Source organism: Pantherophis guttatus, chromosome 5 (assembly GCF_059756535.1).
Source record: "Pantherophis guttatus breed Tessera chromosome 5, ASM5975653v1, whole genome shotgun sequence".
Taxonomy (NCBI): domain Eukaryota; kingdom Metazoa; phylum Chordata; class Lepidosauria; order Squamata; family Colubridae; genus Pantherophis; species Pantherophis guttatus.
The window spans coordinates 16893763-17037941 of record NC_142067.1 but is presented as its reverse complement, the minus strand read 5'-3'; the positions used below and the strand labels follow the sequence as shown (position 1 = coordinate 17037941).

At 39.2% G+C, this 144179-nt stretch overlaps 2 protein-coding genes and 1 long non-coding RNA gene across 10 annotated transcripts; 1 reads left to right on the top strand and 2 right to left on the bottom strand.

The window, feature by feature from the left end:
• Positions 1 to 27635: 27635 nt before the first annotated feature.
• Positions 27636 to 111398, bottom strand: YAP1 (Yes1 associated transcriptional regulator). Of its 8 annotated transcripts, none has more exons than XM_034409031.3 (9): positions 110005 to 111398; positions 99386 to 99621; positions 64544 to 64659; positions 59331 to 59444; positions 46150 to 46343; positions 44208 to 44255; positions 34861 to 34988; positions 32643 to 32755; positions 27636 to 31640 (listed from the first exon to the last, which is right to left on the bottom strand). In XM_034409031.3, the coding sequence occupies exons 1-9, from the start codon at positions 110317 to 110319 to the stop codon at positions 31402 to 31404; spliced, it is 1503 nt and encodes a 500-aa protein (XP_034264922.1). In that variant the 5' UTR covers positions 110320 to 111398; the 3' UTR covers positions 27636 to 31401. The 8 variants fall into 8 exon arrangements, with proteins under 8 accessions (XP_034264922.1, XP_034264932.1, XP_034264939.1 ...); XM_034409041.3 differs by having other exon boundaries at positions 46162 to 46343; XM_034409048.3 differs by lacking the exon at positions 44208 to 44255.
• A 1985-nt stretch (positions 111399 to 113383) lies between these two features.
• On the bottom strand, positions 113384 to 136878 carry CFAP300 (cilia and flagella associated protein 300). The gene is made up of 7 exons (XM_034409016.2): positions 136722 to 136878; positions 134830 to 134911; positions 131913 to 131985; positions 128398 to 128564; positions 122978 to 123150; positions 120887 to 120953; positions 113384 to 113786 (listed from the first exon to the last, which is right to left on the bottom strand). The coding sequence occupies exons 1-7, from the start codon at positions 136832 to 136834 to the stop codon at positions 113655 to 113657; spliced, it is 807 nt and encodes a 268-aa protein (XP_034264907.2). The 5' UTR covers positions 136835 to 136878; the 3' UTR covers positions 113384 to 113654.
• A 2642-nt stretch (positions 136879 to 139520) lies between these two features.
• Positions 139521 to 142285, top strand: LOC117664139 (uncharacterized). Its single transcript, XR_004590928.3, has 3 exons — positions 139521 to 139984; positions 140125 to 140358; positions 141715 to 142285. It is a non-coding gene; the product is annotated as an uncharacterized LOC117664139 (long non-coding RNA).
• The last annotated feature ends 1894 nt before the right edge of the window (positions 142286 to 144179 follow it).

Sequence of the window (144179 nt, the reverse complement as noted above, 5' to 3'; positions counted from 1 at the left end):
CACAGACACACACATAAATATGGCATTAAAATGCAAAGAATTTGGAAAAGTCCAAATATTGGAATAGAAAGAAAGGAAAAAAGAGAAAAATAAAACAAGATAATACAAAAAAAGACTACTACAGCTATGCTCAAAAGAAAACCATAGTAAGGAACAAAGAAAATTATAATGTATATTTTGTATAGATTCAGTGGGACATAAATAAAGGCCTCGCTTTTGCTGAGTATGTGATTGAATATTATGAACTGCATAGGAAAAGACCCTTAAAAGTTTATTCTTGCTTTCAAAATAAAAAACCAGATAGAGAACAATGCAAATCTATTGTGCTGCTTTAGCACCATCGTGTGGTGTGCGCAAGAAACACAAAAGCAAAAAGGTTTTAACAAACAGCAATGGAATAAAATGTGATCAAAATTTGGGTGCTTGGCAACTGACATGTATTTATGACACTTGCATTTTACCAGGGTCATGTGATCTCCATTTCCCAGCCATCTTCCGACAAAGTCAGTGGGGGAGTCCAAATTTACTTAATGACTCCATGATTCACTTAGGATCATGAGTGATTCGCTTTACAACTGTGGCAAAACAGGTAAAATGGCCCCAAACTCACTTAACAACTGCCTTGCTTACCACAGAAATTCTGGGCTCAATGGTGGTCATAAATCAAGGATAAAGGAGTTAAAGGAATAAGCTGTATTCCTGTCACAATTTTCTATTCTTACATTAGGTACAAATTTCCCATTCTTACAATAAGCACAAATAACACCGAATCAAACGGTATGTAACTATTGCAGAAATACTTTTAAACGTTGGCTTCTCTTGAATTCAGTGCAGGAGTGTTAAATATGTCTTGTGCCAAGGGGTAACACCTGTAGTTAATGAGCCAAATATGAAATTATTTTCCTTTTGCTAAATCTCCCTCATCCTGGTGTCTTCCAACAGAATGATGACTGAACCACTTGCTGGAGATTCAGTGAGTTTCCATCCTGACATATTTGGAGGTTACGAGAATGATGAACGGTGGTCTAAGCCAGTCTTTCTCAAACTTGGCACTTTAAGAGGAGTGGACTTTGATTCCCATAATACCCCAGACAGCTGGAAGTTTAAGTTCATGCCTCTTCAAGTTGCCAAGGTTCAGAAACACTGATCCAAGATGGTTTTACCAGTTATGGGAGAAAAAATGAAAGAGCCAGAGCAGGAAAAACAAAGACACAAAGGTTATCCAATAGGATTGTGGCTATGAAAGCTGGGACACTACGGAGTGTTTTCCCTGCCAACACAGATGACATCAGTATAAAAGCAACAACAGCTGGATTTATTGGCCACTTGAAAATCCATTAACCAGAGGTTCATTTAATCTTTTAAAAATGCTCTCGATTTTATTCTTTATGCTACTTTATGCTGTGATTATTATATATTGTTTAAGTTTGGTTGTTGATGGGTTGTATGTTTACCATTTTGTTTTCCCCTTAACTTTTTGCAATACTCTATGTTTGTGATCATGATTGTGTTTGCTGTATTAAAGGCAGTGGTGGGATTCAGCCAGTTCACACCTATTTGGGAGAACCGGTTGTTAACTTTCTAATCAGTTCGGAGAACCGGTTGTTGGAATAAACCTTATTTTGTTTTTTTCCACTTTACAGGGCTAATCCTGTAAGGAAGGCAGGAGGGAAATATTCTGCTGTTGTTTCTAGCCTAATCTTTATTGCCCTGCTTACAGAAACTGCCTCTCTGGTTAACTCTTATTACATTGTAACAGTGAGTGACATTGAGTTGGCCACGCCAACACGGTCACATGACCACCGAGCCAAGTCTACCCAGAGGGTCATTAGGGCAGAGAACCGGTTGTTAAATTATTTGAATCCCACCACTGATTAAAGGTATTATTTTTAAACAATTCAGAATGTGTAATGATTAGTTTTTTACTCGAGTTGGGTATGTCATGACCTCCAACCTTGTTTTTAGCATATCAGAGCTTTCCAGAGTGGTACAATTGAAACCATACAATTATACTGTAGTTATAAACCACCATAAAGCACCACCTCAATCTGAAGGAAAACTGGTTAAAACATTGCTGAGTGGTAGCTGTCCATCATCTTCTCAAAAACCTCCAGATATAGAGAACCCACAACTTTCAAAGCAGGGGTGAAATCCAGCAGGTTCTGACAGGTTCTGGAGAACCAGTAGCGGAAATTTTGAGTAGTTCAGAGAACTGGCAAATACCACCTCTGGCTGGCCCCAGAGTGGGGTGGGAATGGAGATTTTGCAATATCCTTTTTTTTTTTTTAATTTGATTTATATGCCGCCCTTCTCCGGAGACTCAGGGCGGCTTACAATGCGTTAAGCAATAGCCTTCATTCTTTTGTATATTTTATACAAAGTCAGCTTATTGCCCCCACAAACTGGGTCCTCAGGAGTGGGGAGGGAATGGGGATTTTGTAGTATCCTTCCCCTGGAGTGGGGTGGAAATGGAGATTTTGCAGTATCCTTCCCCTGCCACGCTCACGAAGCCACACCCACAAATCACACCACGCCTGCCAAGCCATGCCCACAGAACCGCTAGTAAAAAAATTTGGATTTTACCACTGTTCGAAAGTGTTCTGGGATTGATTGTTGAACAGATCTCATCATCAGGAAATTGTTACTTATATTTAAATGAAATTGAATAGTTGCAACCTATGCCCATTATTTCTGATTCTAGTTTTTGGGGCCATGCAGAAAAGTTCTTGACTGTTTTCCCCATCGCTTTGTTTTAGACACCTGAACGGGGCTATCATGTCTCTCTTCATTCTTCTTCAGATTGAACATCCCAAATTCCTCCAGTTTAAGAGCATATCCTTAAGTACTGTACCTTGATTATCTTTGTTGTCCTACCCGAATCCTCTCTAACCTTTCTCTAACCCTAACAATCAGCCAATGGAACCACTGGCCTTTGGAAGTTGTGGGAGCTTCATCACTGGAGGCTTTCAAGAAGAGATTGGACTACCATTTGTCAGAAATGATGTAAGGTCTCTTGCTTTGGCAGGGGATTGGACTAGATGACCTACAAGGTCCCTTCCAACTCTGTTAATCTGTCAATATGCTTCTGGAAACGGGGTGCCCAGAATCATATCTTGGAGTCCAAATGTGATCAAGAAGAATAATGACGTCACACATCTTTGATACAATGCCTGTTCTAATGCTATTCATTAGCAATTGTCTGCTGACTCATGTTCAGTTTATTATTAATGGCCACACCCAAATCCTTCTCAGATGTAGTGTTTCCAAGCTTTGAATTGTCCATTTTGTATATATATATATATGTCCTACATTTATTCTCCCTAAATGTAATACCTTATATCGTTAAAGGGCCCAAAGGTCAGTGGTGGTATTCAGCCGGTTCTATCTGGTTCGGGCAAAACGGTAGCAGCGGCTGCGGGAGGCTCTGCCCACTCACCCAGACGTCATCACATCCCATTTTTGATACTCTGCGCATGCGCGCGCCCACACATTTGTGAACCAGTAGCGAAGGTAAGTGAATACCACCCCTGCCAAAGGTGCTTTTTTTTTTTCACATGGCCACTGGACTTTCTTTGTTTTTTCCTTGAAGATGTTTTACTTCTCATTTGCGTCTTCAAAGAAAAAACAAAGAAAGTCCAGTTGCCTTGTGAAAAAAAGCACCTTTGGGACAATCATGACCTGGATGACTGAGAATCTCCACAGACATTGTTAAAACAGCATTTGTTTGTTTTAGCTCAATCCTCTATCCTGCTGTTGTGGCCCATCAGCGGCCTGTGCGGATTGTAGCTGATTCTGACAGCAAGGAGGCTGGGGTGGTGTTGCGCCAGCAGCCCGTGCGGCTGGCACTTGAGTCAGACAATGAGGAGGCTGGAGAAGATCTGGTGCCAGAGGCAGGGATTCAGCCAGGGCCTTCAGAACCTCCAGAAGCTCCTTTAAGTGAAGAGGATGAAGAGGAGGACCCTCTTCTCGATGCACAGGTGCGCAGAGCAGTCAAAAGGCAGGAGTGGCTCCTCAGGAGGAGGTCTCCTCGAGAGTAAGGCTTGGGCTAATTGGCCACTCCCTTAGCCTATTTAAGGAGGAACACGGACTGAAGCAATTTGTAGGGAACAACTTTAGTTCACTCTACTTCGCGTCTGGATTCTTTGCAAATTGCTTCTGGGCTTTCTGCCAATCTTAATAAGATTGTGATTACTTTATCTTTGGTTTCTTGTAGCTGTTAAGAAAGTTTATTAACAGCCTTTGTTTTGAAAAAGACTGAGTTATTTTAGTAAATTAAGTTTTGTACAAACTTTGTATGTGCTGTGTTCTTTGGGGTCCATAGCTGGGTCAGAACACCTGCCCAGATTAGACTGCAATCTCTTTTTTTATTATTGTTTTTATTTATAACACAACACAATATAACAAACACAAAACAGAAAACACACACATATATATTCTCTTTTTACAACTGTTTCGTAATGGTCATCTTCTAATATTTACGCTTTCCCCCAATTTCCTTTATATTATTCATTTTCTTTCCTGTCCCTTTCTCTCTTATTTACGCTATAATTAACAATCATAATATTAATTTTGTACACTTTATACATTGTCCCTATACACATTTTACATTTATAACTTCTCCCCTTTCCTTATTGTTCACTATTTCTATTTCTCCAGCCAGTTGTACCATTTGTTCCATATTACATAATATTCTGTATCTTCCTTTTCTTTAAGTTCTTTTGTTAATTTGTCCATTTCAGCACAGTCTAAGATTTTTTTTATCAATTCTTCCTCTGTTGGTATGTTTTTCCCTTTTCAATTTTGTGCATATTATATTCGTGCGGCTGTTACAATATGTAAAATCAAATATTTTATTTCTTTGGTATATTTTCTAGTGAATATTCCTAATAAAAATGGATAGAATTAAGAGACAAAAGAATTCTAGCAATAGAGGGGCACGATTTACAAGTAGGATGGCATGCATTCCTTTGGGATGAAAAATACAAAACACATAGCTATTTTAGAAGACACAGACTAAGGAATGCATAGACTGCAATCTCAATCTGTTGTCTTGGGTGTTAGCTAGATTTTCTAATATGGTGTCATTGCATTCTGGTCATTTATGACAGTGTGACCATTCAAAGACTGAATCCTGTAGAAGTAGAGCCATTAAGAGTACAATTTGCTAGAGCCGGGTTTGAAAGACCAGTTTCGATTTATTGATTTATTGCTAAACAGCTCATATACAAGAATCTTCTCAACTAACTGTCAGCACCTGCTTGGAGTTAGATATGGGTCAATGGGATTCAAGGGAAGGGGGTTGGACTTAAGTCCTCTTGTGGCTACTTAGGGATTCTATGCTGATTGGTCTTTTAACTCTGAACCTAGGTTCTGCTACTCCTTCTCCTCTAGCTAGCCAGTTGTGAACATGACTGATTTCTCACTTTTTCCCAACAAATAGCAAGGATACATTGATGCACTTGTGTTCAACTATAAAGGTAAAGATAAAGGTAAAGGTTCCCCTTGCACATGCGTGCTAGTCATTCCCAACTCTAGGGGGTGGTGCTCATCTCCGTTTCAAAGCCGAAGAGCCAGCGCTGTCCAAAGACGTCTCCATGGTCATGTGGCCGGCATGACTAAATGCCAAAGGCGCATGGAACGCTGTTACCTTCCCACCAAAGGTGGTCCCTATTTTTCTACTTGCATTTTTTACGTGCTTTCGAACTGCTAGGTTGGCAGAAGCTGGACAAGTAATGGGAGCTCACCCCGTTACGCGGCACTAGGGATTCAAACTGCTGAACTGCCGACCTTTTGCTCGACGCTAAGCTCAGCGTCTTAGCCACTGCGTCTCTGTATTCAACTATAGCAATTGCTAAAAGGGATCACTTTGAATTTGTCTTATTCAGACTGGCTTTTTCTCCTTTGTAAGCTAGTTCTCCCATCAGGCACTAACCACGTCCAACTTTGCTGAGATTCTTTCAAGATCAACCAAGCAACTTTTTAAATAGAAGTTTGGACTTTTAACTTAACTTTAATGGTGGATTTGTATTAAGCAATTGTGAATTTCAGGGCAAATGAACCCCGCATGTCATTTAAATACTTGAATAAATGAGATTCACATTCTTCAAGAATAGATTAATGTTCTTGGAATACTTTTTTCTCCCAAATCCAAATCTTATTCAAGCATAAGAAGAAGATCCAACACACCATCTAAAGCGTGCTATTTAGAGAAGAGAATCTGTATTATTAACCACATTCCGTATCACATCATGGCAGCTTTAAAAAAAGAAAAGAAAAATTCGGAATTTTATGCGGTTTGGGAAAAATGGTACACTTGGATAGATAATAGAAATAAAAATTGGAAATATACATAAGGCTATTGAGGATTAGATATTGAATGTATATAATGTATATATTGTATGGAATGTTGATCCGAAGAATACAAAAATGACACAGTCTGTTGATTATGTACTAGAGTTGTGTTAAAGGAAAATTGTAATAAAAATTATTTCAAAAAAGAAAAAGAAAAAGAAAAAAAAGAAAAAACGTCTTATTTTCAGACATCTCTAATAATTAGGCAGACAACCTGGTCCTTTCCAGTTATTTGGCACTGCAACTGTTAGGGGTCCCTCAACAGAATATAAAATAGTCAGGAATGATTATAATTACAGTCCAAAATTGACTGTCTATATGTGTGTGTGTGTATTATTGATACATTTTTCTTTAATGAACATAAAAAACTCAATATCTATATGAACAGCATGTTGTCTGAGTACAATTAGTTTTGAACAGCAAAAAGGCAATAAGCATAATAGTAATCATAATATGCATATCATTGATAATAATCACATAGTGATAGTGGCATTCGCTTATCCATACTAGAAAACTTTCATTACATAATTAATCATTCTCTTAATCTTTTTAGTTTCTAACCTCTGTTTCTGTTAGTTAGCCATTGGTAAAACAAGTCCCATGTTAAAAAGCATTCTGTTTCTTCCTTCTCCATTATTTTTAGTGTTAATCTGTCCATCTCTGCACATTCTAATATTTTTTTTTAATAACTCTTTCATCTGAAGGGATCTCTTCATTGTTCCACTGTTGTGCAAAAACAATTCTTGCTGCTGTTAACACATGTAAAATTAGGTATGTGTTCCCTTTATTGTACCGTTCTGGTAAAATACCCAACAAAAATATTTCTGGTTTAAAATCAATATGTTGATTGAGAAAAGAAAAAGGGAAAAAGAAAGAAAGAATTATCTGTTTTTGAATTGGGATATCTTGGCCTATGCCTGTATAGATTTTTAGATTTCTACCTAGGTAGACATACTTGAGAGGCAGTTTAGTGCAGGGGTGGGTTCTACTTACCTTTACTGCCGGTTCACAGCGGGGCCGCATGGACATAATCGCTTCGCTTGTGCGCGCACTCTTCTGCACAAGCGCAGAAGCGTTTTGATGACGTCGGGGTCGGTGGGCGGAGCCTCCCGCCGGTTTTACTACCGGCTCTATAGAACCAGTGCGAACCGGGGGCAACCCACCACTGGTTTAGTGTAATGGTTGAGACATCAGACTAGAAATGGAGAGTTCTAGTTCAGTGGTGGGTTCTTCCCGGTTCGGCTGAGCCGGTAGCGGTGACGATATGACGTCACCGAACTGGTTCTCTTTGTTTGGGAGCTGCCCCCCTGCCCCTCCCACGTTATTCTTACTTTTTATTTGGCCCCACCCCCAATCTATTGCTGCCTCCCGAGTCCCAGCTGATCGGCTAGAAGGAAAAAACCTGTTTAAACTCTTGAGCGGGGCTTCAAAGGGCTGCCCTACAGCTGATCAGTGTTAAAAGGCAGTGTGGTGGTAGACCGGTGCCTCCAAAAACGAATGAGTAGACCGGGGCCTCCAAAAACAAATGAGTAGACTGGTACAGCTCTGCAAGCTGTTAAAAGCCTGGTAGACCAGTACCTCTGCTAAATCCTAAAGAATTGTCACATGACCATCAAGCCACACCCACAAAATAAGCCATGCCACAGAACCGGTAGTAACAAAATTTAGAACCCACCCTTGTTCTAGTCCCATCTTAGGCACCAAGCCAGCTTGGTGATTGTGGGTCAATCACTTTCTCTCAGCCTTAGGAAGGAGACAATGACAAACCACTTCTGAAAGACATTGCCTAAGAAAACTGCAGGAACTTGTTGAGGCAGCCTTTGAAAATTGAACAGAAAAAAAAAAAAGGCATACAGTAGACCTCAACTTACAACAGTTCATTTAGTGACTGTTCAAAGTTACAACGGCATTGAAAAAAAGTGACTTTGGATCGTTTTTCACAGTTATGAACTCTGCAGCATCCCATTGATCATGTGACCAAAATTCAGATGCGTGGCAACCGGTTCGTATTGATGACTGTTGCTGTGTCGTGTGATCATCTTTTGAGACCTTCTGACAAGCAAAGTCAATGGAGAATCCAGATTCACTTAACAACCGGGTTACTAACTTATCAACCGCAGTGATTCGCTTAACAAGTGTGACAAGAAAGGTCGTAAAATGGGGCAAAACTCACTTAACAAATGTTTCAGTTAACAACAGAAGTTTTGGGCTCCATTGTAGTCGTAAGTCAAGGACTACCTGTACTTAAGTACTTGGGTATATTTTATTTGTTTTGAAGAGATAGACAATTTTCCTTCTTTCAATATCTGGTCTCTACGCCTTACTACATATAGAGTGTGTACTTAAGTCTGTGTTTAGTATGGCAGCAGCAATTCTGCATGCATTTATCTGGGTTTAAGTTTCATGGAGCTTCATGAGTAAAAACATAGGAGATTATATAGCTATTTTTTTTGTAAAAAAAATAATTTCCCTAATTGTGAGGGGAAAGGGTGCATTTAGGCTGGATTCTTCAGATAATATATTATGACCTGCTTTCCCAACTCCATCTGTAACAGCAGAAGAAGCTACTGCACCAAAAATCTTACCTTCTGTATTTTTAATTCGTAGTACAAATTGCTTTCCACCAGGCATTGCAGCCTGACTCATTCAGTCATTTGGTAAACCTGGGTATATAAGGAGTGGCATTTCAGTTTTCTAGATCCTCTTGGGAACCTGTCGACTCAAGAGAAGAGTGGCTGATTGTGTTCCTACTCAGCTGTCTCTCAGGAATTAAGAGTGACCACGTAGGAGAGGCCAAAGACAATGCTGCCATTGTTAAAACTTGCCCAGCTGTAACAACAGCTTCTTAGAAGGAAACGGTGGCAGTTTCTGTATAACATGGGAAAGGATTAAAGGCCTGAAGGCAGAAGATGCTGCATCAGTAGGTAACAATCCAGAAGACACCTGCAAGGTGGCAGAATGCCAACGGACGCTCCCTTGAGCATCTTTAAAATAGCTACCCAGAAGGTAGTAGTTGGTCTACTTCACACTGGCAGTAATGTCCATCCCTGAAAGTGAAGACATGGACAAATAAATCCATCACTAGATTCAAATTGGCAGAACAGGAACTCAAGCAAGCTTCCTTTTAACAAATAAATGATAACAAAGAGAAGGGATGATGTGATAACTGTCTTCCAGTACTTGAGGGGCTGTCACAGCGAAGAGGAGGGTGGGTGGGGTGGATTTTAGCTTCAAGTACCTGAGAACAAGACAAGAAGCTGTTGGAAGAAATGTCCATCTGGGTTCAGTTCCAAGTGGGAAGAAAGACACTGGAAACATGGAGACTGCTTGGAAAGATGGTTTAATGGTGGACAGGACCACATGGTTTGAGGCCCTGGGCAAAAAAAAAAGCACATGGATGAGAGAGGGAGAGAGATTTATATCCTCTCTTGGGCCCCGCCTTGGAGCTTCCTGTTCCTGTGTAAGAAATGCGCTTCAAGGTGTTGGTTATCACCTTTAAAGCGCTCCATGGCATAGGACCTAGATATCTTCGAGACCGCCTGCTGCTACCGACGGCCTCCCATCGACCTGTGCACTCCCACAGAGAGGGCCTCCTCAGGGTGCCATCAGCCAAGCAATGTAGGCTGGTGACCCCCAGGGGGAGGGCCTTCTCTGTGGGGGCATCTACCCTCTGGAACCAACTGCCCCCAGAGATAAGGAGAATCCAAGACCTCGGTGCCTTCCGTCGTGCCCTTAAAACTTTCTTTTTTCAGCAAGCCGGGCTGGCTTAACACTTTTAAATGTTTTTAATTGGTTTGTCATTGTTTTTTAATTACGGGGCCAAATTTATATATATCTTTTTAATAGTATTTTAATGTTTGTAGTCTATGTTTTTATTTGGCTGTACACCGCCCTGAGTCCTCAGGGAGAAGGGTGGTATATAAATTTGATATAAAATAAATAAATAAACAAAAATGTACTCTGATTGGTTGTCGGACTCCCATGGGGCCATGCAGGGATGGCTTTGTAGGTTGTCTTGAGTCTCAGGCCTGGTTGAATCTTGCTGGGTGATGATGTAATGAAGGGGCTTTGGGCAATTCCTATTATGGCTTAATGGCTTTGTCGTAGTTTGAATCTTGAGCGAGGGCTAATCCTGAGGGCCATGTCTTTTGTTTTGTAGATAAGATGGCTCAGCCTTTGTCTTGTAGATAGGTTGGCACCAAAATATCCTGGGGTGGGGGTGGGGGCAGGGAGCTGAGGCTCTGAGTTTATGTCTTTAGAAACATGTTTCTCCTTTAGGGAAAATATAATATTCTGCCTTTTTAATATTTCCTAGAATATTTCATTTTCCTAGGAGAGGGGTGGGTGCTAACTTCCTACAAAGTAATGGGTGGATGTTTGTCAGAGGGAGATTCTTCCTGGAACTAAGAAGAAATTTTAAATAACACTTACCGTATTTTTCAGAATATAAGACACACTTTTTTTCCCTCTTAAAAGAGGCTGAAAATGTTGGTGCGTCTTACACTCCGAATGTAGCTTTTTCGAAGCTTTTTTTCCAGCCCTAAGGAGGTGCAAGATCTACCTCTGACTCTCAGCTGTGCTTTAGAAGCTTTTTTTCAGTGAAGCAATCTTCCCCTGCTCCCTCCGTCTCTCAGCTGTGAAGTTTTTTTTCAGTCCTAACCAGGCGCTAGCAAGTGAAGTGCTTTGCCTGCTCCCTCCGACTCTCAGCTGTGAAGTTTTTTTTCAGCCCTAACTTTACACTTGCGCGTAAAGCGATCTCCATGGTTTGCCTGCTTTTCTCATTGCTTCTCTCTCCAAAGATCAGTTGGGCTTTGGAAGCTATTTTTTATCCCCAAGCAGGGGATAAAAAACCAGCAAACTAATGTGCTGAAGCTGACCAGACTAAGGACGCTAGCCAGATGAATACCTGGTAGGCAGGTTTTCCCCCCCCCCTCTATTTTCCTCCCCAAAAACTAAGCTGCGTCTTATACTCTGAAAAATACTGTAATCAATGGAACAGCTTGCTTTCTGGAGTTGTGAGTGTTTCATCGCTGGAGGTTTTCAAGAAGAGACTGGACAGCCATTTGTCCAGAATGGTGTAAGGTCTCCTGTTTTCTGCAGGAGGGTGAACTAGAAGACCTCTAAGGTCCTTTCCAACCTATGATTTTATGATTCTATATTTCCCTTCTTGCTGTAAAAAAAACCCCCTGACCTTTCCCATCTGCTTTTTTCCACATGTTTGGAACGCACACAAAATGCACAATATACATTGACCAATTTTATGGAAGAGGAATTGGGAATTTATTTATTTTTTATATTTATTGGCCGTGTATCTTACTACAGGATACCTCTGGGCGGCTTACAATCATTAAAAAAAAAGTACCTATACATATACATTAAAATGTAAATAAATTAAATTAAAACCGAACATTAAAATCTAATGATGCACGGGGAGGGCAGGGACAGAGGTGGGGGAGAGGGAGGTTGGATCTGCTCCACTGTGCTGTTCTCTCCTGTTGAGGCCCAAGCTAACTGGCAGAGCAACGTCTTGAGGCCCTTACAAAAGGACAGGAGGGTTTGGGCCAACCTCACATGGAGAGGGGGCAAGATGTTCCAGAGGCCTCAGGTTTCCATTCTAAATTTTTTTATTCAGAATGATGTAAATTGCTTCCAAGATTCTATTAGGCAGGCTTTCAAGCTTTATTCTTTTATAAGGCTGACGTGTTGACGGCTTATTTCTATGAAGTTGAATTCTGCAGCCACCTTGAATGTTCCCTGATCTGAAAAAGTTGCATAGGAGGTGTTCCTCTTGATAAAATCTAAAATCTGGGAAAGCAGGGGGGACTGCAGACTGGGTAAGGAAGGACAGGGTAGTCTCATCTCCTTAGCTAAAGCAAATCGTCATCTTCATTTAACGACACCATAATCCCTTGCGGGATGGAGTCTGGACGACTGAATGGAGCTAGCAGAGTGTTTTAATGGCCGAATGCCCTTCCTGTCGCCAATGCGGAGTTTTGTTCAGCAGATATATTCTCAGTGTGCCCAGAGAGAGAAATATCTGCCTCTACCTAGGATCGAACTCACAGCCTCCTGATTGTGAGACGAGAGCTCCACCTCTAAGGCCACTGCACCACTCCTCCTTAGTTAAAGCAAACGTAAGGTATTTTCTTCTGATGGGGTGGGGGGGATCAATTTATTTTCTACCGCACTGGATCGGATGGAAAAAAATGCAGAATAAACTGAAAGCGCTGTGAACTTTCAGCACAGGACTTCCCTCTGTTTTTAGAAGGGCTCTCAGCAAAGGCAATTTGGCCACCCTGAACTACCTTCCCCAAATCTTTTGCTTTTTTTCATAACTGACATATTTCACACCCACAGAATAAACTCAGTCTTCAATGAGCTGTTTCTTCCTCTTAGGCTGTTTCTTCCCTCCATCCCAGGGAGACTGTTTGTACTTCAACCAGATCTGGAGAGAAGTGGGGAGGGGGTTTGTGCAGTCTGCCTCTACTATTGGAAAGGATTATGTAATTTTGGCAATAAAACAAACAAGGCTTGAAGAAGCGAATGCGAGTTGAAAGCAGACAAATTAATTGCCATATTTATACCAATGGTGCTCAATAATATTCAATGTGCAAAGCACAAAAGGATAGTATGCACTAGAAAATTATGATGTCTTTACTTTACTTTACTTTTATTAGACTTCTATACCGCCCTTCTCCCGAAGGACTCAGGGCAGTGTACAGCCATATTAAAACACATAAAATTTACAAAATTTAAAAACCATTAAAATCAAATATACAAAAATTTGGCCCACAAATTAAAAACTGACATACACCCATTAAAATTCATATTCATCTTAGGCCAGCCCGGCTTGTTGGAACAAGAGGGTCTTCAGGGCGCAGTGAAAGGTGCGCAGGTCGGGGATCATACACACATCTAGGGGCAGCTCATTCCAGAGGGCTGGTGCCCCCACAGAGAAGGCTCTCCCCCTGGGCGACATAGTCAACACAGTCAACATAGTCAACATAGTTTGACCGACGGCACCCTGAGGAGCCCCTCTCTGTGGGAGCGTATTGGCCGGTGGGAGGCTGTCGATGGCAGAAGGTGGTCTCGTATATACCCCGGTCATGAATAAAGAAATTTCAAGCTGGTAAAATAAAATGAGGCAGAGATCTGCAAATCAGTTGAAGAAGCAAAATTCTTAATCATCCAGGTCATGGTAGTCCCAAAGGTGCTTTTTCCAAAAGGCAACTGAACTTTCTTAGGGTTTTTTTTTTTTTTTGTTTGAAAAGATTTTTGCTTCTTGGACGAGAAGTGAAATGTTTTCAAAGAAAGAAAAAAACCCAAGAAAGTTCAGTTGCCTTTTGGAAAAAGCATATCTGGACATTTGAAGGGGTCGTTTGCAAGGAGCTAGCCAAATGTCACAACTTATCCCAGGCTTGATAAAACTCCTTGAAATGTTCCCTCACATCATCTGAGCCTGCAGACCAGTGATGGGTTGCCCCCGGTTCGGACCGGTTCACAAGAACTGGCAGTAAAACCGGCGGGAGGCTCTGCCTACTGACCCGGATGTCATCAGAAGTTATCTGCGCATGCACAGAAGCACACGGGCACGATGCAAACTGGTAGTAAAGGTAAGTAGAATCCACCCCTGCTGCAGATCTAATTTTATCACAATTATCTTATTAGTGAAGGAGTCAACACCATCTGAACAAGCTTCAGTACGTATGACTGCTCCAGAGGTGGAATTCTGCCGGTTTAACAACCGGTTTGGTGAACGCACGCGCCTAAGGCGCTTGCGCACAGTGCTGAAAATGGAGCATTTAGAAGCTCAGCTGCTTACCTTCCAAGTCAGCAACGGTAAATAGAACAGTGATGGGGGGGGGAATCAGCTGTGCCGTACGATTGAGATGAGCTACAAAGCAGAAAATAAAGGACAAGATAGGCTGGGTAGGCGGGGCCAACTTCTCGTCGGAGCTACCGGTTCGCCCGAACCAGTCTAAACCAGCTGAATTCCATCTCTGGATTGCTCCACCCAGTACATTTATTGGCAGTTTCTTTGATGTCCGTTCTGGTGCACACACGAGAACTTAGATAACATGGGAGGTCTCCAAAGAGAGAGTCCTGAGGCCTGATACCTTTGACCCAAATATTTACCTGCAAGAAAATCCCAGCATTGAGATGAGCCCCTAACTACTGTTGACGAAGGCTGTCCAAATTTTGGGAAAGTTAAAAATGAAAAATAATTCCATTTCCGAGTCATTCTACATTTTTGTTGTGGAAGGATGAACTGTCCTGAAACAGGGAAAAAAAACTTCTATTTCAAGGTCTATTTTTTTTCCTTGTTTCAATAGTCTTAGTGTCAGGTGCACAGGTTATACATGTAGGTAGTTACAGAAAAAGGGGGAAAACGTTCTCCTTAATTCCAGGTTGCTTCTCTCCTTGATTAGTTTCCATCGTTTCTTTGTCTCACCTTCTGGTGCTTTGGAAAATAAGTTGATCCCATCTTCTTTGTGAATCCTCTAATATTATATGTATATAATAATAATACAAATAATAATAATATAAATAAAAAATAATAGAATCCTCAAATAACATATGCCACAATTTGAACCTCAAATTAGTTGAATTATATTCCTTTCACAATTGCTATTCACATAGTATTCGGTAGATGCAGGATGAGTACCAAGGAAGAAGTAGAGAAGGAAGAACAACAGGTTTATCTTTCATCATCACCCACGTTTAAACCGCTTTCCCTTTTTAAAGTGACTCACACTGTTCCTGTCCCGACTGCCAAGATCTAATTTTCTACTAGTTAAACTTTTCTGTTACAATGCACAATGCCTCTGAAGGAGGAAGTAGGTCAAAGTTAATCCATTTTTATTTGCTTCACTAAGATTTAAAAGGGACATAGTCAGCTGAGTCTGGCACCCCTTTGAGAGCCCTAAACTCTTCATGAAGATGAGTCGAGACAGTGTCTTCTCTCAGAGTTGATTTTGCACTTTACTGCTAATCAGAAGGAAAAGAGATTTTTCAATGATAAGGTATTGTTTGTATGTATCCCCAGAGACTGTGAGCTCTAATCCCACTTTAGGCATGAAAGCCAGATGGGTGATCTTGAGCCAGTTACTCTCTCTTACCCCACCCACCAACCTCACAGGGTTGTTGTTATGGGAGAAAAGAGGAGGAAAAAATGAATATTAGGTATGTTTGCTGTCTTGAGTAATTATCTTCTATATATATAAAAGCCAAATACCACTCACTCATCATGAAATCTCCAGAACAGTAAAGCCTACAAACTTGAAATTTTGCATTTATGTTCCTCTTGGCTTCTAGGTGCTCGCTAAGAAAGGATTTTTCGAAATGACCATCAGATCATTAGTATTTCATATACAGTATTATATTCACACACTCTGATGCTAAGGAGTTAGACGTTGTACTCCCCCTCCCTACCTGAAAGGAACTCTGTCCCAACTGCCAGTTCCCTTATATTAACATACTCTGATGCTATCCGTTTGCTAAACCGGGCATGGGCATGGCCAGTACGTGACTCATCCGGCCTGCGGTTTGGGACATTCTACTTGCCCTCCCCCTCTGTTCCAACTGCCAGTTGCCTTATGTTAACACGCTCTGATGCTAGAGAGTTACACATTCTATATTAAGTTTCAAGCTTTAGGTGTCAATTTATCACGTCCGATCACATAGTTTCGTAGCGAAGCACGGGCGTCCAGCTAGTAAAGTAATAAAGGCGGGATAAAAATCATAGATAGATAGATAGATAGATAGATAGATAGATAGATAGATAGATAGATAGATAGATACAGACAGAAGGACAGATGGAATAAGTTGATAATAAAATAATGCATCAAATCTTAGCAACCAACTGCACCATCAAATTTCAGTGGGAAGTGAGAAGGGACTCCTCTTTGGACTCCAAAATTTCCACGCTGCTCTGCTTTCCCTTGTTCCCTCAATTCCTTCAAGATAGTTTAGTTATTTCTCTGCTGAAGAAGTGTGGTCTATTTCACTGGCTGGTCCCCAAATAGCTTTTAAAGCCGCCACAAATGTTCCAATTGTCCTGAGTTGCATCGTATTTGATTGTTTCTCTATTTATTCATGTCTTCAACGCACAGTGCATGAAGGGGCTAGCAACAGCCCCCAAGAGAACACCCTCTCCTTGCCTGGAGATGTGCTTTAGTGATATACAAACGCACCAGGAAGAAGCAACCAAAGGTGAAACCTCAGGTCTGAGCATGCTTTTCTGGGCCAGCTGCTTATTATCCTCAGGCAGGCTGTCACTTTCACTATCCATTTTTTTTCCTGCCAAACAAGCTAAGCCTGTTTGTTTTCCTGGGACTTCAAATTTAACTTCCAAGAACAGAGGGAAACTGATGAGAGAACAGTTCAGGGGTGTTTCACACACACACACATACACACACATTTTACAGAGGTGTTCCTGCTGCCGCTTTGTTGACTCTTTGATGGTGGACCATGATAGGCCTCTTTTACTATGCATTGTTATAGCTAAAGGGCTATAAAGCGTGGCCCCATTGCAAATTGGTAGTAAAGGTAAGTAGAACCCACCCCTGATCCTCCTCCTCCTTCTCCTCCTCTTTTTTCCACAAAAAACAACCTTGTGAGGTGGGTTGAGCTAAGAGAGAGAGATTGGCCCAACGTCACCCAGTCAGTTTTTATGCCTAAAGTGGAACTAGAACTCACCATCTCCTGGCTTCCAGCCTGGTGCCTTAACCACCAGACCAAAATGGCTCTCCAGTTTTATTCTCATCATGCACCATGCAAAAAAAAAAAAAAAAGATTTTGCCTTATTACTATTTGTCCCTCTTTCTCTTGATGCCAAACTTTTTATTATTTCACTAGTTCCTCTCTTATTCTACTTGTTGCAAGGCCTTTTTAGGACTCTGAGAGATTCTGGAATAAAAATCATCCCCTTTCTCCCTTTTTTTTTTGAATTCTAAGTCAATGCAAAACAAATGCAATTTGTTTTTCTTCCGCCCATTTTGTCCCCTGAAATGAACTCCCCCGTAAGTAGGAGCATAAGGAAAACACCAAATATTGAGATATCTGACACGCCTTGACATTTCAGAAACAGTGGTACCTCAGTACTCATCATTAATTACTTCAGGGAAGCACAACGAGTAGTAAAAATGACAAGTATCGAACAAATCATGCGATTTATCACATGCTCCCTCATTCCAACCGGGAAAGACTTCCTGTCTGTCTGTTTTCCTATGTCAGTGGCCTTCCCAACATGGCTGACTTCCTGGCTACCCTCTGCAGCCGGCCCTCTTCTTCCTTTTATAGTGACCTTTCCAAGATGGCCGACTTCCTGGCTACCCTCTGCAGCCGGCCCCCTTCTTCCTTTTATAGAGACCTTTCCAACATGGCCAACTTCCTGGCTACCCTCTGCAGCCAAACCCCCTCTTCCTTTTATAGAGATCTTTCCAAGATGGCCGACTTCCTGGCTACCCTCTGCAGCCGGCCCCCTTCTTCCTTTTATAGAGATCTTTCCAAGATGGCCAACTTCCTGGCTACCCTCTGCAGCCAAACCCCCTCTTCCTTTTATAGAGATCTTTCCAAGATGGCCGACTTCCTGGCTACCCTCTGCAGCCGGCCCCCTTCTTCCTTTTATAGAGATCTTTCCAAGATGGCCGACTTCCTGGCTACCCTCTGCAGCCAAACCCCCTCTTCCTTTTATAGAGATCTTTCCAAGATGGCCGACTTCCTGGCTACCCTCTGCAGCCGGCCCCCTTCTTCCTTTTATAGAGATCTTTCCAAGATGGCCGACTTCCTGGCTACCCTCTGCAGCCGGCCCCCTTCTTCCTTTTATAGTGACCTTTCCAACATGGCCGACTTCCTGGCTACCCTCTGCAGCCAAACCCCCTCTTCCTTTTATAGAGATCTTTCCAATATGGCCAACTTCCTGGCTACCCTCTGCGGCCAGCCCCCTTCTTCCTTTTATAGAGACCTTTCCAAGATGGCCGACTTCCTGGCTACCCTCTGGGGCTGGCCCCCTTCTTCCTTTTATAGTGACCTTTCCAAGATGGCTGATTTCCTGGCTACCTTCTGTGGCCGCCCCCCTCTTAGTTTTACAGCAGAGGTGGGAAACTATGACCCCTTTATGATTTGTGGACTTCAACTCCCAAAATTCCTGAACCAGCATGGCTAGCTCAGGGATTCTGGGAGTTGAAGTCCACAAGTCATAAAAGGGCCATAGTTCCCTACCTCTGTTTTACAGCAACCATGGCTGACTTCCTGTTTGGTCTTCATGGCCATCCCCCTTTTCCTATCGCTGTGCATCGAGCACCAAACAAACAACGAGTACCGGGACGACATTTTCGCATCAAATGCAACGAGTACCAAATTCAACAGATTTTGAAGCAGTCGAGTACCAAGGTATCACTGTACTGAGTTAAAGTCTTGAGGAGAAACGAATGACGACCCTAAAGATTCCTGTTTCCTAAGAAGGTCTGTATATCCTGTTTGCTTATTGTTGGCTTGGTACCCTTTTCTGAAATAATACAGGTGGTCCTCGACTTATGACCACAACTGAGCCCAAAATTTATGTTGTTAAGCGAGACATTTGTGAAGTGAGTTTTGCCCCAGTTTACGACCTTTCTTGTCACAGTTGTTAAGTGAATCACTGCACTTGATAAGTTAGTAACCCAGTTGTGAAGCGAATCTGGCTTCCCCACTGTCTTTGCTGGTCAGAAGGTCGCAAAAAATGATCACATGACCCCAGAACACTGCGACCGTCATAAATATGAACCAGTTGCCAAGCGTCTGAATTTTGATTACATGATAATGGGGTCATAAAAAGGTCTGCTAAAAAGGTCATAAGTGTGAAAATTGGTGTTCACACTTTTTTTCAGTGCCGTTGTAACTTCGGTCACTAAAAGAACTGTTGTAAATCAAGGACCATCTGTAATCTCCTCTTATGCCATGTAGCTGGAAGTGTAGTCTGTCTGTCTATCTGTCTGTCTGTCTGTCTGTCTGTCTATCTATCTATCTATCTATCTATCTATCTATCTATCTATCTATCTATCTATCATCTCTCTCTCTCTCTCCCGCCTTTATTATTTTCACAAATTTCAAGGCAGCAAACATATCCAACACACCTTCCTCCTCCTATTTTCCCCACAAAAACAACCCTGTGAGGTGGGTTGGGCTGAGAGAGAAGGACTGGCCCAAGATCACCCAATTGGCTTTCATGGCTAAAGAGGGACCTGAAGTTGCGGTTTCTTATTTTCTAGCCTGCTGCCTTAATCACTGGGCCAAATTGGCTCACCTTCCTTTGTGGCAATCTTAGCAGGATCCAGCCTTTTCCTGGCCTTGAGTCTTTGAAATAAATTGCCCAATTAGAGTTTGGGAAACTGATTTGTTTAAAAAAAGGTTTCCAAACAGTCAAGTTTTCAAGATCCAATCTCGGTTGGTATGATATAAATGTATGGTCACATTTCCCCCTGCAATGCAGTTCTCTGAATCTCTAAGCTAGATTTCCTGCCCTCTTCCTTCATACATGTCAAATTCTCACTGCAGCCCCTGAAAGAAAACTTTGAATCATCAAAGATAAATTGAAGTAAACTCCAAAATGCCATTTCCCCAGCCCACCTGCCCATCCCAGCAGCACAACTGTTCATTGGAGTAGGTTTCAACAGCCTATTTCCTTCTGCCAGAGTTTTATAACTTGGTGGTCCTTCAACCAGATGCATCAGCCTGCCCATGTGTTTGGTCTGATCCAGGGGTGAAATCCAGCAGGTTCTGACAGGTTCTGGAGAACCGGTAGCGGAAATTTTGAATAGTTCAAATACCACCTCTGGCTGGCCCCAGAGTGGGATGGGAATGGAGATTTTGCAATATCCTTCCCCTGGAGTGGGGAGGGAATGGAGATTTTGCAGTATCCTTCCCCTGCCATGCCCACCAAACCATGCCCACCAAGCCACACCATGCCCACCAAGCCACGCCCACAGAACCGGTAGTAAAAAAAATTGGATTTCACCACTGGTCTGATCCAGGATCTTTGGCAGAAGCTTTTTGGCTGCTCCATCTCAAGTGCAACATGAAGACTTTGGGGATGAGGCACTTTTGGATGTCACCAAGAAGAAGGAGTGGTGAAAAAGGGAGGATCTAAGGGAAGACACACCCCTTAGCATAGAGAGTTGGAGTTTTTAGCATCACATTGTGCACAATATTGGGTCTTCATCTCCATGCTGCTCCTGCTAGTTTCCCTTGGACAATGAGCAAAACCTTGCAAGAATTTATTGGCATAGCTGACATCTGGACTGCAGATGCCAGGCTCCCACAAAAGTATTCAAATTACTGGAGAATGCCAACATCTGGAAATCTTCCTATAAACACATCCATATCCCCAAACCCACCCAGATTTCCCTCTGTGCCTGTAAAGTGATATTTTAGTTATTAAGACCGGTGGTGGGATTCACCGGTTGTAACAATAAGGTCGCTGTGCATACGCGCCAAACAGGCGCTCCGCACAGGCGCAGTACAACTAAAATCAGCTCCAAAGCTTACCTTCTACAGCCACAGTGAGTAAAAAGCTGAGGCGTGGCAATCCGCTCTACCGCGCCTGTCAGCTGGGCTACAAAGGAAGGAAATGAAGGTAGGTATAGCGCAGGGGCAGGTGGCCGGGCCCAGCTGATCTTTGGAGCGAACCGGTTCGCTCACAGCTAATCACTGGAGCTACCGGTAGGCCTGAACCGGTCTGAACCGGCAGAATCCCACCACTGATTAAGACCCAATTCAAATGGAAAACAAAGAGGTGAGAAAAACAGAAGGGGAACATGTGCTATTCACTCTTAAATCAATCAAGCTGACTAGGACATTTGCCTATTTGAACTAATTTAAGTTATTTCTCTTATACTTGGGTTTGTGGAAAGGTCATGAGCTAAGTAGAGAATCAGAAATCCCAGCAGTGACCAATTTTGGATTACATCTGCCTCCTCCATAACTTGCGAGCTTATTTTAGCATATATGTATGGTAGATATTTTTATTATTAAGGAAAGCGAAGGTTTGAAAGTGATGAATGAGTATTTCCCGATTTGGTGCAGTCCCAGAAATTACTCAGCCGCCACTCAAGCATTCAGTGGTACCTCGGTATTCATTGTTCATTGGTTCTGGGAGGCATGATGAGTACCAAAAATGATGAATACCAAACACATTTTTTCCCATAAGGAATAATGTGAGTCACAAGGCAGCATCAAGTTCTAGTTTGTGCATTGAGTGTCAAACAAAGATATTGGGACAAAATTTTTGCATCTAAAGGCATTGAGTACAAAATTTGATGGGTTTCAAAGCAGTTGAGTATGAAGGTACCACTGCATTTGGAATCTGCTCCGCAGATCAGCAGATTTTCCCTTAGAAAAACAAGAAAAGAAGAAAGAAAAGACGACAATAGGAATCATGTTATTGATTTAACTTATTTTAAATAGTCCAGAGACATTACTTCTTCCAATGTGGGGACTGCATTGATCTTACAACAGACACTGCTGCCTCTCCCCACAATTCCTGGAGTTTTGGGGAAACTAAGCTAATTTTCTATTGGTTGAACTGCATTAGCTAATCAATATATTTGCACGAGCTGAACTGCTATTCCAAAAATGGCAGCGTTTCCTCAACACCAGTGAAAAGTTCTGTATTGTCTATCTTCTGCAATTTCCCCCACTTGCTTGCAGCTAAGGCATCTTGCTACCATCCATTTTCTGTTTCTGCACAGTCAGCTGGTTGTTGTTGCTACACAAAACTATTATGGTATGAGAACAACTGGAGAGTAGGCCAAGTGGCTCTTGGATTTTTTTTTTTTTTAGCATGTTTTCCATTCGCTAGTTGGAGAGAACATTGGCTGTCCTCAGTGGAAGGTTGGGGTGGGAGCTTCCGTTACTTGTCCCAGCTTCTGACAACCTAGCAGTTCGAAAGCACGTAAAAAATGCAAGTGGAAAAATAGGGACCACCTTTGGTGGGAAGGTAACAGCGTTCTGTGCACCTTTGGCATTTAGTCATGCCGGCTACATGACCATGGAGACATCTTCAGACAGCGCTGGCTTTGAAATGGAGATGAGCACTGCCCCCTAGAGTCGGAAACAACTAGCACATATGTGCCAGGGAAACCTCTATATCACACACAGAATGATACTCTTCATATATCTGTCTATGTAAACTCCTATGTAAACTCTCTATATACTACTATGTAAAATAGGGTCATCCAAAGTCACTACATTCTCAATGCCGTTTCCCACTGAAACCAAATTCAACTGTTTCCAAAGGTCAGCGCTAACAAATTGGCTGGAAAACTTTCTTTTTCACTGATAGCAAAACATATGAGGTTGCCAAGAACAGATGAATCATACCCAGTTCAGCACTGGGACTCTAAGTTAAGAAGGATCGGTCATGGACAGTGCTCATGAAATTATATTATTTTTCTTCTTTTGGATACACAGGGATCGCCTAGTCTAGAGCTTGAGAAATGGCCATATCCAATACAAATTACTCCAAAAACAGCCCAGTCTGATTTTAATGCTAAATATAGATTCAGGAAAAAGTGAGTCTTATTTTCCTCTGACTTGCATGGAGAAAGCAAATTGTATCACAGTAAGAGGACAACGTTAGCAAGCAAACTAGAACTTTCTGGGAAAAACGAAGCATGCCAAATTTCATACATACTGATGGAAGAGATTTGAGCTACATCTTTTGTCATCTCATTCCTGCAGTGCTTAGAGAGATAATGTGATTAGTATTAGTAGTTACTAATACTAAATAGTTTCTACTCCAATAGAATTGCACTATCTGGGAAAAAGAATTCCTGCACTCCAAATGAATGTAACAAGAGTAATAGAAATAACAGAGTTGGAAGGGACTTTGGAGGTCTTCTAGTCCAACTTTATAACATTTCAGGCAAATGGTGGTCCAGTCCCTTCTTAAAAACCTCCAATGTTGGAGCACCCACAGTTTCTGGTGGCAAGTTGTTCCACTGATTAATTGTTCTGTCGGGAAATTTCTCTTTAGTTCTAGGTTGCTTCTCTCCTTGGTTAGTTTCCATCCATTCCTTCTTGTGCTGCCTTCAGTTGCTTTGGAGAATAGATTGACCCCCTCTTCTTTGTGGTAGCCCCTTAGACAGTGGTGGGATTCAGCCAGTTCGCACCACTTCGGGAGAACCGGTTGTTAACTTTCTGAGCAGTTTGGCACACTGGCTCTTGGAAGAAATCATTAGGGCAGAGAACCGGTTGTTAAATTGCCTGAATCTCACCACTGCCCTTAGATATTGGAACACTGCCATCATGTCACCCCTAATCCTTTTTATTAAAGTTTTATTAAACTAGACATACCCAATTCCTGCAATGAGAAGAACAATGCTTCTAAAACAAACTTACGGAAGTGCTTCTAAAAACACGGAATTGATTGCGTTCATGGAAACACATCTGAAGAGCGCATTTGTGCATATAATGTGATTGCAAGATCTTGCCTGGGCATTTTTAAGTTGCTCACAGCAAAGTAGCTGAGGACATTCTTCATTTCCTTTTCTGACATAGCTATAAGCAGAGGCTGCGTGTTTATCTGAGCATTGCAAAGGGGTGTGTAGTCTACAGACGAAGAGTTTTAGAAGGACAGATTTTCAAGTTAGTTCCTATTCCAAATTAACAAAAGCAAATGTCAACCTGAACTAGGGTATTTTCGATATTAAGTCACGCAATTGGTTGATAGGTTTTGTTTCGTTGATAGTTCTTGTTAAATTTTCAAATGATTTAATACGTTCTTCCAGTAAAGTTAATGCCCCTCTTTATGAATCAAGAGGAGACCACAGGGTTCAGAATAATCTTGAATGCAAGATTATTTAATATGACCACTGTAAAAAAAAAAAAAGACCTTGAAACAGAAAAATATTTAATGTTAACATCTCCCTTTAGCTCGGCTGAATCATTTTATTCTTTGGGCATAACAATTTCTTTTATACTTTTTTTTTTTAGGTGTTGTACAAGTAGTCCCCGACTTACAAATAATTCATTTAGTGACCGTTCAAAGTTACAATGGCACTGAAAAAAGTGACTTATGACCATTTTTCACAGTTACAACTGTTGTAGTATTCCCACGGTCACGTGAATGAAATGTAGACCCTTGGCAACTGACGTGTGTTTTAGACTAGAGATCCCCTGCTGAGAGAGGGCTGTTCCTTCTCAACAGAGGGGGATATGACATTGTCCATCTCTAGCCTTCAACCGTCCTTTCAGCAGTTCCAAGAAGTTTCACTACACTGGTGATCCAGGGGTGGTTTTCAAAAAATTTAGCAAGAGGTTCTCTACCTGGTTGCTGTGTGGGCGTGGCCATGGTGGGCGTGGCCTAGTTGGCCTCCTGCACCATGGCGGGTGTGTGTGTGTGCATTTTTGCCCTCCCCGGGCTCCGGAGGTTTTCCTCGGGCCTCCAGGAAGGCGAAAATGGCCTCCCCAGGTTCCGGAGGCCCTCTGGAGGCCAGAAATGGGCCCGTTTCCGGGCTTCCCGAACTTCCGGTAGGCCCGTTTTTCACCGTCCCTGAGCCTCCATGCGCACCCTGCACTTACCTGCATCCAATAAGGGCAGCGTGGACATTCCTGGGAGGGGAGGGGTGGGCGGGACCAGCCAGGAGTGGGATTTGGGGGCTCTCCAAACTGCACAGAATCTTAGCTAGAGGTTCTCCCAAACCCCTGCGAACTCTCAACAGCCCAGCCATGCGGTGATCCCGAGGACAGATAAACCTCCAGGTGGCCTCAACGACTCTCTTAAAAGAATGCAAACCAGACCAGCTGTCTGCAAGGAGTATAAATCCTTCCATTCCCCATTATTGAGTCAGAGCTGAAGAAGCTTCTTGGGTGAGAAGCGAATGTCTTCAAAGAAAAACAAGAAAGTCCAGTGGCCTCTTGAAAAACGCACCTTTGGGATAACCACGAGCTGTATGACTGAGAATCTCCATAAACATTTAGTTGCAAGTCAATTTTTTTTTCAGTGCTGTTCTGACTTTGAACAGTTGCTTAACAAGTAAGTGAAAGACTACCTGTACTAACCAGGTCCAAACCTGTTTTCTAAATCAACTACGGTCAATTATGTGCTGTCACACTTAACAGAACAGTCACTTCAAGGCAAAACAGAGATACGTCAGCCAGTTAATTCTAGCGATCTCCTGGTTATATCACATGACACTATCCTAAATTATGAATACAAAAGGCCCTTTTCAGGACTCTATCATAAAGGTCGGCCCAATTACCAAGATTTGTCAAATATAGAAGTATATCTGTAATCTAGTCATACATTTATAATATTTTAGCATTTATATTTCATATTTTGCGTTCTTATCTTTTTATTGAAACGTGATGTGAAGGTGCCATAGGATAAATATAATATAGTGCTGTCACAAACACTGTTGGGATGATTCTCACAATGCTATTGCAATATAGGCAAAGTTCTTCGACCCTACAACAATATTATGTGTAATATACAATATATTACACATAAACTATGAATTACAGAACCTTGTCTTCGCTGAAAATATGCGGATAAGCTTTGAAAAAGAAAAGTTGATTTTTCGTTTTATAGAGCATATGCACAAAATTAGGCTGTTGTGATTTTTTTAAAAAACTGTTTTTAGTTTTTGAAAATTACGAATTGTTGGTAGCCTGTCCTCCTTATGTTGGTCAATGACTATAATAAAAGATTTGATTTGGGAAGGCTGGGAACCCAATATGCTTATCTTTAGAAAATGAGGAATATTAAGATAGTAAATAATTGGAAACAAATATTTTGAGACAGAAATGCATTTGTAGGTCTCCAGACTAGATGAACAATAAACACACTGCATGAATGATGTGTTTTATAATCCAGAACTTTAAAAACGGTGGATTTTCCGCTCTGTTTCTCAATTAATGCAGCAACCTTTCCCGATACATCCTGTGCAAAATAGTTTTTCTTAATAGCAATTAAGCCCTCTCCCCGATCCAAGTTTTTTTAATTGCGTGTAACTCTTCCACAGCTATTAATGTACAAGCCATAAAGATTTAAATATAATGTACAACTCACAGCTAAAGTATGTGTGTGCGCTTCATGACGCAATGAAGACCACCCAGAAGCTTCAACTGATCCAGAATACAAAATTTTGGATGCCTTGCAGTTTGCTTGTCCTATCATTACTGCAGGAGCTACACATAAGCTCCTGGTTCTATATGGATGCAATTCAAGGTTCCTCTTATCAGCCTTAAAAGCCCTACATAGCACAGGGTCAGGTTATTTGAGGGAGAAATCAAATAATCTGGGCATCTTCCAGGTTCTATTAAACAATGTCATCTGTCAGGACCTAGGAGTGGCACCTGCCTTGAGACAACCTCCCCTAAATATGGAGGGTCTCCCCAACCTGGCCTTCTGGAAGTCCATTGAAACCTGGCTCTTCCCCTACAATTGAGTCAGGATGGGAGTTGAGCCCAGCAGTTTTTATTTAATAGCAATATTAAATAAATAAATAAATAAATTGGAAATGTCGTCTGTGAATGTACACATATCTAGGTGTAGGAAACAGGATGCCCTTTGAAGCAGCTACACAATCATTCTAAAAGATGCGGCAGATTTCATGCCTCCATTGAGAATATTTTGCTCATGCTAACGTACTTTGCAAGGGACGCAGTGGCTCAGTGGCTAAGACGCTGAGCTTGTCGATCGAAAGGTCGGCAGTTCAGCAGTTCGAATCCCTAGTGCCGCGTTAACGGGGTGTGCTCCCGTTACTTGTCCCAGCTTCTGCCAACCTAGCAGTTCGAAAGCACGTAAAAAATGCAAGTATAAAAATAGGGACCACCTTTGGTGGGAAGGTAACAGCGTTCGTGCGCCTTTGGTGTTTAGTCATGCCGGCCACATGACCACGGAGACGTCTTAGGACAGCGCTGGTTCTTCGGCTTTGAAATGGAGATGGACACTGCCCCCTAGAGTCGGGAACGAGTAGCACATATGTGCGAGGGAAACCTTTACGTACTTTGCAAAACCATTTTACTTTGAATGCGCAAAGTACCACCTTGATAGCTTTGTTTAACCTTGCCAGCCAAACTTACATTTCTTAAATTACTTGGATTTCTTGAGAATATACAACGATTGTTGTCTTCGAATATGATTATAAATTAAAACCAAAAACACTCCCCCCTCCGCGGTCATTATTTTAAATTACCTGTCAGTTTATGGGTGCAAATTTGCTCATATTAGGGTTTTATTAGCATTAGGATGTGTTTAATGTTAAAAATATAAATATTTAAAAAATAAAACAAACACATTGTTAAGCGCAAAGTATATATTTATATCATGTAAAACAAAACAAAAAAAGCAGTGAAAAATTCATTACATAAAAGAAAATAATGTAACAGGATTTACTACGGTATCTAACATAGGCATGCTCTTACACCTAAAGAAAATATAACATTTATAACTATATATATTTGAGAGTTGTGTTTCAGAGTTCTCTAACAGAAAACGTTTTAAAATATAGAAGTTCTTCACCCAAAGGAAAAAGTATCACCTTAGACAAACGGACGAATCCACGTCTTGTATAAAAAGTCGTGCTTCCCCCCCACCCATGATTGCAAGTGAAGTCATTTTAATATGGATTTTCCATATGTGCAAAAGATAGGGTACCATTAATTGCTCTTAACTTTGCATTGCTTGAGCTCCAACACTGATTGGTACAACTGTGAATCCACATGATTTATCGAAACAGTATATTTTTTTCAAAGCATGTTGCCAAACATACACAAGAATTCATAAGCTTTCATTGCATTTTGAACACACGATACTTAAAAAAATATCTAGAAGCCATAAAGTTAGGACAGTAAATCTGTTTAAATATATACACCAGTCAATACAAAATACTACCTATAACACTTTTTTTTTCTTTCGCATTTCAATACCCTAAAAAGAGTAAGCCACTTTGTCAAACAATAGATTTGAATAAAAAAAAAAATGTGTAATAGCATCTAGTTTGTTTTTCTTCTGCCAACAGTACAGAGTGATTGCTAAGGCACGTTTCTCACCTAATAAACAGGCTTAAAGAGTAACTAGAGTACTGTACAGAAGGCTTAGTGTTAAGAGAAATTCAAGAAGAGTTTTAGGTAAGTACTTCTCTAGCAGTGCTACTCAAATATAGTTTGAGCTGTGTAGTGTAGTGTACAAGGAGGAAAAATTAGGGGGAAAAATATTCCAACTTTAAAGCTGTAACCAAGTAAAGCAACCAAGAACGATTACTGGGTACAGGAATTCAGAAGTTCCTATTTGATATTCAAACAGGGACAGATGGTCCTCCCATGTATGGAAAAAAAAAACCAAATGCAAGACCTCAGCATTTCTCACCCTTTCTCCCGTTTGGAACACTATTTGAATCAATTTGTAGTTAGGTTCAGTTGGCTTTCAAGTATTTCTTGGAAAGGGTGGGGAAGTAAAAAAACAGAGGAATCCTCTTAGTGGGACTGAGAATCTGCTCATATGACCCCATTCCCATGTTCACTGACTTGGAGGTTGATATGGCATCGCAGAAGAAAAATAATTCGTTAAGCTGTGGCTTATCGGCATACACAAAACTCAGGGCTGCAACTGTTTAACTTCATCCTCATGTCAACTAAAAAGAGACACATGGCTGAAACCCAGCATTACACTTCTTGACTTCTCTTCCATGTACCCACAAAATCTTTCCCAAAAGAGCCAATCTCTTTAGAGCAGATTTGGAGGGTGAACAGGTGGTGCCCGAGGGACAGGGCATTTCCTGATTCACAAGACATCAAATGGAAATAACTTTTACCAACTTCAGCAAAGAACTGGACTCCGTCCAATTTTTTTTTAAAAAAGCATGTCCTAGTCCAGGGATGTCAAACTTGATTTCATTGAGGGCCGCACCAGGATTGTGTTTGACCTCAGAGGGCCGGAGTGGACGTGGCCAGGGTGGGCGTGGCCAACTCAATGTCACTCATGTTGGGGGCGCCTGTGGTGGCTCAAGCACTGTGCCAGAGAAAAAGGGCCCCCGAGCTCTGTTTTTGCTGGCAGAGGCACTGTGGACCAGCCCTCTGCTGTTTCCAGAGCGGCCCCGTGGGCTAGATCTAAGCACCCCGCAGGGCGGATTCGGCCCCCAGGCCTTGAGTTTGACACCCCTGTCCTAGTCTGAAAATTATATACTGAATTTCAGGTTTAAACTTTTCTTGATGGTTAATATTATAAACTCTTGCAATAAAGGCAACAAATTAATGGGAATGTTGACAGACCTCCAAGGCACTTATCGGTGCCAATGCATTTAAAGGAAAAAGAAAAAGGCATCATAGCTTATATTTCAACATGGGCATTTTGTTCATTAAAAATACTCTTCGGAATATCACCTACAGACTACTACAGAATACGGAATATCTTGCTACAGACAACTTTGAGAATAATCCATTCCTGCTAAAAGTAAAGTTATAGATATATACTCACTCTTTGACTTCAGTGCTAATCGCTACAACTAAAATGCATGGCCAACTACATGCTCATGTGGCTATCTATCACATATCTTTACAGTCTTCTAAGTGTACAATAGACCTATTTTTCAGTATGCTTTTGATACAGTTTAACTTTAGTGTTTCCATTGCTAATATTGTAAACTCACCTGACAGTGCAGACAGTATCATGTACAGGAAAGCATCATTTTCTTTTCATTGGGGACACTTGATTCTCAAGTCAACAATTTCATCAAAATTAAAAAGCTCTCCCAACAATGACGAAAACTGTTCTTTAATTAAAAACTCAGTGTAAGGTTTACTGTGTTCAAAGCTCAGAGTAAAAGCCAGACAGTTGGCCATTTTTAAATTTATTTTAAATGTTAAATGTTAGAAACTTTAAAAACTCCTTCCAGAATATGTGAGACTAATGTCGAAATAAGTACATTTAGGTAAAGAATTCTGCAAGAAAAGGAAGTTTCTTTGAATTCTGGATATAGGGGTGAAACTTAAGCCAATGGTTCTTTAATCTAATGAATACATTCAAGGTTATCTTTTTAAAAGCTGTAAGTAAAACATAGAACTACTGATATTAACTGGCTATACTAGCTTAGTATAAAAAAACCCATTCAGACTTAAATAAGACTAGGTAAAGTCAGGAAGTTTAGATTTCACTACCGGTATTTAAAAATATTAAAACAGAAACAACAAATACATACAACAGAACCAGAAAAAGTTCCTTTTCTAATCTACTGCTATAATTAAAAATAGATCTAAAATTTGGAAAACAAGCTAAAGAGGCAACAATCACGACCCATGTTTTTGTATAAAAGGGTTTCTTTATGATGCTGTAAAATGTGAGCAAACTAACTGAGGGAATTAAGAAGCTGCCAGTGGGCACAATCCAACAGCCGTCCTTGGCATGTGTCAATATGCCAATATATTGTTCAATATAGATCAAGCAGCATGAAGAACTGTATCCAACACTAAAATGTCTGATAATTTGTGCCCAACAATAAAACATTTTATACTTTATTTCTAAATTGGTATGGACTCCCGCCGCCCCCCCCCCCCCCACATCCTACCCCCTATCAGATATGTCATTTTTGGCTTGCTGGGCCAGTTAAGGGTTATTTTGTTTTTCTGCCAACACACAAAAACTGAAGCTCCCCAACATCCTTAGTCAAAGAAAAGGACAAGCAAACAGAAAGCAGGGCAAAAGGAATGGTAGACATAATCCAGAAATATAGCTGGTCTCTTTCTTTCTCTCTCTCTCTTTCTCTCCCAACTTTTCCATTCTCTCCCTGTCCATTACCACCACGCTGAACAGTAGTTGCAACAGAAAAAAAACAACAACAGAATTCTTCAGAGTCAATGTGAAAGAGGTCAGCGATATAACAGCAGCGATTGGCCAAAAGAAAAAAAAAGAACAAAACATTGGATCGACAAAATCTGAAGTATTTTGTTCAGTAAAATGTTTTTCTCTCTGATCATAAGCCAAGATGCCTTTATGATACCGTTTTCAACAAAGGTACATGTCTTATCTCCTTAGATCCTTCAAAGATTTCAAATTCCATCTCCCTGAGGCCCCTATAACCAGGTAAGAAAGCTTTCTTTATCTAGCTTGGTGGCTGCCAGCACAGATTCCATGTCATTAAGGATATCGGAGCTCAAAGCTTCTTGTAGGCTTGGCATAAGTTCCTCTCCTTCTATATTCATTGCATCGCCTTCCAGTGTTCCAAGGTCCACGTTAGTCCCCGGAATGGCTTCAAGGTAGTCTGGAAAACGGTTCTGATGGGAGGGGATGGAGCTTTGGTTGATAGTGTCACCTAGATACACAATGAATGCAAAGCAGGGCATTAAGCATATATATTTAAGTGGCTCTTAATACTGATAATTTGAAGCCACCCTCACCCTATGGAGCATCAGCACAACATCTTAAATCATGGAGACCCCCTACTGGAACAACTCCTTTGACGAAAGGAAGGCATCTACTGATACCAAGAACAACTGCCAATCCATTCTGAGATAACGTTCAACAACTGTTGCTCAAGGAAGAGAAAAATCAAAGCGAGGTTTCTCTTCTGAAGCTTCCAGCAGCCCACAATAAAAGGTCTGTCTGCCTTAAAAGGAGAGTTATCAATTTAAAACCTCTACTTGTTTTTTTCCCCATGCCTTTCTTTTTAGCATGATGTTGTTTTGTATTGCAAAACAGCAATTGTCTTATGACTGACCTTGTAGGACATTCTGGAAATATTTTCAAGATTAAGGTTAAAAAAAAATGTTTTATAAATAATATAAAAGGATTAAATAAACAACACTATAAGCTGCATGATTGCAGTCGGAATAATTTTTAATGGTGTTTGTTATCAATCTGAAGGGAAACATGGAACTTTAAAAACTGAAACCACGGAGCCAGGCTGCAGAACTTCTGCAGCAGTAAATTAGGAAATGGTTCAGATTTGCAGCTCAAAAATATCCAGACCATTTTAAACTAAAGACATCATCATGAACTTTCAGAGTCATATTTGAGCACATAACTAAAGAAGACATAATACAAGATTGCTGTCAAAATCACTACAAATCCAAAGGGATTTTTCCCCCCGTTTACAAACAATAAGATTCGGACAAAATGCTGTGAGACATATAGTTGAATTCCTTGTTCTCTGAGGAAACTAATGTTAATGTACCTTTTTGTCTCCTAACAATTCCACTGTCTCACTAGTATCTATTCTACTGCAACCAACACCCCCCACCCTCCATCTTACTGCTGGTTAAACAAGGTACAAGAAGCATCAGCCAGACAGCAACTGGAAGGAAATGACCCTCACCTGTATCCATTTCATCAACACTATTAAGGAAGTCATCTGGAGTTCTAGGAACACTGTAACTGCTCATGCTGAGGCCACTGTCTGTGCTCTCATCTCTGGAGTGGTATGTTCCACTGCAAGGGAAATGTTATGTTAATTTAAGTTACTGATGGAAAGAACAGCCAGCATTTATCATCAAAAGCGTTCATTTTCACAGTCAGGGTTGAATGATATTCCCCTCGTAAAATCACATATTAAAACAAATCTATGAAGGAGAATTCTTTAAACGTTCAATTCTGCAGGTCTCAATTCCCACAATGCAGCATACAGTATAGCATGTGGCATCCATTCCCAGCACAATAAATTTCGTCCACAACCTTGACTAATCTTTGCTGCCACCACATATAACTTCTGGAATGCTATTGATGCTGCAATCTTCTAAAATGGTAAATAGGTCTGTGTGACTTTTAATAAAAAAAAAATTAATAAATTCATAGGAGTTAGTAATGACAGAGCTCCGTCAGGGCAACATTTTTTTTAAAAAAGTTGGCAATGCCTTCTAATTTGCTCATGTGTTCTTGAGAATTCTAATCTAAATATGTTTCTAATTTGTATTTGTTGTCTGTAACCTGGTTCGAGTCAATTGACTGAAGCAGTATCAAATTTGCATAAACAAACAAAAATGCAATTTAGTTTACACATTATTATGCTGACTGCCCCACTGCAAAAGTGTGCAGTTAGTCCTCGATTTATAGCAGTTCGTTTAGTGACGGTTCAAAGTTACAACGGCACTGAAAAAGTGACTTGTGACTTTGTTTCACACTTGCAACTGTTGCAGGATCCCCGTGGTCACATGATAAAAATTCAGATGCTTAGCAACTGGTTCATATTTATGACGGTTGCAGTGTCCTGGGATCATGTGATCCCCTTTTGTGACCTTCTGACAAGCAAGGTATATGGGGAAGCCAGATTCATATGACAAACAAGTTGAGCTGCGGTGGTGCAGTGGTCAGAATGCAGTACTGCAACCTTCTGCTGCTGCCTGCCTGCAATTTGGCAGTTCAAATCTCATCAGGCTCAAGGTTGACTCAGCCTTCCATCTTTCCGAGGTCAGTAAAATGAGGACCCAACTTGTTGGGGGTAATAGGCTGACTCTGTAAACCACTTAGATTGGGCTGTAAAGCACTGTGAAGCGGTATATAAGTTTAAGTGCCATTCCTATTGCTATTAAATAACTGCAAGAAAGATTGTAAAATGGGGCAAAATATACTTAACAAATGCCTCGCTTAGCAAAAGAAATTTTGGGCTCATTTGTGGTTGTAAGTCGAGGACAGCCTGTATTTTAAAAATGCACTTGTTCCACAATGGCTGACATTTTAACTATAACATACAAAGACATATAGCATTCACAAGGGCTCCAGATATATTCAGAGTTTAGTTATGGTAGTCCTTATACTTGAATTTAGAATTTTGTAGGACTGCCATTGAGAAAATTCTGAAAATATTATTTATATGATAGTAGGGCAAGGAGAAATGGCAAATTTCATTAAAAAGCAGTAATTTTCTTCTGTTGGTCGACTTATATTTGAAAAATAAGACTCCAGTCCTGGAATGAAACAATATCTAAGTAACCAACAATAGCCAGCACTTCTTTTCAGTTGTTTGCGTGCATTGATGTCCCATTTGTAACCTTATCTATTCAATAATTAGAAGCATTAAAACACATGACCCTGTTAACTAGTAACCAGAGGCCTCACAAATTAACACCAGAAAAAAACAGCCTGCTTGCCTTGTAATATGATATGCTAAATCTTATCACCATTTCCTGTGTGTCAGTGCTGTAAAGAATAAAATTAAAATCAGGAAGAATGCAAACTCCTTTAAGAGAGCCCCACAGCAAATTCAGGGCTAGTTTTTGAAAAGGTTTTCTGAGTCGCTTTGCACCAATTGACTTGTGCCTGGGAGAACACGTTACAACTTTGAAGACAAATCTTTCCTACAAGTCTGAACAGTTGACTTCCACAGATTTCAATCTTCAGCCTTTTTTGGGGTGGGGGTGGGGGTGGGGGAGGGGGAAATACGAGAATGAACTGGATTTGCCCTGTAAGACAAGATCCTTTTACAGCTGCGGTTCTTGGAACAGACCAAAGTCCCAAACAGAGGATTACAGAAACCAAACAGAATTTGAAAAATCATTAGCTTTGGTGAAATGAAACCACTGGTAGCTACTGCCACTAACCTGTTAAGAAAGGGATCTGAGCTATTTGTGGTCATTGTTCTGAGTTCTTGAGACATTCCGGGAGAGGATACTCGATTCTGGGTGCCATCTTGTTCCATACTGGGAAGCTGACTACGGAGAGCCAATTCCTGCCAATTAAGAAATGACTGTATTCATAACTCACATTCAAGGTTTGGTGCTATTTGTTTGGTGCTAAGCTATGTTTCAAAAGTTAGGACAAGTCTCTTACCAGTCATCAGTTATTGCTACGGTACTCATGGCATTTTATAGGCTACGTCCAACATCAGTCACATAGGTCCGCCCCTGAATATCAGCTGTTAGGGAAATTACCGTATTTTTCACTCCATAAGACACACTCCCCCCTCCCAAAAGTGTGTGGAAATGGAGCTGGTCCTTTGGTGAATAGCAGCTGGGTCTCGGCGGCGGGGTCCTTTTACAGTGCTGAACCCCGCCTCTTCTGTCTTTGTCATTGCCTGCCTCTTCTGTATCTTTTTCGCAATGCAGGAGTCAATAGGCAAAGCTGGCACATGAGAGGACACCTATCTGTGGTCCTCTCAGGCTCTGTCTGATATTTTTTTTCTTGTTTTCCTCCTCTAAACCTAGGTGTGTCTTATGGTCAGGTGTGTCTTATAGTGCGAAAAATACAGTAAGTGGGAAAGTACTAATGTAAAGTACTGATCTCCTACTTCTAAATTTCCCAAGAGGCATCTGGTTGGCAGGTGCGAGAACAGAAGGATGAACTAAGTAAGCCTTTGATCAGAGTCATCAGAACTCATTGTGTTATTACTCGACTCTCATCCATTTACCTCACATTTTTACCATCGGGATTCCTTTTTTTGTACATACACACTCCTTATCGTGGCACAGTGACAAATAATTTGAGAGACAACTTAAACGGTGGAGCTGGAGAAAAAAAATAAATAAATCGAGGCAGGGAAAAGAACCTGAGACATAACAGGAGGGATGGGCACGTCAAAGACAATGTGAATGGTAACGACACAGGAGATATTTCAAGTTCTTATGAAGTTAAAAAGGGATTTGCTTTGCTAGTTTAAGAGATGGGAAGGGCCAGTTTGAACGATGGGAAGTTTGCCAAAGTTCTGCCATCAGAAACGTAGGAAGTTACCTGGTGGTGTCAGCAGCTTTAGAAATGGGGACATGCACCAACAGGTTTAATGAGGATGGTGAGACATCATCCTTCAATGGCTCCTCAAATATTACTCACCTTCATTCTTAATAAACATTAACATGGCTTTTAACTTGCACAATACCAAGAAGGAAAAAGTAATTCATAATTGCCCACTATGTTCAACAAGATCCTCATGAAATTAATGTTTGCAGAATAAAAGATAACACTGGATAGAAACAAAACACGCAGACCATTCTGGTTTAAAGGCAGCTGAATAAAAAGCATTGTAATATGATTTCTTAATCATGGAATTAACATATAATATATAATCCAATGCAAGGCTTTGAAACTTGATATTTTAATTCATAAATCAAAAAGATACTGAAAGGATTCAGGTTTTAGTTAATGTTTGAATACGAAGTCTGGAAAAAATCTGCCTGGTAATTATTATTTCCTCATTACTTAAAAAAAACAAAAACGAAGTCAAAAGTTTCTAATTGGCATTAAAAAAATTAAGATTTAACACTTTGTTTTGTACATAATTTTTAACACATGACTTTATAAACCAAGTTAAAATAATCTATCAAATCCATAGAGGAGCTACTGTAAAGATGAATTTAGACTTTTGAATACTGTCCAACTGCACTTTAAATGCTATTTTTTGAGAGTCAGAAATTCATCTTTTTTTTTTTTTGCTAATCTTGAAATATATAATAACCTTCTTTTAACATTTTGTCCTTGCAGTGTGAAAATTTTGTATTTTATAGTGATGTTTTATAGAATCAAATCCAAAGATTTCAAAAAAGATTAGTTATTAAATCAGCAAATATTTGGTAGTGACAAATACTGCAATAGGGTTATGCTGGAGAGCAGTCTAGATTAAAACACAGTATCAATTGTGGAGTACAAATACAATTCCAAAACCACCTATTAACAACATAATTATTAAATAATTTATATGTGTTTGTGACAATTGTTTATAGATCATACCCCTATATTCATTTATTTGCTTATAAATGCCATTAAGCCTTCTAATATAGAACAGATAATATGTGACAGATTTCTGATACTGCTTGATTTTTTACATATCCTATTTATTTACCAACTCTATGAAACTGAGATATTCAAGATTGGAAATAATAAATGACATCTATTAAGTATATGTATTAGTTTCCATAAATGTAATATGTGTCATGAGAGTTCAGATTCTGATACCATGGACAATAACAACATCATTGTACTGGCACATTATTTATTTGGGATGTATTTTCTGGAATATAAAAAAGTTGCAGATTAAAATAAAGTTCTATGTGGAAAAAAAGGAGTATTTGCAAAAGAGAAATCTCCATAAATTAAAAGTAGCTTAAAAAAAAAAAAAAAAAAGAGGTTAAGAACTAGTACAGGTAGTCCTCAATTTACAACCACAATTGAGCCCAAAATTTATGTTGTTAAAAATTTATGTTGTGAGAAATTTGTTAAGTGAGTTTGCTCCATTTTACGACTTTTCCCGCCACATTTGTTAAGTGCATCACTGCAGTTCTTAAATTAGGAATACAGTTGCTAAGCGAATCTGGTTTTCCTATTGACTTTGCTTCTCAGGTCACAAAAGAAATCACATGACCCTGGGACATTGCAACTGTCATAAATGTGAGTCAGTTGTCAAGCATCTGAATGTAAATCCCATGACCATGGGGATGCTATGACGGTCGTAAGTGTAAAAAACAGTCATAAGTCACTTTTTTCAGTGATGTTGTAACTTTGAATGGTCACTAAATGAACCGTTATAAGTCAAGGACTACCTGTAATAATTACAGATAAGGAATCCAAATTAAAACTGAAAACATTATTATTATGGTGCAACACTTTTTCTCGGTACCTGAAGTCCTGGTTCTTTCCTCAGCCCTGAGCTAGGATATTATGTGAGCTGCCAGAATGTTTCAATGTTTTTCTGTGAATTATTCTGCATTCTACTGATTTATTGGCTTATTACTGATTTTTTTTCTTTTTGACATTGTTAGTTGCCCATAGGTGCTTGGTAACTCGGTGGCTATGTCTACTGAATTAAAAAAAAAACCCACACTCAAGTTCTAAACTACCATGGCTATGTTTCCATTTTTATAATTTTCACTTTTTTTATATCAATGCAGACGTTAATATTACCAATCAGAAGCAAGTGAGTATAAAGAATAGAATCCCCAAATATGAATGGAATCTTTCAAATGACTTTAAGCTGAACTACGGAAGACTCATAGTTTCCACAGGCTAAAGAATATTTAGATTCAAGCCAAAATAAATCTATTAGGCTGTTGGCCCTTTTATTTTTAGAGGCTTTTCTAGACATTGACACCAATCTAGTCCTGGTGTTCCAGAGGCCCTGAAAGTGACCAAACAGATGTCACATAGACAGAGTGGGATCTGACTGAATATGAACATGGTAAAAATGAGTAAGGGTGGAATTGAGGAAAGCAACAATGACAAAAACAGGCTTATGTACTGGAATCAAAGGGATACCCAGGACTGCAATCTTCAGAGGGCTGTTCCATTTATGCAGCTTTGAGGTATTCTGGGGCAAGTTTTTTTCTGTTAGACGAGCTATTAGTTATCAACTACTGCTTTGACTCATTAATCTAAGTTATTTTTAATCAAAAGAACCTGTGATTTCACATGAAACTGCAGCCTTGATATTACTACCCATTTCCCCCAAAATAACACCCAATTGGAAAATAAGCCCTAGCATGATTTTTCCGGATGCTCATAAGTCCTACCCCAAAAATAAGCCCCAGTTAAGATCGTCAACCAGACAGATGCATGTAATACTCTATTTCCCCCAAAACAAGACCTAACCAGAAAATAAGCCCCAATGAGTCTTTTGGAGCAAAAATTAATATAAGACCCAATCTTATTTCCAGGGAAACACGGATATTTCTACAAGTAAGCAACTCCCAGTAATAATTAGAAGTTAATTGCTGCCATATCATCTGAACCAACTTTCTTTACAATGGTTTCATTGCTGAAGTGAGCTCTCAAAACTTTTCATTAGATTATATGCTGAAGTGGTCAGATTATTGCTTCTAATATACTAAAAAGTACGCACTCACAATGTTATGAATAACCATAAAGGAATCTTGCCCTAAAACAGGAGTTTATGTAATCCAGCTTCATATTTTGGATAGCAAAAAAGTAAGAACACAAAATGAAAAATTTAATTTCAGATTAAGATTGTAATCCTCTGGAATCCAAGAAGACTAAGACACTGCTGGCTTCTACCAATTATTACATATTTAAATAAATATGGACAGATAAATAGTCAAGAATCCTACTTTAAACTTTCAGAAGTTTATCCAGAATGAGATTATGAACAAAAGTAACCAATGGTTCAAGCAAGTAATTATAGTAACAATTAAGATTATGTAGATTATTTTTCATTCTTTTGCTTGAGAGTCAGCAACATTTACGAGCAAACATTTGAAGGCTGTTTTTTAATTAGGTAAAAAAAATATAAAATATCCAAGTCAAACTCCATCATTGGTGATTTGATGGTCTATGTAGTTTTCTTGGCAGTAATATGGAATGGGTTTACCAAAGCCATTTTCTGAGATAATCTCAATTCCAGAGTCTTACTTATAAGCCTGCAGTTTCTTGATCCTACATCCAATTACTAAGTAAATGTAATTCAGTTAGCTTTTTGAAATCAGACAAGATCAGGCAGATGGCTATCTCCTAATCACATTACAGCATTTCCTGAATACAACATTTGTCCTACTCACATTGATTTTGAAATAACATGAGACATCAATAAATATCTATCCCAGGACTTAGTTTCACCATTTGTAGATATTTAATTGGACCAATCATCTTGCATGAAGCTACAACAGGAGTTTTTTCATACCCTGTTTATTTTTTTAAATCTGTATAAATCAGGATTCTGTATGGCCTGCTGTAATACTTCTATAACCAACTCTTCCGTATTCAGATACAATACTTAGTATTCAAGAATCCCTCTCATTAGTCCTCCCACAGTCAACACATAGCACTGTGATGTGGAATTAGTAGTATGTGCTTTTGAGGTCTGGCAAAAGGTTGAGCCACATTGGAGAAGATGGAACATCACAAACAGACTTGTGATCATACGCACTTTTATTAAAAACATTAATACACATTTTGCCAGGAAATTCAACACAGATGAGATCAGTCTTACACCAAAATCTTGACAGAGCACACAGTCTCACTGTTCACAACAGCATAGAGTTGTGAACATAATGAGTTTAATAAAGAGAAGTTTAGATCTTTGGTGCATGAAATAATTCAAGTACAATGGTTTTAACTACATATAAATTGGGCTTGATTTGTTGGTCTCAGAAGGAGAACAGTGCAAATTAGCACTGTTTTCCCCAAATGGTATTTAAGAATAAATTTAAGAACATTGCAAAGATGTCTATCATACTGATCCCTAGATTATTTCCACTAACCAGTTACTTATCTGCAACTGTCTCAGTTATTTCAAACGATCAGTTTAAGATCAAGGCAAATCATTTATTTAATATAACTGCCATATCCAGAAAGGTCTTACCTGAGCTATATATTATTACACCAACTAATATGATAGCATCCTTTGTGGACTGTACTCTCTATGGTCATTTCAGACTGCATTTTTAAATAGTCTTCCAGGTTTATAAGCCTGTATCTATCAAGACGGTACATTATTTCCATTATTCTTCTTTCTGACTTCTTCAAAAAATATTTATTAAAAATTGTCAAGTTGTATTCTTAAGACTTTAAGTTAACCACATTTTCTTTCTCTATAGCTGAGTTGCTGAAGCCACTGCATGATGCTAACACCTTTCTGCTGAATCTGTTTAAACATTTGTATTCAATTATTTATTATTAGGAATTCTAGAATAGGAAGCAGTAATTTATGTACTGTTCAGTTCGGAAATCCAAATTAAAGTGTCCCTGATGGATTAGTCTCTTTTTCAACACATCTTTTAGTTAACTAGTTCCACTTCTGAAGTTTTTTTCAACTTATCGAGATAGAAAAGTCTAACTTATAGACTTAAAACTTGTATTTTAAAGCAGGGTTTTAAAACAACGGCTTTCAGCCATCTGGGAAGGTTGCAAGCAAGTTAAGGGCAAAGGGGTTACAGTTTCCAAAATCTGATTACTTTGGTCTAGGCCAGGGGTGTCAAACTCGATTTCATTGAGGGCTACATCAGGGTTGTGCTTGATTTTGGGTGGGCGTGGCCAGCTCGACGTCAATTGTGTCTAGGGCGCTGTGGTCAGTGAAAATGGAATCCAGAGTTCTGTTTTCGGCTGAGATGGCCTCCTAAACCCTCTGCCAGCAAAAACAGAGCTCGGGTCACCCGCGGCCCTCCTGAGCTCCGTTTTTGCTGGTAGAGGAACCGCGGGCCGGTCCATTGTTGTTTCCAAGGCAGCTCCATGAGCCAGATCTAAGCACCGCACAGGCCGGATCCGGCATCCGAGCCTTGAGTTTGACACCCCTGTTCTAGGCAATTGGCAGTAGGTTTTGATACAACCCTTGATTTGCTTATAGTGGGTGTCAGCAACCTGCGGCTCTTTGCGCCCTCTGCTGTGGCTCCCTGTCGGGTGATCCCACCACTGGCTGGCCCCACCCCTCACCCTCCCCTCCCAGTCACTCCTCGACTTGCTTGAGAAGGGCGACTGTGGGGGATGGAGAAGCGGCCAGGGCACAGACAGAGAGATACAGAGAGAGGGGGAGAGGGAAGGAGGGAGGGAGGGAGAGAGAGGGGGGGGAAAGATGTCAAAAGGGTTTTGTGGTTTCCAGTGTTTTTTAACAACCAGTTCTCTGCCTTAATGACCGGCTGGGTAGGCGTGGCTAGGGGGGGTCATATGACTGGTGGAAGTGAGTGATGTCGAGTTGGTCATGCCCACCAGGTTTTGTGATGCCCAGTGTTTTCTTTTGTGTGGGAAACGGGTCCAAATGGCTCTTTGCGTGTTTAAGGTTGCAGACCCCTGGCCTATACCTTTCAAAGCTTGCCCTGGATTCTGGGCTCTGCTTGTGCAAATCTTAGTGGGCACCTTGAAAATCACTCTGATATATAGTTTAAGATCTGAAATAGATTAGGTTGGCTCACATCTTACCTCTTTTTTGAGAAACTTCTTACAATTTGGTTTTTCCAAAGAACCCTGGTATAGATCAGTGATGAGGGAAAGCTTCCTATAGGTTGGATGTTGTTGCTGTTCCTCAGGCTGCTTCTTCTCCATCTTGTTGGTAATGATTGTTGCTATTTTAATATTGCATACTCTCACTGTGTGACTATTGATGTAAGCTACTTTGATCCTTGCTGGATTAAGTGGGCGTATAACATGTAGTAAATAAACATAATTTTTAAAGTAGGTAGTTAACATTTATTTTTGGCTACCTACTATCTCTATGGAAATCTTTGGTTTCACTCATGGGCAAAACACTACTACGAGAACCTCTGTTCTAAGCTATTAACTATCCCACCTAATTTTTGGCATCTGCAGATTTGATAGCTATTCTTCCCTGATTTTCATCGAAGGTATTAATATAGAAGCTGTATAGGATCCAGAATTTTTACATGATCCAGAATCTTTTTATATCCTACTAAATACTTCATTGAATTTAATGAAGAACCACTAATAAGACATTTTAAATATGATTTTTGAATAAGCTTTACATCGAAGTCATATATTAAAATGAGGGTGGATTTGATTTAAATCGACTTAAATCATGATTTAAATCACTAGTAAAAAGGCTTGATTTAAATCATAATTTTTAAAGATCAACTGTCATCTCTGTCCTGTAGCAGCTCCTCCTCTGACCTGCTGTTGACTCACCGACAGTCCCAATATTGCACAATATACAGCCTCATGCTACATAACTAAGCTCCATTTCATGCTGAATAAACTGAATTATTAATGTATCTTAAATAGAAAACTATTTTTAGATTTTTACTCCAAAAGCATTTTATTAAAATAAATTTGATAAAAATAAAAAAAATCCAATTTAAATTAAAAAAATCCATTTTTTAATTTTTTTAAAATTTTTATCCACCCTGATTAAAATTCAAATTATTTAGCTATTTTTAGCTATATGTGTATGGCATGCAGAAAAATAAAACATCTCTAATAAACAAAAACAGCACAGTCCAAACACTGATTAAAACAAAGTTGGTTACTGGGATGTCTGTAAAAATTAAAATAGCACCATTGCATTAATTCTGCCAGTTTCTATACACAGGGCAGAAGGAATAATATGATAAACACAAAACCTAATCCAATACCAGGAATAAGTACTTATTTTCAACCAAGATAACCAGGCTTTAATTTTGCCTTGGCTATAACTGAAATCAATTGAACTTTGATAAATCATAATGATATTACTGAAGGCTTCTGAAAAGATAAAAATGTGAGACTCTCCCAGAAATGTGACAGATGGAATGAAACTGTACGTTACTATTTTCTTTACCCCAAAACATTTTCCAGTAAAATGCTGTAGCAAAATTCTTCCATATAGAGGTTCATTCCTAAAATAGCCCAGTATAAGATTCAATGTTATTATCCAGCTACTCAGTTGGCAACATTTGAAACACTATTATCACAGGGTGGCCATTACAAGATTTCTCTGAGGTAATATTTAAATGTGACATATTTATTTGCACAGCAGATCTGAAAATGAGAATTGGCAGTTAACGTAATTTTAAAATCTTTTTAAAACATTCAGCGGACTTGATATATTCAATTTTAGGCCTATTTTCTACAGAAGGAACATTTGTAAGATTGGCTGCCAAGTTTAAAAAAAAAAACAGTTGAGGCAACTTAGCTTCTTAAAGCTGAAACAGAATCCTTAGCTTTATAGGCCAGTTTACATGCTTTAGAAATTCAAAGTTACACAAATCTAAGAGAGAACTAGAAAACTAAGCACCTTCTTTGGATCCCTGAAACCAGCAATGACAAATATGACCATACCGTCTTGAAGTTGTTTGTGGATATATGTGTTGGAGGAGTGGGGAGACAGAGCAAGTGAAGGTATCCATTATGAAACCACCAATTATTTCTTAAACATACCAAAAGCGAGCTTATGAGATACACATAGCTGCTTTTTAGGCATGCCGGGGTATATTAAAATACAAATGAAACCCAAGCACCTTGCACAGCTGATCTAAGTCAAAAGAAAATGTTTCTTATTTTGCTGAAACATTTGTTATGAGCCTACCTGACGTTTTGGAGCATTTGCTGTGCTGGGATTGATATTCCGCAACGCCTAAGAGTAAAAGAAATAAGATGGGTCAACATTACTTTTTTGTCTTATGACAGGGATGGCTAGGCTACCTTGACTTTACTCATCATCTTCTTAAGGTTCTCAAGAGGGAAGTTCCTAAAGCAGCCACAGATGACAAGGGATAAGGTGGTTAAGAGATGGCAAAGTTTGCTGCATAATGGAATAAGACGCTTAGGAGTGCTTATAGAGCACATGAACATGTTTTGCTTAAACATACAAAAAGAAGTAGTCTGGACACTGCCTGGCTTGAAGTTAGTTATCTTCTTGAGAAGAAGATATTGAAGAAAAGAAATCCCAAATTAGAAGCCTTTTCTAAAAGCATGCTGGCTTGGCGGCATTTGAATTTGTTCGATATTAATAGCAAAGCAGTTATAGGCAAAGTTCAGAAAATTCAGCTTAGGAAGCTGTTATTTTTAACTTGTCCAGAGGCAACTCATTTTTTTAAAGGAGATATCCCATAAAGATCCAGTTTAAATGGAGTATTTATTCCTTTAAATATTATTTTAGTATAAAGTCTAACTGCCTCTAGAACAAGGGCAGAAAAAGCAAGGAATGATGAAGGCAAAAAGCCTGAAGAAGTGATCTCCAAGAAAAGGAAAATACTGCCTGATGCAAGAACCACCACCCAAAAAGCAAGGAAAAAGAGGTTTTAAAAAGATTCTCCAAAAGCAGTTAGGGAATCTGCAATGCTCCACAACCCTCACAAAACATGATGCAAAGCACTGGAGACAAGGAGCTAATCAATCATTAGCAAAAGATCTAGGACAGTGGCTGAGCAATGGCTGAGAGCAAAGGTTTTAGAAAGTAAGCTTCATTGTTTCTTTGGGCTCATACCTCCAGGGTTACAAAAAAAAAAAAAAAAAAAGCAAAAGCAACAAATCAGCTTACATTTAAGCGTTTTAAGAAAAGTATTTTGGTTTAAAAGAACAAAATTTAAACTGAAGTAAAAGACCTGGGTTAATCCGTTTTAAAGTTCTCTTCTGAGAGTTACTAACGTTACTGCTACCACATAAACATTACCTAACATGGATGAATTCCCCCCCCCCTTCATTTTTTCTCTTATGAAGCACACAGTCATAATGTAATCAGCATATTGACATGTGCATTCTGCAAGAATCGACATCCATGGAAGACGGCTCAGTAAAATACTATGATGATAAGTTTCCTAAAATTCATTATTTTATGGAATTCACTTCCACAAGATCTGTTGAACAGAAACAGGCTTAGATGGCTTTTTTTAACAGTTTAGGTATATGCGGAGCATGGATTCTTCAAGGACTTTTAAATTATGATACCTAAAAAGATAAATATTTTTATATTTAAGTTCTAGATGCTTGAGATAGGTAACAGGGCCAATATCCTTAGGCCTTGCTTGACAACTTCCAAAATCCCCTGGTGACTATTGACAGAAAATGGAACAATGCGTCAAGTCCTTAAAAAAAAGGAACAGCTTTGGGTTTGCTTTTTTTTTTTTACACAAAGGCCAAAGTTTCAATACTCTTCACAAACACAGCAAGACCAGATCCAAATTCACACATGCCATCCATCATGAAAGCTGGAAAATTCAGTCAGATGAGCTCTGACCATGCAGAGCATTAATATAGTTGCAGAGCTACTCAGCAAGTTGTCCAGGAAGCAGAGTTATCAGCAATGAAAAGAGCACCATGCCAGAAACAGCCCAGCACCACAAACTGTCACAAAGAAATATTTCGAAAGGTATCGAAGAGTCTGATTTGTCGCCTCCTGGGGCAAGTTATACGATTTTGCGACTCCCTCTATCTACCGATGCTTGCTAGAATTGCACTGCTGAAAAGCACGCCACTCATGCATAAGCAACAAATTATCGTATTAGAGTTGGAAGTTGGTGTTTTCTAACCTGTGGCCTCACCTGCCGAAGCAGTTCTTGATGCTTCAGTCGCAACCTTTCTTTTTCCATCTGCAGCTGCTGCAGTCTTATCTGTTGCTGTTGATTGGAAGTGCCACCTCCCAGGACTCCGCCGGGAGGACTTTGGGGGGCCAATGGCGGTGGCTGTTTCACTGGAGCGCTTTGGCTGATTCTCTGGTTCATAGCTGTAGAAACAAACAAAAGAGCAGGCACTGTAAAGCAGTCTTATCCCCCAAAATCCTAACATTTTGGAATATACAAGCCTTAATGCAGGGGACCCCAACAACCCCAGGCTGTGAACCAGCACCGGTCCACACCATGCCAGAAACTGGGCTGGGCAAACAAGCGAAGTCCCAATCATGGGATGCACAGAAAAATCTCTCTCTATGCAACCAGTCCCCAGTACCCAAAAGGTAGGAGGCCGCTGCCTTAATGGGTTTAATAAAGGGAGAATTAGGGCCAAATATAATAGCTTCCTCACATTAAAGAACATTGAGAACAGGAAGTGAGAAGTCAGAAAGGAAATAGAGTAAGAATTCCCATTTGCAAGTATAAATATATCTTGTTTACTATTTTTAACACTAGAGTAGCCCCACAGTGAGATGAGCGGCAAACACAGGTAGTCCTCGACTTACAAAGGTTTGTTTAGTGACCATTCAAAGTACAACAGCACTGAAAAGAAGTGACTTGCGACCATTTTTCACACTTATGACCATTGCAGCATCCCCATGGTCATGTGATCAAAATTCAAGTGCTGGACAACTGACTCATATTTATGACCGTGTTGCAGTGTCCTGGAGTCAAATACTTTTTGAAATCTGACAATGGGAAAGCCAGATTTCCTTAATAACTGTGTTACTAACTTAACAACTGCAGTGATTCACTTAACAACTGTGACAAGAAAGGTTGTAAAATGGGGCAAAACTCACTTAACAAATATCTCACTTAGCAACGGAAATTTTGGGCTCAATATTTGGTCATAAGTCGAGGACTACCTGTACAAATCAATAATGTTAACATGAGATGGAAAAAAGGCAAATTTATGTTTTGAGTTCACCAACACACATCGTAAGTTTAAATCTGAAGGGATAATAATGTTAAAAAATCTCACAGGCTGCAGAGGAAAATCTAGATGAGTAGGGAAAGAAAGTTGTCTTGTTAATACTTCTAATAAAGGCCATCCAGATGGGTCTGTCTGTCTGTCTGTCTGTTTGTCTGTCTGTCACTCTCTGTCTCTCTCGGAATTTCAAAGAGATTGCCAATACTGCACAAAGATAAATCCTGGAGAGTTTAAAATTGAAATCATAGTATCAGTATACATGTACAAAATTTAGTTTGTGTATCCAAGGAAGTCCTCAGAACACGGCCGTAATATTTGCAGACATTATGTGATTAATATTTAGTGATACCCTTATTATTTCCAATATTATTTCAAGCAGAACAATATGGCTTAATTAAAGGAAGAATTAAACTGAATTCAAAATAGCAACTGAAGAGAGAGAGAAAAAAAACCAGGTCAGACTCCATAAACTTGGTTTATAGCCAACCTTCTCAAAATCTATTTAAATTATCCAAGCACTTGGGCAAAACAGCTGTATTCCAATTACATGTTTTAGTCAGCTGGGTTTCTCCTAGGTCACAGAAATAAAATATTCTTAATGTAGGCTCATGTAGAAAAATGTGCCCAGCTTCCATTTCTGTTGTAAACAGACAACTCAACCAGTTCTACTGGGCTGTAAATCAAAATGAGGCTTTTTTTGTGACAATAAGAACCAAACATTTTTTCACTCTCTCAACTGATTCTAAGCCAGGTCTAAGATATACAATGATTAACATTTATGAGCACAGTGTCTCTTAATAAAATCTCTGATAAAGAGAAATAAAGGCATAAAAGTGCTACTCAGCCTCTGCATTCTATCTCTATAATAGGAAACTTCAAGGACTGTCTTGCCTTTAATAGAAAAGGCAAGAAATAAATAAACAAATAAATAAAGTGAAAACAAACATTTTTTTTAAAAAACGTTAACAAATATCTTTGGGCAGTGACACTGAACGCTACAACTTTCAATCCATGAGTGAAATAGAAAAATAACGTATTTTAAAGAGATTATTAACATTATTTTAAAACATTATTAACAGGAGAGAATAATTCTGTTGAAAAGGAAAGGAGTGAATGTGAGAGTCTAGAAAAACCATACAAATTAAGTTTCAACTGTACAAGTCTCCCATCGGGGATTCTTTTTGTTCAATGCCTCTTTAGTGGCTCAAAACATACCGTAACCTCTTTTTAAATGGTGCCTAAATTAAGGAAAGGGAAAAAGTAAATAGGTAGTCCTTTATCTACTAGAATTTGGATTTATCTGTTTCCTGTTCTTTCTTTTCTTGGGTAGCAGAGAAGTATTTAAATATGGGGTTCTACACCCATACGTACCAAAGACCTCACAGGCAGACAAAAAGAAAACAAGTCATTGTTTCACAGAGGATTTAGGAGGAAAAGGGATTTGGAAGAAGTGAAGGGAACAAGTTAGTAATGCACTGTTTATCTATCTTAGTTTCATGAAACCACCATGCCTTTTAACAAGGATAATTTTAGGAAAGAATGTTGTCTAGACGCCTTCTTGCTGCTCTAATGCAGTACATTATCGAGTTATCCTTCTGAAATTATCAAAATCCAGTTTATTATACATACCCTGCTCATTCTGTCTAAAAGACAACAGTACAGTATTTATTTTTTAAAAAAAAATAAATCTGAAGACCCTGGAAACTCTTTAACTACCAGTACTTAGTAAATACAAAGAACCAAATCATAAACAAGTATATCCATGTTTCTTTAGAACTAAATCCAACTATGTTCAAAGGGCTTTACACTCCGGTTAAGTTGTAGGTAGGATTTAATGCTATGTCTATTTAAAAATAAAGAACTGAAAAGGCTCTTTATTTGAACATTCACATTTTATACATTATGGGCAAACTTAAAAGGCACAAGATTCAATAGAAAAATGGAAGACTATGCTGGCTTTAGATACTCAATTAGATGTTCTCCAGGATTCCCATGTCCATATAAACGAAGGGAGGGGTACTGGTTTCAATACATTTTCTTAAGTATTTATGACAATATACACCTACAGCAAGGAAAAACAAGGTATTTCTTCATGTTAGTCATTTGATATAACACAAAGCAAAAGTAGGCAGATCTTACTTCTATATAAGAGTATCTCTACTTGCATAAGTGAATTAAAAACTGGTTCCCTGTTAGCCTTCAGTGAGAGAGTTTAATATAATGTATCACCAAGCTGTTTGACTTTCCAGTAACAGTTTCACAGAGGAGTTGTGGGTTTTGAAAAGGGTTAAGAGACACCTAGAGCGCCGCTGGAGGAAGATGAGGAAGGACTCTGATTGGATATGACACAGAGCTGCCTTTAAGGCCCATCTTGTGGCAGTTATGAGTGGTGAAACATCAACATTTCTATGCCCCTTATTGCATCCAGAGTGTCGCCTGATGGCTGTGTTCAGGACTGTGTGGTGCCTTCTGGGAGTGTGTGTGTGTGTGTGTGTTTCCGAATGATTATCTTCATGGTTGCATGGAGGACTTTGCTCCATACCTGATGGAGAAAATCACTCAGATTTGTGCCCAGTTGGAACTTGTATGTGATGGTCTATGTGAAATGTCTGGGGAAAGGTCTTACCTAGTTACCTGGGAACAGTTTGATCCTGCTGGACTTGATGAAGTGGGTAGGGGCCCCGATGCTGTCAGTGCAACCACCTGTCAGTTAGATCTTTATCCTGGTTGATGACAACTTCCATATGGTGACCACCAGATGGCTTCAGGAAGTAATTAATTCCTCACTGCAGGAATGGACATTCCTGGCTCTGGTTTGCCCCCTTCTTTAAAAAAAACATCTTGTGACCCCCACCTGCCTGGACAATTTTTGTCCAGTTTCCAACTTTCCATTTTTAGGGAAGGTGGTAGAGAAGGTGGTTGCTTGAAGAGGGCCCTGGATGGAACAGATTATCTGGACCCCAGGACAGGAACATTTGGTTGCATTTGCTGATGATCTCAGGTGAGAGTGGGATGGGGGTGGTACCAACATCCTTAATCTCTCAGCAGTCTTCCATACCATTGACCATGGTATCCTTTTGGTCTCACTGTTTGAGGTTGAGCAGTGCAGTTTTGTGCTGGTCTGGCTCCTTTCTTCCAGGCTGGTCCCAAGTGGTGCTGATAGGAGTGAGAGATCCAATCCACTTTGACTCCTTGTGGTGTGCCGCAGGGCTTGGTATTGGTACTCTCCTCTCTACTCCTCTTTAGCTTCTGTATGAAGCCGCTGGATGAAGTTATACATCACCATAGGTTGAAGTATTTATCAATACGCGAATGGTACTGAACTCTCTATGGTGAGCCAAGTGATGTTGTCGTTGCCTTCTTGCAGTGGCTGGAGGCTATGAGGGTCGGGATGGGACACAACAGCCTTTGACTAAACTCTGGCAAGACCAAGTGGTTTTGGGTACACGGAGCTTTGAGATCCAGGAGTTTAGCATCTCTAATTCTGGATTAGGTTGTATTACCTCAGAGAGACCCGGTATCCAACTTGGGGTTCTCCTGGGACTTGCGACTTCTGCTCAAAGAGCGGGTGGCAGTCTGGGTTAGAAGAAACTATGTTGTACGCCAATTGCATCCTTTCTTGGATTGGGAGTCCCTGCGTTCAGTCATTCAAGCCCTGGTCATCTCACATCTGGACTATTGCAATGTACTCTACATGGGGCTACCCTTGAAAAAGTATTTGGAAACTATAATTAATGCAGAATACAGTGGTGTTGGCAGTTCTTGGGGCCTCTAGGGTGGCCCATGTTACACCAATGTTCTGCAAGTTGCATTGGCTACTGTTTTGCTTTTGGGTGCAATTTAATATGTTGATTACCACCAGTGAAACCCTTCATGGCATGGGTTGATTTTTCTTTAGATCCTGAGATTTTATTAGAGATGGTCATGATTTCAGAATCTCCACACCATTAAGGCCAAGAACTCACTGTTTACATTATTTGAAAACTTAACAAATCCTAATATGTCTTATTACTGTTATTAACCTGCACAGCGGCTTCGTGCTTCCAGGAGCAATGTGAGATCGCAGCTGTCTCTTCCTTTTAACTGCTAGTGGGGGTGTGAGCTGATTGGGTGGGGACTTGGCTGTGTTCTGATTGGGTGGAGGTGTGTTCTGATTGGTTAGGGGCTTGGCTGTGCTCTGATTGGATGGGGGGTTTGTTGTGCTCTGATTGGCTGGGGGTGTGTTCTGTTTGGGTGGGGGCTTGGTTGTGCTCAGCTTAGTCTAAGCTGAGCACAACCAAGCCCCCACCCAAACAGAACACACCCCCATCCAATCAGAGCACAACAAACCCCCCATCCAATCAGAGCACAGCCAAGCCCCTAACCAATCAGAACACACCTCCACCCAATCAGAACACAGCCAAGTCCCCACCCAATCAGCTCACACCCCCACTAGCAGTTAAAAGGAAGAGACAGCTGCGATCTCACATTGCTCCTGGAAGCACGAAGCCGAGAACACCAGCCTGAAGATGACGAATGAGACTTCGTCGAAACGTCGCCAAGACACTTCCAATTTTACGTGGGAGAAGACCCGAATAACCAAAGACCTACATACAAACACCCGCGAAAACCTGAGAAAACATATATATATATATATAAGTAACTTATTTTAAAAAATTCTCAGTATTCTTAAAATATGATCATAAAGCTTTTCAGGAATATATTTTTAAATAAAAGAAGAGAGGAAAATACACTTCTAATTATGCATTCAATTCTTGATACAGAAGAGAAGCGTACACTTGTTTTGCGATTCAGATGTCATAGCAAAGTATGCAACTGAGTAACTACTGACTGAAAAAAGGAGAGACGCGAACCCATCTAGTTCTAGTTATCTAGTTTTCTAAGCATAATTTAGAGAAAATATCAAGCAAGGGGCGCTCGTGCCGTTTTGCATTTGTCCAATACAAAAAGGATAGAACTCCATCTACTCCTCCTCCAGTCTGTAGAGCAGGGGTCTCCAAACTTGGCAACTTTTAAGACTTGCGGACTTCAACAAGTCTTAAAAGTTGCCAAGTTTGGAGACCCCTGCTATAGAGAGATGCTGAGAAGATTGTGAGTCAACGGTCATGATGGGAAAAAATCTTCTCTGTATCCCTAGAGAGAAATGAGTTCATCCTCTCTTCTCAAATCTATCAAAGTTTTAGAAAAGTTCTACAAATCCGAAACTTAGCTTTGAAAATATGATGGTTGTTTATTTATTTGTTTTATTTTTAAAATGTGCATAGCTGCCCATCAAAGCTTGAAATCTGTGTGGCTCCCAATTAAAACTGGACACTTATTTTACTTGAGAATATGGCCCTTTACACACATTACCAAAAGCATTATCCTTTCTGTTTCTCCTATTTTGAATTTGTTTGAGTAATGTTGTCAAAGAAGTTTGATTAAGTCTACCTAGACTAATACCCTGATCACTGTCTCTATGAATACAGTGTCCGTAGGATTACTTTGTCAAGCACTAAAACAGGAATAGCTGTTATTTATTTTGCTCCCAAAAGCTCACTGGACGCCAGTTTAGGTCTTCAGGAAAAGGGATGTACAAGTAAGAACTTGTGTGCATACTGCTGCATATTTTACTCACCAAAAACATATACTTACATTGCTTGCTAACACCTGCTTACCTCCTCCTCCTCCTCCATTTCCTTCTACTTCTGCTACTCCCACTTCCTCCGTTCTCCAGAGCTATGCCTTCGCCTCTCTATTAGTGCTATGCTATACAGAAAACTCTGGACAAAAAACTTGCTTGAAGTTCTCTATCTGCCTGTCAAGAGCCACAGTGGGTCAATTGGAAACTTTCCCATAAAAGCTGAACTGAATAGAAAATGCAAGCAAGATGCTGCATTTCATTACCAATATTTGAGTTCTGCAAAACTGATATAAGGAAAAGCAGATGTGTTTTTACTTCATTAACTGGCGAGGAAGAAATGATGGCCAAAACTCAATGCATTTGATTTCCAGAGTGCTTGAACAATAGGATATCTAATGTAGCTGCTTATTTTGATTACATTCTGAATCTTGTGTTGCAACAGACGGTTTCTGCAGTATAGGTCCTGGTCCTTTAATTCTGTTTACTTTGATGGTTAACTTCTTCCTTAGTTCTTAAGCCAAGGGTTCAGCAGGGATTACTTTTAGCACGTTAGTAGATGTAAATCAGTAAATGTAAATTATTATAATTATTATTATAAACAATATTAAACAAATAATTATTTATTCCTATCCAACAGATTTTAAAGTTTTCAAAAGGAAACTTCAGAATCTTCTACTTTCAACACAGAATTGTAAGCAACCATTTTTGAAAAAGGAGGGGAAGCAAGATATACAGGGCAGTCAAACAAATAATGCTTTTGGGAGATGAAGCAACCTTTCCTATCCAATATATCTAGAGATGTATAACTTCTATCTAAAGCACTATCTTCATGTTCAACAACATCAAGAGCCGAGGTGGAACAGTGGTGAGAAAGCAGTATTGCAGGCTAACTAACTCACTACTCACAGCCAAGAGTTCGATCCTGACCGGCTCAACGTTGACTCCGCCTTCCGTCCTTCCAAGATCAGTAAAATGAGGATCCAGATTGTTGGGGGAAATATGCTGACTCTGTAAACCGCTTAGAGAGTGCTGTAAAGCACTGTGAAGCAGTATATAAGTCTAAGTGCTATTGCTATCGACAAGTCCAGCATTTTCTAAATTGTTAAATCCCAAATTTCTCTTCCCTCAGGATGGGGGGGTGGGGGTGGGGTGAGGGAATGATTTCTAATATTTAATCCTTCCACTGCAATGATTCCTCTTTTATCACTCCAAGCAATTCTAACAGAGGGGACAGGCAATGTAGGCATACTTCACCCTTTTCTGTACAAGTTCACCAAATCACTATACAAGCAATTAATGTTGATTTTTTTTTTTGCACTCATATAACTGAAATTGTAAGAGGAACAATTTCCTTGGCACAGAAATCTGCAATACATTTATCATAAGCAAAATGTTCATTTTCAAGGAAGCCTTTCGCTGTTGAAAAGCAGCCTGCCTCACCCTTGCCATCAGAGTTCAGGGAAGCCCTTGTATTTGGTTTTGTTCTGTTCTTGCTCTCCTTAGCTAAATAACCCTTCCTTCCTTCCTTCCTTCCTTCCTTCCTTCCTTCCTTCCTTCCTTCCTTCCTTCCTTTCCTTCCACCTGGAACAGATTAAAAGCCCAACCACAAAATAATAATAAAAGAAACTTCTGGCATTTAGTCAAACTTGTCCTGACTAAGCATAGACAGTGGGCCCAAAAAGGGAAACTATGCACTTTCAAAAATAAAACAGTAATATGCATTTCTTTTTTAGATGCTGAAGATCTTATTTTAACTGATGTTGTCATTTAAGAATCTTAGGAAATAATGGAATGCTTAAGCCAAGTAGTTATGCCCCTCCACACAAGGTAATGCCATTGAGTACTACCCTACTTTTTCCTGAAGGATATATTTTGTATTTGTGTCTGACCTTTGTTTATTTGCAGATAAATTTTAGTTAAGTCTCACAAGTAAAGTGTGTGAAGAAGAAAAGATGAATGAAAAGAATAATTACCTGGGGGGGAAAAAGAGCAAACAACAACAACAACCTGGACATGTTTTGACAAATCATCAACAAACAACTCAAATATGATATTTAGCAGTTCATCCATTCTTTTCCAGGAGAAGTACCCTTCCCTGATTCCGTCCAAATATAGTCCATTTCCCATAGTAAAACAGGTTGAAGTCAAGACTAAAATCATCATGAAAAATCTCAGAAGGACCACCTCCTATATCAGTATTTCTCAACCTCAACAACTTTTAAGATATGTGGACTTCAACTCTTGAGAATTTGCCAGCCAACATAAGCTTGATTGAAAGACTATCCCACATGAGTCCACCTCCTCCTATCCCAGCCCCTTTGGGAGGCTTGATCCCAATCAATGATACATTCTCCTAAAGATGATTTATATGGCATCTACCCCAGTGTTTTGGGGTACCAGCTGTGTGGCTTTAAGCTCAAAAATGGCCTTTGTTCCATTTTCCAGGAATGGATTGATTGAAGAGCAACTGCCAAAGATGTCTCTATCAGATGACTGAGTCGAAAACTGGGGCCTGACGGAGAGACGTGGAGGCGTGGCCAAAAAATTATGACTCAGTCTCCAGGCAGATCAGATTGTATCAAGCCATTCCTGGACTATTCCGCAGCTGAAAAGAATCGGCGTTTAGGTAGGACCAACGGCCCTTCCATTTTATAGTATTGCTTAATTGATAAATCTTTTTTCAATTATTTACTGTTTTTTGCCTATATTTTCAGGAAATATTTCAAGGCCTCATTTTTAAAATAAAAAAATTATTATTAATAATATTTTTAACACCCTCGACCCACAAGCCATTTATGAAATTTTGCACAGAAAACTGCTGGGATTAGTCTTGGCCCGTGATTGCGAACCTGTGGCACACAGAGCCCTCTCTGTGAGCATGCGCGCCATTGCCAGTTGCTCTTTTGGTTTCCGGCATGCACATGCACGCCGGCCATTGGGTCTTTGCGGGCGCCGGAAAGCCAGAAAATGGCCAAGAACTGGGCCATTTTTCCGGGTTGTTTTCAGGCCATTTTCCAGGCTGTTTTGTGCTGTTTTTTGGCCCGAAAAACAGCCTAAAAACTGCCTGAAAACTGCCAAAAAAACAGGCATACATGCTCTGGCCAGCTGCTTTTCAGGTTTCCGGTGCCCACGGCCATACACACATGTTCCAATTTGGGCACTTGGTGCCAAAAAGGTTAGCCATCATTGGTCTCGGCAGTCACTAAGTCAAGACTAATCTGAAAGCACATACATATATACAAAATTGGAAATTAAGAGTATGTATTCAACACAAATACATTTGAAAAGCAATCTTATGGTTGCAATAAAAACCTGAAAGTATCCACTACCAACCTAGGTTGCCAGGAACAAATATCAGGCAGTCTTGCTTTAGGAAAAAACTTAACCACACTTCTAATTTGCCTTTGAAAATCATATAGTGTTAGGTATAATAACTGTATACATTTATGGGAAACAGATTAAGCCATGTTTTCAGGTACAATCATTATCTACAGGATTATCTATATCTTTCCTCTTTAGACACTAACGTATCTCTGTCTAAAGGCACCATCTGCAGAATGGGTGCACTCCAAGTCCCATCAAATAAATGCTGTCGTCTTATGGGAGCAAGGCTTGCACAGCTTGCAAAGCTCCACTAGCAATAGCACTTAAGACTTATATACCGCTTTACAGTGCTTTACAACCCTCTCTAAGCGGTTTACAGAGTCAGCATATTGCCCCCAACAATTTTGGGTCCTCGTTTTACCCACCAAGGAAGGACAGAAGGCTGAGTCAACCTTGAACCTGGTGAGATTTGAACTGCCAAATTGCCGTCAGCTGGCAGTCAGCAGAAGTAGCCTGCAGTACTGCACTCTAACCACTGCGCCATCGTGGCTTGAACACTTAAGAGTGGTTTCCTTTAGTGCTCTTCACCTATAGACAGAATCTTGCCAGACCAAAGCAACTACTGGCATAACTACTGATATATTCTGGGAATAGCCACAGAGAAGCCATTTTAACCCTCTTTCTGCTGAACAAATTTTAGAAGCTCTGCTGCTTCTTTGCTCTCTGGAAAACAGCCCCTAGATTACATTACACATCTCATTACGGCACCGTAGGTTGTTGGTCTTAGAACGTGTTGTGCATGAAGGCCAACACCAGTTTAAACATCTGTGACTTCATACTGTTGTGAACAGATAATAATATAATCCTTGAAATATTTAGCATTTTAAACATTGTTTTGTCCAATTTGAAGAAAGTTAAGATAATTATTCAAGCTATTATCAAGCAGTAGAAGTCTATATTAAGCTCCTCCAGTTTACCATAATTTCAATTATTCAGCCAGATGACATGAGCCCCCCAAATTTGCAGAACAATGCTTTCAAATGATGTAAGCCAGAGGTATAGAACTACTAAGTAATTTGTGGGCTGTGATTCCTATTCCATCCTGCTAAGTAGCCTTCAGTATTATCAAGCAGTTACAGACCCATTGTGACAACTAAACTGCAGCATCACCTGAACCCATGCACCTGCAAACCCTGCAATATGAACAATGCGAGGATTGGAAGGAAGAAATGTTCATAGTATTTCTGTGCACCTGGATGTTTGGAAATGTAACAAGATGTGAGTGATAATTTTAAAGAAAATGGAAAAGAAAACAATCTGTATATGGAGTAGATGATAACCCCAGACTTTTCATAGGATCTAGAACTGGTAACAGAAATGAATTATGTGCTGTAAGTTTTTCAGCTCTTTCCCCCCACCCCCTACCCATATCTTTTGAAATATTTCTGGAATAAGAAAGAAAAAAACACCTTTCTTTTGCAACTCTCTGGAAGCTGCCCCGCCTCTGCCATTTAGAGCCAGGTGCTTATCTGTTAATAAAGTATAGGACTAAAACTGGTGAGAGATTCATGGTTCTTCACTATCAGTCAATTCAGGCCAGCTGACAAAGCTGTTATATGAAAAAATTGGAAATGTAAGTCCTATTATAGCATCTTGACTGAAATAATAATAGTAGTAATTAAAAGTTATAATGATAGTCATATGTCTGTTAGGTTTGAGAATTAAGATTCTCAAATCTTTGGTCTTCTTTTCTTATTACATAATAAAGAATGGGAAGATTTTAATGGAAAGGGAATATTTCTTTTTCTTCTTTCACTCTTGAAACTTCAGCTATGCTGCAGATCTGCATGGAAGTGTTCTTATTAAAGAAAGAGGCATACGCTAATATTTTATTGCAATTTCTTTACTTTTTCCTGTATTAGTGGCATAGCACCTTTGACTGCTTAAATTCCAAACAAAGTTCGCAGCAATTTTAAGACACAGTTTAGGAAGCCTAATTAATCACTATAGGATTAACATGAATACACATACACAGGATTGCACTGGACACAAGAAATGTTGCAAATTTCTAATTCTTCACTGGGCAAAACTGAAACTTTTGCATAATTTTGCTACCTCTGCATTAGCGGTTGTTTTAAAGTGAAACAAAATCAAAACCTAACTTTTTCCAGTAATCTTTACATCAAGAAAATTCATCTGAAAGGATCAAATACAAAGTGATAAATAGTACATTAATTGCTAGTATTTTAGCTCTCCCCCAAAATTATTTGGTCCTCGATGGAGTAAAAAAAATAACGCTGTGACATTATTTGTTCTAATGGGGTTTGCTTGACTCGCTTATGAATGAACTTATCATGAAAAGAAAATTATACAGAATTGGAAATTGTAAATTTTGAAGAAAGGTGTTATGTGTACTTTTTTTTTAAATCTACTCTGCAGTTCTTAGATCAGAGTACAAGACTGATAATAATAGCTTAAACAACAAATAACTGCCATTGCTTTATTTTAATAAAACAATTATACTAACAAGAATTTATACTACAGACAATGCCTTATATACAATAGAACAGAAATCTAAAGCAATGCCCCACGATACATAAATCTAAAGGAAGATTTGAAAGTTAAGTTAATATTCAGAGTCAGATCAGCTTCTTGCTAAGTAAGCAAACAGGCTTAAAAACTATCATGAACTAGACTTTTTAAGTTGATTTTACCCTACGCACGCTGGGTAGCCTCTGTTTTTATCAACACCTAAGTCATCATGTTCAATAAAAAAACCCCTGAATTATCTTTGAAACAACTGGCAATATAAATAATCATCTCTATATTTATACAATAAAAATAACAAATAGAATAGCAGTGGGAAAAAAATTCAAATCTGAAAAAGGGATGGGAGAGGTAACAGAAAATCAAAATATGATGAGTCTGAATGAAAAGAGAGTTTATGGGAAGCTTTACCTTGCCCTCAAGGAAGAGAAAGGGTTACATGCTGTTAGTAGGAGTGGGCAAAGGCACAAGACATCAAGATGGGAGGGGGTGAATTTCTCAATTAATTTAAAATCATTAGCCAAGTCTCTGGCTACAACTACTAGTTTTTAATTTAAGTGGGAGGGAAGGGTGGGTGGGTGGGTGGAGGTAAGAATTTTAAGTGCCAGGAACTTTTACCAAAACGTGGGTCAAGTCTTGGATTTAGCCAAGATGTAGTCTTGTTCTTATGGTTTATGTAGTAACTTTCTCCATCCTGGGTCACGGCTTGTTCCCATCCTTCAGGGAGCGGGTCTGTAACACAGAAGGAAGCAATTCATAGTAGGCTGTGCTATGCCTGCTGGAAAAAAGTAGCTAAACTTAAAAAAAAAGAAAAGAAACAAACCCCAGTTACTTTACATAAAACACAGCACACATGAAACTAATTGTTTTAGCATATCATGGCTCTGAGGATTTTAAGGGAAAGGAAGAATACTATAGCTGTGTTGCAATAAAACATTCGTTTCAAATATCTAGAGTGAAAAAAATATATTAAAATGCCCTAAAATTTACCCCATCTTTTAATTATTCTAATTTTTTTCCTATTGCGAAAATGAAAAGGGATAGTTACAAGTCCAGGCTCTACTGTCTGGCTTTAATATGAGAAAAAAACAACTATTCCTATTTTCATTTTTGTCTTGGCATCTTTTTCAGAATTAGCCGAACATTCATATTCCAGGACATTTCAAAACTCTATTTTAGGCACATTTCTGTTCCTATTTAGCTATGTTAATTTTTCATATTTTGTACATTATTCCTTATATTGTACAATTGTTTTTATTGAAACAGTGGAAGTTCTATGTAAAAACAATACAGGAACTCAATAAAGAGGCTGTATATATTGATACAGGCCATCATGGAGCCCTTAACCATGCTTATGCTAATTTTGGGCTGGCAAATCATTGGATAGTTTCTGAGAAATAATCCCCCCCCCTTTTATATAAAAAGCAAAAGGCCTGATAGTCTTCAGATTCTTTGAACTATCATTTCAGAAATCTCAGACCATTTTTTGATGTTTAATCATGAACTTACAGTAGACAACTGGAGGGCAACTGTCCCTGTTCTACAGAATGGGAAGAGCAATCATGTAGTTTTCACAGGTTTGGTAAGACCACAGATAAATTAGCGGATAAAAGAACTATATAAACCATTAATCAGGGAGAAACTTGTTTATTAGCTGGGAACAGCAATGTCCTGTTTTAATGAGCATTGCTAATGTTCCATATTGAAACATCACAGTAGAACATGCTCCACTAAGCTTCAATAGAAAACACACATTAATTATGAGAATCTATGGAAATTATGTAGAGAATGAAAGTGATTAGCTAACAAACTTTCAATGTTATTTCAAGAAAAACAGAGAGAATGAACTCTTTTAAGTTGGGAAGGCCAACCAAGAGAGAATAAAAGGAAGATTATGAAGAGTGTAGAAAAATAGGAAAGTTTATTTGCAATATTGACTTTTTGAAAAATTCAAAACATTGAGAATAAAGTTATGCCAAAATCTTTGCTCATTTCACTTTTGTTTAATAAAATCTTGAAAATATTGTATTTTTTTTTTAAAAAAATAATTGATGACAAAGTTCTGCTAGTTTTACTACTCCAACTCTTTATCAAACCATACAGCTTGAGAATAAACAAAATTGCTAAACCACTATAATTTCATCCAAAACAACTGTGGCAAATATTCTTAACTCTTATTTCCCATGCCATCCTCAAACTTTTTCAACTGTTAAATATTCGGGCTACAGTGCAGCCCCTTGCTTCCTAATTGTAGGAAGTCTTGTTTATTATTTTTAACGCTAGTCTATCGCGTTAAAAATCTATATCTGTGCCTGCATCTATCTAGGTCAGAAGTTCATCTCATATGCTGCTTTAATAAGCCATGGTTTGAAAAAAATTCAATACATTATCCAGGATAATGTATTGCATTTCACATTAGTAATATTCTTCCCCCTTCACATATGTTTTGCCCTGATCTAAGCAAGTACAAAGAAGCAAAACGGAATGCCAGACTTGACCTTGTTCTGCTTAGAAAATACCATAAAGCAATTCCATAAAAATGAGGTGAAGTTCAAACAGCAATTATTATTATTTTTTGCTTTCATGTTTCAGGACAGAATCTGTAAATATACGAATATCATCTAATGCCAGATTAGGCTTGCACAAAACCGATATATCATTTAATGTTGTGAGCTGCCCAGTTATATACTTGAGATGAGTGGCTTATATACTGTAAATAAAATAAAACCATTGAAGAATTGCCTATTTTCAACCACTAATTCTGCTTATGATTAGTATGTTGTCGAACCAAACACTAAATACTATTTTCACAAAACAATTCTGAACTTCATACAATGCCATTAAATCATGTCTCACTGTTACATCTTGGGTCAAGATGAAACAGTGTGTTGCTAAGACTACATTTGCCACCAGAATAATTTGCAGTGTTCTCTCCACATTGTTAGATACCCATAATTATCATTTTTCACCAAGCTTAGGAAGTATGACTAATTACAAATCTCTATTACTCCTCGGCAAAAAATGTCCTTTCAGATCAGCAAAGTGTTTTATTGCATAGACAGATTCAAAAATTACTACTGTGAAACTTTTACCACTCTTCAAATCATGGTTTTAAAGAAAAAATAATAATAAACACACTTATTTTGCTAAAAAATCCCTGGAGATTTCCGTAAACATCTTTTTCTGTAACTTTAAATGAACTCTTTCTCTATCATATAAACAACCAATGTTCTCACATAAAAGCCTTTCCTTTAACATGCCGATAGAACAAATAACAGAACAACATGTATGTTTTTTAATACTATCATCTTTTCTTAATCTTCTAGGAAGGAGAAGCAGCAGATGAAGAATATAGGCCCATGGAACAAACCTTTAATCATTTAGAATAAAACACCTGTTTTCTTAGTCATAAAAGTATTTGCTCATACAAATGTTTTAATAAAGTCTACATTTTTATTTCAAATGGACAAGATATGGACTGAGATGAGGATTATTAAGACCCATTTAGTTATCATTCAGATTGAGAACTTGGGTTTTATCTACCAAAATGAACGGGGAAGCTACAGATTAATAATGCAGGACTTTTCTCTCAAGGAAAGACAATTATTTCAGATCACTCACTAGACAAAAACTTGTAGCAGACAGATATTAGATATTACTATATTTTTACTGGGGAAAATTATAAATTCCAGCCAAGTTTTCTGACTGCCTGTTCCAATGTCTGTTAATTCACAATCCTAGCAGGGGCAGAAATAAACCATTTCATCTTAGTCAGTCTGTCTGTCTGGCAATAAAGGTCATAAAATCGGGTACAACTCACTTAATGACCACATTACTTAGCGATGGAAGTTCAATCGTGGTCGTTAAGTCTAAGACTACCTGTACTAATTATTAATGTATCCTTAGCAGAATCTGTAAAAAGTGCCATTTTAGAAATCCGGGACCCATCTTCATTCAAAAGAATTCTTCCTTCACAGGTTGCCCCCCCCCCCCCAAAAATCAATGTTCGTTTTGCTTCAATACTCTAGTTTGTTATTTTGTAGAGTATACTTTATCCTTTATTTCAAATGTTCTGCACATTTACAGTTTATTTTCTTTGTGTATTATATACCTGTAAGCAACTTTGAACATTATTTTGAAGGCAGAAAATTAATTATTAAAATGTTGAAAAGATGGCCGGAACGACAAGACAAAGACAAGCTTAGAAAAAAAAGAGTTGGATGGCAAAATCTAATGGGAGAAGTAACACACTTCCCCCTGTACGCTCCAGTCTGATTTCCTCCAATCCAAAACCTAGTCCATTCAGATTTCTCAGGACTGTGTGGTACTTTATACCTCAAGTAAAAATAGTGCTTTGAAGTACAAGGAAACAGTAATGTAACAACTGTAGGCACCCATTTAAGGCAGCTACATCTCTTCTCAAGATCACTAAGCTGCCTTCCACAGCTATAGCATGGTCTTAAGAACATACATGTATATGTTTGACATACCTTTGCTATAAAGATGTATTCCATATTGCTTAAATCACTTGGCAACATGGAATTCAGAAAATACTGATGTTTGCATATGACAAACTAAAGATGTATTTATATATGACAAACTAATGACAATAAAAGCCACTATGAAGTCATAGCAAACAAAATAATAAGAAATAAATGCACTGAGCTATAAAAGAAACAAAACTGAGAAAGTTTTCAACATGACAAGGCAAAGCCTAGGAAGAGGATATTGAAGATTTGCGTATACCGTATTTTTCGGAGTATAAGACGCACTTTTCCCTCACTAAAAGTGGGAGAAAATTTGGGTGCGTCCTATACACCATATGTAGCCCCGGCCACCCACTGGCTCCCACTCTTTGGCCTCTGCCTCCCAGCAATTTACCTCCTTGCAGCAAGCAACAAACAGCCCATTTCAGCTTCAGCATAGCCTGATTACCACAAGCAGTTGATTGTTGGTTGGATCGGCCCCCCGATCCTCAGCTGTTTCAGGCTGCAGGGATTGCCATTGCCTATTGCCGCGCGGGCCTCCGCTGTTTGCTGCAAGGAGGCAAATTGCTGGGAGGCAGATTTTTTTTTTCTTGTGTTAATCAGTCTGTGCTGAAAATGAAACTAAAGCAGACTGTTTGCTGTTTGTTGCAAGGAGGCAGAGGCAGATTTTTTTTTTCTTGTTTTCCTCCCCAAAAAAGTTAGGTGCATCTTATAGTCCGGAGTGTCTTATACTCCGAAAAATATGGTACTAATGGCATTTTGCACAAATCCTCATATACTGTTTTAAAAATTAGAATGTTTCAAAAAATTCAAGCTTACTTCCTCCACTGCCATAGCACTTTCTATTCATCAATTTCTGTTTTATTTCTCATAGGAAGTATCTGTTTGATAAATACTTATATGCAGTGGTGGGATGCTGCCGGTTTAACAACCGGTTCGGTGAGCGCGCTCCTTGCGTGTACCTAAGGCGCTTGCGCACAGGGCTGAAAATGGAGCCTTTAGAAGCTCAGTTGCTTACTTTCCAAGTCAGCAACGGTAAAAAGAACAGCAAGGGGGGGGGGAATCAGCTGTGCCACACGATTGAGATGAGCTACAAAGCAGGAAATAAAGGACAGGATAGAACGGGGGCAGGGGGGCGGGGCCAACTGATTGTCGGCCCTACAGGTTCACCAGAACCGGTCTGAACCGGCTGAATACCACCTCTGCTTATATGGAAGACAATCTGTGTAACATCCATTTTCAGTAATAAATCTCAGCAATAATGACAAATGATAGGCATAAACTATATATACTAAAAGTTAACCTTCTTGCAATTCTCTAGAATTTTGGTTGGTTTCTCCTTACCGCTTGTTGAATTCATTATATTCTGCTGCACTGGAGGGCTTGTAGGAGCTGTAACATTCATTTGGGAAAGGAGAGTCTTCCTTGGATCCTGCCATGTTGTTGTCTGATCAATGTGACTAAAGCAAAATAGAACAAAGTGTTAAATACCACATAAGTGAAACAATATGAAATTTTATAATGAGCAGTTTAAAAATAAGCAATGAATACAGTCCTGAAAAAAATCTGCTCCAAATCATTGCAGCCACAGGCAAAATTAATGCAGAGTGTCCAAGAGTTTTTGCTGATGTATGTTATGAAAAACAAGTCGCAGAATTTAGAAATTGCTTTTGAAATTCAGAAATACTTCAAAAGAATAAAAGTGTAATACCGTATTTTTCGGACTATAAAACGCACCAGAGTATAAGACGCACATTAGTTTTTGGGGAGGAAAATAAGAAAAAAGCTGATTGGTGGGTGGATGGCCTCCCGGAATATCCCCAATCAGCTGTTCCCAGAGGTGAACTTTAGCAACAGGTTCGTTGGTTGTGAGCTCTGCACCTTGCTTTTTTTTCAGCCTCTGAAACCTCCGTTTCAGAGGCTGGACGGAGCTACATTGGGTGTATAAGACGCACCCAAATTTTCACCCTCTTTTAGGGGGCAAAAAGATGCGTCTTATACTCTGAAAAATACAGTATGTTATGTGAGATCTTAATTTCAAGTCAAACGGAATCCTGCTGGCACATATACAAATTCATAGTAGGGCCATCTAGGGTAACATTTAGAATACTTGACAGATTGTCAAACATTGGTTTCAATCTTGAAGATGGCCAACTGGTATTTATTTCCTGACTTGTTTGTGTTCCTAGAACAATGTTAATTTTAATAAAAGGACTTCTTCATTACACACGATTAAATCAGAGAGGAAGTATTGAAATATTTAAACATTTAGACAGGTACCTAAAATAAATGTATCTTATAATTATAGAAGACAGATTTAAGTAATAAATATATTAAATATAAATATATATTAAGTCAAATATTTTACTTGTGATCAACTTTACAGTATATAAGGCATTTATGTTTTAATGACAAACCTTTATGCATTTCTGTCCATCAATGCCCACAACATTCAGAATTTATTAGGTATAATAAATATAGCAAAAATTGTAAAGCTATCAATATCATAATGAATATTAATTAAAACAAGGGCAATGTTATTAATATTCACTTGAAACCTTTTTTAAAAAATGTAATGGCACAATAGCACCAAATGTATTATCAAAAGATTAAGATAACAAACGCATAAAGTTGCTTTTTTTTAAAAAAAAAGTGTGGAATATTATACTGCCTGTTACTAGATGCTTTATTTTGAATTCTTCAAAATGGAAGAATTTAAGACATAGAAATAGAGAAGAAAATTCTGAATAGCATTTTTACTATTCAGTCCCTGCAGAACTACCTACTAACTCCAAATATCATCTGTCTATCCAACAAGATCTGGAAGAATAGGCTTCCTCCAGGAACCTTCCCTCAGGGAATGCCATCTAAAGGACCACAGAAGGCAGTCCTCTCAATTGCTGCTGTTCTGTAGTTATTAGAAAGCTCATTAAAACACATTTATCAGGTATTGGGGACAAGTGTTGTGATTTTATTCCATCTGGTAGTGGATAGTCTCTGAATTTTGTCATATTGATTACAGATAGACCTCAACCTATGACCATTCAGTTGAAGGTTGAAAGTTAAGACGGTGCTAAAAGAACAGTAGTTATGACTGGTCCTTGGAATTCTGGCCATCCCTGCAGTCCCACAGCCATGTGATTGGCAACTAGTTTGCACTTATGATTAGTTGCAGCCCTACAATCATGTGGTTGCCATTTGCAACGCTCCCTGCCGGCTGTTGTGACCTAGGATTACTGAGTCATTACAAGACACAATTATTCCCAAATAAACGTATTTTATTGTAACAGCTGACAATTACGTTCATTCCCAGTTGAGTCCCAACTAGTTGCAAAACAAGTCCTTTGGAAGAAGTCCTTCGGGATAATCACCAACCTTTATCTTCTTTGACACCCTGCAAAAGGCCTTACTTGGCAAAGCCCCACAAAGTTCAGAAACAAACAAGAGACGCCGACTGGAAACAAAGTTAGCAATGTTGCTTTCCTGCAAAAGGCCCCAAGTGCCTTTGTTTCTCTTTTAAGCCTTATGGGAGGGGCCAATCATTTCCTGGCCTTACTCCAGAGTCATCCCTTTTGCTTTAGCTGCTCTTGCTTTCTGGCAGCTCTGCACATTCATGCACTAGGAACAGGCTCCTCCTGTTCCTCTGCCTCTCTCCTGTCCGACTCTGCGGACTCCGGAGTCCGCGCATCACTTCCAGATGGCCCTGGCCCCATCTCTACCTCCGATGCAGAGCCCTCGTCTGGGCCTTCCCCAGACTCAAGGACTGGCCCATGTTCCTCCCCAGCCTCCTCACTGTCCGACTCCGCTGCCACCTCTGCAGGCTGCTGGCAGACCACAACACCGGCTTCCCCACTGACTTTCTGAGGAAGCTGCAGGGAAAGTCACAAGTTCCAGGAGTAAGTTTTTTCTACCTGCATACCCTCCCGTAGCTCCTCTGTGCTCATGCCACATTGGCCACTCATGTATGCCCATGTCCCTCCCTATCCTCTAATGTACCCTTTTGTGCCCTCTCTCCCACGCACCTCTTTCACAACCTCCTTGACTCACTTGCCTGCCAGCTGGCATGGAGCTTGCCATTCTTGCCCACTTCCCCACTGACTTCGGTTGTGGGAAGCTGGAAGGAAGCTGCCTCACCTAATGATCATGGGATTTGGTTAACAGCAACCAGGACTATAGGCATTGTTGTTACTATGGGATGCAGTCAAGCTTTATGACCTCATTGCTTAGTGACAGAAATTCTGATCCTAATTGCTGTGGCAAGTCAAGGATTACCTGTAATGTTATTTGTGGGACTATTTTTATTCCCTTTGTTTCTGCCAGTACTATAAGATCAGAAGAAGTTGGCATGTTCTGGATCCCATCCATTAAGCAATGTCATGTGACATGACCCAAGAAGCACCTGATCACAGCACTCCCCTTTAAAACACTCTGCTCCCAAATTTTTTTTGAAGAAACACAAGCAAGTAAATAAAGATTTGTAGTGCTGTATGTAGGTTGTGTAGTATTACCAATTTAGTTTTATTGAATTGTTTTTAACCCAATGTACCAATTTTGGGGTTTACGATGTTCAGCATTGTTTGTGATTGGAATAGCACGCATGCCCACTAAAATGATAAGAAAGCAGCCATCATTATTCTTTGAAAGTTAAGTTGCATGAGAAATTGCATCATGAACATGATTCTTAAAGAAAACACCTAGAACATACACCACAAATTCACACTAGCTTTCTACAAAATGGGCAATAGATGCAGGGATGGGATATAAAGCAGCAGATTGATTTTGAATATTCTAAATCAGGGGTGTCAAACTCAAGGCTGTATCTGGCCTGCTTAGATCTGGCCCATGGGGCTGTTCTGGAAATAGCAAAGGATTGGCCCGAGGTGCTTCTGCCAGTAAAAAGAGCGCTTGGGAGGGCTGCACACGGCCCTCCTGAGCTCCATTTTCGCTGGTAGAGGGTTGCAGGAGAACAGCAAAGCTGAAAATGGAGCTCGCGAGCCCGTTTTCACTGGCAAAACGTTCAGGCCACCACAGCCACCCCCAACATGAGTGATGTCAAGCTGTCCATGCCCACCCTGTCCATGCCCTCCTGGCCCTCCTGAGGTCAAACACAACCTGATGCGGCCCTCAATGAAATTGAGTTTGACACCCCTGTTTTAAGTGGTAGAAACACATATCCATCCATCCATCCAATTTAGGCATTCCCCATCTCACTAAGTTCATGCAAACACTAAAGTGCAGGATCCAAAAATTCCCTCCATTTGTACTATTAAATAAATGAAAAGCACAAGAAGACTTCAGTTAACAGAAGAAAGTATTTGTAGATGACTGTCCATTTTGCCACACACAACTGTCCTTCAGTATGCCTATTTTTCAGCTAGAAAACCATTCACTGTTTACTGTAGCAAAATCTCCCCATGTTTAATATTGTGCAGTTTTCACTACAATCCTACAATCAGCCTGGGACTCACAGCTCATATATCACTGAAAAACACTTTCTGATCTCCTTTAGTTCGGCCTTCAACGTACTTTTCAATAACGTGTTGTATTTGGGTCTCCATTCGAAAGGAAATGACAAACGTTCCGTATAATTCTTCCAATCCCTTTTTAATAAAGATGCATTCAAATCCTAGCTAATCCTCCACTCTCCCTCCCCCATCTGAAATAAAATAAGTTTATAGGAAAATGTAGCTCAGAAACTACCAACCCACAACATGTTTCAAATATTAATTTTAAAAATTAGAATAACAGATGAAGTTGACTAATTTTATTAAAACAAAAACATAGCAGCAACTTCTCATGGATCCTTTCAAGAGAAACCACAGCCCAGTGTTTACAAAGAGCTGACTTTCAGTCCTTTAATATGGCCTGTTGTTCTAAGGCATATCTCTGACTCCTACTCAGCATGAATCTCGTATTACAGTTGCCCTGATTTTTTTTTTCCAGAAGTGAAGAAATAAGCACTAGAAGGTAAGCAGCTGACTTGGAAGAAAATATATTTAACTTTACAAATGAAACAGTGCTGGGCAGAAGCCCTTATTAACCCTACAGAACCCCCCCCCCAACAACCTATAATTACCAGTTCTACCACTGTTTAAGTAAATTCTTCTTACCTCTCTACTGTTGAAGAACAACAGAATACTGAAGAAGGAAAAGGAGGGTCTCTGCAAAGCTTCTAGGGAAGCCAGAAAAGAGTGTATACAAGTACTTTCCTCCAAATCTCTTCTACCTACCTGTCGATTATACTTGGAAGAGGGGAAGGGCGTAGGAAAGAGCATAACCTGTCTACATATCCAGATTGTGTTCTCTACATTTTTCCTTTTGCTTGGAACAGAAGACTTGGAATAACACAATAGCTCTATAACAGGGATGTCAAACTCGATTGCACTGAGGGCCGCATCAGGGTTGTGTTTGACCTCGAGGGGGCATGGCCGGCTCGACATCACTCACGTTGGGGGTGCTCTGTGGTGGCCTGAGCTTTTTTCACTGGCAGAGGGTTGCAGGAGGCCATCGCAGCCGAAAATGGAGCTCGGGAGCCCGTTTTTGCTGGCAAAGGCACCGTGAGCCAGTCCTTCGCTGTTTCCAGGGCAACTCCGTGGACCAGATCTAAGCACGCTGCGGGCCAGATCCGGCCCCCAGGGCTTGAGTTTGACACCTCCGCTCTATGACATTGCTTTACTATGTTATAAGAGATATGGCACCTGTTGCATTCCACCTGTGCTGTATTTCTTTTTCCTGTTTATCAAAATCCTTTGAACTTTTGATTTAATCTAATGATCCCATGCTCATTGATAGAAAAGACTAGTGACACAGGTTAAATTCATGAAGAGGAGTCTAAAATTGTTTTTGTCAACAGAATCCTGCTTAATTTCAGCTTTCCTTTATTTTCTCATCAGTAGTCAGTTCAAAGAATAGAGCTGGCAGAGCTGGCATTGAAACGCTCAGCAGGCTGTTTGCCCAGATTTATGGGCCGCTTACCAAGCCTATATTCGTTGTGAAATTGTTATTTATAAAGTCACATGCTTGGACTTGTTCTCAAGCTCACTAAATCTACAAGTTTAATTTACTCTCTTCACAATGCTTTATTGTTGACTACTGTAATCTTGTTACAGTTCCTCATATAAAAATGTCTCATCTGGGTTACCCTCTTTAGACATTTGCTTTTGTCTATTTCCAGAATCGTCAATACAAAGTATAGACATAACAGACTACAATTACATTACACAAATTAAAGCCATGTTTATTAATTTCATACTATAATGGAAGTCAGTTTTTCACAAGAAATCTCACCAGCCGTTAATACTACAAGCATAATAATATAGTAAAAAGAATTTCAGGCTGAAGTACCATAAATCCTTCTTTATTTAATTCTGAAAGCAAACACCTTCAATATTTACTATACAGAACAGTTACTTTTAATATATCTTGGAAATTATTAATTTACTTGGATCCTAGTAATTTTATCCATCAGGACAAAATAAACATACTTGATAACATATTTCTAGCTTGTTAGGTATTAACAATTTCATTTCCCCACAAAATATAATTATTAACAAATGGAGAAGTTATTATTTCATTAAAATATAAATACGATGAACAAAATATGATATTCTGTCAATAGTTCTATAGATGATAAAAATACAGAGCACATAAGAGGGTTTCCTGAACCAAGCTCGGAAATCACCAAGGACTCCTCATTTCAACCCCAGGCTACAAAAATGTATGTATGTATGTATGTATGTATGTATGTATGTATGTATGTATGTATGTATATATGTATGCATGTAGTCCAGGGGTGGGTTCTAAAAATTTTTACTACCGGTTCTGTGGGTGTAGCTTATTTTGTGGGTGTGGCTTGATGGTCATGTGACAATTCTTTAGGATTTAGCAGAGGTACTGGTCTACCAGGCTTTTAACTGCTTGTAGAGCTGTACTGGTCTACCCATTTATTTTTGCAGGCACCGGTCTACTCATGTATTTTTGCAGGCACAGATCAACCCATTTATTTTTGCAGGCACCGGTCTACCACCAAACTGCCTTTTACCACTGATCAGCTGTAGGGCAGCCCTTTGAAGCCCCGCGGCAAGAGTTTAAACAGTTTTTCCTAACTGCTAGCAGAGCTGTACCGGTCTACCCATTTGTTTTTGGAGGCAGCGGTCTACTCATTTGTTTTTGGAAGCACTGGTCTACCACCACACTGCCTTTTAACATTGATCAGCTGTAGGGCGGCCCTTTGAAGCCCCGCGGCAAGAGTTTAAACCGTTTTTCCTTATAGCCCATCAGCTGCGACTCAGGAGGCAGCAATAGATTGGGGGGTGGGGCCAAATAAAAGGTAAGAATAACGCGGGGGCGGGGAGGCAGAACTGGTTCGGTGACGTCATATCGTCACCGCTACCGGCTCAGCAGAACAGGACCGAACCGGGAGGAACCCACCACTGATGTAGTCCCTATCTTGTTTCAAAGAAACTGTGGGTGGCTTACAGTCCTCTATCAATACAAAGCATAGAATCTGAACTGTTTGAAATTGCCATTTTTCTCTTCTTGGTTTCAAGGAGTAGGGAAAATGAAGAGACTACTATTACTGCTTTGGCTTTGGGATCTTAAATATAGTTCTACCTTTTGTTAGCTAAATTCCAAAGTTTCTGCATCTGGACAGATATAGCTTTGTGCCCAATATTTTAGGAATATGGATAGAATTAAGACAAGTGGCAGAGAAACAAATACTAGACATTGCACTAATAACCAAGTCATAACAATTTACAGTCATCCGTTTATATGGGATGTACTGGAGGGAAAAATCTATGCAAACAATATGAGAGAGTACGATGCATGAAGTATAAATCAATGACTCTGGTCTAGAATAAAAAGCGAAAAGCAAAGAATAGCGAATAGACTGGAGGATCAGAATGCAGAAACACATGTAGAACTTATTTCAAGCCATCAGTATTGAGCAATTACATTTCTTAAAATGTAGTTTTCCCAGTTCTGCTATAGAGCAGGATCTTATATGTAAGGTCTCATGACCAAGCACAGTAGTAATAAAATGATGGCTTCTTGAACCTAATTTAAATATTTAATTGGGCAATAAGCTCTGAGTTTCCAAAATGCAGAAATTCTACAACTACTTAGATCAACATCTTAATTATTTTCTGCATTCGTATTAAATACATATCTTTCTTCTTCAAAACAATGGCCTGTCAACATCTGGATGGCACTATTTATAAATGCTATTTTAATGATTCTAACGATTGAAAGACAGGATTGTGAGTTTCCTTTTTAACTTTTAGCTCTACTTGAAATTGTTCTCTACCTATACGTTCCACAATTTGGTGCCTGATAAGTATATCTTCTATACATTCCTTCGTCCAAATTCAGCACCGTCAACAGTAAAACTGACAGTAATAGTTGAAATTATAACCCAATGCATGGGAAGGTCGGCAACAGGGGTGAAATGCTTCCGGTTCGGGCCAGATCACTCGATCCAGTAGCTATGGCAGCAGGTGGTTCGGAGAACTGGTAGCAAAAATCCCTGCCCCCCACCCCATGCCCAGCTGAGCCGTGCGATCATCAGAGGCTTTTTTAAAATTTTTAAAAGCATTTTTTCTACAACCTCTTCGGCCAAAGAGCTTGTAGAAAAAATGCTTTTAAAAGAAAAGAAAAAAAGCTCTGATGATCGTGCGGCTCAGCTGGGATTGTCAGAGGCTTTTAAAAGATTTTTTAAAAATGCTTTAAAAATGCTCTGACAATCCCAGCAGAGTTGCCTGATCGTCAGAGGCTTTTAAAAGCATTTTTTTTCAACCTCTTCGGCCAAAGAGGTTGTAGAAAAAATGCTTTTAAAAATTAAAAAAAAAGCCTCTGATGATCACACGGCTCAGCTGGGCATGGGGTGGGGGCAGGGATTTTTTTAAAAAAGTTTTTTTTAAAAAAGTTTGCCACGCCCACTCAGTCACATTACCCCCCATCAAGCCACGCCCACAGAACCGGTAGTAACAAATTTTACATTTCACCACTGGTCGGCAGGGTGTGAAGGTCTGATTCAACCAACTAAATACATCTTACAATCCTACTTTATATATTTTAGTCTTGCAGTTATGCATGGGGAATAACAACATCCTTCATGGGTTCCCTGAATGTTTGAAAGTAAATATAGTAAAATACTAAAGGGAGCAGAGAAATCAGTTTCCAGCATTCCTCAAGGCATCAGAGATGCAAAACACAGGTATGTTTGCCACACTAGGCATAATATGAATAATTAAATATTAATTAGGTTATGAACTCTGGAAAATCATTTTAGTCCTAGCAAATGCTTGGCATAAGATTTATTTCGGATCTGAAAGTTGTTTCACTTTATTTATTAGTAACCGTAATTTATTAGTGATGAATCATCCAAGTGCAAACTGATCTAACTGGTTGGCTTTTAGTGTTGAAATATTTCCCCTTCTCTCAAAGTATATAATTGTGGATTTTAATAAAGACAGAAAACATTAGCTCAAGTCCAACTCTTTGCTATACACACTACCGGTGCTTAAAATTAATCAAACTGGCGTCAAACTGAATAGAATGTTATAGAATTAATCAGCATGACTTTTAGGTTATCTTCGTACTGCTGCAGATTATTAGAACAAATAAAAACAGCACTTCTAAGATCAATCAGACCAGATCAACTGAAACTTTGGTGGAAAAGAGGCAGTAGTGAGTGAGTGAGTGAGTGAGTGAGTGAGTGAGTGAGTGATACACACACACATACACACACATACACACAGAGTATATCTAACAATGCTGGTCACATAAACAATCATTAAGAGCCAAGACAAAGAAAGGGGAAATGGCTATACTACAGACAGCATTCTATGCATTTCCTCGAAGTTCAAAGATTTCAAAATTTCCAGATAACAGGGCAAAACTATAGAATCCACCTAACCAAGTCTGTGAATTCAGATTGGTCACATCAGCCAGATGTGGTGTCTCTAAAGACACCTTCCTAAAAGTGAATTAGTAACCTTACACAGAACTACTGGGTGACAGTACAGGAATCCACTATGCAAAGTTACAATGGCGCTGAATGAGAAGAATTATAACTGTTCCTCGTAAGGCTCATAATATTTTTCGAAATGATGGACAATTTAGAGCTGACAGATGTATGGAAATACAAAGATGGTGTCTCAAAAGAATATACTGTGTTTCCCAAAAATAAGACATGTCCAGATAATAAGCCCAAACGGGCTTTTCAGTGCATGTGATAATATAAGCCACCCCCGCAAAATAAGCCCCCCACCACCAACTACTTACACGCATACGCAGCCAGTTCTGCCATTTCCCGTGGTTGCTTGCCGCGCAACCAAAATGAGTTGAGGAGGCGAGGCCGGGGGGGGGGGAAGGAGGGACATGCCCTCCCTTCCCTGTTCTTTGCACCGGCCGAGTGGCCCAACACATCCCACCCCACCCCAATGGCAACAGCAGCCTGGCTGCTTCCCTTCCCCACCGTCTCTTTATTGAGAGGGGTGGCAGGTGGGGCGGGCGAGAAGTGGGACGCAGGTCTTACCTTTCAAGCTCCATCACTTTCCTTGCCGTTGTGTCCAGGGAAACACTCTGTAAAAGAAAACCTTCTCGCGAGTTCAATCAAACTTGTTGAACTCGCGATAAGGTTTCCTTTCACAGTGTGTTTTCCTGGACACAACGGTGAGGAAAGCGAAGGAGCTTGAAAAATAAGACACGCGTCTCGTGGCCCAACATGTCCCACCCCACCCCAATGGCAACAGCAGCCAGGCTGCTTCCCTTCCCCACCGTCTCTTTATCGAGAGGGGTGGCAAGTGGGGCAGGGGAGAAACAAGACACATGGAGCGAGACATGGCTCCCCTTGCAGTCTCTTCTCCCCACCCCTTGCCGGGCATGGCAGGGCTCCTGCCCCTTCCTTAGCCACCTGTCCCCTTTAGGGATGCAATTTGGGGGTGGCAGGTGGGGCGAGCGAGAAGCAGGTCTTACCTTTCAAGCTCCGTCGCTTTCCTCGCCATTGTATTCAGGGAAATACGCTATAAAAGAAAACCTCGTGCCTTCGAGAAATTTGATTGAACTCACGAGAAGGTTTCCTCATCTCACTATTTAATGAAGAACTATCATAAGAAGAGAGGTATATATAGTTTTGTTTAAAGGTTTTAAGACTTCACTGATTTTTATTTTATTTATTATTATTATTCACTGTAAAATAATTTGTAAACATGACTGAGCACTAACATCTTAATAGGATGAAATGCTTTTAAACAAATACCAAGAGACATACAATAAAGATAATCAAGTATATTTGCAATTTGAAATGCACTGAAAATATTCATAACTCCATCTACCTTAGAAATATTAAAACATTTAGCTGATGAACAAGCAATAAAGTGAGCTTCCATGTAATCAATGATCACATGACTTGCAAAAAAAATCAAGCTTAAATATAAGTTTACATTTATTTTTATTTTACTAATTAATTTTTTATGCTGCCCATCTCTCCTATAAGGTGGCACCAGCAAAACAGAATTTCTGGGGATGGAGTAGAATAGGGATTTTTTTTCCTAGTACCGAATAAAGAGACTTCAAGCACTACCACCTTCAAGAAAGTGGGGCTACCAAAATAGCAGTTTCCTTGCTGTGTTGACTTTTATTTCACATTGCTGCAGACTATACCGCCTTGAAATAAATGAAGGTGGGGGCTTTGTATAGTCACTCGGAATGCACACACTTTGCCAAGATAATACTTCTAGTATCCAATTTGCAATTAGCTTTGTGCTTTAGTAGGAAGCACAGAAGTAGGGATTTTTTTCATTAACAAAATTAGGCAGTTGGTTTCAGGTTTCTGGACAGTGCTAGGATTTATAAGGATTTATAATGGTAACCTTCTGTGTCTTTTTATTCTGGTGCACAAGTGAACAATATTGAATAAAAATATTTGAAGTGATTCCAGGGCTTATATACACACTCAAGATAATGTGCTTCCCCCCACCCCCCATTCTTGAGATAGGAAGAAAATATGCCACTTAAAAACTATTGCTCTCACAGGATTAAGAAATGAGGCCAATAGTATTGTTGTCCACACAGAAAATAACATGGGAGAGGCCACTGCCTGTTGTTTCTCCTGAATCCTTCACTGTTAAAAAAATAAGGCACATCATTTTTTTAAAGGTAGGCAACAATACTATGGGCATTATTGCTAGGGTGAGATAAAAGGTACAAGCACACCAAGCACACCCACCACCATTTCAAAATCACATGCTTTTATGAGTATGGTGCCTCATCTCAATGGCTTAGAACATTTATTTCTATTTATTTGTGTCCCCCCTGTATTATTTTTACAACTAACTCAAACATACCCAGCACACTTTCCTCCTCCTATTTTCCCCAAAGGACCATCTTAAATTATGTAGACAGAAGCCTAATCTCTTTTCAAAGGAAGGGAAAAAGTGCAGCCAAGGCCAAGGTGATAAACCTGATGGCTGGAATCCAATCCTTCACCTTCCAATCCTTAACACATTTTACTATTGATTTTTGATGGATCATTCTAATTCCAGTTTGGAGGGTTTGGGGTGGATTGGGGGATCAAAAAGCCACGTCAGCAAAATTCACTATGCTTTTGTGGCTCTCAGGATCATAAATGGGACAGAAAGAGAGCATCACTTCACTCACTGATTCTGTACCCCTGCAATTTACAAGTCTGAATTTTCTAAAAGCAATTACTAAGCTGACAGCTTTCGTTAGCAAAAAATTCAAGATGTTTGAAATTTCAAGAGATTGTATATAACTGTGATGGCGAACCTATGGCATGTGTGCCACAGCTGGCAAGCAGAGTGCTCTTTGGGGGCACGCGAGCTGTCACCCAGTTTAGCTCCACCGTGCATGTGCGCACCTCCAGCCAGCCAGTTGATTTTCAAGATGCGTGGGAAGCGGGCTGCCTGCAGAAGGCGCGAGCTAATGCCCGGGGGGGATCATGCGCATGCATGGGAAATGGGAGTCACACATGCATGTGTGGAGGGGTCAGGGTGGAGTGCCGGGGGTGCAACATGCCCCCCGTGGCCCATTTTTGGGCCCATGAGGCCGCAGGTAGGCCTGCCAGGCCCAAAATGAGGTGCGGGGGTGCAGCCCACCCCGCTCCTAGCCCATTTTTGGGACTAGGAGGCCGCAGGTAGGCCTGCTAGGCCCAAAACGGGGCGTGGGGGTGTGGCCCACTCTCCCATGGCCCATTTTTGGGTCCAGGGAGCCACAGGGAAGCCTGCTAGGCCAAAAACAGGAGGTGGGGTCACACGCATGCACAGGGGAGCGTGGGGGGGTTGTGCACACATGCGCACATTTCATTATGGGTGCCGGCATGCACGCACGGGTTTCACACACACGCACGCTTTCAGCACATGATGAGAAAAAGGTTAGTCATCATTGGTATATAATAAAGATATTGCACATCAATTTTACTGTAAGACCATACAGAACCCATACGCACTTGCGCATGCTTTGGGCATTTGGTCCGGAAAAGGTTAGCCATCATTGCTATAACCAGTTACTTAGAAAAACAATATTACATTCATATTTACTTATGGTATACTTTAAAAACATGGCAAAAATAGGTTACAGTTTAAGTAATTAAACTGTACTTTATAGTGTGTCAATGAAGATTCTCAGTCATCCAGGTAGAACATCCCTACTAACCTCAGGGGTTCTTCCCCAAAGTGCATGGCAATATGTCGATTAAGTTTTTCAGACATCCAGGAAAGAGTTGTTTTGAAGTTTTGTCATGGCAACTGGACTTATTTTCTTGATGGTTTGAAACATTTCGCTGCCCATCTAAGCAACTTCTTCAGTCTGAACAAGTTGTACCTAACGACGTTATACAAACTACAAACAATGCTGTTTACTTCCTAGCATTGTTTTTTTTCCCCAAAGGGACAATACATTTCACTTTTCTTTCCGTCATATAACCTAAAGAATCCAGAAGGTATTTCTTCAGAATTGTTTCTTTGTTCTCTTTTCTTCTAGGCAGTTACACAGCAAAGTAATTCCCACTAAGGCTATTAATCAACATCTTTTTAAGGCAGCATGTTATTTAGTATGCTAATCTTTCTGCCACTGTCTATTCTTTGAGCCTCCGCTGCTGACCAATACTCTACCCTCGCTTACCAGAAAATTTACATAAATAGGCAAATGCCCCTTTCTACGGATGGAACAATAATTTTGGAAAACTGTACTTAATTTACACTTAATAAATATTTTCCATTATTTCAAGTGTCCACAGCACATTTAAGAGAAGAGATTACAGCAAAACTTTTTGCTTCACATTGTACCTTCAGGGTACCTTCGGCTAGACAATGTCGACTGGTGACCCCTAGGGGGAGAGCCTTCTCTGTGGGAGCCCCTACCCTCTGGAATACGTTACCCCTGGAGCTCCGGATAATCCCCGACCTCCGAATCTTTCACCAGGCCTTGAAGACCTGGCTCTTCCAACAGGCGGGCCTGGGTTGACTCTAAACTGATTTGTAGCCTCTTAAATTCTTAAATCTGGATTGGTATTCCCACGTTTAACCTTATTTATTGGATATTCTATTTTAATTTGTCTCTTAACTTTTGTATTTTCTGTTTTTTATTGTTATGAGTCGCCCCGAGTCCTTCAGGAGACTCAAATCCAATAAATAAATAAATATTTAAGAATAACCTTTTAAAACAGATATGTAGAACAACACTGAAGGTGGGCAATCACATCTAGTATCATTCACCATAATCTACTGTAACTTTCAATTGCTTTACTATTAGCTGCATCTGCTGGGACTAGTGAAAATTCTAATTCAGTAGCACTTCAAAGGCCAACATTTATTCATTCCTGTATCAGTAGAAAAGCAGCATATAACAATTATAGGTGCATCATTTTCTAGCCAAGAAGTTTGGTAGCAAGCCAAACAACAAAATATTTTGCATCCCTTCTGTACAATTTAGGGCAAGATATAGAAAGTGTAGTATAACAAAGACTTGCTCATCTACAAAACATTTGCTCAATACATAAATTATGATAGCAGAAACGTATGTAAAGAGTAAATAAGTGGCAACATTTATTTCAAACACTATTTCTCTTCTCCCCCCACCCCTTCAGAAAAAGATCATAGCAAATCACTTCTGCTATACTGCCAAAAAAGCAAAGATGTGTCTAGGAACTCATCAGTGGTTAAACTCACCTGATAACTACTGAAGAAAGGCACAGGTTTACAATTAGTGAATTGCTAACTTATGCTTGCTGGTAATCAGAGATCACTGCATAGTAGCTAAAACAAAATGAATGCCATATCAACACAAATATATTTTGCAATGGTAAAATAAAACCTTTAAAGAGATTAACATCTCACTTGGGTGGAAATAAGTCTAATCACACTTCCTTTATCTCAGTTTCTGTGTTGATTAAGAGGTTTGCAGCAACACTGTACAATGATACCATAATTTTTCAAACTTCAATGCCACAGACCATAGACTAAGCCTATGTTGTTTGTATCATAATGATATACTCTGATTTACTAGACATTGCATAACCCTTACCCGCAATTGATGGATTAAAATTAGGTTTCACTATAAACAGAATGCAATAATATGCTATATTAATATATATAATTACTTATTAATATATGTATGTACATGTGTTTGTGTGTGTATATATATACACACACAGAGAGAAAATTAATTTATTTGCTAGGATTTACATGCAACTCCATATAGGATGAGGTGGCTCAGTGGATAAGATGCTGAGCTTGTCGATCGAAAGGTCGGCAGTTCAGCGGTTCGAATCCCTAGTGCCACGTAACAGGGTGAGCTCCTGTTACTTGTCCCAGCTTCTGCCAACCTGGCAGTTCGAAAGCACGTAAAAAATGCAAGTAGAAAAATAGGGACCACCTTTGGTGGGAAGGTAACAGCATTCCGTGTGCCTTTGGCATTTAGTCATGCCAGCCACGTGACCACGGCATCTTTGGACAGTGCTGGCTCTTCGGCTTTGAAACTGAGACGAGCACCACCCCCTAGAGTTGGGAATGACTAGCACATATGTGCGAAGGGAATCTTTACCTTTGTTCTGTCCCCGTACCACGCACACACCCAACCAGCCAGCCGAGGGTTAAATAAACTCTTCAAACACTCAACGTCAGTGATAAGGAACTTGGCAGCAACTCCGTGGCTGCCTGCCAAAAACTTTTACTCCGATAACACAGACAAAAATACACAGTTTGAATAGTCCAGTTTGTAATTAAATCCACAGCAAATAGGTGTTGTGTCCGAAGGTGCAAAGTGCCTCGCCAGAGATTAGCTTTGTCCGTCACAGAGTCCGAATGGCCACCACACTCCCTTTTATAGCCTGTGGGGTGTGGTCCAATGACTCAACTAATCTCTGGCACGCCTTCCCCTCTGCTGCGCACGCTTCTCCCTGCGCCTCTGCGAGGGTCCAGCCAGCACTTATTTTCCTTGTCGCTGTCCACCTGTGGCTGCGGGGACGTGCTTGGCTCTGAGCCTATCGTTTGGCCTTCGGTGTCCTCCGGAGGCTTTGCCAAAGAGGAGGGTCCTGGAGAGGGAGGCCTTGCCAACTCCTCCCCCTCACTCTCAGAGTCTGCATCTGTCAATAGCCCAGGCTCAGGCAACGGAGCCACAACAACCTTTACATGCAACTCCAAACATAAAAGTCTGAGCAGTTTACCTGCACCTCTACAATAAAGTTCAAAACAATAAATCAGAAAATTTTTAAAAAGCAGGTTACAAAAATCCATTGTAATTAAGTTTTAAAATAAGCTTTCACACTAGAGAAATGCCAAACACAAAACACATACTGGTAGTCGAGTTACAAGCATTTATTTAGCGACTATTCAAAGTTATGGCACTGAAAAAAAATGACTTATGACCAGACCTTGCACTTAAGACAGCCGCAGCATTCCCGTGGTTACACAATCAAAATTTGGATACTTGGCAACCGGCATGTATTTATGATGGTTGCAGGATCCCCGGATCGTGTAATCACCATCTGCGATGTTCCCAGCTGGCTTCTGACACTGTTAATGGGGGAAATTGGATTCACTTAATGGACAGCCTGATTCACTTAACAACCATGGCAAAAATGGTTATAAAATTAGCCACAACTTACTTAACCACCACATTGTTTAGCAATGGAAAGTCTGGTCCCAATTACGGTCGTAAATTGAGGACTACCTGTAATAATATACTATCACTCAAAATTAACCCACTCCCAAGGATACTGTTACTGTATTGTATCTACTAGAGTAAAGACGGCTTCTTCTTCTTCTTCTTCTGGTATTGAAATCCTAACATGGCTTACCTGGAATGGCTGACACAGCCTCACCGAATTTTTCTCTGCTGTTTTTACATCAAGAATCAAAGCAGGGAAATTTTGAGTTTCTTTCTACCTCCCTCCTCGTTCTCAGGGATGAGCTGATGTTTGCATATCTGTTCTTGCATTCCTTCTTCAAGATTATCTCTGTATTACTCTAAACAAGGTTCTCTGAAAACAGTTTTTTAAAGGCCTTCTTTAAAAAAAGGTCAACAAGGGAAGGGAATGATCCTCCAAAGAATGTAGAGCTGAGACTGAGAAGTCTTGTCCCTCTGGTCTTTAATAATGAAACTCCCTAGGGAGAAGAATCCAGAGAAACTACTCTTCCAAACCTTAATCAGAAGCCAGTAGAAGTAGGCAGCCCAAGCAGGCTTAGGCAATTCCCAGGTTTTCAGCCATGGAGGCCTTTAAAACCAGAACTCTGAATTGCATCCAGAAGTTAAGTAGTAACCAGCGCAGTCCGTGAACTAGAGGTTTTACGTTGGAATACCTAGAGCCTAAACAAGCTACTGCATTCAAGATCAACTGAAAGTTTCCACTGTCTTTAAGGGCAGCTATATGTACGGTGTTTCCCCAAAAATAAGACCCTATTTTATATATTTTTAACCCTGAAATAAGTGCTTGGCCTTATTTTCGGGAAGGTTTTATTATTTTGGAGTGCTTGGAGCAAGATCACCTTACCTGATTTCCAGCTCGGTCTCCCTAACCCTAACCAGAGGAAATGGCAGGGACCGGCTGCATATGTGTTTAAATATTTTTGGGGAGGGCTTATTTTCAGGGAGGGCTTATTTTCAGGGGGGGTTATTTTAGCACATGCACTCAAAAGCCGGATTGAGTTTATTATGAGGGGAAGTTTTATTTTCGGGGAAACAGGGTACAACACACCGCAACAGTTCAAACAAGAAATCACCAATGCATTACTAACACTAACTAGGGCTTTCCCAATCTAGGAAGAGTCAAAAATGTCATGCAAGATGTAACTGCAAATACTCTCCTAGTCACATCTATCATTTGTTCTTCTGCAGGAACTCAGAATCCAAGAGAACCCCATGTTACAAACTTCTTTTGACTGGGCTAAATTTAACCCTAACCCCATCCATAACCAAATATGGAGTCTATCTGGCATCAGAATGCTTTCAGACTCATACCCATTGGGATCCCACTTATTTGGATTAAGTTAAGCATTAACCTAGGTTAAGGTTTCCTTAAAAGCCTTTATGAACTGAGACAGGTAGTCCTCAACTTACAACCACAATAGGGACCAGACTTGTTGTTAAACACTGTGATAACTAAGTGAGGCATCACGTGACTGCACCCACTTTTAAAACCTTTCTACCACAGTCACCAAGTGAATCACCTTGGTCAGTAAGCAAGACATCACGTGACCACAATTTTCCTTGCTGGTTTCCCCATTGACTTTCTTTCTCAGAAGCCAGCTGGGAAGGTTGCAAATGGCAATCACATGACCATAGGATGCTGTGACCACCCCAAATGTGCAATTGTTGCCAAGAGCCTGAATCTTGATCCCGTGATCACGGGGACACTGTAACAGTCGTAAGTACGAGGGTTGATTGTCACTTTTCAGCACCATTTTAATTTCAAATGGTTGCTAAACAAATGGTTCTAAGTCCATGTTTACCTGTATTTGATCCGGGGTTGAGATACACAATACCACACACACATACACACACAATGAGGATACCTGGCACACAACCTTCCAAGGAGCTGCTTATATATTAAATGGGAGAACAGTGTTTAAACCAGCATTTCCAGCTATTAAAAAAAAAAAATCTGGAAACCAGTGAGTATGTTTTCTGCTAATACAGCAGAACCAGGAAAGTAGTGGATGGGACTACAAAATGCATTATGGACTCCTCCACAATTATTTTTTGAACATTTTGAGGAGGCTACAGCTTTTAACCTGAGATGCCAATTTCCTATACATCATAAATCAGTTTGCTACAAAATTCTGATCTATAATGCCCCAATCATTGTCCTTTCCAGACATAGAACTGTGAGTTTCCCTATTTATGAAATTATTCTACTAAATAGTTTACTTTTTTAAAGAGACTGTCTGAATGTCTTCTGTTCAATCCAACACTATATTAGTATGTACTTAGAACTGTAACAACATCTTTAAGAAAACCCAGACATCAACTGAAGACAGCCTAGATATTCATTTAGGAAGCTATACACCAGATGAAAAAAGAAAAAAGGAAGTTGTTGACAAACTCTTTGGAAGAACAGTTTCCTGCTAACAACAGCAGGGATAATCAGTAACCATTTCCTCATCATAGTGTATGATTAAGCAAGCTTTGTAAGAATGTGCAATTCAAGTCATGAAAATATGAAATCAAATCTTTCAATTTGGATTGCTTTAAAAAATACACATAAATTCACCCAGGAAAAAAAAAAACTTCACTTCTCTTGAAGACACAGTTCTGAAAAATCATCTGTTGATAATTAAAGCCTGCTTTTTACCATGCAGGATGAAGCCAAAACTGCACTTCATAGTTCACCGCAATGTCAACCCACAGCTGGCCAGCAGGAAGCATTTTGAAAGTAGTATATATGTCTGTGTTCAATTCGTCATACACCTGGTGTAGACCTCTAGACTTTTTAAAACACTAATTTCCTAATAAAGGACAATGAATCTTCAAAAGAGACCCAAATTAACATGCACTGTGCTCTGTGTGCCAAAAAAGAATAAAAGTTCAATAATCATTTGATGAATTTCATTTAAGTTCCTACACCGATAGTTTCATTTGCAAGTCTCAACCATGAAATTAAACTTAGGTTAGGCTATGTAAGCAGTCATAACAGGAAGAGACTTGCTAACAAGCTTTATGTCTTGCTCTTCCTGTCATACTATGATCCCAAATACAAAATTCTCACAAAGCTCCCATCTGTGCAATAGCCAACTATCTCACATCAGCATAAGAGAAATATGCAAAACGAGTGTGCTATGGAAAAACAGGAAATAGCTCTCCAAAACAAAAGCTGTGCATCTGGCAGTACTTATTCATCAACAAAGATGTCAGAAGTTGCAGAAGTAACTAATAACTTGCATCCTTAGAATCTTCAAGTGAAATTGGAATTCTAAAATTAATTTTATCCAACTTCTTAGATAAAACTAAATGCTGTAATTAGAAAATCACAGCATAATTTCTATAAAGGGGAGAAAAAGTGATGGACATCATAAATTGATTTTGAATAGGGCAACAATTGCTGTTTGTAATAAATAAAAAGGGAAATAGCAAATTGCCATTTGTCTGTTGTTTACTGTATTTAATTACATAGTTGTTCTTTATGCTACCTTCAAGACAGAGTTCAAGACAAGAAAGACGGATTGTACAGGAAGTCTCCTACTCAGGTACCAACCAGATTTATACTGGATCTGCATATCTTAAATAAGGCTGCTTCATGTATTTTTAAAATCATACCCTGGATCGAAACCATGATGGGAGTGATAATGTGAGACTAAATTCCAAATAACAATAGAAATGATACCTGTCTCAGCAAGGTGGATTTGATTTAAATCACCAGTAAAATCAATTAAATCGAGTTGATTTAAATCATAATTTTTAAAAAGCAACTGTCATCTCTGTCCCACAGCAGCTCCTCCTCTGACCCGCTGTTCTTACCAACAATCCCAATATTGTAGAATATACAGCCTCATGCTACATAACTAAACTCCATTTCATGCTGAATTATTATCCAGGCTTTATAGGTATTATTAGATAATGTTCAACAGCAGCTTAGACAAATCCTACTGAGGTAGTCTCCAAGCAAGTTCTTTTAATTTTCCATTCTGTTTAAATATAGTTTTTTCCCCCCAGTTCAGGCATAAAGTAGGTTCTACTTCGAAAGGAATGAATTAAAAAGAAAAAGAAAATTGCCTACGTATTTCAAACATTGGTTATCTTTTTCATGAAAATGTCTTCATCCAAATTCAAGATTGGGGTCTATTTTGCACTAATTTATTCCAGGAAACATTACTTTCATGAAATGTTTTCTTTCCAACTCTCTCTAAATAGAACTGAAATACCCAAACATTTATATATGAATTTTTGGCACACCCTTTAAAAGAATTCACAGGAACAAATAGTGAACTACTGCTGCATTTTTATCAGTTATAATGTAGCTGCAGATGACCACCGATCAAAAGTGAATAAAGTTATGATCTATTTAATGAACTAAACTGCATTCGGAATTCAAGTTGAAGAAAACAGATCAAGTCCAAATAATTCAGGAGCACCATACAAAGTACTACTTTTATCTGCTTGCTATAGCTGAAGAATCATTTTTAACAGTCAAGAATGACCAGTCATACAGCATGAAAATCTCATATTCTTCTTTTTTTGTGTGTGAAAAGTTTTTTATTGTTTTATACACAAACAAACACATAATACATCAGTCATTCCGTGTGTCATCTCGGTGTTTCTTCAGTGACTTCTTCTTCCTCTTGTTACTCCTCTTTTCTTCCTTTTTTACAACATCCCTCTCACAATACAATATTTTTATTATATCATTTTCTTATTTAATTATTAAATTATTCATCTATATCTATTTTCTAACCAATGATAGAATTGTCCCCATATCTTAAAATATATTGTATCTTCTCTTTCTTTGATTTTCAAAGTTAATCTATTCATTTCTGCACAACCTAAATTTTTTTTAATCACTTTCCCTTCCGAAGGGATTTTCTCTGCTTTCCATCTTTGTGCAAATACTATCCTTGCTGCAGTTATCACATGTCTAATCAAATATATATTTTCTTTACTAATTTTCTCTGGAAGGATACCCAATAGGAATAGCTCAGGTTTTAAGTCAATATGTTGTTGAATAATTTCTTCTAATTATATCTTAATATATTATTATTATTATTATTCTTAACACTGGTACACCACAGGGTTGTGTGTTGAGTCCCTTATTCTATACTCTTTATGTTCATGACTGCATTCCCATTCACCTAGTAATACCATTACTAAATTTGCAGATGATACAACAGCCGTGTGGGGGGGGGGTGAGTCTGCCTATCGAGATGAGGTGAACCGGTTGCTTTCGTGGTGTGGAGACAATAACTCGCTCCTTAACACCAATAAGACCAAGGAACTTATAGTGGACTATAGAAGGAATAGATTAGACATCCAGCCCTTGATTATCAATGGAGACCGAATGGAGCAAGTGGCTAGATTTAAGTTTCTCGGTGTTATCATAAAAGAGGACCTGACCTGGGGCACTCACATTGCATCACTGGTCAAAAGGGCCCAGCAGAGATTATACTACCTGAGACTTCTCAGGAAACAACAACTGAATGAAAAACTGCTGGTGACCTTCTACCGCTGCACCATAGAGAGTATTTTAACTTACTGCACCTCTGTATGGTTTGCCAATTGCACAGTGGCAGAGAGATCAGGACTCCAGAGGGTTATTCCTTCACCAAGATGCAGGCCAGGGCTTCTCCAGGGGATACCCATCTTCAACAAGACATCAGTAAACTGATAGCTACAATAGAGTACACTGCTGATGTGACCATTAATGCGGCAAAATTTGCCTCTAGGCTCTGGCTTCCAATATCACCTCCAGACGTTTGTTATGGTTACGCCAGTGGCAAGCGGACATGACGTCCAAATGGCGTTTGGCAGCTGCTCCCTTTAAAGGACGCCAGCTGTTTGGGGAGGTGTTAGAGCCTATCCTGGTAGAAGGTAAGGATAAAAGGAAGGTCCTGCCTCAGTCAGCTAGGAGATCAAACAGGAGATCTACTTCTTATTACCGCAGCAGCCCTTTTGGAATACTGAGGCGGGGTTCTCCGCCTCGCAATTCCACAGACAATATTCCCACAGTTTCGATAGGGCACAAGACAGGTCAGGATTTTGAGCAGATCTCAACAACCGCAATATAGACAACCTTATCGAGGATCCAGGGGACGGCCTTACCGTCGTTTGAAATGACTCGTGGACTCAGATTCCTATTGGCGGCAGGTTAAAGATGTTTGCTGACCAGTGGAGGGAGACAACCACAGATGTGTGGGCCTTACAAACTGTAAACCTTGGACTGACCCTGGAATTTTGTTCCAGCCCTCCACAATGATTTATCCAATGTCCCATACCTGGAGATTCCACCAAGAAAGCTATGATGGAGGCCGAGATTCAGCACTTGCTGGATATCAAGGCCATAGAGTCGGTGCCAGTGGGGCAGAGGGGGTTGGGGTTTTATTCCATACTCTTCCTAATTCCTAAAAGTTCGGGCGGCCAAAGAGCTATCTTGAACCTGAAAGAACTCAACGTTCATATAAAATACAGGAGGTTCAAAATGCAATCCCTTTATTCGATCCTGGGTTGTCTCAGACAGGGAGATTTTTTAACATCTATAGATCTCAAAGAGGCTTACCTTCATGTTCCCATAAGGCTATCCCACAGGAGGTTCCTCAGATTTGCATTTGCAGGCCGCCATTGGCAATACTGGGCACTTCCCTTCGGCCATTCCTCAGCCCCAAGAACCTTCACCAAGTTGCTGGACGTAGTTGCAGCACATCTGAAGGAGCGCTCCATACGCCTGCAGTGTTATCTCGACGATGTCCTAATTCAGGCATCGTCCCTCAGGCAGGCAGAATGGGATTTGCGAGTTACGACCCAGACACTCCAGGACCACGGGTTCTCCGTGAACTGGGAGAAAAGCCATCTGACAATGTCCACCAGGGTTACCCATTTGGGTGCGGTGATCGATACTCAGTTATCACAAGTGTTTCTATCTCAGGAGAGAAAGGACAGTATCAGGGATGGTAGATCAGGTGCAGACCTTGGGGTTAGTGCCCCTATTGCTTCTTTCACAGCTATTAGGAAAAATGATTTCTTGTTTAGCAATAGTTCCGTGGGCTCAGTTACATACCAGGGCCTTGCAATGGCTATTTCTGCCCAGTCAGAGGTCAGGGTGCAGCAACTCCCTGTGCTGAGTCAGGATTCCTCCATAGATTCTTCATTACCTGAACTGGTGGAAGTCGGCAGCCATGGACAAGGGCTGCTTATTTCGAGACCTTCCCAGGCTGGTGCTAACATCGGACGCCAGCCTCTTCGGTTGGGGGGCTCATCTGAATTCCAGTGTGATTCAAGGGCGGTGGTCTCAGCAGGATTTGCTAAACGACATCAATTGGCTGGAGCTGAGAGCAGCCCATCTGGCGCTATGCCACTTTCAAAAAGAGTTGGCGAATCAACACATCCTTTTGTTGATAGACAATATCACCGCCAAGGCGCATGTCAACAGACAAGGAGGCACTTGTTCCAAGCTTCTCTTGCGCGAAGCGAGGAAGTTGGGTCTCTGGGAGGAGCAACACCTGAAGTCGCTACAGGCGGAAAATATTGCCGGGACGTCCAACTCCATGGCGGACTGGTTGAGCAGAACAACAATAGACCAGTCTGAATGGCGACTCCACCCAGACCTCTTCCACCTCATAGAGTTCGCTTCGGGACTCCGGTCATGGACTTATTTGCCAGCCCACAAAACACCCACCTGCCTCAATTTTTCTCCCAATATTGGACACCAGCAGCCGAGGGGACCATTGCCCGTGACCAACCGAACTGCTGTATGCCTTTCCTTCCATTCCGCTGATCCAGAGAATAATCAGGAAAATCTTGGAGGAGGAAGCGGAGGTGTTGTTAGTGACACCTCATTGGCCGCGACGTCCATGGTTCACGGACCTGATGACTGTCCATCTCATGACCCTGGATATTACCACCACACAGGGTCTCCCTCAGCCAAGGGGCCCTCCAACATCCAGAACCCCAGTAGCTCAAGCTGGCCATTTGGCACTTGAGCGGGAGACCCTGAGGAAGGAACGTTATTCATCAACTGTAATTTCCACTATTCTTGCTTCTAGGAAACCATCGACATCCCGGTTTTGTAATACCAACTGGATCTCATTCTGTTGCTGGTGCACCAAAGAGAACCTGGTCCCTACATCTGTAACTGTTCCACAGGTCCTGGATTTCCTGCAACGGGGCCTGGAGAAAGGGCTGTCTACCAATACCCTCCGTTGCCAGGTTGTGGCCTTGGCAACCGTCTTACCAGGTGATGGACCTCTTCCTCTGTCTCAACATCCAAGGGTCCGCAGCTATTTGAAAGGAGCTGGCAACTTATTATCTCCAACAGTCCACAGATACCCAACCTGGGATCTATCAGTGGTTTTACAGGCTCTCACATTACCACCATTCGAGCCTTCAAGGGCCACCACTCTCAGACTGTTCACATTTAAAGTTGCTTCTTGGTTGCGATTACATCTGCACATAGAATATCTAAACTTGCAGCTCTTTTGGTGTGCCAGGATTTGTACATTTTTCACCCGGACAGGTTCGTTCTTTGTTTAGACCCGACATTTGTGCCAAAGATAAATACCTGGCTCCACCGGGCGCAGGAAGTTATTCCACTGCCCCAGAGACATTCGCGTGAAAAACGCTGGCATTCCGTGGACGTTCGCAGGGCTTTTAAGAGGTACATTAAACGCACAGCCTCTTTCCAACGTACAGAATCCTTATTCGTATCCTTCCAGCCCACGTCTATGGGGGAGAAAGTATCACCATCCACCATTGGACGTTGGCTCAAGGCTTGTATTGCCTTAGCTTATGAACAACAGGCCCGACCCGTGTCTCGTCGCATCACGGCACATTCTACCCGTAGTGCCGCCACTACAGCAGCCTGGACTACACAAGCCTCGATTCTGGAGATTTGCAGGCCACTTGGGCTTCTCCTTCTCCATTCGTGCAGAATTACAAATTAGACCAGTACGCATCTGCGGAAGCAGCATTCGGGAGACGTGTTTTGCAGAGAGCCCTGCCGGCCGAGGGGACCCTGGACCAATCTGTCTTCCGCCCTGTAACAATTTAGCTGGGGTATATCCCATGCTTGGACTCTCCAAGCAGCGCACAGGAGAATGAACGTTGGACTTACCTTGCACATTCTTTCTATGTGCGCTGCAGGAGAGTCCAATCCCACTCTGGCTTGTTGTGGTCTGGGGTCCAGGAGTGGTCGGTTCTTCGATTGGACTGCGCCTTCTTCTGTTCCTAGTTTCATTGAAAAAAACTGAGGCTCGGACAGGAGAAGAAGGCGTGGCCAAAGAATTTCAACTCAGTCTCTGACCAATCAGACAAATTTAACCCATGCTTGGGTTCTCCTGCAGCGCACATAGAAAGAACGCTCAAGGTAAGTCCAACGTTCATTTTAAGCATCACTGTTATTTAGCAATGGTAGTGAAATGGGAGCAGAACCCTGTATAGATCCAAAATGATCCAGTCAATGGAGCCACAATTGGTAATTTGAGGGAGTGGAGATGGGGGAGAATGACCCCAAAAAAGGATCCACTGTTTTAGTTAATGTCTTCAAACTGTAAAGACCTGACACCAATTAATGAAAAGATATTAATTTTACTGATTATACAAGGAAAAACATAGTTTACAAACTGAGAATTCGGTATCTTGTATGAGATGCACACATACCAGGGTGGATAAAAATCAATGATTTTTTTAAAAAAATAAAAAAAATCAGATTCTTTTGATTTAAATCAGATTTTTTTGATTTAAATCGGATTTTTTTGATTTAAATCGAATTTATTTTAATAAAAAACTTTTGGGGTAAAAATCTATCGCAAGATAGTTTTCTATTTAGGATACATAAATAATTTAGTTTATTCAGCATGAAATGGAGCTTAGTTATGTAGCATGAGGCTGCATATTCTGCAACACTGGGACTATCGGTGAGTCAACAGTGGGTCAAAGGAGTAGCAGAGATGACAGTTGCTCTTTAAAAATTATGATTTAAATCGAGTTGATTTAAATCAAGCCTTTTTACTAGTGATTTAAATCATGATTTAAATTGTGATTTAAATCAACTCGATTTAAATCAAATCCACCCTGACACATACTAATAAACATTTTCAAAAAAACAGACCCTATTAAATTAATCACTTGTTTGAATTATCTAGCTCTTATTTCAAAGCAAGCCAGAAATCACTTATAGTTTATAAAGATTTATGAGTGTTCTTTAAGCCTTAGTAAAACGTTTACAGTTGTTTTCACGTTCTCTCAAAGCACAGCAGCCCCCAAGCAAAGGCAGGGGGAAAAAAACCCAGTTTATAATAGCATGTGACCCACCAGGGAGAGATTAAAAAAAAAAAAAGTACAGTCTTTATTTTTCTTCCTAACAACCAGGTTTGTTTCTACACCCTCGACTCCACCTCCCTTCAAGACACATCCTTCATAGCTAGCAGCTCTTTCAATCATTGACTTTGGATGTCTGCTTGGGAACAAATGATCATGCTCATGCAGATGAGTTTGCCAGACTTGTGTGTACTTTCCAGTCTCCCTCTCTTTATTGTTCTTACTGAAACATGACCCTTTGAAGTAGATATGAAGAAAAAAAAAACAAGAGGGAGGGAGGGAGGGAGAGAGAGGGGGAAGGATAAAAACCAAACTCACCTCTCTTGAGGACTGGAGAGCAATCTTTTCAGTAGCAATAATAAAACAATCTAGCCATAATAAAATGTGTTCTGATTTCACTAGCAGGACCACAATTTCAAAAAAGAAAAAAAAAATCTGTTTAAAAAGGTTGCTTTCCTTCTTTCATGCAAAAATTAGTATTGTTTAAAAGGAGGCAACTGTCCTGACCAAAAAGCCTAATATGTGGCTGATAAAAACATATATACTAGATCAGGGGTGGGTTCTACTTACCTTTACTACCGGTTTGCAACAGGAGCACGTGCACGAGCGCAGCAAGCATGCCCGCACTTCTGCGCATGTGCAGATCGCCCATTATGACGTCCGGGCGGGTGGGCGGAGATAGATTTTTACTCCAAAAGCATTTTATTAAAATAAATTTGATAAAAATAAAAAAAAATCCGATTTAAATTTAAAAAATCTGATTTTATTTTTTAAAAAATCATTGATTTTTATCCACTCTGTGTAGCAATAATATTACATGGATGTATCATTGTGCCTCTGATACTGCACATGCTACTGCACTCTAGACCAGATGAAACTTCTGATGAATGTAAAAAGAGACTGTCACAGACAAAGAAATAGTACAAATCAAAGTGGATTTCAAGATATAAATCAAATAAATATGGGATAGGAATGAAATAAATTTCCAAGAAGAAAAAACAAATCAAAGCTGAGAAAGGCAAAGATCTCAGAAAACAATTCTCTGAAATGTGCTATTTCAGACAGCTGGTAGAAAAGACAAGGAGCTATATGCAACATCTGAAAATGGAAACAGACAAGAAATAAAGGATATCTGCCAAAAGATGTTCAAACTCAGAAGATGTTAAAGATCCCAAGGGGCATATAGTAACTGATTCAAAAAAAGATCAAAGAAGGATGGAAACAGTACACTAAAATTCTGTAGTGTCAGCATCCAAGATATCTAGGAAAACATTATGTATTTATAAGAATCTCTAGTACTGGAAAATGAAGGTAGGTAATCACTCTCATCATAACCAAGTTGGAAAGCTACACAAATCTCATCTACAATCAATTAAAACAAGGTACAACATTTAAAACAGTAAATAGTAGCACTGAATTAAAATTAATATTAACTAAAATTAATTAATTAATTAATTAATTAATCAAATTAATTGATTGAATCTATAGAAATATGGCAAGCACTAGAAAAAGAATTGGTAACGGTTCTAACCAAATTATTCAAGGAAAACTGGAAAATGCCCCCAACAGATTAGAAGAGATCAGTATCACAGAAAGGACAATTATCATAATGTGAAAACTATTACAAAAAATTCTTAATTTCATATATTAGTAAAATAATGTTTGGGATAATTCAATGCATATTACAGCCCTACATAGAAGGAGAAATGACAGATATTCGATTTCATATTATAAAAATCTGATCCACAAGAAAATTTCTTACTGGCACATAGTGGATAATAGAGAAAGCCAAAGAATGCCAAAAAGGAATAAAAACAAGCTTCATTTATTATACTTGTAGAAGGGCCTTTGATTGTCATGATCATGTCCAATTGTGAAATGTCCTTATTAAAGTAGTAATTTCAGAAAATCTCATTGTCCTATACAGACAACAGGAAGCTACAGTCTGGATGGAACACAGTGAAACCAGTTGCTTCAGGTTGGCAAAGGTATGAAACAAAACTGTATACCCTCTTTTTATTTATTCAGCCTATATGTTGGATATAGAGTTAAGGAGGCAGACTTTAAAGAACTGCAATATTAAAACTGGAGGCAGAAACATCAATACCCTATATTATATCAATGATACTACTCTATATGGTACATTGTGGTTGTTGTTAGTTGCAAAGTCGTGTCCGACCCATCGCAACCCATGGTCAACATTCCTCCAGGCCTTCCTGTCTTTTACCATCCTCTGGAGTCCATTCAAGCTCACGCCTACTGCTTCAGTGACTCCATCCAGCCACCTCATTCTCTATATATATGGTATAGGATCTCCTGTTTGAAGACTGGAAGACCTCCAAGGTCCCGTCCAGCTCTATTATTCCGATACTCTGATAGCTGAAAATGCAAAACGTTTAGAAATTCTAGTCATGAAAGTCAAGGAGCACAGTGAAAAAGTATGACTAAGATTAAATATAGAACACAGCATATTGATGACAATGGGTACAACAGACAGACAGAATAGACAATGAAGTCATAGTTTTTGCCCTTTAGGATCAACTATCAACAGTAAAGAAACTGGTAGTCCAGAAATCTGCTGCAGACAAGTTCTTGGTAGGGTAGCAAAGAAAACGTTGTAAAAAATATTTGGATGCCATAACATGTCTATGGATGCAATTGTTTTTCCTGTGACTTCCTGTATGGAAGTGAAAGCTGGACTTTAAAGAATCAAGATAGAAAGAATATTGACATATTTGAACTTTGATGTTGAGGAAGATTTCTAAGAATACCACAGACAGCCAAGAAGACAAACAAATAGATCCTAGAACAAATCATTTCTCAATTGTCACACAAGGCCCGAATGACTAGGTTTAAATTAACATATTTTAGTCACATTATGGGGATCACAGCTTCACTGAGAAGCCCATGAAATGGGGAAAATGAAAAGAGAGAGAAGAGGAAGACCAATACAAAGATAGACAGATGTAATTGCTGCAGTAGTGGATGTAAAGCTGGAAATCCTTAAGAGTCACAGTGGTACAGATCATCATGGAGAAGGTCAGTCTATCTGGCTAGTAAAAGGTGATATTAATTTGAGGTCATGTGAAAGTCAAACATCATGACAGAAATATATCATAGCAAAAGTCAACTTTCTTTGTACTTTCTATTTATGCAGTACAAAATATTGATACTCCAGATAAAAATACATATTTTTCTCTCCAATGGAATAAAGCTAACAAGAAAAAAGGTCTATCAGAATAGATTTAACTTTTGGATTAGGAGTTATACATGTTTGTAAGCACTGAACAATACAATATTACTACTTATATTATGATTGGTGTTCCATTCCCCTTTCTGGGTCTTCCCAAGAATGTGTTTTAAGACAAAACAGTCTGTAGTCTAGATAATTCAGAAATTTTAAACATTTTGTGATAAGATTCCAGGAATCCGCCAACAAAACTGTATCCAAGAAGCACGGATTAAAGCATAGGTAATAGATATGGCAAACTCCTAAGACTGAATTGCTCACAAAGGTAGAAGTCTCCACCTCAAATTGTCAAGAAAAGACTTTCAGAATTTATTTTTATCTTGTTCACAATTGTTTATAATTCACTCAGAAATATCTTTCCCTATTTTGCCTAAGCTGGCCTTCAAATCCACTGAACTGTATTGTCTCTAGAATCATGGATTTTTAATGGTTGCAGTATTGTTTGGGTTCAACTTGTTATTTAGCTATATAATGGCTGTATATTATAAAGCATCTTTATCTGCTCCATTATTCTTTACCCAGGACTTAAGTAAAGCTATTTTCCATTACCTATTACCTAATCTTATTAACTGGAGGTACCAATGCCCTGATTCTTCTGCAAGTAGAGCATGTCCTGTTCAACTGTGTGACCTATCACCAAGTAGAATAAATTGAACAGGCCTGAACTGTTTATTTCCACTAAAGTGTGTGTGTGTGTGTGTGTGTGTGTGTGTGTTATTTATAATTTTCTTTTACATATTTTGTGGACAGTGTATTGACTGGGTCAATATATTTTCTACACAGTGCTAACAATAATAATACAATTAAATATGCATAATCTTTGTTTTCCAACTTCTAACCTTAATATGCTCGTTGTAATTATAATAGATTCTTTATGTATCAATATATATAACATTGTTTTCCCAATTTGTGCTTGTTTCCCACCCCCCATTTGTTGGGGTTCTTCTACCTTCACATCTTTGCCTTTAAACAATACCATTCTTTCTTTATAATTCTTTATCACTTTCTCCATAAATATATTTAAACATCAATAACATTTCTTCACACAGTGTATTTGTTGACCCCTGCTGAATCACTAATATTTAATATTTTAGATATTACTCAATGTTTCACCATAATTCCATTATCTCAATATTCTATAAACGTCAATAAAACCAATTGTTGATAAAGTTTAATGTCCCAAGATTATATTTCCAAAGTTTAATGTCCCAAGATTATATCTCCAAGCCCCCTGAATTTAGTCCTTAAAAGCTATAAATTTCAATATATATTATTACACACTGTTAATAATAATACATTTAAGTATACCTAATCATAGTCTTTCACCTCCTAACCTTAGTATATTTGTAGTTATAATAAATTCTATTATATATCCATAGGTGTGCTATTTTCCCAATTTATACTTTCTACTTTTTTCTATTAGTTTTTAACACAATCATCATATTACAAAATATTTTATCTCTATCCATCATCTCTTAGCCTTTTTAGAATTACATCCTTTATTGACTTTTTGGTGACTTTTTACTATTTCTCTCTTGGTATCTTGTATTTTTTTCTAACATTTTTGCACCAACTGAATGTTCCCTCTTTGTCCCCTTCTGCTGCATCATTTGGATACCCATCCATAACCCTTTCATTATTTCCACTAAACTTTCTTACAGCCCAAAATTGTTTCTAGTTCAGGCTGAAGAGTTTATCTGCAACTAGCCATATTAGCAGTTGATGCAAACAGTTTAAACCAGCAGAAAATGTTCTCAAAAGACTGTTCAGTATAACAGTGTGTACCGGCTACATTTTTTAAGTGAAGTGTTGAGCCTAGGGAACCAAAACAATACAAACCTACTGAGACACAATGTATGCATTGGATAAAATTGAATTAGGACTAGGGAGAACAAGTCTCAAGTCACCAGTCAGCTATGAAGCTCGCTGTGGAAGACCCTGGCTCAGTCACTTTGTCTCAGAACCAGAGAGTGAAAGAGTATTGAGTCCATCAATAACTTCTGGAGAAAGGAAGAAACAATGAGGCAGTTACCAAAAAATATTTCTATGTGTTAATTTCATCCCAGGCAGGACACACAAATCAAACACTCTTATGATATGACTTAAACAATACAAATACCCTTATAAGGAAGGTAATTATTAATCTACTGAAGTGCTTCCTTGCACACAACAAATTCAACCGGGCACTAATTTATGCACAACTTCCTGCAATTTTAGGAATCTATGCGGAATAAAAGCAAACCATAACTATAAATTGTCTATCTCTGCTAGCTTTAAGTTATCATTTGGCTAAATATACTGGCATGTATGTGAAAACTATTACAGCAAGAAAGGTGACAAATATAATGGAAATAATGCAAAGAAATAGCTGACCAATCTTAACCATTCTTTGCTTTCCATGACAACATTCTTGGCAACTTTCTCTAAATGAATCCTCATTTTTGTAATAATTACACATAGATCTATTTTTCCTTCCACAAAGTTTTTTCATTTCGTAATTCCATCAAGCATCCTCTTCATTCCATCAAGCATCTTTTTTCCGTATACTTCTATACATTTGTGGCACTCTGTAAATTATTGTCTTTTAATATAGACTAAGTGGCTTTTAGATTTTTTTCCTTTATAAGCCATGTCTTTGAAGCAAAGGATATCTATCATCTTTTATTCTTACCCAAGAATTATTATTCTCCATCATCCTGGGGTCTCCAAATAGCCCAATAACTGTCTATACCGTTTTGTGTTGCTTTCTCATATCCTCTCATTCATTTATTCATTCATTCATTCCCTGACTCATTCATTCATTTACTTATTTATTTAACAAGATTATGATACTTACTCAAGCAACTCTAGATAGCTTACAATATACAAAATTAAAAAAAAAAATCATTAAAGCAATTCAGAATTTTCGGCAAATTATTACTGTCCAATTATGATCCAATTTTCCCAACAGAAAGGGATATCTTCATCACTTTCACGCCAAACTCTGCCCTGTCCAAAATAATAAGGAGAGCTATGATCCCATACTATCCTAAAAATGAAAAGCTGCTACTGAAAATGTAATTCTCCAAGTGCGAACCTGCCAATCTCTTGCAAGGCTCTCGCCCAGAACAATGTCTCTAATCCCCACCCTCTGCAGATAACGCAAAGGGATACAATGAAGAAAGGCACTGAGGTTGACTAAGACAAGAAGTAAAAAGCTACCACTTCTCCAAGTCCTGCCATAACGACAATGTCATTTCCATCCCAAGCCCAACTTTGAAAGACTAGACAGGAAAATCTATCTCATCCAGGATCCTTCTCAATCACCTTAACAAGATATACTGATTTGGAGAGTAGCTGGTATATCCAGACAGAAGTCAAGAAATTGCTGTCTTTTGAGGGAGAAACACTACTTACTATTCAATTGAGCCATACCATCCCCTCTGCCAGGGACATATTCACCCCCACTTATGCCACAATAATTTCTCTGGGCTCACATCATTCAAGAGAGACAAATATCTAATTCTCAATTGGCTGGAGTTCATCCTTTAGAGATATCTGTCAATTTTCTCAGGAATCACTCTTGAAAAAATCCAAGATGTTTTTGCAAGATACTTCAGGCATCTTATGAGATTCTGCTCATCTAGCTCATAATGAATAAGTCTATTTTGATATTGGGGGGGGCCTCAACCAGCGCCGGGAGCCCCCAGCCCTGATGCACGCTGGAAAAGCTCAACCTAGATAACAGGGAGCAAACGAGGCAAACTCAACCAATTTGGGAGTTAACGATCAGAAACGGACAGCTCAGAAAAGTGTGTCTAGTCCAAATCAGACCGAGTCTGAAAGCTGGGGAGCGAGAGGAAGAGGAGGAGCTTATCAGTTTGCAAACTTGGTCCATGGACATCAGACAAGAGTTAACCCGTTCCTGACCGCTGGCCCCATGCTCAATGAGAAAAAGTCTATTTTCTGTCACCTAGCAGAGTATTTTTTCTCTCTCCTGAATCACATTCACTCAGAAAGTTCCAAACTCACTTCTGATTCTTTCATTCACGATTCACCATCAGTATAACATGCGACTATAATCAAATGAAAATGGATTCCTACCGACAGACTCCTATTTTCATACATATGCACCACAACCAATTCATACTTTCTAAGATGCATTTTAATCTTTTCATTCGTACTTAAGCCTATAAATAAAACTACATTTATGGTGGCATTTCTCTCAGGGACCACACAAGCAAACCAAAAGTTGAACAGAAAGATGGTTCCTTCAAGAACCCAGATGACACACCATTTAGGCTTTTAAATATAAATCATGTAACCACGTTACTTCAGCACAACTTTTTCAGACAGTGTAATTTTCTACATCTTGGATGAATAGATTCAGCAAAAGACAAGAATTCAATCAAATGCTGTTCCAAAAACTGCCAGCACTATCGTTTTTTCCCTTCCCCATCTTTCATACTTTTACTTACTTCAGAAAATATCTCTGGCCAGAAGGTGTCTTTGCCATCTCCCAACCTGGTGGTAGGGGTACATCATCAGGGATTTCAAAAGATGATTGACGGAGATGCTGAGAGGGTGTACCTCCAGGAACTACGCCAGATGGAGTAAGGGCGCCTGGAGAAACTGTTCCCAACAAAGCTGGAGAAGAGTGAGCACGAACATGTTGAGGAGTTAGAGCTCCTGCCGTTCCTGCATCCGTGCTGGCCTGTTAAAACAGAGGTTTAAACAGTTCTTTAATCTATAGATACCCAATACATTAACAGCATGCTAAAGAACCACTTGTCTCTCATTTGAAATATTTTGCAACAAGACTTATACCAGTGACGGCGAACCTTTTCAGCACCGAGTGCCAAAACCGGAACACGCCCCGGAGCGCCAGAAACCAGAAGACCACCTGGTCTTTGGTTTCCGGCATGCGCATGCCCTGGCCACCTGGTCTTCGCGCACACCAGAGCCCCGGAAACCAGAATACTAGGTGGCCGACATGCACATGTGCACCGGCCATCTGGTCTTCCAGTTTCCGGTGCTCCGGGGCGTGCCAGAAACCAGAAAAGCAGCTGGTGATGGCTCTCCGTGCCACCTCTGGCATGCATGCCATAGGTTCGCCTTCAAGGACTTATACTTTAACGACCAATGAATGTCTAGACTTATACTTTAAAGACCAATGAATACTCATCCCAGCACTGCACACTAATCTTGAAATATGTACAAGACAAAGTAATAAATAGAACAGAATGGAAATAATAATTGTATAATGTTTTACAAAAACACTACTATTGAGTTATATAGAACTTTTATGTATTTTGGGTTGATTTGTTTATTGTTACCAAAGATCAATGATATCTACGGTTACTTCTTATGGAACTTGGGAGGATGCTTTGCATAGACTAGAAAAATTGATTCTGAAAATTTATACTGTATATTTTGAGGGTGAAAATTTCTTCCAATCATTAAGAAACGGTTTCATTCATTTTACAGACAAGCCAAATTATTCCCCAGACTTGTGGATAAAAACACTAATGTTTCTTTATTTCTGCATTCTGTCAGGCACAAGAAGGGAACAGAAATAAAATCTGGTCGCTCTTAATAAAGGGATCATGCAGCTTTAGATTTTGGGTTTTTCCCCATGGACCCACATAGTTATAACTGCTTTTTAGAATGTTGAAATACTCATTTTTTGCTCAGAATACCTGAGTCAATCTCCTTTTTTCTTTCCTTTCCCACTGCTTTTCCCTTCTTTGTCCCACATCTTTATCAAGGACTTCAGAGACAGCTGTGAAAGCTATTTAAACAGTATTACAGAATAGGACAAACGAGGTCCACATTGCAAACAGTAATACATGTCTGGTTTTCCTAAAATGTATTCCAGATGACAAAAGATTTAAAGGGGGAGGAAAAGAAAGCAAAGCATGATTTAAAGCAGGGCAGGGCAAATCATTTTGTTCTTCAGACTTTTCTCCTTTTACTATGCATTTTGAATTAAAATGGACAAAAGTTGCCTTTTTAAAAAATTATTTGGAAAATAATCCACACAACTTTTTTCACATCACAATGAGGAAGAGGAACAGGAACAACAACAGAATATTATGGTGATTAATAAATATATTAGGGCGTAGCTTTTATCAACATATGGCATCAGAGTCCAACAGAGGAGTATTATTATTTTTTGTCTAGGATAGTGCGCCATTTTCTATGGGTTATGAAAACTTACGCCATAGAAAATGTGTTAAAAAGATTCTCTAAGATTCTTCACAGTAGCCATCTGCATATCAGATACTCTCCTGAAAAAAGATACCTCTAAACTAAGCCTCAAGAAGAAATAAAAGAAATAGCTCTAAAAATATCTAATGAAGCACCTCCGTTCCTCTGCCACTTTTCAACAGATGTCCTGGACACTGTTTAGGGAAACTTTTTTCACATCTGCACAAAAGGTCTTGGAAGGACCCTCACCTCCCTTAAATCTCAGGAGGGGGGGATTAAGTCACAGCTGTGAACTATAACCAACAATCCCTTCCAGGAACAGAAGGAATCCTTCTGTTTGCAGACAACTCTTTGAATCAATGGAGAACTCAGCTAGCAGAAGAGATAGGGAAGCAATTTTCATCAATTACCCTTTTCTCTGTGCCACATTCCATACTGTTCTGGAAAGACTCCCAGTCCCCCTAAGCTGATTTTGGAGGGCTGCAGAGGAAATTGGTGAGAACAGAGTCAACTTTCTCCAGACAAGGGGGGGCCTTTCACAGGATCAAGAACTCTTCAACCAAAGGGAAGAATGCAAATGCATTCAACCCATTAAATTAATGTAAATATTATGTTCATGTATATGATACTAAGCCACATTTGTAAACTGTACACTATTCTTACTGTCAGCAACAGGATTGAATTTTTCCTTAAAAAAAACAAAACAAACCGTAATATTAAAATTAATAATGACCTAAGGAATTCTGGAACTGAATATAAAAGTTTTTTAAAAACTGTCTGGTTTTTTAAAAATATATTCATATTTGTTCCAAAGGAGTTATGGAAAATTAGCTTACTTTATCTTTTTTTTTCCTCTTCCAAAGATGCTAAAGAATTATCATATCATAAGCCTCACTGAAGTTTCTACCATCCATTTATGTTTTATTAGATTAAAACTCCCATCATCATTTGACAGCAATAATTGTCTAAGAAAAGTATTAACTACAGTCTAAAACATTGGAATAATACATATCGGACAAACGTATTACAACATATTTGTTTTTATACGTAGGCACTAAGATAAAAAAGAAAGATGAAACTGCCTCTTAAACCGCATTAACAATATGGATAACTACGGAAAAAATGCATTGGAAATTGTTAAGGATGACAGCTGCTCACAGCAAGTCATGTTAAATCATACAAGTAGAACACATATTTACTAACTTTTCTGTGTCAGTATTCATATCATATTATTGCATAGACATATACCTACACCATGAAAATAACTTGCTATTGTATGATGAATTGAGGAAATCTTAAATGCTAAGCAACACATTCACCATTACTAATACATTATTGTCTGACTTTACAGGCAAGAAATTGTCTCTTGGTATTATTCAAATTCATAAATACAGTACATCTGTTTATACAAAACATAATTTGTAGAAACCTCTTCAAAGTGAATTCGCCAACTGAACAGGAAAGGAGTTTTCAAAGATAATTTCAAAAACAAACAAGGGCTAAGGGGAACTGTATTTGGATATAAGCCTAAAGTTGATATACAGGTAATCTGAGTCTTCGGAGAGGGGCGGCATATACATTTAATTAATTAAATTAAATTAATTAAATCCTCGACTTACAACCACAATTGACCCCAAAATTTCCATTGCTACCATGTTTCTCCAAAAAGACGACCCACCTTGAAAAGAAGCCCTATCACGTTTTTGAGCGCATGCAATCAAATTAAGCCCACCCACAAAATTAGCCCTAATTAAGATCCCACTCACCCCAGGGTCAGGGGGTAGAGCAAGGCACACAGGTAAAAAATAAGCTAGGGTGGGAATGGGGCAGTGCTGCCCTACTTACCAGGCCTTGCACAACCCGACACCTGCCTCGCCTTCTTCTGCGGCCGCTTCTACTGAGACCACTTGCCCCCACTCACACGCATCATCCCGGCCTCCGTTTTGCCTTCAGGTGCCTACTGGAAGGCATATGCAGCTGATAACAGAGCTTTGGATCAATCCGGAGCTCTATTATTAGCTGTCGGTGCCACCGTTGCAAGATGAGTCAATAATCAGAACCCTCCAAAAAAGAAGGCCTAGCCGTTTTTTCGGGGGTCAAAAGAAAATAAGACCCAGCCTTCTTTTTGGAGAAACATGGTAGAAGGTCACAAAAGGTGATCATATGACCCTGGGGCAGTGCAACCATCATAAATACATGCCAATTGCCAAGCGTCCAACTTTTGATCACGTGACCATGGGGATGCTGCAATGGTTGTTAAGTGTGAAAAATGGTCATAAGTCACTTTTTTCAATGCCGTTTTAACTTCAAACAGTCCCTACACAAATGGTTGTAAGTCGAGGACTACCTGCACAACTGAAGGTCTTTACAATTGATGTGTGCAAATCAGAAAACTTGACTGCAGAGATGTAAGGAGACTCCTGCCTTTAAACCAGACTTTTATTATTTCTATCAGATTTAATTAATCCAGAAACCACAATGTGCATTTCAGCAGATAATCTTTAACCAGTGTTAGTGTGTAAATACTCCCCGGTAGATTACCTAGGTCCTAGGAAAAGGGGTCAACAATGCAGCACCTATAGGCACTACTGCATTTATAAAACCACTAGATGGTGCTAAAGGACTTGACTTTTAAAATTGTAACATGATTTATTTATTTATTTGAGTTCTTATATAGGATTTGGCTCTGCCTTCATAGGAGAGTGTTCAATTTTGAATACTGTATTTAAATGAAATTGTGCAATAGCGCTCCTGCCACTTGAAAATGTTGCCACCCCTGTGCAACAAAATACTCTACACACATACATTTCTGTAGGTTTTAAGGCGCATAACACAGAATTAAATTATCCTTTCAATAATACATACAAAATTAATACCATTCAGGCAACAATTTTTATCTGTTTCACATGTTTTAAATTTAATTTAAAGCAATTTCTCATCCAAACCAAACAATTTGCTTCCCCTTCCTATATTGTCAGCAAACTGAATGGCCCTCACATTTCAAATGTGAATTATTTGGGGGAAAAGCAGAATACTTTTGTTGAGGTATTTTTGCTTCTATATAAGGAATAACTTCTTTTTCATAGAGTTGTCACAGCAGATACTGAGAAACTCTGCCCACATGGAAAGCATGTGTCAGGCTTTTATTAGGCTAAAGTTCAAAGGTGATAAAGCAACAGTCTCCACTTACAATTCCATGACTTAAGAGTCTAGTTTTTTTCCATTTTGTAACTGACAAGTGAATTAACACTTAAGCCAAAGATTTTTTTGAACTACAATTTGAGCATCTTAAGGCTGTAAGCCACCCAGTGTCACTTCGAAATGAGATGGGAGGCAAATAAATCTAACAACTGAACAAATAAAATATTTCCTTTTAAAGTACTCGTGCTGTCAAAAGCCTCTTAAAAAGACATAACTAGTCACAGAAATATTTGACAGAGTTACTGAAGAGCACTCACTCCTTTTAGCTATATAAACAATAGCTAATAATTAAATGATTTTACAGAATATGACTTAAATATGCATTTTAAAATAAAAGATAAATGGAATGTAAACGCTTTTCAAATGAACTTAATTTTTTTTTTCCAATTTTGTCTCGAGAATTCATACATGACTTGATGACCACAGGAAAATAAAGAAAATCTATTTTCATATCAAGCATCTTAGACTAGCATTTCCCTTTCTCATAGTGGCATTCCAGTATCAGAAGAGGCAAATGGGATGGTCTGGAGGAAGCTCTACATAAATAAATTTGGCACAGCCAGCTTGGTCTAGGACAGCGATCTCCAACCTTTGCGGCTTGGCGGTCTGGCTAATGCGGGGGAGGGGAACTGGGCTGCCTGAGTGTTGGACTGGCATGCACACACAGCTTGACACATGCGAGCATCAGGCTGGCATGCACACGCATGTGCACACAGCTCAATGCACGCGCACCAGCCTGCCATTCTCATTAATTAAGTTGCGCGCACCTGCACACTTGGCTCTCTGTTCATGTGGCACAGTTACAAATAGGCTGTAGCCGGATAGTGGGCTACAGCCCAGAGGTTGGGGACCCCTGGTCAGGCTAGAAAATAGGACACTGTGAGTTCTAGTCCCCACCTTAAGTCATGAAACCAGCTGGGTGACCTTGGGCCAGTCACTCTCTCTCGGCCCAATTCAACTCACAGGGTTGCTGTGGTGGAAAAAAAATAGGACAAAAGTGTGTTATTTATGTTCAGCATCTTGAGTTATTTGTAATAATAATAAAGGAAGGACATAAATAAATTATCTGAAGTTTGGGGGGCCCTCTTGCCCACCCAACCTGCTGTGACTTCAACAACTCAACTGAGATGAATGATGCTATCAAAGTTATTGGGTCTTCTATATCATTCCAAATCTAACTTTATGGATTTTAAGGATCTTTTTATTATAAACTTATTATAAGATAGTAAAGACTGCCATTGCAGCAAATTTGAAGATTAGAATAGCATTTTAATAAAAGGTAAAGGTGTCCTCTAACCAGTTGTGTCTGACTCTAGGGGGTGGTGCTTATCTCGTTTCTTAGCTGCGGGAGCCAGCCAATGTCTGAAGATGTTTCCATAGTCATATGGCCAGCATGACATCATGCCATAGTGCAAAGCGTGTGGTGAAACATGGAACGGTGTTACCTTACCACCAAAGTGGTACCTATTTATCTACTTGCATTTCCATGCTTTCAAATTAATAGGTGGTCAGGAGCTGGGGCAAGCATAGATGTCCTCTATTTCAGAGTAGTGTTCCAGATTTCACAAATTTGAAACAAGACGAATGTAGGTGAAGTTTGGTAAACACATCACTTAATTCAACATGAGGTTTAATTCTTCTCTACTTCCCACCCTGTTATTAGCTTCCTTAAAGAAAGAAAGAGAACAGGGATTATCACAAGCAGCTGAGAAAGATTGAAGGGCCAAAGTATACTCCCCACCATCAGAACAGAGTCTGCAAAGGCTGTAAAATATATTATGGTTACTATTACAACCACTCCTGTTAGCCCACACACAGAGAGAGAGTTAAGGAAAACAAACTATGAAAGAAGGAACATGAATGAGTTAATTCAAGGTACTTTTCAAGAGAAAAAAATAACATGAGAGCAAAAATAAACTTTTTTTGTAACAAATATGTAAATGAAGAAAACTGAAGGAACTCTCCCACAACCAAGATATAAAGAACAGACAAGGAAAGAAGTAGCTTTTCCTAAAGATGAGTTCTGAAAGAAATATAGATAACATGAATTGGATAAATCTGTACGTGGAATTAAGGCAAGATATGGTGAATCCTACCTTTAAGACATGAAAAGGGCCCAACCCCCCACCATGCAACAATTATTCCTCCTAAAATGAAGAAAGAGCAGTATATATTTTATCCTTTGATGAGGGAAATTTGGATAAGAAATGTAATCTCTAATGTGGTCAGAATTTCATCACAACAAGAAAAGCTTTTTTTAAAAAAACTCATATTTCTGGGACTGGTTTCTTCCTACTTGAAATGTTAAGACTGCCAACATGGCACCCTACACCACCTATTTATAAGTACCACAGAGAAGATGCAAATGAAGGGAGAGTCTGCTTCCCAGAGAGACACATTCAAGAAAAGAGTGAAATTTTCCAATTTCCATTCATGAATCCACTTGTTCCTGCACATCCTAATCAACTTCACAGACTAAAATCAGGATAAGATGGAAACAACAGCCATCACTTCCACTACTTTAAAATATGCTGAATAATGATTTTAACATTTGATGACATAAAACAATTGTCCTCTCTGTGAAATTGGGAAACAAAAGAATACTCTGGGGTGTAAAGAAATAGAAAACAGAAAATGCTTTCCACACTTTTTTCCTTTTAAAGGGAACTCTTCAACTCAGTGCAATTAGTGTATAGGAAATCTATACAGTTTTAAATTATAAAAATATATTATTATAAAATAATATCATATATTAATATAATTCATTATTTTATAATTATAAAGATGCAGAATCAAACTGCATAGAGGCCATGCCCTCTGACTTGATAAAATAGTTTTCTTCCAAGCCAAAGCAGTTTTACCGCTTTTTGCATCCACTTATATTGGCATAAATTATAGAATTCTTTATTGGACACACAAGGAATTTGTCTTTGGTGCATATGCTCTCAGTGTACATAAAAAGACAAGATACATTCGTCAAGAATAATAAGGTACAATACTTAATGATAGTCATAGGGTACAAATCAGCAATCAAATCATACTAGGAAACAATATATATATGCAATCACCAAGAAATCCAAACTTCATTTTGCTAAACATGCATATTTATTTAGCCATTTATTGCACATTCCATCATTAGCAATATCAACTATCATATGCACATTTTACTCATATAATGCAAAGGGTACAAGAAGACATGGCTTGTGATGGCCCATTTCAGCCACAGGACTTAAAGAAAGGAGGGAAGCAGAACCACAGTAGTTTTTACTGAATGAGAATTAAGACCACAATGATTTCTGAGAGGACGTCAGCCAAGCAACCAATTTGAATCTTATCTCTGAAGGAACAGAAAATTACAGTGGGCTTAGTACCCAGGTACTTAAAATTCCTCCTCCCCCACTAGGATCCAATTTGTATATTAAGACAGCTGGGAAGCCTTGCTCATGATCCTATTATGGGTTAACTCAAAGCGGTTAAGAGAAGGGCCACAGTGATCACACTCCCAGTTCTGTTGAAGAGCTACATAAATCTAAGGCTACCCAATTTTCACACTCACAAAAAACCCTCCATAGAGGCAGGGATGTATGCCACTCTGGGAATTTGCATATATAAATTATACTTTTGTTTTCAGTAACATGCAAAACATTTAAAAAGGAAAAAAAACCCTAAAATAAGAAAGGCGAGAAATGGTTCCCTCCCACCAAAAGTCTGTCAGAACTTGGATGAGGTGGTTCATCCATATTTGGACCTCCTTCTGGCATGACGTGCAGGATTCCTCTAACCATGTATTTTTTTGGGGGGGGGGGTTTCTCTGAATTTCCACTTCTCTCTCTCTATTTATATTTAGATTGGGAGAGGAATCCTCATTATTTTTTTAACCAAAACAACTTTGCAAATATCAAATACATGCTAGTCTGGGATGAGAAACCTGCAGCCCTCAGGCTGATTTCACAAAATCTTTGACCTACTTTTAAACCCATCTGCAAAAGATCAATTCAGACCCCTGGTATATGTATCTCCTTGCAGCCTGCTGCTTGAAAAAAAACAAAAGAGGACTTATGACTAAAGGGGGGGGGGAGACAGAATTTCAGGAAAATGAGTGGGAACATCCATTTTTATCACTATCCCCACTTGTTTTCTATCCATCATGTGGTCCCCAAAAAATTTAACTGTGAGATAAAATAGCCCTCCACACAAAAAGCTGCCATCCCAGTCTGGGATGATAGTAACCAGCATCATAATCAGTGAATAAAATTAAAATCTGATGCCCTAAATCCCAGATTTATCTCAATAGTATTCCAGTAACTGCAAACATCTGAATAAAACAAACCTCCAAAAAGCTGTATTTAAGGATTTCCCCAGCCTTCCTCAACCTGTCCCTTTCGGGCTGTGTTGGAATACAATTCCCATCAGGCACAACTAACACAATGAGCATGTTGGCTAGAGTGTTGTAACAATATTGTTCCAGGAGTTGCCCCATCCAGAGGACCTGACTGGAAATGGCTGCTTCACTCATCTGTCATATTTGCTATGGAAATGTTCATTTGCTGGTTTAGATTTAGATCCCACTTTTTTCCTCCTGCAGCTGAAAACAGATTTAGATCCCACTTTTTTTCCTCCTCCAACAGCTGAAAAAGGATTTAGATCCCACTTTTTTTCCTCCTCCAACAGAAAACAGATTCAGATCCCACTTTTTTTTCTCCTGCAGCTAAAAACAGATTTAGATGGCACTTTTTTTTCCTACAACTGAAAACAGATTTAGATGGCACTTTTTTTCCCTACAACTGAAAACAGATTTAGATGGCACTTTTTTTCCCTACAACTGAAAACAGATTTAGATCGCACTTTTTTTTCCTCCTCCAACAGTTGAAAACAGATTTAGATCCCACTTTTTTTCTCCTACAACTGAAAACAGATTTAGATCCCACTTTTTTTTCCTGCAACTGAAAAGAGATTTAGATCCCACATTTTTGCTCCTGCAGCTAAAAACAGATTTAGATGGCACTTTTTTCTCCTGCAACTGAAAACAGATTTAGATCCCACTTTTTTTCTCCCGCAGTTGGAAACAGATTTAGATCCCGCTTTTTTTTCCCTCCTCCAACAGCTGAAAAGGGCATCCTCCAGCGCTCCTTTCCTCCCGTTTTCCACCCTGCCTCCCGGAGTAAAAGAAGGTGCCCCGGGTCTCCAAATCCCCTCCGGCACTGCCACGGGCGAGAGTAGTCGGGACAGCCTCCAAAAAAGCCCGATTCCCCATCTTCCTCCCTCCCACCGCCAGGGCAAACTCCCGCGGCGCTTTGGGGCGGGGGGGGGAGAGCTTTTTCTGGCCTTGCGACCTCCTCTTTTCTAAAGTCCCTTCGCCTCAGCTTTTGGCCTCTCCTTCCTTCAAGATGTCTCCGGACTACAATTCCCAGCCTGCACAATCTGGAGAAGGGACCGGGGGGGGGGGGTGTAGAGGAGAAAGGCAGACGCGCTCCGTCTCTCTCGCCTTTTCCCCGGGAAAGTTTTCCAAAGCAGCGCAGCCACTATTGGCGGGCGGGCGGGGGGGGGGGGGTGTGAGTGTGTATCTGTGTGTGTTGAGTGTTGTGTGTGTGTGTGTATGTGTGTGAGAGAGTTCCAGGAGACACCCCCTCCCCTCTCTCTCTCTTTCTCCCTCTCTCCCTCCCGCCCACCCGCTTCTCCCCCTCACCTGGCGGGAGTGGGCCTTGGGCTCCGGAGGCTTGAAGAAGGAGTCCGGCAGTTTGCGGAGCCGCATAGGGAGCGTGTGGGGCACGTTGGCGCCCTTGGGGTTCATGACGGCGTTGAAAAGGGCCTCCAAGTCCGTCTCCGAATCGCCCCGGACGTGGACGACTTGATGGCCGGCCGGAGGCGGCCCGGATACGGCTCCCCCTCCGGGCTGAGGCGCCGGCGGCGAAGCTTGTTGCCCCGTAGGCTGGGGCTGAGCCGCCGACGGCTGGGGCTGCGCCGCCGACGGTGCCTGCTGGGGCTGCCCGGCGGCGTCCATGGCCGTCTCCCCTCCGCGATCTCTCGCTCGCTCGGCTTAAGCAACAGCGTCGGGCTGGCCGCCCCGCATGCCCAAGAGCCGGGGTCGTTCGCTCCCTCGCCTCGCCCCGCGCCCGTCTTCCGCGGGAGGGGGGCTCCGGGGGCCCGGCAGGCGAGAGAGGGGCACTCGGGGCCTCCCGCGCTCTCGCTCCGCCGGACGCGAAGTCAGGGGCATAAAATCCGTCGCTTCGCGCACCAACCCTTTCCAAACAAAAGTTCGGAAAGACGCCCGCCCGAGCCTGCTCCGCCCAGCGCGGGCCCGCCCGCCCCGACTCCCGACGAGCAGCTTTAATTCCACTCAGTCGGGTTTAGGGAGCCGCCGCGGACGCCACCTTTCTCCTTTTTTTTTTTTTCGCGCCCGGCCGCGCTGAAATTGAACGGCGCCGAACTTTGCCACGGAGGGTTCCCGAGTTTCCTTTCCACGCCCGTCCAGCCTGTAGTGGTTTTTTTTCTTTTCTTTTTTTCCCCCTCCCACTTCCTTCTCTTCCTAACTGGTACGGCTGCTTCTTCGACGCTTCCAGATTAACTTGTTTTCTAAATTCCTGGAGCCGCCCGTGCAGGATTCACCGTCGCCGATATGGACAGGAAACATGGGGTTTATAGTTCTGGTTCTCTTCTCTCCCTCCCACCCCCCCCTTTTCCAAAAAGTTTTCCAACCCTCCCAGAGAGGGGAGGAGGAGGAGGAAGAGGAGGGACAGTTGGGACTATTTTCTCTTCCTCCCCCATACTGGAAGAAAAGGGGAAATAGCAACTAGACCCCGACCCATCAGGCTTAGGAAGGGGAAAAGAGAAAGGAAACACTTTTCCTTTGTCACCGATTTCCCCCCCCAAATACACACTCTGCCACACACACACACACACACACCCCACTTGCTGTTGTGCAGATTTCTCCTCTTGGAATTCTCACAATCCCAAGGGCAGTGCTGGGAATTGTAGTCCAAACGGGCTGGATGCGAGTCCTGACCAGCGCAAAAAACTCTTTTGATTGTAACCTGCATTTAGTTCTGCCTGCCACCCATGCAAAATCACCGCGCAGGACTCGTTTGGCAGCAGAAGAGAAATGCTTGTCGGAAAAAAAAAAAAAAACACGGGTGCAAAACACGCAGGTGTAAATAAAAGTACAAGTAACTGACGTAAAATAAAAAACAACAACATCGGAATGTGGCAGAGATGGCACTGTGGTTGTATGAGTTATTGTTTAGATGGGATCATTTCAGCTTTTCATAAGTTTTTTAATGCTTTTTTTCCCCTTCTTTCTTACATTATTATATTGTTTTTTTGTGTTTTCATATTTTTAATTGTTAGCCTTGCAGAGTCTCATATATCAGAAGGGCAACTGTATAAATGTGGTAAATAGACCCTAGTTGAGCATGATTAAATAAATCCCCAAGTTGATTCCTGGCGATTAAAATGGACATAACCTTACCAATTTTTGGCAACAGTACAGAAACGATAAAGACACAGGTTCAAAAAAGAGGCACGTTAATACCAAACAACACATAATTAGGATACACATCACAAACTACTTAAGATTTAGGATTGTTTTTTAAAATAAATAGGCATAAATACAAGAAAAAATTAAGAGACAAACTTCTTGTCCACTCCTCTAATCCTGTCAACCACTCCAGAATGTTATCTCCCTAAAACCTATTCTTGAATTTAATTGTTGAAATGATGATTGCATGTGATTGATGGTTCTACTCGCTATTTAAAGCTAATATACACAACAGTGCTCATTGGCAGGAACACCCTTCCCCTTCTATGGACTCAACTTCCCTACTTTTTTTCTAAAAAATACATTTTAATTAAAATTAAACTTCGTAAGACTGAATTTGAAATAAAAATGTATACAAATGCTGAACATGTCATTCCTAAAATGTATACACTTCTTATATTTGAGGCAAAAGAATAATTATTTGATGTTTAATATTTTCATTTTTAACAATGGTTACACACACATATATATACATATGTGTGTGTGTGTGTATAGTTTTGTTTGTATGTTGTATACCACTTGGAGTCACTTTTTGTGAGATGGGTGGAGATACAAACTTGATAAATAAAAAGTGAAAGAATTGTAGGGGGTTGTCCTTGATTTGCAGTTGCTTACTTAGCAATCAAAGTTACAACCAACCTGAAAAACAGGACTTATGACCCAGATTCAAAGCTCCAACAGTCAACCCCCCCTCCAAACTTCAGGTGCTTGGTGACACAGCTGCATTTATAGCCTTTTGCAGGATTCACCAGTCACATGACCATGCTTTATCAGTCTTGCACTTCCAGTTTTTGCTTTGCTTAACAACCACATCATTCACTTAACCGTGAATTCACTTATCAACTATTGTGATTTCCTCAACAACTACTGCAAAAAAACATAAAATCAGTCAGTCATGTACAATTCCAGCAGGAGAGATGACACGTGCACCTCTAGGCCTGCACAATAATATGGGGGCTGCTGTATTTGAACCAACGAATGTTTCTGGACACTTTGAAAAGGCAGCCCCGTGAGGAGGAGCATGTTTGCAATAATATTCTTAAGCAGTATTTCCTTTTCTTGTTAGTAATCTAAATTTTGAATAAATTTCTTCATGGAAGTCTTCTGTAAGAATTACAAATATATATTTTCTTTGAATTGAATCGTCTCAAAATAAAGGATTTATTCCACACATCTGTCCCATATACCATATTTCAGAAGTTTTCTTATCTCTTTCATTTTATTAGGAAAATTACAAACGCTGGGAGAGTCTTTTTTTTCTATCAACAGCCTATATTTCTGTCCTAGAAAATTTGGTCAGGTTCTTATTTAACTTTTAAGAGAGCTGTTAATATTGCTCTTCCACTTCTGCCTTCTGTAAGACTTATTTTTCTTACTTTTAATTTTGATGCTTGTTATCTTCTAAACTTTGTCAATTGTTTTAAGGTTTTAAATTATAACTCACCTAGCCATCCTTCAAGGATCAAAAAACGATCCAGAAATAACATCGTAAAATTATACAATGAGGACATAAATTCACATCATTGCAAGATTTCTGCTCAATAATTTATTATTTTTATAATTACAATAAAAGAATTATTAAAATAAAGTTGTCTAAGGATAAGATGTAAGTTAATTTAGCAATAGCCCATTTCAAGTACTATACGCAAGCATTGGTAACATTAATTTAACAACATTCTGACAAAATCAATTACATTCAGTTTGCAAGTAATTTCTAATGCTCTAACAATATTGGAATTCCAACAATCAGTACTTAAAACAAAATCCTCTATTTACCAGAATTAATTGAATAACATGAGCAGTCACTCACAGAATGAAGGTACTCCAAAAACATGGTACAAAACATAGATATGACGATTCAAAGGATTCACAATCAAATAGGCAAAATTTTGTTCATGGCTGTTGGATGTGGGATAACAAAGGCCATCTGCATCCTAGAAGACAAAACATTAATCATTAATATAACGCAGTGAATATATTAAGATGGCAAAATAATCACTTTCTGATTCTAATTTTGAAATAATCACTTAAATTTCATGAGGAAATAGAAGTCAAAAATATGTGCCGAGTTGTATTAGGAAAATACAAATACAATGTGAAAATTGTAATTTAGATAAAGAAAATCTAATGGTGTGACCTTCCTTTAATACTTTTCGAGTGTTTTACCAGTAGGTTTAAAATACTGTACGTGTATTACACAGAAAATCCTCTAAAAATATAAATCAATAGTGCAGTAACATTCTTTTTAATTACATTTATTCTTTTCTTTAAGTTCGGGGGAATTGCAAATGCATTTCTATTAAGTTAACCTAAAACAAGTGCCAGTTTGGTGGAATGGTTAAGGCATCACTTTAGAAACCAGGAGATCATGAGTTCTGGTCCTACCTTAGGTAAAAATACCAGCTGAGTGACTTAGGCTAGTCAGTTTCTCTCAGCCTTCAAAAAGAGGCAATGGCAAGTCATTTCTGAAATCTTGTTAAGAAAAATGCAGGGACTTGTCCATGGAGTTGTCACAGCCAACTTGCCATGACCATCTCACCACAAGGCAACTTGCTGCGGGACAAGAATTACACTAATATCAAAGAAATGGTTGGATAGAATCATTAAATAAAGGATGCAAAAGGAGGGACAGAATGAAATGTGAATGACAAAAAATTAAAATAATTTTTATTTAGTTTAAATAATTAAATAGAACTGTTAAATTGTCCTGCGGTGAGTTGGTAGTGGAGAGTTGTCTTGCAGCGAGTTGGCCATGGTGAGTTGGCTGCAGCAAGTTGGCTGTGGCAAGTTGTCCCATTCCCTGCCAGGAGTCATGCAGGAAATTATAGTGGTAGAGAAGGACCAGAAGACAACGATGGTCATGGACGTAGCAGTGCCAAGTGAAGCAACATCAGGAAAAAGGAGAATGAGAAGCTGGAAAAGTATTAGAGCCTGAAGGAGAAACTAGAGATGATATGGAAAATAAACATCAAAGTAGTGGTAGGAGCCCTTGGGGCTGTGATTCCTAAGCTGGGACAATGACTCCAACAGAGCCCTGGAACAGTATCAGAGCTCAATTATATTCAATTCTACTAAACTAGACACAGCATTTTCCATGAGTTACAACTCGGTCTACTTAAAACTCTTATTATGATCAATTAAAGATCCCAAAACTTGTTTAAAAACTCAAGACAAAATTATCTGATCAACCACAAATCTAAAAAGATAAGAAAAACTTAAATGTAAAAGGTTTGGCTCATCTTTAGAAGAACTAGATTAGCTGAAAAAGCACTGCCCTGGTATTACAATTTTAATTAACAAAATTAAAAATATTCTAAATCATTTTTTTCTTCTTCCAAAACGAATCAGGATTGTTTACTACCTCCTAGCTGATCTTTAGTCACCACGTGTGTATGTCTGACCACTCTAACACTTAGATGGAAAATCCTCACGCGGTAGAAGTTTCCTTAAAAAAGAGTGACTTCACCTTTGAAATCACCTAGTTTATTAAACAGGAAAGAGAAAAGGACAACCATCAACAAGGGTGGATGGACTCAGTTACAGTGGTGAAGATCAAAAGGACCAGGTTAGGGCATACTATCATAGGAAGAATGTTCTGGTCACCAACATTCAAAATTGACTTGCTGGCACATATCCTGTTTCCCTGAAAATAAGACTCTGTCTTATATTTTTTTTGAACCCCGAAATAAGCGCTTGGCCTTATTGTCATTTAAAAGTTTAAAAGCCAGATTGGGTTTATTATCAGGGGATGTCTTATTTTGGGGGAAACAGGGTAATAAATAACATTCTAGGAAACCATAATATAAAAACCTAGATAAAGCATACAGAGCACGGCTATCAGAATTTTTTCCAATCACTTCATAATAGCAATAATTATTGTTAAGAAAAAAAAGAGGAGGACTGAGAATGTAAAGTCAGCAACATTTTGAGCAGTTACCCAATTGCTTCTCCCATAGGAAGTGTTTGAGAAATGATTTTTTTTCCTATAACATCTGGCCATATCCAATGCATTAATTATTTGTTACTTGCTTTCTTCAAATATAGTTTCAAAGACCTAGTTCTCTCAGAATTATTAAGAATAACAGAGAATTCTATATTATTAGATTATTAATTATAACTAGACAACCTGTGACCTGTTGGGCATTCCTTCGGGCCTATTTCATTACCTCAAATACTTTCAATAATGATAGAACTTCTAATGTATTTGAAAAGTTCTTAAAATTTGGGAAGAAATTCAAAGATGTATCTGCTTTGAAAGTAGCCCATGTTGAACCGTATAGCACAGGAATCCCCAATCCCCAGATCATGAACAGGTACCTGTAGGTTATTAGGAACCGGGCCGCATAGTTGGAGGTGAGTGGCAAGCGAGCAAGCGAACACAAACTGCACATGCATGGGATCTAGGCTGCGAGCTCCATCTCCCTTCCCCCCTCTCCCAGTTTGTGGAAAAATTTTCTTCCACGAAACCGGTCCCTGGTGCTAAAAAGGTTGGGGACCACTGGCATAGCAGAACTGTATAGTAGTACTTACATTACTATATAGTCTACAATCAAACATCAGTGTAGAAAATGTTTCGTGACCTTTTCTATTATAAACTGTTTTATGATAACTTTTATGTCATATTTTATAAAGTTTGCCAAATTTCAATTCAATGGGAGTCATGGGTCCAAGATTTTGGACACATTCTGTAAGGTAGCCCATTTGAGGCACTTTGGTCCAAAAACTGTTGTCCCTATGGTGCCCAGCTAAAGGTTATGGGAATGAAAGTTGTAGTAGTACAGTATGTAGATAAATGAATTGGTACTCTCCTGAAAATGGGTGTTAGGGTTTTGTTGATGTTACTAAACCATTAAGACACTACACTACCTCTTTAGCTAGTTCTTAAGTACATTTATTTTAATGCCAGAAAGTGAGACTTCATCTTTTATGTGGAACATACTTTGCAAATCCTTTAGCTTTGTCAATTGTGCCATAGTTGGATATATTTGCCAAACACCATCATAGTATTAAACATGCTTAGTGCTTTTTTTATGGGGGTGGGGGTAGCAGTTATTAACCTAGTGCTTTCAAAGTGAAAACTGTGTGTCACTTTTGTATGTGAGCGAGATGGACAATTTTAAAAATGTGATAAACATTTACTATAAGCCTCACTAGCTTCAATTCAAGAGGCAATCTGGGTTAGTGGTTAAGGCAGCAGGCAGTGGGACCATGAGTTCTAGTCCCACCTTAGCCATGAAGCTCTAGGAATAAGGAGGCAAAGACGAACGGCTTCTGAAAAACCTTGCCATGAAAACTGCAGACTTGTCCAGGCAAAGTGGCTCAAAAGTGACTCAAAGGCACAAAACAAAAACAAAACTTCAGTTAGACTTATTTTCTAATTCTGAAATTGACAACACTTCATGCATGTGCATCATCACAATGCAGCCAGACAACTGCTTGGCTCTTTAACACACTCTCTCTCTCTCACACCCACACCCACACACATAAACACACAGGGTTATAGACCTATGCATGCAGGTAAAACAGATCTCCAGAAGCTTGTTTTTGCCTGATGGAGGGAGATGGCAGAGAATGTGCTTCCCCTCCCCACCCCCTCCCCCGGAACTGGGATTATGTTTGTGTTGGATGGGAGAATTTTCTCTGTGTGGTCTCTGTGCAGGGATTGAGTTGCAAATTAAATAGGAAAATAACTTGGCCTGAAAGGTTTAAAACTGCATATCAGAATAAGTGTTTCTTACAAAGGCATCAAAACCCCATTAAGAAAACATCAACTCGCTCTTTTGGAAAAGCAAACTCTGTAATCTGGATGATCTCTGTTCTTTTCCTCTGAAATATGCTATACTCAATGCACAAATTTAACTATTAACTTAATATTGTAAAGGCTGCACTGTGAGCTTCATAAATGAAAAATAAAATATTCCTAGCAGATTCTTTCAGGCATACAGATACAGTACGTGTTGTAAATATCTAGTTAGCCAGCCGTCCATCCATCCATTCATCTATCCATTGTAGTTCTATGCTAGGTTACAAGTGTTTCAGTCAACTAATTTCACTTACACATTTCTCACGACTGCATGAACTGTGTTAACCTTTGGTCCCTAAATCTGTACAAAAGTATGCTGGCATCAATTGTATTGTCCTGATTGCTGAGTCTTAAGTTTGCCTTCATAATGCTACTGTCCTTAATGCATGGGAAAGGTGGTGGAAAGTAATGAGGAAATTCCTGATTCACAATTTCCCCACTCATCAAGATCATGTTCATATAGGAAAAGTAATCACCAAGTCACGATTTATAATCATGGAAAGCCATCTGTCAAAACATGGTCCCAAAACAACTGATCTGTGGAATAGGTGGTGGCTGCTTGACAAAAAGGAGGTGCTCTCCTGCTTCACTGGGCAATTGTCTTCTTCTGCTTAAATCAGTTCTCCCCCACTGATCAGATTGCAGGGAATAGAAGGGTGTTACGTTGCTTAAGCGCTCTTTATGAGTATCCCAAAGTCTACTAAGTGAATGTTGGATTAGAACTGGTCTATATGGGCTGCGGTGGCTCAGTGGTTAAGACACTGAGCTTGTCGATCAAAAGGTCGGCAGTTCAGGGGTTCGAATCCCTAGTGCTGCGTAACAGGGTGAGCTCCTGTTACTTGTCCCAGCTTCTGCCAACCTACCAGTTCAAAAGCACATAAAAAATGCAAGTAGAAAAATAGGGATCACCTTTGGTGGGAAGGTAACAGAGTTCCGTGCGCCTTTGGCATTTAGTCATGCCGGCCACATGACCACGGAGATGTCTGGCGCTGGCTCTTCGGCTTTGAAACGGAGATGAGCACCATCCCCTAGAGTCGGGAACGGCTAGCACATATGTGTGAGGGGAACCTTTACCTTTACCTTATTATGGGACATTTTTTTTTTGTTTTAGAATAGGTGGGTAAGCAGCTTGAATCTTAAGAGAATCATTATCATCATTAGAGACTTCAAGGAGTCATATATATGAATATGATTTGAATTCATAAATCTCCTCTTTTTCTATGTTTTGGTTGGATATCCTACCTGCCATGTGAGGTTTTTTTTTCTAAATTAAGCATTCTTTCTTATTTATTCGTAAATACATTCATCTCTACAGTTCAAAAACACAAAAATCAAAATGAGATGATGGGAATGCAATCATGTCAGGATACGTGCCCCAGATTGCTTTATTTTTACACTGACCATTCTCCGTCAATTGAAGTATCTCACACCGCTCAAATGGAGTTTTAAAGTTGGCTGATAGGCACAGGGTAGCTGTGAGGTGAAACGGGAAGGAACTTTCCTGCAACACCATATAATAAGCCCCCAATCTCAGGTACATTGTTAATGAAGCACCCTGCATTATATTCATTGTAAACACTGAGAAGAGAGAAAATAGTACTTCAAAACTGTAACAGCTTGAGACAGTTTTAAGCTGTCTACACTGCAGACTGGGAATGAGCCAAAAGCAGTATCATAAAAACATGTCATTTAAGATTAGTAAAACATGTTTGTGCTGCAGTTATTGCAACATGAGGATGAACCCTGACTCAACACAAATCAGGCTATTTGCCTCACACAAAAGCGTTCTGCATAAAATATAGAGATTTCCCAAATGAACCTTGATAGAATTTGTAATCAAGTTGCACAGTTAACTCTCCATTTGGTAAAATGGGAATAATTTTCACTTCATATATTTGTCATTAAAAAAGCCTAAGAACTCCCAGACGTTTTAATATTTAAATCATAAGCAGAACATAATTCTCATATCTGTTCCACATTAATCCAGAAAGCTACTTTTTATCATTAACTAAAGAAAAATATAAAGTTAATAGGGATATCATCCAGGGGTGGGTTCTAAAATTTTTTACTACCGGTTCTATGGGCGTGGCTTATTTTGTGGGCGTGGCTTGATGGTCATGTGACAATTCTTTAGGATTTAGCAGAGGTACTGGTCTACCAGATTTTTACTGCTTGCAGAGCTGTACTGGTCTACCCATTTGTTCTTGGAGTGTTCCAGTCTACCCATTTGTTTTTGGAGGCACCGGTCTACTCATTTATTTTTGGAGGCACCGGTCTACTCATTTGTTTTTGGAGGCACCGGTCTACTCATTTGTTTTTGGAGGCACTGGTCTACCACCACACTGTCTTTTAACACTGATCAGCTGTAGGGCGGCCCTTTGAAGCCCCGCGGCAAGTGTTTAAACAGTTTTTTTCCTTCTAGCCGATCAGCTAGGACTCGGGAGGCAGCGAATAGATTGGGGGCGGGGCCAAATAAAAGGTAAGAATAACATAGGGGGCAGGGGCGGGAGGGTCCAGCTCCCGAACAAAGAGAACTGGTTCGGTGACGTCATATCATCACCGCTACCGGCTCGGCCGAACCGGGTCAAACCAGGAGGAACCCACCACTGATATCATCATAATCTCCAAAAATTAAATGCATAATACAATTTATTTTTAAGTGATAACATTCTCATCATTTTATGTTAAAATTGAACGGCCCTCTCTCAGCAGAGTGGAAGGATACGGCACCACCTATCTCCTGTTTACCACACAGTCCTTTCAGCCATCCCAAGAAGTCCCACACCCATTGGCCTTCTGATTCGGGTGACTTTGATGATAGAGGTAAACTTCCAAATGGCCTCAACAACTCTCAGAAAGGTAACAACCAGACAGTTGCAAAGAATATAAATCCTTCCATTCCCACCAGTCAATTAGAACTGAAGAAGCTTCTTGGATGAGAAGTGAAACATTTTCAAGGAACCAAGAAAATCCAGTTTTCTTTTGGAAAAGCACCTTTGGGACAACCATAACCTGGATGATTAAGAACCTCCATAGACGTGAATAAATGTGTGTGATTGTGTTTTGTGTGTTGGTATATATTATACACCAATCTGTTAACCTTGTTACCAAAGATAGATTCAGTTTAAAAATAAACGATGATACTTGTTTGCATTACTCTTACATGTAATCTTATTTCAAATTATATTGAAAAATGTTATGCATTTAATACTGCTCTAACAAGATACTTACATATGCACAGACTTTAAAGACAGTAGATACTATGTTAATGTTCTTGGTTTCAGGATCCTTTTGTACACTGAAATTCATAAAAAATACAAAACAGTTTTTTAATAAAGTCAGCTAGGCTACTTAAAACTTACACTTTACACTTTGGGATATTTATCCAAGGTCTAAAAAAATAAAACAAACTCTTAAGTTAAACTGATTCCTAACAAGATGATCAAATTAAATCAAATTTAAAAAAAAATCAAATTAGGTTTTCAGGAACAACAGCAGAAAACCTCTACATTGTAAGTGGGATCATGAAATACATTAGACAAAGGAAAAGGAAAAAGTGCAGAAGAAAAGTCTGAAATAGTTAAGTAGGATATAATTAGAACTTACTTTTCACCAACCAAGACAGAATATCTGCTATAGCCTTTCCTGAAGAGTAGCATGTATTTATGTAAGGTTCTCCATGATAGATGTTGTACATGGTACTATTTATGAGCTTTATTTAGAAATGCTAGTTTATACAAAATTCAACAATTTAGTGAACTAGGATGGGAGTGTAGCTAGCATCTTATTGTTGTTCAGTCACTAAGTTGTAACTGACTCTTTGTGACCCCATAGCATGCCAGCCCCCCCCCCCCCGTGCTCCACTGGTCTGCTTGAGTCTACCTAAACTCATCCCTTACTGTGTTGATGACACTATCTAACCATATCATTTTCTTCCATCTCCTTCTCCTTTTGCCTTCCCAACATCAGAGTTTTTTTTTTTTCTTCAATGAGTCCTCTCTTCCCATTTGGTGGCCAAAGTATTTGAGCTTTAGCCAACATCAGGATTTTTTTTTTTCAATGAGCCCTCTCTTCTCATTTAGTGACCAAAATATTTGAGCTTCAGCTTCAGTATCTGTCCTTCCAACTGACAGTCAGGGTTGACTTCCTTTAGGATTGACTGATTTGATTTCCTTGCAGTCCAAAGGACCCCTAGAGCAATGGTGAAATTAAAAAATTTCCCCTACCGGTTCTGTGGGCGTGGCTTGTTGGGGGGAGGTCATGTGACTGGGTGGGCATGGCCAACTTGATATCACTCACATCGAGGGGCTCCTCACTGGCCCCTCCCCTCCCAGCCACTCTTTGTCCCGAACGGCAGGAAAATGGGGAGGGGAATATTCCTACCTACCATCCTTCCCTCAGTCTGTGCTGAGATTGAGGAATGGATGACAGGCAGGAAAATCCCCTTCCCCATTTTCCTGCCTTACACGAGAACAGCTCCTTTCCAGCTGCTCCCCCCTCCCGTCCCCCTCCCTCCTGGGAACTACCTTAAAGGGACAGGCTGCAGCAGCTCCGTTGTGAATGGAGGGAGAATAGTTAGCATTCTCTCTGCTACATTTAACATTGAATTCTGTGGCAGAGAGAATGCTAACTTTTCTCCCTCTATTCAGAATGGAGCTGCTGCTCTCTTTATGGTTCCCTCCCGGCCCCCTCCCTCCTGGGGACTACCTTAAAGGGACAGGCTGCAGCAGCTCCATTCTGAATGGAGGGAGAAAAGTTAGCATTCTCTCTGCTGCATTTAACATTGAATTCTGTGGAATATCGAGCATCCGGAAGAGGTGAGCGGCAACCGGCTGGGTGTGGGTGAGTGGGGCCAATGAGGAGTGATTACTACCGGTTCGGCGAACTGATGCCAATAATCCCTAGCAGTTTGCCCGAAATCGGCCGGTAGGATTTCACCCCTGCCCTAGAGTCTTCTCCAACAAGCTAGCCTTAAATCAACTGCAGTAGTTACCAAACCTGGCATTGTCAGGTACATTTTGAATGCCTTTTCTATTGACGGTGAGACTAGGGCATTTTATATTGTTGTATCTTGACTTTGAATTTCCAAGGACACTTGCCTGGCACAAATTCTGGATTTTTTTTTTTCCAGCAATAGGAAAGCATTTTCTTGGGATAGACACTTTAAATGCTGAATTCTATATTGTATCCATTTACTTTTTTATATTCTTTTCATACAATTGTTACATTTTTTAAAAAATTTAAACGTTGAGTTTTTACCTGAAGATCCGGGTGAACAGTTGAAAAATAGATGGGAAAATTGATTACATATAAGGAACAAACCTTACTAGATCCTTATATAAAGATTTTGTGGTTTCTAAGTATGGGCCGAGATCATCTTCATATTGACAGAAAGCTCCTCCAAGGCAAAGGTGTTTAAAGATGCAAAAAAGAAACTCTTCACGGTCTAAATGACTGAATAAGTCATAGTGGTCTGAATCATCCAGAAGAAGTACCTTGGGTGAAACAAAAAAACGAAAGGCAAAGTCAGGTGGGAAATATTTTAATTACCTCAGATATACAAATTCACCTGGATTCCCAAAGTGTTTCCTATATAGGCAAACAGAATAGTGGAGCTGTACATTGATGAAGTGGTAAGTATCTTCCAATGAATGGTGACAACGGAAGAACCAGAAATGAGTTTTAGGTAAACTGGACCTCATTCTGAATGAATGACATCTGAGGATAAATTATTCATCAGTTGACTGAATGATGAGTAGATATGAGAGAGAACATAAACCAGATTGGGGCATTTGAAGAACTAGGAATGAGAATGTTGATGGATGAATACCTGCGTAGAAAAAGATGTATTTCAACTATGTGGTTTAAGTTAAAACTTTTCATGCTACATGTGGCAAATGAATGAAAAAAAGACAGACAGACAGACACACACACACACACATTTTTTTTTTTGTTTCTTTTAATAAAATCTTCAACAATCAATGTAAGATATTAGGGTAATAGAGAGGCCCTGAATGTGAAACAAATTCTTGGTATGATCAACAGTATATCTTAGGGGCAAATGGACTTAGAAGAAAGGAAAAACTAAAGTAAAAATAGAATTAGAGCAGAATGCAAATAATAAGTCCAGCATTAACATGCAATATAATGACATGTATGGATGGGTTGGAATAAGATGAGAGAATTCAGAAAAAGTGATTGGGCAATTAAAGACTGGAGGAGAATGATAATAGAATAGCGGATGGAATGCAAAGTAGACATGGGAAAAGAATAAATTGAAGTTGCTTGATGAAAAGAACATTATAGGGTGTCATGGAAATGTGTGCAAATGCATTAATGGGAAGTATATAAAATGCCTGAAAGAATAATAAAGTGAAAAAAAGCCGTAGATGGAGGAAAGCACACATATGAAAGTCGCTGCTAGAAAAAATGAGGATGAAAGAAATATATAATGTATATTAAAATATATTTACAAACCATCTGGCTAAAGGGAACAAGAAACAGATTAAAAGAGGAAGAAATGACTCTGTGGTAGATGTTCAGTCTTTCAAAGAGGCATGCACTCTGTAAATTGCTTAGAGAGAGCTGTAAAGCACTATGAAGACTAGACTAGACTAGACTAGACTAGACTAGGAGTAGAGTGGAATGGAGTGGAGTGGAGTGGAATGGAATGGAATGGAATGGAATGGAATGGAATGGAATGGAATGGTGTGGTATGGTTCTTTATTGACCAAGTGTGATTTGACACACAAGGAATTTGACTCTGGTGCATAAGCTGTCAGTAGGCATACAATCAACAAAATGACGTCATAAATCATAAGCTACAATAATAAGATTCAACCAACAAAGTGGTAGTCATAAGATACCAGTAGGAGCAATAGGAAAGATGAGAAGGATAATAGTAATACAGCCCTACTACATGGGTAAATATCCTTAGAGATAAGACAGTGCTATGGGAATTTGGCGTTTAGCAGAGTGATGGCATGGAGTGGGGGAACTGTCTTTAGTTGTTTTGGTATGTAATGCCCTATAGTGGTGTCCTGATGGGAAGAATTGAAACAATTTATGTTCAGGATGTGATGGATCTGTAGATATCTTCTCAGCCCTTTTTCTGGCTTGTGCAGGATACAGGTCCTCAAAGGAAGGAAGGCTGGTTGCCATTGTTGTTGTTTTTTTTGCAATCCCAACTATTTATGAAATAGAAAGATTTATGAAATCTGTACCTGTCCGGTTCGGTTGCTGTGACAAACCAGACAGTTACAGAAGTACAAGTGACAGATTCAATACTTCCTCTGTAGAACTGTATCAGCAGCTCCTATATAAATCTAAGTGTTACTGATATTGTTATTTCAATTATCCTGACATCTAAGAGACAGAAGATCAACACACTCTTTTTCTGCTTTTGCCGAGAAGTAAATAAAAAGAACTAGTAGGGAAAGAAGTCATTAAGTGCATCTGGAAAAATATTTCTTGTAATTTTGATTGAAAAATTTTGAGAGATATTGATGCACAAAATCAGAGAAGTGCAGTGCGGCTTTATGATAGGAAGATGCGCAGACCAAACTTCTGTTCAACAGGTCATTGTGAAAGGCATGAATATGAGAAAATTTACTACAGGTTGTTGATTCAGACAAACTATGTGGTAAACTGAATAGGGTTGACTCATTGAGTGCTTACATGAATCTACGATGGAAGGCTGGTTGTCTGCATGATGCAAGCACATCGTTTGTAAGAATAAATCAAATGCTTAACTTTTGGTTCAATACAAAGAAGGAATATGGCAAGGCAATGGAAAAAGGCAAATGTAAGCCGCCCTGAGTCTCCGGAAAAGGGCAGCATATAAATCGAACCAATAAATAAATAAATAAATAAATAAATAAATAAATAAATAAATAAATAAATAAATAAATAAATAAATAAATAAATAAATAAATAAATAAATAAATAAATAAATAAATAAATAAATAAATAGTCATGGTTGGAAGCAAAGGCAGTTTGCAAGTATATAGAGAAAAATACAGAGCTGGATACTGAATGTTGTTGATATAAACTAGATTTATCTACTTTTCCTTTTTTTCCTCCCTCATCAGTCTTTAATTTCTCTGACCTATTTCCTACCATTTTTTTGTGCTTGCATAATATTGCTTACTCTGAAAAGGAATAACATGATAGATATGTACATGTGTTTGAAAAAACAATCTACTTGTTAAGATGGAAACGAGTCATATTTCTTCTGTGCTAAGCAATTCTGAACTATACCTTTCCTAGAAACGTTATCACTGACACTTGGATTGCACGTATTGAAACAAATATATTCCCTTGGTTCTTATAATTGTACATTTATAACCCTAGGAGACATATAATCCACCGTTGAATCAGAGAACGTTGCCTGGATCATGCTGGAAGAAAAATGGACAAACAGACCTATTGTTCCATTCTGCAAAGCTGGGTTATCAAAGAAGTGGAGCAGTTAAATATCAACGAGGGCAGCAAGAAGTTCAGGAAAAACTCACTGAAGAGAGAAGAAATATTGATTTTGTAGAAGTATTTTAAAAAATCATTTCTGGCTCCTTCCCTTAATGAAACGACAGTTGCCGAAACATTTCTTAATGGAAGGAATATAAAAACATGATGCTTCAAGCATATACGTTCATCCGTTCATTGCAGCCCTTACAAGATGTCATAATATGATTGCCAAGTACAGTTGTATGAAATGAAATACTCTCACATCATTATCAAATAGCAAAGGATTTTGAGAATTTTGTATTAGATTTATGTGCGGAAGGCCCTTGTAACATAGCCGATCAATCTAGGAATAAGAGCATTCTGTGATCAAAAATGTTAAGACGTAGCAGCACCTTCAGCTTCTGTGCATAAGCTTCCCAAGGAAGCTAAACTGCAGGACTAGGATAAATGCAGCTTGGTATGATCCAGCACAGAATTCCTTTCATTGTCAAATATCCAAAAAAGCTTCACAGGGTAGGATGAAAAACAATTGTGTCATTGTTTCCCTTTCTGCTCGCTCATATTAATTATACTGTTTATATCTTCGATGGAAAAGAAAAAGTCCACACTTTATTTGTGGAAAAAGCAACTTTGGCTCCATGTGCTACTGGACTAGAACTGGTTTTAATGTAACTTTCTGCTACAACTTAAAACATGATTAATAGTCCAGTAAGCGGACAAAAGAAAAATATAGGAGAGTACACAAATACACTTTGTACAGTGTGATTTATTTCAACGCAAAGGGATATTTATAAAGTCCAACTATTCCAACTATTAACAGCAATAAAAGTCTTTTGATTGACTCAAACAGGAGTTACATGTCTTTCATATCTTCCTCTTTTATTTTCAAAAACATGAATATATTTGAAAATAGCAGGTAACAGATATCTTTCAAAAAAGGTCTTTGCAGAAGTGGCAGATAGAGACAATTATAGGCAGGTCATCCTCGATTTACGACCACATTTGAGCCCAAAATTTCTGAACGACAGTGAGACATTTGTTAATTGAGTTTTGCCCCATTTTATGACCTTTCTTGCCATAGTTGTTAAATGAATCACTGCAATTGATAAGTTAGTAACCCGGCTGTTAAGTGAATCTGGCTTCCCCATTGACTTTGGTTGCCAGAAGGCTGCAAAAGGTGATCACATGACCTTGGGACACTGCAACCGTCATAAATATGTTGAAACTCTGGAAAGAGTGCAGAGAAGAGCAACAAAATGATTTGGGAGCTGGAGGCTAAAACAGATGAAGAACGAAGGAATTGGGTATGCCTAGTGTATTCAAAAGAAGAACTAGGGGTGACATGATAGCAGTGTTCCAATATTTGAGGGGCTGCCATAAAGAAGAGGAGAGTCAACTCATTTTCCAAAGCACCTGAGGGAAGGACAAGAAGCAATGCATGGAAACTAATCAAGAAGAGAACCAACCTAGAACTAAGGAGAAATTTCCTGGCAGTGAGAAAAATTAATCAGTGGAACAGCTAGAAGTTGTGAGTACTCCATCACTGGGAATTTTTAAGAAGAGATTGGACCGCCATTTATCTGAAATGGTGTAGGGTCTCCTGCTTGAGCAGGGGATTGGACTAGATCTAGAAGACCTCCAAGACCCCTTCCAACTCTGTTATTCTGTTATGCATTCACTCATACATAATCATACAGGTACACATGCACAAAAGATGAATATCCTTTCCTAGCCTTGATGAGATTCTTGGAGGAGGTCAGTTAAAATAGTCCCCTTCCTGCCAAAATCTCTGCTTCCATGAAGATAATGGAGTGAGAAAGTTTACAATTGCAATAGCCTGGCTATTCCAGTTTAGAAAACTTTGCAATTAAGAGCCTTGGAGGAAAATGATTTTTTGGCCCATATTCTTTCAAAGCTACGCCTTGGCTATAGCATAGGTACATGACAGCTGAGTGTGGTTTGCAAAATAAAGATCTAAAATCTAAAGAATTGTTCTGCAAAATTTCAGGGGACTTAATTACTAACAACCGTCCACTGAAACAAAAAGAACTACTTATATAATCATACTAAAAGTAAACTCAGTGCTATTTGTAAAACCTCCTACTGATGAACTGCAGCTGAACCAATTTTTGATTTATTTCCTTTTCCCCCCCGAAAGTTGATAATTCCTATTTCTTCTCTAAGACAACTCTAAGAAAATATAGATGGATGATAAAAATTACTCACAAGGCTCAACATGTGCACATTGGCAGGAGAGTAAAAATAAACTTACTAACCTTTCTCAACTCATCTGCAATAAGAATTTCGTCATGGTATTCATCAAAACACTTTACAATAGTCCCATTTTCTCGAACAAGCCCTTCACAGTATAATCGGTCAAAAAATGACATAGAGACTTGTGTACACAAAATATTTTTGGCGTCCACTTTTTTCACTTTAGTATCTGAAAGATAAGAAGCATCTGCATGGTATCTTTCACTTGCAGGTCTTCAAGATTATATTTTCATATATGAAAATAACAACAATTAACTTGACAGTATCATTATAAGTATCTTACATGAGCAAAATATCACGGCTGATTTTATTTATTATTGGGCTTTTATTCTGCCTTTATTATTTTTATAAATAAGGTAGCCAATAACACTCATCCCTCCTCCTATTTTCCCCACGATAAAAACCCTGTGAGGTGGTTTGGGCTGAGAGAGAGTGATTGGGCTATGGTCACCCAGCTGGCTTTCATGCCTTAGGGAGGACAAAAAAAATCACAGTCTCCTGGTTTCTAGGCCAGTACCTTAACCCTAGCCTAGCTCTTTTCTAAGAGAAGAGAGGAGAGATGGGGAGGGGAGGGGAGGGGAGGGGAGAGGAAGATACTGTATACCACAATTTCATTACAGGATTACTGTTTCATTGTGATCATCCATACACAATCCATTGTGTTTGCCCTAAGAACGGTTATGTCCTCAATAGATTGCCTTGGATAACCCATTATCATTCAAATTAACACCAGAATAAAATATTGTCTTTACTTCTTTAGAAGGACAATAGATACATTGTAATAATTAATCATATATTATAAAATTATAGCTCAAATACCAGACCGTCAAGTTTTTCTGTTAAATGCACTATCGTTATTTACTATATATGTATTTTTAAACAGCCTCAATCTTTATTTTTTAATAAATATTTTTATTATGGTTTCCTGTTTCAAAAACTTTCTTCTAAACATTATTTATTCTTATTTCGAATATCAATCCACCTGTACCATTTATCTCACACCACATAGTATTCTGAATCCTCTTTTTCTTTTAATTCTAAAGTTAATTTATTCATTTCGGCACATTCGAATATTTTTTGAATAATTAATCCTTCTGACGGTACATTATTTTCTTTCCAATATTGTGCATAGGCAATTCTCGTAGCTGTGAGTATGTGTAAAATCAAGTATCTTATTTTTTTGGCCTATTTAGTTTTTAGTACCCCCAGGAGAAAAGTTTTGGGGATTAATTCAATTTTATCATTGGTTAGTTCTTGTAACCAAAGTTGTATTTTGCTCCAATACCTCTTTGCTTCAGGACATAGCCACCACATATGAAAGAAGGTACCTTGATGGTGGTTACACTTCCAGCATTTAGGGCTTAAATTCGGAAAAATCTTCACTAGTCTTGCAGGTGCTAGATGCCATTGGTATAGCATTTTATATTGATTTTCCTTGTATGCTACCGATTTTGTTAATTTATAGTTTTTATTCCAAATACATTCCCATTCGTCTAAATTTATATTTTGTCCTATGTTTTTGGCACATGCGATCATTGGTTCTTTTACCACCTCCTCCGCTCTATCGAATTCTAATAAATAGTTATATAATCTGGATATTAATAAACAGCCTCAATCTTAAAAGCCTCTTGTCAATGTGCTATTGAAGTGAACAGGAAACACTCAAGTATTTTTCTACTCAAAAAATTACATATAATTGTTTTTTGAACAGCAAGTACATGTCTTTACTTCCTAAGTTAGAGCTCAGATGGAAAAGAAAAAAAACCCAAAAAGAAACAATATAATGCTAGCTGAAAGAAGAAAATAGATTTAAAAGCATCCAGCAATACTTGTAAAGAAAAGGTATTGACTGGAATTTTTTCCTGATTTTTCCATGTGTATGTATGAGTGAAATGAACAAAGAAATAAAACAGTTTAATGTTCTTCTTATGCTGTAAACTCTCATGGAAATTTAACATATTATAAAATGCAAATACAGCATAACAAAACTATAACTGAACCAGCACTGAGAATAATTTCAGGTAAAATTAAATTAAATTACACATCTGAGAAGAAATTTCTACATTCAGGACAACATCTCTAGAATGTTCTTTTGTCAGTTGTAGGCAATGCCTAGAGAGTGAAATTGTAAAATCTTTGAAGATGTTAGTTACAGCTAAATTGACTGAATGAGAACAGTTCCTCCAGTCCGAAGACACGTACAGCACTAATAAGTAAACACCAATACTTTAAATTGCAGTTGAAGTCCAACCAGGCCTGAAGCCAATAGCTCTTTTTTAAACAAAACAAAACAAAAGTTTGGTACATTTACTACACTAAAATTTGTTTGGTTGGTCTGTGGTGTATGAATTGCAAGAATTTAGCCATTGCGGTTAGTTATATGTCTCAATATGTGAGGCAAACCTAGGCAACTGGAAAATTCATTTAAAAGATAGATAGATAGATAGATAGATAGATAGATAGATAGATGATAGAATAGAATAGAATAGAATAGAATAGAATAGAATAGAATAGAATAGAATAGAATAGAATAGAATAGAATAGAATAGAATAGAATAGTTGGAAGGGACCTTGGAGGTCTTCTAGTACAACCCCCTGCCCAGGCAGGAAACCATACACAAATGGTTATCCAACATCTTCTTAAAAATTTCCAGTGTTGGAGCATTCACAACTTCTGGAGGCAAGTTGTTCCACTGATTAATTGTTCTAACTGTCAGGAAATTTCTCCTTAGTTCTAAGTTGCTTCTCTCCTTGATTAGTTTCCACCCATGGCTTCTCTTTTTGGATACTGTGCTCTTTTTGTCTGACCAATGTCTAATACCTGGTTCACACTTTCCCCTTTCCAAAGATAGATGATAGATAGATAGATAGATAGATAGATAGATAGATAGATGGATGGATGGATGGATGGATGGATGGATGGATGGATGGATGGATGGATGGATGGATGGATGGATGGATAGATGGATAGATGGATAGATAGATAGGCAGGCAGGCAGGCAGGCAATTTTATTGTGTTGTGAGAATAAAATAATTGAAGAAGTATCTGGTAAGAAGAACAGAACAGAACAGAACAGAACAGAAAAGAACATCCTCAATCAACTCTAATATCAAGAAATCTATAAACCTGGACTGAGGACCTGCCACTCAGTCACACACTAAGCTACGTTATGGATTTCTAGAATCTGGTTCAAAACGTTCTAATGTTTAAGGTGTTACTACATTCCCATTTGATTGGTATCAGTTTTTTAAAAAGAAAACAGAATTAGTATCTTACAGTAAGTCAAAATCAACATCACAAACATTAACCCAAAACATTAAAGCATATAATAAAGCGTTCTGAAGGGGAAAAAATCCAGTATAGTCCCATATCAATTTAAGAGTAACATTTTCATCTTTGTAATTATGTTATCGAGATAACATCAGTTACAAACCTAGTAGTTGCAAGAGAAAAATAATTACACTGAAAGAAGATTTAAAAGACAAGAAAAACTTATCTTAAATATTCTCTACTTACTTAATGTAGTCCACTGTCCAGATGATGAAAGCAATTTCAAATTGCTGTTAACCTCTGGATGATTTAAAAAAGCCTAGAAGTATAGAGGCAATGACAAGTCATTAATTAGATTCTGTTATGAAATAATATCTGACAGGCATGTTAAATTAGGTGACAGCTATCAGATGCTGCGAACTTCCAAATGTCTGGAATTTGGGACTGCCTTCCAAATTGGATTTTACTCATGTGAGTAGACTTGCAATTACTCTACTGATGAAATCTATAATGCGAAGATATATATCCATGTCTCTTTATAAATCAGAAAAATCTGGCCATTTGCTTCAAAATCTTGTCATGACAAAAGCATGATTTTTCTATGAATAAAAAATCTTTATTACAATTATGAAATAACCAAGTATATTAATATTTGATACAATAGAGTACAGTAATAAAAATACACAGAAATTATTTAAAAACATATAACATTCAAGTTATTTTCTAAGCTCCAAATCACAACTTATTATTTTGAAAGTGCTTTCCATCCCAGATCAAAAACAACCCTACATATTAATCACTATTGATTATGTGCCTTCAAATCAGTATCCCATAAATAGATTTTCTCCAGCATGACCTTTTTCTAACCTTCAGGACTTCCAAATTTGCATTCATTTTTGCTGTAATCTACCTTGTTGTTAGTATCCTCTTCTTTCCTTTTACCTTTCCTAGTATAATAGACTTCTCAAGAGAGCTAGATTTTTGCATAATGTGTCTAAAATATGATAATTTACGCCTGGTCAAAGAATTCCAGATTCATTTGTATGATGTTTATTTATCCATTTATTTGTTTATTTGGCTACCCATGGTATTCTCGTAAGACTACTCCACCACTGAAGTTCAGAGATTATAATATGCCTTCTATTCTGCTTTTTTAGTTCCATAGAGCTCATAGGAAAATAATCTCCTATGTGATTCTGATATTTATAGATGATTGACTTATTACAGCATCCAATCCAACGGTGGGTTGCTACCGGTTTGTCCCGGTTCAACATGCGCAGAAGTGTACCATGCACATTTATGGATATTGGCATAGGTTTGTATATCACCAAGAGTCTGATTACTGTATATAATGCAATGCAAAGTAAAAGAAAACAAAATAAAATATATAGATTCGTCTACATGTTTAACTTCCCCGGTGAAAATGAGCACCCAAATCTCATCTTGTACGTATGTCTGTGGAGATTCTCAATCATCCAGGTCATAATTTTCTCAAAGGTGCTTTTTCAAAAGGCAACTGGACTGTTTTATCCTTGAGGAAGGAAAAAAAAAATGTTCTGCTTCTCATCTAAGAAGCTTCATCAGTTGTGATAGTTGGGGGATGTAAGGATAGGTACCGAGACAGTTGAGACTGATTAGTGGGGGGGTGGGGGGTGTTGGAAGGATAGATTCTGACAGTACTGATAAGTCCTGACAGTTCCAAAGGATTGTATTTACAACCCTTCCACCACCATCCTATCAGATCCTATCCTTTCATCCCCCCCCATCATCTAGTCTCAACTGTCAGTACCTATCCTTCTATTCTCCCTACATTAGAACTGATGGAGCTTCTGGGATGAGAAGCAAAATGTTTTCTTCTTCTTTCTCAAAGAAAGAACAGTCCAGTTGCCTTTCTCAAGGTCCCTTTCTCAAAGAAAGAACAGTCCAGTGGCTACATACATCTTGTAGCCACTAATCATAAAAGAATCCCAGAGCATACCGAGTTCAGAAAGTTAAAAAAATAACACATTAACTATCTTCTTGGGGAGCTTACTTACTATTAACTGGTTCTGTGAGTGCAGGCTTTGCGCGCGCGGAATTCGAGCGCACGTGTGGGCTTCGTGTGCACGCACGCCTAACGCGCTTGCACGCAGCATTCAAAATACACAATTTGAAGCTCAGCTGCTTACCTTCTAAGGCAGCCCCGGTAAGGAGAACAGTGGAGGCATGGAAATCAGCTATGCAGCGTGAATCAGCTGAGCCAGAAAGAAGGAAATATAGGACAGGATAGGGCGGGGGCGGATGGACAGGGCCATCTGATTATCGGAAATACCGGTTCGCCTGAACAGGTCCGAAGAGGCTGAATCCCACCCCTGATCTGTCTGTCTGTCTGTCTGTCTGTCTGTCTGTCTGTCTGCCATCTATCTATCTATCTATCCATCCATCCATCCATCCATCCATCCATCCATCCATCCATCCATCCATCAATCTAATCTAATCTAATCTAATCTAATCTAATCTAATCTAATCTAATCTAATCTAATCTAATCTAATCTATCAATACAAATTTAATACAAAACCTAAGAAAATATTCTGCTATACACATACATATACAGAAACACATTTATAAATGTGTTCATTAAAAAGAAAAGAAGGTCCTTCTATGAGTATTTTCCTATTAATTACATCTATGCCAGCCTCGGAACATACATTTGTTGGCCATTGATGGCATGCAGAGAATTCTTCTCCCCACCTAGAAAAATACTCATAGTTTTGATGTTACAGCTAACTAAAAGCCATGCAGGTTTCTACAAGGCAAATATTTTCCCCTGCTATTATGTAATAGTTTACAGAGGCATATCTAGTATACACTATAATTCTTAACTTGCCTACAGGAGTATGACAGTTGATTATATTCTTGCTTTCATTTTAATATTCATGACATTCTGCTCTGAATGATTTAATTTAATATTGAAAAGTAATGAAGTAACTGGAAGAGATCTAGCTTCAAGTCACCCCTTCATGGTGTTCACTAGATTATTTTTGAGTCATTTTGTAATTTATAGGAATATTATTCTGAGGATAAAATGAGGGGATATCCCGTTACGTGCCAGCTTAAGTTTCCACTGAATAATATAAATAAAAGAATAATCCTTTAAATAATAAATAAAATTTGGGTAACTACCATTAGAAAATCATCCCGTTGATAGCCTTTGAGATTCTGATCAAAACTGAATGCCTGTGCTGTGATTCTGCCATCCATGGACCTGTAGAGAAATGCTAATATTAATTTATAAATGATGTCTAATAAAGCAGTAAATGGACAACTAACACTGTAGTTATTGAAAAGGAAGGAGTTTGAGTATACAGCAAAAGCTGCCTAGGAAGAAGAAAAGTATTAGCACTGCAAACAAAATATTAAGATAATTATCCCTGGTGTGCAATGGGTTTTATATTATTTCTATAAATGATTGGAACAGGTCAAATTACAGCATTCCAATTTGGGAACTATTCGTATAGAACAGGTTTCTGAATTCAGTGCATGAAACAGCCACTTATATTGTCACATAACATCTGTTACATAGGAGCAAAAAGGTTATTCTCACAGCCCGAGTCTATTCAGTTCTCACTCTGTTCAATACATATATATTTATTTATTTATTAAAAAATTGAGCATTGTGTCTTATCTTTAAATTTGGAATGCCTTATTCTGAAGTCTAACATAATTGTATAGATATATATAAGTATCAGAGTATGAATTTTCTTTTAAAATAAAAAATGTTATTTAAAAAGGTAACTGTCTTCATTTCTAAAATAGATGAGATTGTGTACAAATATCAATACAGTTCAAAAGTGAACAAGCAAAGACCCAGAGAAGTTGAGCTAATGCAAACAAAAACAAGGACAAAGAATATCCAGTAAACCCAGAAGACGTAAACAATGTTTGTAAAATTAGAGATCGACCATCATAAATCTTCAATTGAAAAACATGCAAGCTGAACAATGTAATTCTTGAGAAAGATTTTTGGAGGGCTAAATAAGTGCTTTCAGCAAGAAAAAATGAAAATATCAAAATCTATTGATTTCAAATTATTTGACCCCTGCTCTACGTAATTGTAGTGTAATTATTATCTTAATGTATATATCTCTATAGTTTTGGAAAAGCAGGCAGTAAGTACCAATCAGAATCTGCTCTTCTGATTCCACATCCAGACCCGATTCCACATCAAAATTCTGATTGTAGCGTAGCCATTTCCAAACCTGATGTTCTGACTGCGAGCCTAACTAGAATCTTATAGCAATTTTCCATGTGTACACACATACACACAAACACACACACAGAGAGAAACTCATCTCCTGATGCCCATGCCTTGAACTGTTATTTCAAAATGATAATTATAATCAGCATCAGCATCATAAATTATCCAGATAATTTATTATCCAGGCATTATAGTACTTGGAGATCACAGAATATAAAGATCTGCAAATAGAATGACTCTGATCAAAAAAACAAAAAACAAAAAAAACCAATAGTATCAATAGTAATAGGTGCCTTGGTGACAAACCCGAAACATCTGGAGTATCACTTGAACACCATCGACATTGACAAAATTACCACCAGTCAATTGCAAAAGGCAGCTTTACTTAGAACAGCTTGCATCCTGCGGTGATACTTCCAACACCATCAGACAACAGTTTCTGCCTATCCCAAGACCTTAGGAAAGACCGGATAGATGGACAAAAAATGCCAAATCCAGTTAAACATCTGGCAGACTGTGCAATCAACTTGCATGCCTCCCAACTCTGCTGGGCAGCTCAGAACGACCAAAGAACTTACAATAAAGCCTGTAAAACTTTAAAAAATAAAAGGGGGCCAAAAAAAAGATGTATTTGTGTGAGTTCTTTTTTTTTAAAGCTCTTTTCCACCTTGGTAGGATCGAAGGGGGCGATTTGCCCGTTCACCGAAGTCCAAACCACCCTCCCCCCATTTCTCTATAAACATCCCCACTTCTTGCTTCCCCCCCCTCCCCCCCAGTCCTGCTGAGAAAGGGACAAACGGTAACAGGCCCTCCCCACCATTTGAGTAGGCGCTCCCGTGTGCCTTTGCTCTCCAGGGCTGGAAAGCTTTTCTGGCGGAGATAATGGAAAGTATAGGGGGACTCTGAGCTTTGATCCCCGCAAGCCGACATAGTCGCTCCTTAGCGCTTAGACGCGCCAGAGGTTACCATGGGAACAAGTGTTTTGGGTTTTTTTTCCCCCTCGGCGCCCCTTATTTTGGGGCCCCTCCGGAACAAGCGTTCCGGAGACAAAGGTTCCGTTTGCGTCCCTTCAATAGGGAGACGGAGGTGAAGGTGAAACCAGCCTTGTCTTCGCTGAGGGTGGGTTACATCCCCACTACCAAGCGGTCTCGGAGTAACAGAAGGGAGGCTCAACCCTCGACGAAAGCTCTAGGTCGAAGAAAACCTCTTTGTCTCTCCTGTTTTGGAATAAGATGCATTAGATGCGATGGAACTTTCTTCTCCTTAGGGCTGCATCGTATCTTGTTCCTATTAAGCATTTATTTTCTCCCCCTTACATCACTTTTCACAGCAGGAAGTTTTTAAAATCATAATAATTTTAGTTCAGAAAAAAAGGAATTCACCCATGACATAACAAAAGTAACATGAAAAGCATTCTACGGATGGGGAAAGCCTTCACATTTGATCAATATAGGTTGCCTCCATCACACTATTTCTAAGCAGTGAACATATTAGGCAGAATTAAGGCTAAAACCTGGAGGGGGAAAAAACACAAATCATAGCTGCAATAACTGCAAGACTGCTAGCATTCCCCTTGACAAAACAAAAAACTGCATACAATGCACACGAGGGAGGTTGTAGAAATCAACCCTACGAGGTAGATCAGACCAGAACACTAGAAACTCAACTTTAGAGTTGAGCAGTGGTCTCAAAGATTTTGGTTTCAAAAACCCTTTGCACTCTTAAAAGTGATAGAAGACCCCAAAGACCTTTGGGTTGTAATGGTTATATCTATCAATGTTAGAAATTAAAATGGAGAAATTTTAAAGTATTGATTTATTAGACTTTGCAGAGCCCCAAAAGGGTCTTGTGGATATCCTAGGGCTGCCAACCACATTTTGCAAACAGTTGATTCTTAGTTTGGTCTACCTGCTAGGACTGACATAATGTGACATGGGCAAAATTATATACAGTATGCACCCACTGTAGCTTCCAAGTGGTTTTTCAAAGACTGGGTCCATAATAATAGTCTGAATGGGAGGTTGACAAGGGGGAGATTGATCAGGAAAAGAGCCTTCCAATCCAGGAAAATAATAATTCACAGTGGGTAAAAAGGATGGCCTCTGATGACAGAGGGAAGACCCAACACCAAAATAGTGATCAGGTAAATGTGACCTATGCCCAGGTCAAAGAAGTAGCTTTCAAAAAATACCTCAGACAATGCTAACCTCAGTCCAGGAAAAGTTATAATTGGCATGATAGACAAATCTATCTACAGGCCCATTGAGCAGTCCAATTGCTGACAGTCCAAGACGAGCGACAAATTGTATATAAGGCTGGGCAAATACAAACCTCATCAAGAACTAAAGCTGGAAAATTCCTGGAATCAGAAAGTCCTTGAATCCACAGCCATTCAGTCTTGCTAGAAGATGAGCCAAAGTTTATTTCTCCTATTCAGATTCTGATAATCCCTAGAGACAGGACCTCATCTGTATTGCTTGTTTTGCCCAAGGTCAAGCTATAATGCTGGCATAATCAACTACTTAGTAATACCTGCCTCATAACAATAGATGACCTCACCTAGCAACCTCATGTAGTTATTAAGTAAAAATGGGGAGTTTGTCAGGCCATGAGAAACCCTACAGACCAAGAACTCAGTCTCTTTCCCCTCTACCAACACAAACTGGAAGGAAGAAAACATCCATAACATAATGCCCTTCACAACCAATGAAGTACATCTAGATATCATAATAGATGGCATTGAAACCTGCCAAAAGAACAAATAGAACTGGTAGATAGCTATCTGGTGCCACTAAATGTCACACAGGTTTCCCAAAATATTTGTAAAAAGTTGAATATATTTGGAATTTATCTTTCCTAACTTTCAAAAAATTAAAAATAAATGCATAGTATACATAATAGTATACATAATATACTTGGATTTCAGTAAGGCATTTGACAAAGTAGACCATAACCTACTTCTTGATAAGCTAAAAAATCTGGCATTGACAGTAACACCATCAGATGGATTTGATGGTGACAAAACACATTCAAAATGTGGTCCTCATTGGAACTACATCTACATGGAAGGAAGCAGTGGGGTATCCCAAGTTTCCATTTTAGGTCCAGTACATTTCAATGTCTTCATAAACGATTTCAATGAGGGAATAGAAGGGGGACTCATCAAATTTTCAGACAAGACTAAACTAGTAGAAATAGCCAACACTGTAGAAGATAGGCTTAAGATCCAGATGGATCTCTACAGACTTGAATACTGGGTCCTATCTAACAAAATGAAATTCAGTGTAGAAAAAATGGATGTTGGGGCTCGGGAAAGAGTGCAGAAAAGAATAACAAAGATGATTAGAGAGATGGAGGTTAAAACATATGAAGAATGGTTGCAGCAACCTCCAAGGTCCCTTCCAACTCTCTTATTCTGTTATTTCTGAACTGCTTTGTGGAATTGGGTTTTGGAGGTACTTTATTACAAAGGTTTTAATCATAGACCTCTGCACAGGGGCAAGGGGAAACATGACAAATGATGTGTGGCATCATTATGATGCAAATCACAACATTTGCATGCAATGTTATAGTGCAAGGACAAAAGACTAGGGGTTCAGCTATGACCACATAGCCATTTTTGTGTCACTGCAGTTTGTACTGGACACCTGTGGTTCAAGCTTATCTGTCAGTCATCTAGAAGGCACTGTTCTTGTCCTCAAACTGTTTCAGCATCTACATGAAACCCTACAGGAGGTTGCCTGAAGTTTTGTGATGGATCTGATATCACTCAGCTCCGTTCTTGTTTATATTCAATTCCAAGGAATCAACAGCGCCCTTGAATGATATTTGTGTTCAACAATTAGCTAAACAAGGGAGGCCACCCTGGAATTAAATCCAAAGAAAATGAAACCAAAGATGAAGATATTATTGATAAATAGAAAACTGAATTTGAGATCAGTGATTTAGCCTGTTTTGGATGAAGTTGGCTTCTGATAGGCGTGCTCCTTATTCTTTAGCTGTGAAACGTTATATTCTATAGAAATAATTTTAAGGGATTGTCTGTCAAAATTGTCCTTTCCTCCAAATGTTCCTTTCAAGGTAAAAGTCTCCGGGTTTTTTGTATCTTTCTCAGTTACCTTAAATTTTCTTTAATGGTAGTTGTGAGCTTATTGTATTCTGTTATATGCTGAGATAAACACTGATTTGTTTTATTTTGTTTTTTTGTACTCTTTGATTAGGCAGCGCCATCATTTTGCAGCCACTACAGAAATGATAATTCCTGATTTAAAAAGGCCCTATTGGAAGAACTATGTCATAGTGGGTCTCCATGAGATTTAACTAAGCATGCTAACCTGTAGCCTATGGAAAGATCATTGTTTTCTATGCGCCTGAACTGTGCATGCCATCCATAACAATTTCACCAAAATCTGTGAAAGAGTTTTTTAAAAAATGCAGTTTTTAGTGCAACCCTAGTAAGTATAGTTGTGTAATAATTATTCCCATTAATATGGTGTAATATATGTCTATTTCAGTTTGAAAAATGTGTTTTTAAAGAGTTTGTTGCTTTGTTCCACGTTAACACTATTAGCCATCCTGATCATTTTAGGGAATGGGAAGCCTATGAAGTAAAATTAAATAAATAAGTGACTAAGCATGGATCATGTACTCTGCATGAGATCCACCCACTCAGACCCTACAATGCTGCCAGCTCAACCACTGAGTAAGGAAGACTTTGAGGGTGTGTTCACTTCTCCGACTGGTTGTTCCCGTTCTTTAGGAGAGGAAAGGGCAAGGAAAGGCACTTAGAGGGTGTTGGCAGGAAGTGCAGGTGAATCCACACCTGTTATTGCAAGGGACAATTTACATAGTCCTTAACTTCAAACACGGTGCAAGGAAATGACCATAATTGGGCAGAAGAGTTAGCTACAGCTTACCACTCGTCAGAGGGTGTTTTCACTCCTGTTCAAACAATATAGAAAGAAAAGGTACCATTTTCAGATCTGGCAAAGTAGTTATTCCAGAAACCCTCAGGAAGAGGAAATGCTCTACTGCCCTTATTCCTCAGGGCATTAGATGTGAAAACAATAGATTGAAGGCACATCAAAGGTAGCTGAAGTTTGACTGAAGCAGGCATGCAAGATTGTTGATGGTATACATGGATAACATCCAAAGGATGACGATGTTTCAAGTGTTACAGAAGCTGCTTTTAGACCATAAGTAGAGAAGTAGAGAACTTAACCCCTTTCTTGACCACTGTTAGAACTAGTAGGTAATCCTTGCTTAGCAACTGCCCTGTTTAGCAGCCGTTCAAAATGATAACAGTAGTGAAAAAGTAACTTTACAATCAGACCTCGCATTTACAAATGTTGCATTGTCCTTTTGGGATCATGTGATCAAGATTCAGGTGCTGTACAATGGGGGAAGAGTTTACAACTATTACAGCATCCCAGGCATGTGACTGCCATTTATGCAATTCACAGCTGATATATTATGGCAAGCAGAATCAATGGAGCAACCGGCGATAAAATTGCAGGTTGTGGTAACGTGTCTTGCTTAATGACCGCATTTAATGTTTGCAGACAAAAGTCATTACATTTGTTGTGGTCACATAATGTCTTGCTTAACTAACATGTCCCTTAGCAACAAAGTTCCCATTACGGTTGTTAAATGAGGATTACCTGTAATTGTGATAATATATTTGAGGCTTTAGTATGTCAGAGATGACCTTGATGTTGTGACATTAGGGAAGGAGATTTTCAACTTGTTCTCCTTCTGCAGTGATAGAAGCTTATCTTACTTATATCAATGCTTTCATTCCATTACAACAGGGGTGTCAAACTCGCGTCGTCACATTGTTGTCACGTGATGTATCGCGACCTTTGTGATCATATTAAAAGCAACTGTGTTCTCTTCGCTGATGATGTTAAACTATTCAACAGCACCGACAATACAACTACCCTTCAAAAAGACCTTGACTATGTGTCAGATTGGTCTAACAAATGGCAACTTCAAATCTCAACCAACAAATGCTCTGTCTTGTACATTGGCAAAAAAATCAAAACATAAAATACCAATTAGATAGACATGACCTTGTAGATGACCCTCACTCTGTCAAGGAGTACTCATTTCTAAAGATCTAAGTGCCTGAGCCCACTGTAACAACATTGCCAAAAAGGCATTAAGAGTTGTTAACCTAATCTTGCATAGCTTCTTCTCTGGTAATGTTGTACTACTAACTAGAGCATACAAAACATTTGCTAGACCAATTCTTGAATACAGCTCATCTGTCTGGAACCCGCACTGCATATCGGACATAAATACAATCAAGAGAGTCCAGAGATATTTTATGAGAAGAGTCCTCCATTCCTCTAACCGCAATAAAATACCTTATGCCATCAGACTCCAAAGTTTGGGCTGAGACAACTTAGAACTACGCCGACTTCTGCCTGACCTATGCATAGTACATAAAATTATCTTCCACAATGTCCTTCCTGTCAATGACTACTTCAGTTTCAACCACAAAAAATACATGAGCAAATAATAGATACAAACTCAAGGTAAACCGTTCCAAACTTGATTGCAGAAAATATGACTTCAGTAAGAGTGGTCAATGCCTGGAATGCACTACCTGACTCTGTGGTTTCTTCCCCCAACCCCCAAAACTTTAACCTTAAACTGTTTACTGTTGACCTCACCCCATTCCTAAGAGGTCTGTAAGGGGCGTGCATAAGTGCACCAGCATGCCTACCATCTCTGTCCTAATATTCCTTTTTATTTACTGTTTTCATGTCTTCAAATTATGTTTATACTTTTACCTGTTATCTTATATATCCTTGACAAATAAACTTATGATTATGATTATGACTTCCCCCCTCTTTGCTAAAATGGGGGTGAGCATGGCCAGTGCATGATGCATCCAGTCCGAGTTTGACACCCCTGTAAGGGCTGTTAGGATAGAGGACTGTGGATCAAGTGGACTGTACAATTAATAGAAGCCCAGCCAAAATCCAAAAAATATTTAGAAGATAATCAGGTGGGATACTTCAAACAGTCTGGCATTGAAGAGAAAGAAGGGTTTGTGGTTTTTTTGCCTTTACATAAAAAACCTAATTGCAGATTTATCTTTTCTTTCTCACTTGTTTACATTGGTGCAAATAAAATTTATGAAGTGCTACAAAACAAGGTGCCCAAAACTATACACACTGTGCCAGGAAATCTCAGTTTTGTTTTGTTTTAAATGCTGTGCTTGTTCTGAAAGCAAAACAAGTAAGAGTTCCAAAATATTTTACTGTAGCAAAAATATGAAGGCCCATCTTTTCAACATGCCTAAATATTAACAGAATCACAGAATTAGAAAGATAATTCAATCCAGCCCTCTCCCAATGTAGGATAATCATTTTTACAGCATCTTCTGCCATTGGACTATCCAGCCTCTGCTTAAAGATTTAACCAAAAAAAAAAAAAAATCCAGCCCATTTTTGACAATATAGAAAGAAAATTATTTAAAATATTCTAATGTTCTGTTGAGTCAATTATTCTATTTAAATACATTATCTATGCCTCCTTTTGAAAAACCTTTTATTTTGAAGTGAACATAATCAAAGACAGATACAGTAGTGACATGTGCCTTTAGCTAGTTGACTCAGATTTCCCCAGGATGAATCCTCAAATTCTGAAGCCTATAAAATTAAGATCTAACCAAAGTTGTACTAAACTGGCAGCAATTTACGTGACCTGGAATATAACAATATTTTCAAATCAATTAGCAGATGGAACAATGTCCCCTGCTTATAGTCCCACTTATGGGATATTGAATTAATCTTGTCTGAAGGTGACAAAAGCAAACAGTGATAGAACAAGATTCATAGCAAGCCAAATGAAGACAAGCTAATTAGTAATCTGAAAGCCAGCAACCCAGAAATAGTCTGAAGTTGTGAGCACATTCATATCTCATAAACAGTCTGAATCCAGGGAGTACTGTAGTTATGCTTCCTGCTAATTCCACATTTCCGGCATTTTGCTACAGAAAACACTGGCTTGGATCCAGAGTTCTCACAATTAGCATCTGTCTGACATAGCACTGTTATTGTAAGAAATGGGAAAGTGATTTGATTCCTGACCCGTTTCAGCACCTTGAAAACATACTTTATTGAGTTGCGAGAGCTTCCAAACCAGGGTGGAAGGTCTCACAGGGGGTATACCCCCGATCGGTGAAAATCAGACAGCATGCTTTAACTGTTTTAACTCTTAACTTTAACATGTTTTAACTTTTGATCGGTTACAAGATGGGCAA

Coding starts and splice junctions, on each gene's coding strand:
- YAP1 (XM_034409031.3), bottom strand. CDS start 110,319: ATGGACGCCGCCGGGCAGCCCCAGCAGGCACCGTCGGCGGCGCAGCCC. Junction 59,445..64,543: donor TATAATGAATTCAACAAGCG/GTAAGGAGAAAC, acceptor TCTGTGTTACAG/ACCCGCTCCCTGAAGGATGG. Junction 31,641..32,642: donor TGTTGATGAAATGGATACAG/GTGAGGGTCATT, acceptor TTGTGTATCTAG/GTGACACTATCAACCAAAGC.
- CFAP300 (XM_034409016.2), bottom strand. CDS start 136,834: ATGTCGGCTTGCGGGGATCAAAGCTCAGAGTCCCCCTATACTTTCCAT. Junction 134,912..136,721: donor CGGGAGCGCCTACTCAAATG/GTGGGGAGGGCC, acceptor ATTTCTCTACAG/GTCCATGGATGGCAGAATCA. Junction 113,787..120,886: donor TCTTTAAAGTCTGTGCATAT/GTAAGTATCTTG, acceptor TTTGTCTTCTAG/GATGCAGATGGCCTTTGTTA.